The sequence below is a fragment of the Phocoena phocoena genome, chromosome 10 (assembly GCF_963924675.1).
Source record: "Phocoena phocoena chromosome 10, mPhoPho1.1, whole genome shotgun sequence".
NCBI classification, from domain to species: Eukaryota; Metazoa; Chordata; class Mammalia; order Artiodactyla; family Phocoenidae; genus Phocoena; species Phocoena phocoena.
This window is the reverse complement of record NC_089228.1, coordinates 48922920-49067098: the sequence shown is the minus strand read 5'-3', so window position 1 is coordinate 49067098 and position 144179 is coordinate 48922920. Positions and strand designations below refer to the sequence as shown.

The 144179-nt window shown below is 40.2% G+C and overlaps 2 protein-coding genes and 1 pseudogene across 5 annotated transcripts in view; all 3 read left to right on the top strand.

Annotated features, from left to right (window-relative positions):
* The window catches only part of DCLK3 (doublecortin like kinase 3), a 17652-nt gene extending 9065 nt beyond the window's left edge, over nt 1-8587 (top strand). Inside the window, exons 3-5 of the mRNA XM_065885934.1 lie at nt 3964-4096; nt 5346-5513; nt 8394-8587. Coding sequence (XP_065742006.1) covers nt 3964-4096; nt 5346-5513; nt 8394-8587 — 495 coding nt within the window. The remainder of the gene's footprint in view (nt 1-3963; nt 4097-5345; nt 5514-8393) is intronic.
* A 26896-nt stretch (nt 8588-35483) lies between these two features.
* On the top strand, nt 35484-141611 carry GOLGA4 (golgin A4). Of its 4 annotated transcripts, XM_065884678.1 has the most exons (24): nt 35484-35555; nt 50218-50307; nt 74778-75092; nt 78652-78699; nt 79780-79836; nt 83067-83165; nt 83776-83905; nt 85356-85543; nt 85832-85915; nt 88127-88274; nt 98849-99027; nt 102866-102994; nt 105516-105671; nt 107640-111865; nt 112427-112548; nt 112950-113080; nt 119362-119475; nt 121626-121646; nt 121826-121894; nt 123399-123474; nt 125922-126025; nt 130942-131028; nt 138085-138147; nt 140970-141611. In XM_065884678.1, the coding sequence occupies exons 1-23, from the start codon at nt 35484-35486 to the stop codon at nt 138112-138114; spliced, it is 6675 nt and encodes a 2224-aa protein (XP_065740750.1). In that variant the 3' UTR covers nt 138115-138147; nt 140970-141611. The 4 variants fall into 4 exon arrangements, with proteins under 4 accessions (XP_065740750.1, XP_065740751.1, XP_065740752.1 ...); XM_065884679.1 differs by lacking the exons at nt 35484-35555; nt 140970-141611 and adding an exon at nt 65987-66052 and having other exon boundaries at nt 50224-50307; nt 138085-138114; XM_065884680.1 differs by lacking the exons at nt 35484-35555; nt 78652-78699; nt 140970-141611 and adding an exon at nt 65987-66052 and having other exon boundaries at nt 50224-50307; nt 138085-138114.
* LOC136128937 (ATP synthase F(0) complex subunit C2, mitochondrial pseudogene) lies at nt 76294-76822 on the top strand (annotated as a pseudogene).
* Nucleotides 141612-144179: the final 2568 nt, after the last annotated feature.

Sequence of the window (144179 nt, the reverse complement as noted above, 5' to 3'; positions counted from 1 at the left end):
GTGGTACATATATAAAATGGAATATTACTCAACCATAAAAAAGGCTGAAATAATGCCATTTGCAGCAACATGGACGGACCTAGAGATGATCATGCTAAGTGAAGAAATTCAGACAGAGAAAGACAAATATCATATGATATCACTTACGTGCAGAATCGAAAATATGATACAAATGGACTTATTTATAAAACAGAAACAGACTCACAGACTTAGAAAACAAACTTATGGTTACCAAAGGGGAAAGGGTGGGGGGAGGGATAAATTAGGAGTTTGGGATTAACAGATACACACTACTATATATAAAATAGACAACCAACAAGGTCCTACACAGGGAACTATATGTAATATCTTGCAATGAACTATAATGGAAAAGAATATGAAAAAGAATATATATATATATATGAATCACTTTGCTGTACACCAGAATCTAACACAACATTGTCAATCAACTATACTTAAATTAAAAAAAAAAAAGTTGCACAAATACCAGAAGGAAGAGTTATTCCAGGAGGATGTCAGTCATTTGAATTCAAGGATTAAGATAACTGTTTCGAAGCCAAGAATGTGAGGTGCCTGTTGGAAAACAAAAAAACAAAAAAAACAAAAAGAAAATTCACAGTCAGTGTGTGACCCTAAATGTAGTTAAGCTGCTCATGTAGGCGAAGTAAATAAGTCTCAAGTCACACTGACAGCTCTGAAAAATGTTACATAAAACCCGGGACTTCCCTGGTGGTGCAGTGGTTAGGACTCCACACTCCCAATGCAGGGGGCCCGGGTTCGATCCCTGCTTGGGGAGCTCGATCCCACATGCAGGCCGCAACTAAGAGTTCACATGCCACAACTAAGGAGCCCACCTGCTGCAACTATGGAGCACACATGATGCAACTAAGGAGCCCGCCTGTTGCAACTAAGATCTGGTGCAACCAAATACATAAAATAAATTAAAAGATAAAATAAATTTTAAAAAATGTTACATAACTCCTGACAGCAGAGGCTGGAGACAGAAGAATTAAAAACACAGAACATTCTCACTTTCTGGAAGGAACAAATGACTCTGTGGATCCTAACCACCCTCGGGTTCTGCTATGGGTCTCATCATCCTGAGACTCAAAGAGAAAAGCTATGGAGACAAGAAGCAGCGTAATATTATTTTAGGAAGGCCATAAAATAATTTTTAAAAACAGATTTGGTATTTGAAAATGTATCCTGGGCTTTCCTGGTGGCGCAATGGTTGAGAGTCCGCCTGCCGATGCAGGGGACACGGGTTCGTGCCCCGGTCTGGGAAGATCCCACATGCCGCGGAGCGGCTGGGCCCGTGAGCCATGGCCGCTGAGCCTGCACGTCCGGAGCCTGTGCTCCGCAACGGGAGAGGCCACAACAGTGAGAGGCCCGCGTACCGCAAAAAAAAAAAAAGAAAAAAGAAAAAGAAAATGTATCCATCAGCATCTGGACATTTAACATAATACATTTTCAAAATAAATATCATGAAAAACTTCAAAATAGCTAAAAGGCCAAGTCTCCGTCATGTTTCATCTGCTCCTGACTCAGTGGACTCGGGTTTTGGAATCAGGGGTTGGGGGGATGGGGGGGTTTGAGGAAGGAAATGCTCGTCATTTTGCATAGGGATTCATAGTTTATTTTGGTGTATTCAATCAGCCAAATGCTTTTAATGCTGATCATTTGGTTGGGAATATTTACAAATATTTGTGAGGGACAGATTTTTTCAGCAGTCACCCAGCAAATGGGACTCATGTAGATGGTCCATCTGGAAACTTAAGGCAGCACACATTTTTTTTTGTCCTTGCCTTCCAAAGTAGATTTTCTAGTGTAAATTATTCTAATAATTACCTCTCCAGTCTCCTTTAGGGCTCTGTCTATCTCGATACACAGACCAAAGCAGAAGTGTGTTTTAGTTCTACATCCATGATTTCCATTAGGTTAGGTTAATTATGAAGATATTGATTAGATTGCCCAGCAGTGACTTGGGCTCAGTAGTTAAGGCACATTCTGCTTACAGAGATGTAAACTCTCTGGCAGGAACCAAAGCAGGTTTGGAGCACTTACCCTTGGCTGAGGAGATCGGGGAGTGGCTGCCCGCCCTGCATTTTCGGGTATGGGTCTGAAGCAGCACAGGGAGAACCGGAGCCCTGCCTAATGCCCTCCAGCCCCCCAAGTGCTAGTCGGTGCATTGGGAACCTTAGCCCCCATTCCAGTGAGGATGCAAGGGCGTGCACCTGCAGACAGGTTGATAATTTCTCCTGTAGCCCTGGTGGCTCCATTGAGTCACACTTGGATGACATCACCCAGGCTAATCCCAGTGAGTTTCCCATAGTGCTGAAATTAGCCACTCAGCTCACTTTGGCCTGAGCCATCAGCTTCTACCATGAGATGCGGGCCCGGTAAAGCCTGGGAGGAGGATGGAGCCTTGACAGCAGAGGATGGACCAGGGCCATGCCTGGGAAGGAGGCCCTCAGTTTGGATGAGGAGATCCTGAAAGGGGAGGAGGAAGATAGCAAGGCTGACTTTCTGTATCAATACTTCCTATTTTACGTGAAGTCAGTCCTGCTCTGCAGAGGTGAACTATTGTGGAGGGTAAAATTATGATATTAATTCATTTAATCTTGAAACCCAGACAGCCCAGCAGATGCTCTGGAGGTCTTGGCTGCACAGCAGAAATGCTCCCAGGGACACGGCCATCTCTCTCCCAAGAGGGATCACTCCTGGGCCCAGCACAGCCTGAGGGATTTACTGCAAAAGCCCTTTTGGTAACAACATGGTAAAACTCAGGGTCGAGAACGGCTGGCTGTGCCCCCTGATGGTGGAGGTTTGCCTCTGGTCCACCTGCTTCCAATTCTTTGGGGGCCTTTGGATGAGACCTCCTCAGCCTCCTGAAACAGAAATAACCCTTTGCTGGAAGATTCGGCATCATACACCAGTTACAAGCACAGACTCTAAAGCCCAAGTGTCAGGGTTCAAACTCCAGGTCACCATTTGCTATGTAACTGTGCCTCCATTTCCTTATCTGTAAAATGGGAATGTGCATGGCCTTACAGGACTGCAATGACAATTAAATGAATTAATATTTTGTAAGATGTTATAAACAGCGCCTGGCATCAAAGAAGCATGACAGGGCTTCCCTGGTGACGCAGTGGTTGAGAGTCCACCTGCCGATGCAGGGGACACGAGTTCATGCCCCGGTCCGGGAAGATCCCACATGCCGCGGAGCGGCTAGGCCCGTGAGCCATGGCCGCTGAGCCTGCGTGTCCGGAGCCTGTGCTCCGCAATGGGAAAGGCCACAACAGTGAGAGGCCCGCGTACCACTAAAAAAAAAAAAAAAAAAAAAAAAGGGAGAAGAAGCACGACAGAAGTGTTTGCTAGGTAAACCATATAATTTTAGCCTCCACTGCTTATTGGTCTACTTTTTCATTCCAGTTCCCACTTCTTTTTCCTTTCTTTTTTTCCTCTGCTCCAACTTTACATTATCCACAGGCATTTGCTAATTCTCATTAAAGCTAGTCTGTGCTCAAAAATATCACTGATCCTTGTTCTAACTCAGTGCTGCCCAGTGGATTCTTCTCTACTGATGGAAATGTTGTAGATTTGCACGATCCAATATAATAGCCCTTAGCCATGGATGGTTATTGAACACTTGAAATGTGGCTAGTGGATCTGAGAAACTGAATTTCTAATTTTATTAGATTTTAATTTAATTAATTTAAAATAAATAGCCATCTGTGGCAATATGGTGCTACCATATTGGACAGCAGAGAAAATCTAACTCATTGGTTCTTTAGTGAGCACATGTCACTGAGATCAAGTTGGACTTGTCAGTGTTGGGTCAATCTATAAGCTCCTGTGTTTTATTGTTTGCTTATCCTGAACTTGCATGGCTGGTGTCCTGTTAGTTTTCCTTCTTTGTTCTCATCACAGTTTTGGTGGTTTGGGGATTTTGATTTCTTACAGGTTCAGCGAAATGAGGACAAATCTACCACCTTGAAACTGGCTGATTTTGGTCTTGCAAAGCATGTGGTGAGACCTATATTTACCGTGTGTGGGACTCCGACTTATGTAGCTCCTGAAATTCTTTCTGAGAAAGGTAAGGGTTACACATTGCTCTGGGGGACTCCGGCTCACTTACTAACCAAGGTTTAACTTTTAATATTTAAATTTTACATTTTTTCAACATGGAGCAGTGGAAAGTCTCAGAGAGCTGGCACTAAGCTTGTACTTGGATGTTAATGGAAATATTTGAAATAGGTCTTCTTGACCAAAGCATGAGCACTTTTTCCTCACCAGGGCTGCCCTTATTACAGAGAAGGGATTGTGGTATGTGTGTGTTTGTGTGTGCGCGTGCGCGCACACGCACTCATGCACGTGTGTTGGCAGGACGGTGAGATGGAAGATGGTGGAGAATTGGGTGGGGAATGCAAGCAAGCAAGGTCATTTGGCCACTCACCCAAGGTTACCTCTAATGGAGACAATTGGAAAGGTTCTTATGGTAATTGGCTTAAAAATTCCTTTACCAACCTTGCATTTAAAGGAAAAGGAGGTCCCATTTCAAACCCAATGAATAATATTTATTACAGGCTTGTATATTGTAGGAGGGTCCAGTGGGCTATTTTAGTGACACACTCTGTAAAGGATATACAAGGAAATCATTATTATTATTTATTATTATATGGCTCCAAGTATGTGAATGCCTATTTAGCCATCCTGGCACTCCAGGAGAAATCAGTTTAGCCACCCTATGATGGCTAAAGATGGGAAGGCTCTGGATGGGTTGTAGGTCTGGGGGTAGGGAGGAGGGAGAGATTCTGTCCCAGCAGCAGAAGCATCAGGGAAGCCAATGTGCAGAGACTAGACTATGCATGGAGGTTGGGTGGTAGAGACATTGAGAAGACCAGCCTCAGTGGAGCAGAGGGAATTGCAGTTGGATGGGTAGGTTGAGTCTGGATTCCCCACAAGTGAGTTTGGACTCGGTGTGGCCAGCATAGTAGCTGTGGTAACAGGGTGACAGTGGGACAAGAGAGTACTGAGTGACTATAGACATTTTAATGGAGGCATTACTGAGCTGGATAAGAGAGGAATGAAAGCAAATAGTCTACGTGAACTCTGGGAAGTCAGGATGGTAGGGCTCACACCAACTAACACAGGGTGTCGGAAAGGTAAGCTCTTTTGGGAGATGGGGATGGGGTGAGTTAGACTTTGAACACACTGACTCTGTAGAGATATTTAGGTGGACACACAGAGTTGTCTGGTTGGCTGAATGTGTGCTTTTGAGACCCCTCAATACAGAGATGGCAGCCAAAGTGGTGAGATAATGTGTCTGTACCTCTACTGCACAGGTTATGGGCTGGAGGTGGACATGTGGGCCGCAGGCGTTATCCTCTACATCCTCCTGTGCGGCTTCCCCCCATTCCGCAGCCCAGAGAGGGACCAGGATGAGCTCTTTAACATCATCCAGCTGGGCCACTTCGAGTTCCTGGCTCCTTACTGGGACAACATCTCTGACGGTGAGACCTGGGGCTTCCCAGGCAGGAGGGAAGGGGATGGAGAGATGGAGCCCCTCCGGGGATCAGGTCAGATGTGTAAAACACCACCCAGAGAACCCACTATGGTACCTGGGCTGTCAGCGTCTTGTGCTTCATCCTTTATTTCCTGCTAGATTGGTGTAGATTTCCATAGCATTCCGAACACGACTAGCTTTGAGATATAACGAAAGATTCTCACCACCAGTTGTAGTCACCAAATACTTTTCCTGAAGCCAATTAAAGAACCTCGGAACTGAAAAATAAACTGAAAAATATCAGAAATGTGTAATCCTCATTTGGAAAGATCAAAGCCATCTCATAGGGAATTCCCTGGCAGTCCAGTGGTTAGGACTCGGCGCTCTCTCTGCCGAGGGCTCAGGTTCAATCCCCGGTTGGGGAACTAAGATCCCACAGGCGTGCAGTGCGGCCAAAAAAAAAAAAAAAAAATGCCATCTGCCATCTCATATACAGAAGTATTTGGGAATTGGACAGACTGGAGATGCTTATTTTATCTGTGAATAATCAGGCTTCTATGGGGGCATACTTGGGGCACAGGGGCTCTGGAAGGTCGAGGGAGAAGGTCTCAGGTACTTTTTAGTGGAGCAGAAGCGTGTGTGGTCCTCCTCCTTTTTGGCCCTTTCAAGTGGAATGTTCCCCCTTGTTTCTACTGATTTGTATGTACTACCCACTGCCCTTGTAAAATTGAGAACTAGATCACTGGGGGTTTTGAGTCTTTAGCTGAAAAAGTAGAATAGGAGTGATAACTTTTCCCCAATTTCCCCTAAATACATCATCTAAGATAAGTTATTCATCTGCCCTTGTCCTCAGCTCTGCCTCCTCATCTGGGGCTCGGGCTTGCGGGAAGGGAAGAGCTTCATTTTTTTCCACTTAACTAAGGTGGGCAGAGGGTAGCTTGCTGCCTGTAGGGTAAGGGTCTTGAGCTGATCAAGGCAGTGGCAATTTGGGAATTGAAGGACTAAAAATCATTTTAGAAAGTTCTATGCAACACTGTTCTTAGATTTGGTTATGGTGGCCCCTGCCCTGAGTCCCATGCCTTAGAGGGCCTGCTCTGGTTACATGTCTCCCCAGAAGTGAGGAGACTCTGGGGACAAGAGGCTGTGCCCCCCACCAGAGCCCAGGCTCCCCCTTCTAGACCACTTAACCGGGACCCCAGAATTCTTGCACAAATGGCCCAAGCCCACTTCCAAGGCTTGTGAGACCTCTTTTCCCAGCCCCTCCCCACAGTGCCCTAGGCTGCCAAGGAGCAGCTGTTTGGGGGGCGTAGGGGGAGCACAGACATATTGGTGGGGTGTCCAACTGTCCACACACAGGCATGTGAGACTGAGAATTCCGTTTAAACCTGGGCTTCTACCCCCTGAGTCCTCCGAGGACCTTGAAGGAGTGATGCTGGGATGAATGGGGAAGGGGTACATTGTGGGCAGAATCTGCCCAGTTTGAACGGGGTGGGGTAGGAGAAATCCTGTGGTCTCCGTGCTCAAGAGGTGGCTGGACAGTGGCCATAGAAGCGGGGCAATTGGTGGGTGAACAGCTGACCTTGAACAAGAGGCATCCCCCAATAAAGGTAAATAAACATGGGTATCTTTTTCCCCATGCATTCTTTTTTTAAAAAATATATATACATTCATGCCTTTATTCCATCAGGTATTTTTTTTTTTTTTTTTGGCCGTGTTGCACAGCTTGCAGGGACCTTGGTTCCCCAACCAGGAATTGAACCCGTGCCCTGCTGCAGTGGAAAGGCGGAGTCCTAACCACTGGGCCGCCAGGGAATTCCTTCCCATGTAGTCTTTTTTTTTTTTTTAAATAGAGGGCCTCCTGCCTTTATTTTTTACTTTTCTGCAGTATGTGGGTCTCTCACTGTTGTGGCCTCTAAGGTTGCGGAGCACAGGCTCCAGACATGCAGGCCCAGCGGCCATGGCTCACAGGCCCAGCCGCTCCGCGGCACGTGGGATCTTCCCGGACCAGGGCACAAACCCATGTCCCCTGCATCGGCAGGCGGACTCTCAACCACTGCGCCACCAGGGAAGCCCCCGTGTATTCTTGAGTAATTGGTTAAGAGGCTCAGGGAGCCGGCCTGGGAGAGCCAGCGAGCCAGGGAGAAATCTCTTCTCCCCATCTGCCACCTGACCCAGCAGCTGTCACCACATCTCTCTAGAATCAGTCATGGTCTTGAGCAAAAAATGAAATTCATTTTGAATTTGCATTATTTACTACTTAGATCTCTTTGCCCATGTTTTTCAGTTTTGTCAATCTGGAGGTATATTTATCAATTTGGGAAGGAAGATTGGACATATTTTATTTAACAACTTGATAGTTTGATTTACAAATTTTAAAATATGTAGACGTATACTATGTGGCCTCCATGTGTCCTCTTGGGCTGAGTGGTGCCATGGGTGTTAGTTGCAGGCCTGACCTCATGACTCTATGTCTAACATGGTAGCCCTTAGCTGCATGTGGCTATTTGAATGTAACTGTAAATTAATTAAAAGGAAATGCAATAAGAATTCAGTTCAGGGAATTCCCTGGTGGTCCAGTGGATAGGACTCTGTGCTCTCACTTCCCAGGGCCCGGGGTTCAATCCGTGGTCAGGGGGCTAAGATCCTGCAAGACGCTCGGTGCGGCCAAAAAAAAAAAAAGTTCATCAGTCGCACCAGCCATATTTCAAATGCTCAGTAGTCCCAAGTGGGTAGCGCAGATATGGAAAGTTTCCACCGTGGCAGAAAGTTCTCTGATCCAGCCATGGTGCTAACAGGAAAGTTTGTGTCCTTATTTCCTGTATGGGGAAGGAAAACTTCAAACCACCTGCATGCATCTCACTTTTCCATCTTTCTGTCATTCCAACAGCTGCCAAAGATCTGGTGAGCCGGTTGCTGGTGGTAGACCCCAAAAAGCGCTACACAGCCCACCAGGTCCTTCAGCATCCCTGGATTGAAACTGCTGGAAAGACCAGAAGGGCAAAGCTACAAAAGGAGGGGCCCCCCAACAGCGAGAACCACTTCCGGAGCCAGAACTCGAGGGCTACAGAGCAGGCGTCATAGTCACGGCCTCAGCAGTTGCTCAGCCCTCGGTTCTGCTCGGGGACAGAGAAAAGGATAGATGTCAAGGAGAAAAACAGTGAAAAGGCCTTCCTCCCATAATTGGAGAATCAGGGGAAGGAGAGAAGACAGTATATTTTAAAGCTTATTTTACAAAATAAACTTGAGTCAATGTTAAATGTTGTAACATATTTTTAGACTTGAAGCCTTTAATACATTTTTTGGGGGGTGAGGGGGAGACTTGTTCTGAGTGAAGAATTTTTGGTAATAATGATGTGTTTTGCTTCCTCCTTGTAATCAAGTTCATAGTATACTACATGAGTGGTGCTTACCAGGGTCTAAAGTCCCCCTGTGAGATTAATAAGCTGAATCGTGGTCCTTCTGTGTTAATAAAATGTGCTCTGGATGACTGAAGTAACTGTATTCTGATTACTTCTTAATGCTGGTGATGAGAGCCAGGGGGTTATAGTTCAGACATGCCTCCCGAAACCACTGTGACTACGTATAAATGTGCTGATGGACCCTTGATGAACTGGCCAGGTCTGTTTAGGATGTGCTGGTCTTGGTCTCTAGCATTTTAACCTTACTGAAAATCAGATTTAGTGCAGCCTGAAATGGAAAGAAGAAATCATTGGGAATTCCCTGGTGGTCCAGTGGTTAAGATGCCGTGCTTCCACTGCTGGGGGCACGGGTTCGCCTTCTGGTTGGGGAACTAGTATCCTGCATGCTGCGCAGCATGGCCAAAAAAAAAAGAAATCATTGATTTATTCCCGCCCCTTCCGGACCCATTTAGACTGCGTTTCAGCCGATGATCCCTGAGTCTGAGTCCCGTCTACGCGAAGTTAGGCACTCAGGTGTGACTGTGTTAACATTTTCAGATCACGAGGGAGCCATCTAGTGCATTACTATGTCAGAGACGCAGTCGATATGTTACACCTAGGCTGGAAGGAGCTCAGAATGTTCAGGCATGTTCCTATCTGCAGGGCAGACTGTGGAGGGCATAGGACATGTTGGTTATTTCACTCCGGACTTCGGTACCAACAGATAACCCTGGGAGTATGTATGAGCTGATAGCAGAACATCATCCTGATATTTCCCAGCTTGACTTTTCTAGGTTATATGTAACCTGGTCAATAGGACACAGAATCAGCCCCAAAGTGCAGGTTTCTCACCCCCCCATCCCTTCCCTCACAGTGTAGGTGTCATCTCAGTGGAGGAAGTGCATCTGACAGGAAACAGGAACAGCGAGAGTTTAGTATAAGGAATTGCTGGAACAGGTGTTGGAAAATGCAGAAAGCACACAGGAAGTAATTCAGAGATGGTGACTCCTAGATGAGGAGCCAAGGGAAGAGACTTGGGCGATTCAAATGTAGAAGCTTGGAGGAGAAACCCTTGCAGAACATTCTGACTGTGCCACCCAGATCCTGCCTCAAGGCTGAAGGGAATGAGCTGCGAGGTGATGCTGGCTGATAGCCCTCAGCAATCACCAGGGACAGGAACAGCCCTTAGCTGGCAGGAGTCACCTCACCCAGGATCACACGCCCCTCCTGGGAAGAGGCTGCATCCAATGATGGGTCTATATAGGGCTCGGCCAGACAACACTGAAGGGCCATCCAGCTTCACAGCTCCCCGTGGGGGTTGGCTGAGCCCTTTGCCCAGTCCTGCTGCTTTCCCTTCTCTTTCAGGCGTGATGGCCCTGAAATCACTCCCTAATGAAACTTCTGTGTGCTAATCTCCATCTCAGAGTTGGCTTCCCAGAGAACAGAGCCTGGGACACCCCCTAGGAACTTAGAACGACTGAAAAGAGGTACCAGCTGGTGCTTTGATCTCAGGGGTCCGAGGAGGGGCCCCGTGGAACTGGGACCCAGACACCTGAGGAGGGGGTGCTGTCCACAGGCAGTACAGTAGGACTCATTCTGGAAATGTGGAAAGAGGCTGGAAGCTGGAACCAATTGCTACTGGAACATCTTTTGATAGTGTCACCAAAGGCACTAAATCCAAAAGAGAATTTTCAGACCTCATAGGGCATCATTTGATTCTACTGACCTCTCTCTCTTTGAATCATTTCTCCAGTTGGCTTCCATAAGTCATGCATTTTCCTGGTTTCCCCCCTACCTCTCTTTTTACACCTTTGGGTCTTCTGAGTAGGTTTAGTCTTCCACTTGTTAAAAGTTGTAGCTCCATTATTAGTCACTAGAGAAATGTAAGTCAAACCCACAATGAAATAGTAGTACACAGCTATTAGAATGGCTAAAATTAATTGGCTAAAGTAAAAAGATTGACACTGCCCTGTATTGGTGAGAATTTGGAGCAACCGGAACTCTTGTACATTGCTGTTGGGGATGTAAAAATGGTATTCCTTTTTTGGAGAACAATTTGGTAGTTCCTTCAAAAGTTAAACATACACCTACCATATAATCCAGCTATTCCACTCCTAGGTATTTACAAGAGAAATTAGAGCATATGTACACACACACACACACACACACACACACACACTTGTACACGAATATTCACAGGCGCTCTATTTGTAGTAGCCTCAAAGTGGAAACAATCTGAATGTCCCTAAATTGGTGAGTGTAGAAAAAAATTGTGGTAGGTCCATCCAATGAATACTCTTCAGCAATAAAAAGGAATGACCTGCTGATACATGCAACAGAATGGATAAAACTCAAAATAATTAGGCTAAGTGAAAGTGTAATAGGGAAGAACCTTTGTATCCTATTACAAGGTAATCATGAAAGAGATGTTGCCTGTAAGTGTAAATTATACATCATGGCCCATCTCTGGGAACCCTGCCTCCCAGGTAATGAGTGTTAAGCTAAAATACCCTTGTTTAACTTGCAGAAAACATCCTGACCAGGCCCACCTGTGAATGACTGCAGGGAGGAAGAAATTAACACATCCCCTCCGGAGGCTGATGGGAACCAGGAAATGTTTAACTTTACGCCCTCCCCTTTTAGTATAAAAGAAGCTTGAATTCTAACTCAGGCAAGGTGGTTCTTGGGTTGGGGGCGGGGGTATGAGTCCACTGTCTTCTTGGTCTGCTGGCTTTCCTAATAAAGGCACTATTCCTTGCCCCAATAACTCGTCTCTCTATTTATTGGCCTGTTGTGCAGCGAGCAGTACAAGCTTGGACTCAGTAACAAATTTTGGCAAGCCAGCCAGCCAGGAGCCTTTCTACTCGTGGCCAGCTGGCCCTGGTGGGGAAATTTTCAGGTAAGGCCCTAGCAGCTACTGGGACAACTTGTCCTGAGGATTTTCCCTTCAAAATTCTCTAAAGCAGTACCGGCTGCCCCAGCTCTTGCCAGTTGGGGCAAGGAATCCACATTTGGTAGCTGATGGGCTTGATACAGCATGGTAAGTCGTGCTGGCGTAGACAGCCAGGAACTTTATTTCCTCTCCACTTGGAGCTTTTTCTCCAGAATAAGCCAATTTGTTTATGTACCTTGCTGGAGAGAAGAAAGAGTTGGACTTTTACCCAATTTGTGAACGTGTTCATTTGTTTCTTTGGATACTAGCATTTGTATGTGCCGTTTGTGTTTTATTTGTCTTGAGAAACAAGGAATGTTTCAACTATCCCTAAAGAAAGTCCTCTGAGGTGTGTTTTGGATAAGTGATCTGATTACAGCTATGAACCCATGGGTGAGAGGAAGATGATACTTTATATCATTGTAACCATGTGTGGCCATAGTACCTGTTAGGATCTCCACAAGGGATTTAGGCAGGGTTACCTTGGGACCCTATGCACCATGTACCCTTGCTGTGTCAGTTACGTCATTCATGGTCTCCTGTGTCATCGGCATATGTAAAACCCAAGACCAAACTTGAGGGTTCATTTAGGATTTTGTTTGTCCTTTGGGTTTTTTGTTTCATTTTGTTTGGTACTGTTTCTCCGTTTACAGCCAAATCAGCTTTGTGATATTTTAAACGTTTACTGATGTCAAATGGAGGAAAGAAACAGACAAAAAACCAAAAACCTGTCTGTTCTTGTCCAAGAACGGGACATTCCCAGGAAGAAGAGAAAGGTTCTACTTGGTTCCTAAAGTCACCAAATGCTACAAATAGAAGTATCTTTTCTGTAAATATTAGTAAAAAGGGTTTAGCCGTCTGAACAGGTGACCTTGATTTGTCCCATCTGCCAGAAACCCTGTTTGAATCCAACCTCTTTTGTAACTGGTGGGTTTTACATTGCTGCACCTGATTCATGGCTGACATTTTGGAATGGGAATTGAGAGGTCCCTGTGTTTGAGTTTGTATGTGAGTTATAGATGTGTGACATTGCCAAAATTGATTTTGGGGGGGCTCTATTTGATTGGCTTGAGGGAAATTATGTGCTTATATTCATACTCAAACATGGAAGAGACCGACCAGAATGACTTTTGGGTTCACGTGATCTAGGAAATATTCAGTGTTGCTTTACTATCTGGAGTTAAAGTTAGCTGAAACTTGTTGGTTTAATACAGATATGTCTTTAGAGTCATCAACATTAAGTATCGTACTTTCATTGTACCTAAGTTTACTAGAAATCAAAGACCTTTATTATTCCTGTTAAAAAGTTTGTCAGCAAGGAAAATAACAATGTGAAAATATTTTTAAAATATATTTATTTGTTTTGGCTGCACTGGGTCTTAGTTGCAGCATGTGGGATCTTCGTTGCAGCATGTTTAGTTCTGGCATACAGATTCCTTAGTTGCAGCATGCATATGGGATCTAGTTTCCTGACCGGGGATCCAACCCGGGCCCCCTGCGTTGGGAGCACGGAGTCTTACCCTCTGGACCACCAGGGAAGTCCCATGACAAAGACTTTAAGTAAATAAAATAGAGGTAAATGAGGTAAGAGCTTTAGGTAAACTGTATAGGAATAATTATGTTTTGGGAATGTCTATCTAAAATAGTCTCTCTAGATTTTCGTAACTTTAAACTAAGCTAAATGAAGAGAATTCATTGACTTTCTGGGTCATTTCAAGTAGGATAAAATATTGGAACATTACTTGCTGGGCAGGTCTAAGTTTACATACCTTTGCCTTCTCAGGAGAGGAAGACTAAAGCATAAGCTTGTTAGTCAGGAAATTCAGGTATGATAAACAGTTTACGATTGCTTGCTTCTTGATTTTTACTAGAGATTAAGGTTTTAAGGTTAAGAATTATGAGGGAAACATTTCAGTATGTAAAGATGTAGGATGTCTGTTTTTAGCAGAGCATGAGGAATGAAAATGCATTTTGTTAAAGGGAAAAACGTGGTTTTGTCCTAGAGCTGGTTGTTTCTGAATGGACAAGAAAGTGAGGGGCAGATTAATATGGACACAGAAAATTGTGGAAGGTTTGTGGAGGAGGAACACTGAAAGAGTATTGTGCATGGTTGGGATTGGCTAAGATGAGATTGAACTTAATTAAGAAAATGAATTTTAAAGGTAAAGTGGTACAGAACCTGAATTTGGTTCTCTAAGAAGACAGTTTTCTTGAAATACTGAACTGTGTTTGGTAATTAAGTTTCTTTAAAGTGATCTGTATTTGTCATTGATCTTCTATCACTGGTTAAAGCTTTTTGATATTTCTGACAACCTTCCCAAAGATCAAACTCTAAATGAAGTTCATTTGACCTCTAGCTAATATTGAGGCTTTTCAAAGGGTCCCTGGAAGCCCTCAAATTATTTGTTTTCTCTCCATCTCAGAAACAGTAAACTAATTAGGCTTATTTGGTATGTTGAATTACATGGGAAGCATTGTCAAATAAGTGGCGGTAAAATTTCTTAGATTGTATCATATGGGTAAATGTCATTAACATACACATTTTAGAAATTATATGGAACTCCTAAAATTCTTGCATATCTTGGTAAATGATATCAGTCATAATTTTATCTTAAATTGTTGTGTCACAGCAGTAATCAAGTACAATTACAGTGTAATGCCAGTGGGTTGATGCCAAAGCAAAAAGGCGTCCCTTTTTTTTGACAACATTTCTAGTTTTTTTTAATGGATTCTAATTTCTTTATAAATCTAGATTATGGAACAGTGATTGTTGTTAACAATATTAATTCCAAAAGGCATCCTTTTAGTGGTTAGAGATGATCAATTGCTATTTATGGTTTTACAGTGGCTTTTGAATGACTATAGCTATTTTGTGAAGAAGCAGGGAAGAAAGATGAAATATTTTATGTGCAAGCATTTGTACTATTATCAGAGAAAATAAGAAAAGGGAATGAGAGTGAGATTATGTTGCTTCAAACCTTCACTCCTCCAGCTGAGCTGGCTGTGCCAGCTGCTCTGGCCACCATACCAATATATGTACCCCTTCATCACCTTCTGTTCCTATTCAGCCCCAATTCCTGACGCTGGGGTTCAGGACTGTCCCTGCTTATACGGATCAATTAGAAAATCCTGTGTTAGTTTCTGGGGCACAGGGACTTGGTCTGGTATTGCCATCTAAGACCAGACAGGGCACCCAACTTGGGCCAGGAGCCACTCCCAAGGCAGGGAAATTTCCCTTCCCCCATTAACTCACAGGGAACCTAAATACAAATGATCGGCCAGCTGGGTTTCTCAGACTTGTTTAATTTGAAAGATCACGACCCTCCTTATAGGGAGGATCCTCTACACCTGAAGCCCACTTGGCAGCACCGAAATCTGAACCAAATTGAGACCCCAATGAGGGAGGAATGCCCTTATTAGAGCATGACTTATGAGTGCATCTTGGCCCGGCTTTGAAAAGGGGAACCAAAGCAAGAGTTTGAACAAACTTCAAGAAATTCAGCAAAAAAACAAATGAAGACCCCTCTGAATTTTTGCAAAGGATTTATCGGGCCTACAGACATCAACCTAATGCAGATCCCAAGGCCCCTGAAAATATTACAGAGGTTAAATTTGACCTTTAGGGGGCAAACTGCCTCAGATATCAGGAGAAAGTTGCAAAATTTAGATGGTGCATTTGGAATGAAGCCCTCTCAATTGGTAGATGGTGCTTTTAAAGTGTTCAACAGAGAACAACAACAGAAGAAAGAAGATGCAAAACAAAAACGCCAATTTTCTCACCTTCCGGGAAGGTGAGTAACTCAAAAGAGAGCTAAGTCCCCATTGGGGAAGGAACAATGAATGCACTTACTGTAAGGAGGAAGAACATTGGAAAACAGATTGCCCTAAAGCAGCAGAACAATAAAAGACGAGAGCCTCTCACATGGTAGAAAGAGAAGAACACTGAATGAAGAGGCCCAGGGGCTCCCTTGAACTTGAGGTGACTAATTCCCCACAGGAGCCCTGGGTGAAATTGTCAGTGGGAATGAGCTGATTAACCTTCTGATAGACCTTACCCTGAACAGCCTGACCTCAGAGTCCCACCAGAACACTTTAAGCCTACAGATGGCACCCATGAAATCCCCAGGAAAGGAGACGGAGCTGTTTCCCCCAAGGTCTGCAAAAAGGTGTTAGTTTCACGTGTACAGCAAAGTTATTCAGTTATACATATATATTTTTTTCATGTTCTTTTCCATTATAGGTTATTACAAGATATTGAATATAGTCCCCTGTGTTATAGAGTAGGACCTCATTGTTTATATATTCTATATATAGTAGTTTGTATCTGTTTATCCCAAACTCCTAATTTATCCCTCCTTCCCCCCTCCCCTTTGGTAACCATGTCTGTGAGTCTGCTTCTGTTTTGTCAATTAGTTCATTTGTATCAATTTTTAGATTCCACTTATGAGTAGTATCATATGATATCTGTCTTTCCCTTTCTGACTTAACTTCACTTAGTATGATCATCTCTAGGTCCATGCACATTGCCGCAAATGGCATTATTTCATTCTTCGTTATGGCTGAGTAATATTCCATTGTATATATAGACCACATCTTTATCCATTCACCTACCAATGGACACTTAGGTTGCTCCCATGTCTTGCCTATAGTAAATAGTGCTGCTGTGAACACTGGGGTGCAAGAAAATCTTTCAAAGGAGAAAGTAGGTCCTATTCAGCCCTCTTCCGAGATTGCAACTATAGTGAATGTTCCAAAAAGCAAATCAAGTCCTATGATTAGGCTTAAAAACCTTAAGGGAATCACCACTGCCTCCAGGAAAAGTCTAAGGCAATTGTCAGGGCTTATAAAGCCTTTCATGGATTGACCTCTGCTCACCTCAAGCCAGGCCCTTCCCTGCTGAAGCATTTGCTGCTCCCCAAACATGCGGTGCTCTCTCTTCACACTGAGTCTTTATGCTCTTCTTCCTTTGCCTGGAACACTTTTCTTCTCCCTTTCTTCTGGAAACTTCGCATCAGTGATTCAGGTCATGGCTGAGATGAGACATCCTCTTCGAAGTCTTCCCCTGGAATTCCCTGACAGTCCAGTGGCGAAGACTCGGCGCTTTCACTCTTACTTACACTGCTGTGGGCCTGGATTTGATCCCTGGTCAGGGAACTAAGATCCCACAAGCTGCATGGCACAGCCCCCCCAAAAAGTCTTCCCGATTCTGAGCTCCCCGAGCCCCTTGAGCTTCCCCCCGTGCTACAGTCTCACCAGTGTGGTAGATGCTACCTGTTTACCTTCTGTTTAATCCAACAGAGTACGAGTCTGTTGAAGGCAGGCAATGTCTCTCCTTCATTAGAACCTGAAAAAACTGTAACAGATATTTTTGAATGAATGAAAAAATAAAACTCAGCTTGGGACACATTGAGTGGAGGTGTTTATGCGACACAGAAGGCAAAAGCATCTGGTTGAACAGTAATGTGCTGATAAGTGGTTATCTGCTGACTCTTGACAAAGCCCTGATTGGTAGCCTTTGTGGAATGCCGTGGTGTAAATTGCATTTCAGTTTCCATGTGGCTGATTTCAAGCTCCCAATGTGACATTGCGAAATAGAGTTGGGAAGAGATGTGTACCATTGGCTCTCGTGAGTTGCCATGACTGGGCTCCAGTGCACCACTGCCTGTGGGCAGGTGGGTGTGGGGAGTTGGATGTAGGCTGGAGAGATGGATTTGGTGACCATCTGTGGAGCGATGGTCATTGGAGCCGGGGAGCACCAAGATGACCCACAGAGTTGGCTCGGGGTCAAAAAGAAGAAAAGAAGGATAGATTCTGAGGCGACACCAGCATTGACGTGGCCTGGGAGACCTGAAATAGGAAATCAGTAGAACTGGGTCACTATTGTGTCATGGAAGCCAGGCAGTGGGAACCAAGGAGTAGAAATTCTCAAGATCCCCACTGGCAAATAAAGCAGAGTGATTCAGTAATGGAAGTGCTACAAAATGTGTGTTGCATCTCAAAGTTAGCAGGTTGGTGTTATTGAACCAGCGTTGTGAGGATAGCAGCCAGATTTGGAGAGGAAAATATTTGAAAAGAAATTGTATGTGGCCAGTGAGGCTGGCATTTCGGGTGTTACATTAGTTATTGATATTTATTATTTCATAACAAATTACTCTACAACTTAACGTTTATTGTTGTTTTAAACTACTATCTCATACCCGCTGTGGGTCTGTTTCAGGAACAGCATAGCTGGGTAGTTCAGACAGGGGTCTCTCATGAGGTTGTACTTAAGATGCTGGCCTGTGCTGCTGCCATCTGAAGGCTTGACCAGAGCTAGAGGACATGTTTCCAAGATGGCACACTCATGGGATTGGCAAGTCAGTCCTGGCTGTTGGCAGGAGGCCTCAGTTCTTCCCCCATAAGGAACTCTCCATAGGGCTGCTTGAATGTCCCAACAGTATGGCAGCTGGTTTCCTCCAGAGTGGGTGATCGGAGAAGAGAATGGCAGAAGATGCAATGTCTTTGACATAGCCTCAGAAGACATGCCATCACTACTGCAGTATCCTACTGATCACACAAACCAGCCCTGATTCAGTGGAAAGAGTGACACAAGGGCACAGTTACCAGGAGGAAAGTTCATTGGGGACCATCTTGGAGGCTGGCTACCACAGCATGGGACCAGGCAAGCCAGGGTTGTGAGGACTGGTGGGATTAATTGGCCTCAGGGTTGTAAGAAGAGCTCTGATATAAATCGGCTTCATAGAATCACAGGTGTATTTGGGTTCCCTGATAGATATTAGGCCCTCAGTGTGAGTACATCTTCCTGTAGACTTGAGGCTGGCCCCCCAGCAATGTCGAGAATTTTTTCTATGAGGACCACAAACCAGCAGAGGCTGAGGCCTAACATGAAGGCCCTTGGCTGAGTCTGTTTCAAACACATAGCCCTCTCTTGGAAGGTACACAATGGCTAGACCTAGAAATTTGTGTATCAAGATAAAAGTAGCGGGCTTCCCTGGTGGCGCAGTGGTTGAGAGTCCACCTGCCGATGCAGGGGACACGGGTTCATGCCCCGGTCCGGGAAGATCCCACATGCCACGGAGCGGCTGGGCCAGTGAGCCATGGCTGCTGAGCCTGCGCGTCTGGAGCCTGTGCTCTGCAACGGGAGAGGCTGCAACAGTGAGAGGCCCGTGAACCGCAAAAAAAAAAAAAGGCCCAGATGCTGCTTTCCACAAACTCCATCCTTATGTCTTCTTGGGTGTTTTTCAATGTGTTAGTCCACAGAGTGGAAGGCATTACCACGCTCATTTATTTTTCATGGAGTGTTGTAACAGGAATCCTGGATTCGACAAGTGAAGGTGGAAGCTATATTAATGATGTATGTTAAGTACAGCTGATCAGCACTCCTGTCATCGTAACATCACTGAGAGCATCAGAGCAAAGAGGCACACAGGTGGCAATGTGGTCACGTACTGTATCCCTTCTGCCGCAAGATCCGTAATGAAGTGACTAGAGGTGAATCTTCAGCTTTCAGCCTAAGTTAGTTGTTCTCCAGCGTTAGTGAGCCATCCCAGGGTGAATCTAACTCAGTGGGTCTCCATCTCTCCCTCCCTCTCTTCCTTCCAACAAATATCTCTTAAGCTCCTGCCGTGTATCGGACAATGCCTTAGGCCTAGGAATCTGCATGTAACAAGCTCTGTAAATGATTTTCACATAGCTGGTTCACGGAACACATTGTAGGAGAAGCTGGCCTAAAGAAACCTGTAATTGGTACTGTGGTTGTCTCTCTAGCATCCATTTTATCCAGCCCCCCACCCCCTCACACAGATGTATGTTGTGTTTAGGTGGCTCTGTTCTCAGCCATGTGCTTCGGCAGAGGCTGACCAAAGAGGCATACATATCATTGATGAAAATAGTCAATAAACAATGTATAAGAGGAATAGAAAAGAGTTTCCTTTGAGCCAAAACTGAGGACTACAGCCTGGGAGACACAGATTCAAGAAGCCTTTGAATTGTGTTCTGCTGTCTTCAAAATGGGGCGGGGGGCTCATAAAGACCAAAAAACTGCAAAATTACATAAGTTGTTTGGCAAGAATTAGGAGTGGAGCTGGCAAGAAGTAAGGGTGATAGTTAGCAAGGATTGGTCCAAATGGTTGCATAGTTACAAGGGGAGACCTTGAGACCATAGAGCTGCAGCTGGCAGCAGCTAGCAGATATTGTTTTGAGACTGGCTGGTTGTGTCCTTGAGTCTGACAGAGTTCAGAAAATTCAAGTTCTCAGTAATGCAGGAACATATCTGAAACCACATCCACCACGGCCATCCAGCCCCATTTTGGATGCCTGAACCACAGTTACTCCATTTCGATTTTTTAAAAAATGCATTCTTCTCGTTAATGGTTAAAGCAGATGTACAATGTATGTCTGATAGGCCACAAAACAGGCTGTTCTGGTTAGCATAAAGTCTAAGTTAAATCATGTACAAGCCAGAATGTCTTTCTCACACCTCAGTATGTGAAAATTTCTTTCATCAGTATGGCAATACGGTCACATACTGCGTCTCTTATGCAGGAAGATCGGTAATGAAGGGACTAGAGGTGTGAACCCACAGGGCAGGTTTGGATTGTGTTAGGCAATCATGGTTTTCCCCTTTGGGGTTGGTTTAGACATGGCCATGTGATGCATTTCAGATCAAGGAAACTGAGGGGAAATTTGCAAAGGGCTTCTGAAAAAGACTTTCTTGCTCCCAGTAAAAGACACAGGAAATGATGGCCTTTTTTTTCTGGACATGGCTGTATCTAGATGTAAAGGATGGCACTGGGGCAGCCACCTTGTGATGGTGAGGGGGAGGCTAGCCCAAAAAGGAAGGCTGCCCACCAGGGTGACAGAGCAGCAAGATGGAAGAAACTTGGTCCTTGATGATGTCATTGAACTACTGAATTATCCAACCCTGGAGCTGTCCTATCCTTGGACTTCCAGGGATAGGTTGATCCCTTTCCTTGTTGTTTAAGCCAGATGAGTTTGAGATTCTTTTATGCTTTCTGCTAAAAACATTCAAACTGGTACTGACTGTGTATGTGCATTTTTGATTCGGGGCTTAATCTTTCTGTAACTTATTAAATAATTGCAACGTAATGTCTCAGGTGGGTTCCCTAGAAGCAGAGACTGAGATAGGGGTTCGGGTGCGCATAATTTATTGAGGTTGTGCACTCAGGAGAAAGCAATAAAGGAGGGAGTAAAATAGGCTAGGAAGAGGGAAAGAAATGAGTAAGGATGTTATCTCAGGCCAAGTTGATTCTTAGCTGATCCATGGGAGGTTCTGGATCTGCATTGTCTAATATGGTAGGCATTAGTCATATGAAGCTATTAAAATTTAAATTAATTAAAAAGAATTAAATTTTAATTCAATTCTTTAGTTTCACGTCAGGTGTTCAGTAGCCACATGTGGCTAAATGGCTACCATATTGGACAGAGCAGACATAATTATTTCCATCATCACAGAAAATTTTACTGGACAGCACCTTGGAGTGTCAATCATTACACAGAGTTGCCCTACCCTGATGCTTTAGCATACCGCTGTTGGGCAGTGGTTAACTCCCCCTGTGAGGAGTGGTGGCACAACCTCCCAGGAGATCCAGGAAGGTGGTTCTAAGGAGGTGGCTCCAATCAGCTCCAAATTCATCATTAGGTAAAGGAATCTGGGTGGAGTTGTGCCAACAGCAACTACACCATGGTGTCAAGTGGGCATGAGCTGGGATGTGGTGCTTTGGGCACAGTGATTAGGCAGCACCCCTTCCCCACTGATGCACATTGGGAATTCAGAATCTCCTTGAATTCCTCCTAGGGGGCACCTTTGATCCCTATCCACCCCAAGTGTTCAGACATGTACCAACTGTATAAGCATATCTGATGGATGGGTCACTCTAGTGATGCTCAGATTTCAGCGGGGACAGAGGAGGCTCAGAGAGCGGACTCTAAGGGATAAAGGGACACAGCCGAGTGAGTAAGACCTAGAAAAAGTGCTTGAATGTCACAGAAGGATGGTGACTCTGGGCAGAACGTGGAGCTGCTGCCAGAAGTGTCTCATCCAGGCTCTGTGTCCTGCTAGAAAGAAGAAGGTATAAGGGACTTCCCTGGTGGCGCTGTGGTTAAGAATCCACCTGCCAATGCAGGGGACACAGGTTCAAGCCCTGGTCCAGGAAGATCCCACATGTTGTGGAACAACTAAGCCTGTGTGCCGCAACTACTGAAGCCCACGTACCTGGTGCCATGCTCCGCAGCAAGGGAAGCCACCACAATGGGAAGCCCACACACCACAATGAAGACCCATCATGGCCATAAATAAATAAATAAAATTATTTTAAAAAAAAAGGTATAAGTTAAGTGCTCATATGCACTTTCCTGTGTTGTGTGTGTGTCTTCTCTTTGGTTACCTCTTCATATGACACCAGTTTTGTAATACCATCTTCCATAAAGAGAATAAGATAATTCAGTCTTTCCTCTTTGCATGATTGAACAACTTTTTTAAAACATTTATTTATTTATTTATTTATTTGCCATACCCCAAATGGCATGCAGGATCTTAGTTCCCCAATCAGGGATTGAACCCACACCCCCTGCAGTGGAAACATGGAGTCTTAACCACTAGACCTTCAGGGAAGTCCCAACAACTTCTTTTCTTAATTGCTACTTTGTTTATTTTTAATTTATTTATGGCTGTGTTGGGTCTTTGTTGCAACTAGGCTTTCTCTAGTTGCGGCAAGCGGGGGCTACTCTTCGTTGCGGTGCATATGCTTCTCATTGCAGTGGCTTCTCTTTGTTGCGGAGCACGGGCTCTAGGCATGCCGGCTTCAGTAGTTGTGGCACACAGGCTCAGTAGTTGTGGCTCACGGGCTCTAGAGAGCACTCAGGCTCAGTAGTTGTGGCGTACAGGCTTAGTTGCTCCACGGCATGTGGGATCTTACTGGACCAGGGCTTGAACCTGTGTCCCCTGCATTGGCAGGCAGATTCTTAACCACTGCGCCACCAGGGAAGCCCTTAACTGCTACTTTAGAAACATTTCTTTTTGCTTCACAACTAGTTATGGGGAAATGACCCATCTTTACCTTCTGCCTCTGTATCTTGATCTGGGGTTATTTCCTCTCTAGGGGGAAGTCCTCAGATAACACAGCCCTGTGATCGCACTCTCCCTGGTCTCCCAACAGCTGCTGCCAAAGCAGCAAGTCCAGCTAAGGCCAGGTCCTCACTGCCCTGATCCACCAGTGGCTTGGTCCCCGGGGGCAGGGTGGTGGTGATGGGTGTTAGTGCAGGAGGAGGTGGTGTGGAGCTGAGTCATAATTGCCCCTGAGCAGGAAGCGAAGGAGCTTCTTATTCAGATTCTTCTCCTTGGGGTCAAAGATAGAACTCAGAAACTGAACGACACTGGTGGTGTTCCGTTCGTATCCCCTCAGTGTACATCAGCCCATCATCCGACTTTCGGTACCAGCAACTCTCTCTGAGGCTGTTCTCTGGCCACTGAAGCCCACTCTGCTCACCTGTGTGACAGGCTGCTGGTGTCCAGGAATTATTGTCCCTCCCCTCCCCCTCCCCCCTCTCCCCACTAGCCTTCCACCAACAATTTTTTTTTACGATTTTTTTTTTTGGATGTAGACCATTTTTAAAGTCTTTATTGAATTTGTTTTGGTTTTTTGGCCATGAGGCATGTGGGATCTTAGCTCCCTAACCAGGGATCAAACCTGCACCCCCTGCATTGGAAGGTGAAGTCAACAACTGGACTGCCAGGAAATCCCCTACTAACAATGAATGGAAGTTAGTATAAATACCAAACCGCCTCATCCCTCTGGGAGGAAATACCTGAGTGTAAGTCTACACTGGCTCCCAGAGTTCCCCATCATGGCTGTGTTCCAGTTGTCTCCATGGTAACTGGCTTGGTAATGTCCAAGTCCCCTTTATTTGGTTGCCTTTCCCATACGGTCTCACTTCCCTTCCTACTGGTGTTTCTTTAGCTTCCAAATGAACTACTTGCACTTGAGTCATTGTCTCAGCTTCTGCTTCTAGGGGACCCCAATGGAGATGCGGGGTGAAGCTGACCGGGGGCAGTGGTCACCGGGGACTGGGTGATGTGGACATGATGCTGGCAGCCTGCTGCCCAGCCCAAGCCCTAGGATGGTCATCAGGGTTCAGAGGCTGGGGCAGCAATGCTTGAGCCTCCATCTCTGCTGAATGATTAGTTTAATTCTGGAGTGAAGGTTATTGGCAAGTGTCTGAGTCATGTAACAGGTCACTTACTTCATATCATTCCTATCAGTTATGAAGCTGATACTTTGCTCTCCATCTGTCTTACTTTTGTGTTTATCTCTCAGTTGGCTCAGAACTTGAAAGGAGAGTAAGAGGTTACTAACTCGGCCTCCTGAAACTGTTACAATAAGCATGGCAAAAAGATAGGAATTCTAGATGAGCAAAATCCAAGGAGCTGGGTCAGAGGGTGGTTAGATGCTGGCCACTGGCCTGAGGGATGGAGTAGATCTGTGGTCCACAGAGGCAGAAGGAGGTCCTAGGCAGCATACTGGAATAAGAATTCAGAAACAGACAAGGCAAAAGCCAAATAATGAGAACACCTGGGGATGCTGGGATGTGATACTTTTGATGAGACTAGAGCTCAGTGATCAGAACTGGGTCCTTGCATCCAGAATGGAGGAACACCATCCATTCTGGTCAGTCTGGAACTAGTCAGCTGCCCCCTTTATCAGGCTCTGATTGGACCTGGGAGCAGGAGGCTGGGCTGCAGCTGTGGACAGAAGGGAAACAACAACCAAGGAAATAGGTTGGTACTGATGGATTCTGCCACCAAATATTTAGAAGACTAGCTCAATTCTATCCTTGCTTGTAAAGGGGCAACACTGTGCTTTGTCAAGCCCCAGAGAGGAAAATGCCATTGCTTATTCTCTTTTCTCAGATTTTGCAGACATTAGCCTTAAAAGACTTCCTGCCTGGAAGGTTCCTCTCCAGGACCATGGCAGCTTCCATGGTCTCACCCAACTCATCTTGGGATGGCTTCTGCATGTCCTGGAAGAGGACGCAGCCACTGCACTGGTTTTGCATCTTCAGGGATGCTGGGTGCCCTCACACTTCTCCTCAGCCAACTTGAGAAAGAAGTGGTCCACACCCCCCAGAACTACATGGTTGTGGCTAAAATAGAAGCCCAGGGAGAGGTAGGTGAAGGAGGCCTGCAGGTGTAGGTTGAGTAGGTGGTTGATGGTGACCTCCACCTGGGTGGAATAATTCTAACGAATCTGAGCTTATGGTTGGTCAATAAGAACCTAAGCACAAAAAATGGTGTTGGCTAGTCCCTGAGGCAGAGCACAGCTGAGAAGATAGTCCCAGAGGTTGAGAATGGAAAAGAAGTTGATGGGTGGTCAGAGGCTGGAAGGAGGGGCATCTCTGGTCTGTTCTGTCCAAGCACTTGAAACAAGAGACAGATCCTCGGGACGCGCAGGCACACTGCCTCTTCTATCTTCATCTCTTTCTGGATCAAAACTTTCTCTCTCATGGATCTCTCCAATCAGTATTTACACAAACTCAAGAGTCTCCCTAAATCTTTGCTTTCAATGTGTTCAGTGGACCAGCATCATCGGCATCACCTAGGAGCCTGCTAGAAATGCAGAATCTCAGGCTCCACCCCAGTCTGCTAAATTACCTGCAGTTTAACATGATCCCCAGGTGACGTGCATGCACAGTAAAGCTTGAGTAGCCCTGCTCTAAACCTCAACCAGGCTTCTCTTCTAAAAATGCAAATCAGTTCTTATCTAACCTCCCCTAAAAAACGCTGTTTTCCCAGATACTTTCCCTCCCTCCCTAGCTTCTGCAACTGCTAACATTTCCTCAAACTCATTTTCCAAAGACCCTCTTTGGCAAACACTGGGCAAATGGGCAGAGTCATTGGTCCCACCTTGGAGACAGCACCTGACGCCCTTTCTCTGTGAATTTTGCCCTGGGCGAGGCAGTCTGACCAGAGTGTAGGGTCCGCTTGTGGAGGATTCTGAGCTCTTAACTGTTGCAGAAGTGACCTTTTCAGAATGTGCCAGTGATTTTCCAGTTTGTTCTCAGCTCCACACTCCACTCTTCGTATTGCAAGTGGCTGAGCCTACAACTATGTTTCCCAGGCTCCCTTGCCAACTGGGTGCTGACAGTGGGAAAGCACTGGCAGCAGATTGAGAGTGGGAGGAGGGGAGTGTTTCCAGGGAGGAGGGGAGTGTTTCCAGCGAGGTGGTACCACCTTCTTGGTTTCAATCCTGCTCCTGGAATATGCTAACACTGCCTCCTGCCCTGGTTCCTCCAACCCCAAGGATGGCAGCGGTTCCCTGCTCTTGCTAATCTCCAGGTTGCCTTCCTTGTTTGGCTTTTTGGTTTTTCCAATACCTATATAACCAGTTCCCCATACCTGGCATGGATATGTTTTCCTGAGTGGACCCTGACTGATACATGGAGGTATCAGAAAATGGGGTTAGGGGCAGGAAGAACGTTTGAGAACTTTAGTATGTTTGCTTTTCTATTCCAAGCAACATTTATTAAGGGTAGTGAATAGCTAGGTGTGGCAGGGCCAGGGGCTGCCCTCTGTTGCCAAACCTCAGGCTGTGTACAGGGATATATATACAGGGAGAGGGGCTGGATGTAGGCAGAGCACCATGCAGGGGTGGCACACCAGTCTCAGATAGGTGAACTCTACTTGACTTGCACAAGGCACACCAGGGAACATACTGGAAACCAGGAGGCAACGGCAGCCCACTGGTGTCATGAGCTCTCACCAACCATCACTCTAACAGTGTTTTCCTTTGCAGTCCAATGTTCTCCACCCTAGGGATTGTGAGCAAGTTTTAGGAATAGAGAAAAAGGCCAGTTCCAGAGGACAATCCTTCTCTCTGCACATGAGTGATTCTCTCTGGTGGTTGTCAGTTAAGTCACAAATTAGTCAGTGTTATCGGGCAGCTGCTGGATGGGGGTCAGAGGAGTTGTCCCCAACAGAAACCTCTTCATCTGGGAACAGGTTGGGGACAAATTTTTTTGGCCGCCTCCATGATCAGTCTTGGTTAGGCCAGCTGCTGAGTTGTCACAATTGGTGACAGTGAATGTCAATATTTTCACAGTCATCCCACGCAGCTGAGCTACATCTCACCACAGCATCTGTCCCTTGGCCCTAGGAGGACAGGCAATTCTTTCATATATAATGGGAAAAGATACAAGAGAGAGACTGTCTTTCTCTCAAAGACTGTTCGAGTAGCGGGCCATTGCACCCTAAATAATGCCCTTTCAAAGGGAGAAAGAATTGGATTCTAGAATCACACACTTCTGGGACATTTAGAGAGGGCAGTTTACTGAGTATGATTTTTGCGAGATGATTGTGTAATGAAATGTAAGCCTCAAAGTCTGAGAGAAAGAAAATGTATTTATTCAGAATATCTCATGAGTGTTTGTATATGTATGTTGAAACCCGTCACCCTTCAAGTGTCCTATGATCAAGACAGGGGATGAGAATTATACTGTGTCTGGAAGTGCAGACAATGCTGAGGCTGAGAATGCAAGGCAGGTGGGGATTCCACACCTGGGTGTCCCTTTGGGGACCTGTGGAACTGGTGTGCCGGGGGTGGTCTGAGGTGAGAGCTCTCCCCGGGGATGGAATGCTTCTCTGCCTTTCAGCCTTTTACAAGTGAAGATGCAGCTTGGCCTGGAGGTGCAGTGGGTGGAGGTTTTGACTGAGTCTAGAGGCCCCTGGTGTCGGCCCAGTGTGAGGGGAGGTTGACCCAGCACCTCCTGGCTGCCGTTGGAACTGTGGAGGGTAGCTGGCAGGTAATGACCCCTGATAGAAGGTGGACACACATGCTCTTTCTCTTCTGAAGGTCTAAAAGGTGCAGCCGCGAGCATACCGAACCCTCACAAATGTGTTCCACCTTTCCTTTTTTTCTCTGGGTTGAAAAGCCAAGCCTGTTTCTTTGAATTATGCCTCATTCACTTTCATTTTCTTCATCTATTTCTAAAGGAGCCTAGTGCCTGGAGCCCCTGGTTAAACTAAAGATCCTTAGCTTACATGTTGAAAACAAATCTCCATGGTTAAGAAAATGTCAGTAAAAAGTCTTTCTTTTTTAGCTCTAATTTTCTTAAATTAGAATTATGATCCTTGGATTTCCCTGGTGCCACAGTGGTTAAGAATCTGCCTGCCAATGCAGGGGACACGGGTTCGAGCCCTGGTCCAGAAAGATCCCACATGCCGCAGAGCAACTAAGCCTGTGCGCCACAAATGAGCCTGAGTGCGCTCTAGAGCCCACGAACCACAACTACTGAGCCAGCATGCCACAACTACTGAAGTCTGTGCGCCTAGAGCCCGTGCTCCACAAAAAAGAGAAGCCCGCTTCTGCACTGCAGAAGCCACTGCAATGAGAAGCCCGCGCACTGCAACGAAGAGTAGCGCTACCCCGCTCACTGCGACTACGCAGCAACGAAGACCCAACGCAGCCAAAAATAAATTTAAAAAAAAAAAAAAAAAAAAAGTGGGCTTCCCTGGTGGCGCAGTGGTTGAGAGTCCACCTGCCGATGCAGGGGACACAGGATCGTGCCCCGGTCCGGGAAGATCCCACATGCCGCGGAGCGGCTGGGCCCGTGAGCCATGGCCGCTGAGCCTGCGCGTCTGGAGCCTGTGCTCCGCAACGGGAGAGGCCACAACAGTGAGAGGCCCACGTACCGCAAAAAAAAAAAATAAATAAATTAAAAAAAAAAAAAATCTTCTAAAAAAAAAAAAAAAAGTATGATCCTTTCAGGATTATCGATGACAGAAAAAGACTTAGTGTTTAGAATGTCCTCTCTTTCTCCAAAGGAGGCAGTGCCTAGTAACCACTTTTTTTTGGCTAAGTGCAAAATCAACTTCTTGTAACAATTGCCTCTCCTGTCCAGGACAGACTTAAGTGATAGATGTGGGGATGGAAGACTGCGGGTGTGGGGCAGGGGAAGCGCTGCTTCAGGAAAGGAGAGACAGATTGCCAGAGGCCTTGGAGCTGGTGGAGGAGGGTGGGGAAACAAGGCTGAGGTCCGCAAGGGGAGATTAAGACACTGACCACTGAGCAGTGGGTAGGGTGGTTTGAGGAGAAAAGAGATGCTTAATAAGATTATTTGGAGTGAAATACTGTGCACTAGACAATGTAAACCATGACTTTTGTTTCCCCTAGAAAATCTAGACTAGAAATTCTAGATTCGGGAGTAAAATATCCACATCTTTGGTGCTGGGTGTTGTATATATTTTACATCTTAAATATTCAAAGCATGAAGAAACACACAAAGGAAAAAGCGATATTGCACTTCCCCTGTTTTAATTAATCCCAGTGTTCAGAGTTCACCTATCCAAAGCTAATAGTTTGATGTGTATCCTTCAATAGTTTTCCTAAGCATTTATGGACATGTACGTGATTGATTAATAATTTGGCTCAAAAAAAAAATGAGATTGATGGAGAAAAGGGAACCCTCTTGCACTGTTGGTGGGAATGTAGATTGATACAGCCACTATGGAGAACAGTATGGAGGTTCCTTAAAAAACTAAAAAATAGAACTGCCATACAACCCAGCAATCCCACTGCTGGGCATATACCCTGAGAAATCCATAATTCAAAAAGAGTCACGTACCACAATGTTCATTGCAGCTCTTTGTACAATAGCCAGGACATGGAAGCAACCTAAGTGTCCATTGACAGATGAATGGATAAAGAAGATGTGGCACATATATATACAATGGAATATTACTCAGCCATAAAAAGAAATGAAATTGAGTTATTTGTAGTGAGGTGGATGGACCTAGAGTCTGTCATACAGAGTGAAGTAAGTCAGGAAAAGAAAAACAAATACCGTATGCTAACACATATATATGGAATCTAAAAAACAAACAAAAAATGGTCATGAAGAACCTAGGGGCAAGACGGGAATAAAGACGCAGACCTACTAGAGAATGGACTTGAGGATATGGGGAGGGGGAATGGTAAGCTGGGACAAAGTGAGAGAGTGGCATGGACATATATACACTACCAAATGTAAAATAGCTAGCTAGTGGGAAGCAGCCACATAGCACAGGGAGATCAGCTCGGTGCTTTGTGACCACCTAGAGGGCTGGGATAAGGAGGGTGGGAGGGAGGGAGATGCAAGAGGGAAGAGATATGGGGATATGTGTATATGTATAACTGATTCACTTTGTTATAAAGCAGAAACTAACATAGCATTGTAAAGCAATTATACTCTAATTAAGATGTTAAAAAAATGAGATTGAAAACAATTTCTCTTCAAAATTTCAAAGGTATTGCTCCATTGACTACTTTTTTTTTTTTGCATGTTAAAATTAAATTTGGAACAGTAAATACATGTTTGGGGGATGAATTTGAAAGATAAAAAAGGATACTACTAATACTTCCAGCTGCCTTGTTTCCCGTCACTGGTTTCTTATGTGTATTTCCAGATATATTCTGTAATATCCATGTGTTTACAAATATACATACACATATGTTGAACCATATGAAATTGCCATTTTTGAAGTTAAAAATCAGCAACTTCACGCAATTTAACCTAACACACATATATATGAATATAATTTTTAATCGCACTAATGATAGTGTGCTGTATACACTGTAGTGCGCTTTGGTTTCTGACTTAATGAATCATCTTGAGATCTCCCCATAACTGTTTGCATATAGCTGCCTCATTCTTTTTTAATTTTGTGCCTATTTATTTGTTTTCATGGCAAACTGTTATTCTTTTAAAATTTACGTATAGTAAAATTGAATTTTAATTTTGATGTACAGTTCTTTGTGTTCTAACATCTGTGTACCCACCACTACAATCAGGAAACAGAAATATTTCAAACATATCTATGTCATCACCACCAATGACAAAGAATACTACTGGCAGGCACCTCAAACTTCCCTCCTGATTGTTATGCCTTTCCTACACCCCAAGACAATATTTCTCTTGACTTCTAACACCGTAGGTTAGTTTTGCCTACGTGAAGTAAAGGAGTATACATTCTTTTGTTTGCCTTCTTTGGCTCAACATTATGTAAGGTTCATCCATGTTATTATGTGATTACTATAGAACAATGAATTACACAACATTTCATTATTTTATAGCATTTTTTTGGCATGCAGAATAAAAAAAAAAACCTTTCATATAACCTGTTTTTTTGTAATGGTTTCTGGATTTTGTGCTATACTTAGGAAGGCTTTTAGCACTCCAGGGTATAAAATAAATCTTCCAATGTTTTCTTCTAGTGATTTAATAATTTCATTTTTTCAGGTGTACTTTTTTTTTTTCAAGATACTCATTATCCAAATACTCATTTAATCTTCATGGGAAATTTATGATGGATACAATGACACATCTTCATTTTACAGATGAAGAAACTGACACATACAAAAGTTCAGTCATCTTCCCGCATCACAGAACTAATAAATGGCAAACATGCGACTTGAACCCAGTCAGTTGAGTTTAATGCCTTTGTGCTTATTCATTATACTACCCAGCCTTTCCACCCACACAGTGTCTTGAGCATGAGGCAAGGATCCAAACATTTGCAAGAGTGAATTTGTTTACTTAGGAGTCTGATTATCACATAGTTATTCAGTAGGAGCAGAGAATTTGACACTTCACCTCCATTCCCTCAGCCCTTCTCTTTGTTACCAAGAGGCCTCATTCTTGAAATAAGATTTTTTTTTTCTCAGCCCAGTGTTGGGTTTTCCCTTCCAAGGACTCTTCTCATTAGATTGTTGAGTCATCAGCTGGGTAAATAGCCCTAGGACATATGTAAACAATTACAAAACTGTTAAAAAATTGAGCAGGGTGTGTCTCAGAGAAGAGAAGGAAATGTGAAACGTACTACAGTTGGAGACCAGGATAAAGGGCAAGAAGCCTGAGGTCAGTTTCTACTTTGGTCACTGAGATCATATGACTCTGGGAAGGTCACTTTTTGGCTCTTCCTTTTGCAATAGCAATAATAATGTAGCCCTTCACTTTTCCTTAGTTTCCTTATTTCTGCCTACAATGGGAATTAAATTAAAAACAAAGATACCAAAAAAACCCCCAAAATTTTTTAAAGAAAAGGCCCCAGGCTGAAAAGTAAGCTAAATTCCTGGGAGAGTCACAGTCAAAGTTTAGATACTGATGTGCAGACCTTTATTCCATGGGAGGTCTTCCAACTGTTTTATAACTTTAATTTTTTAAATAAGTTTTTGGCCGTGCTACGTGGCATGCAGGATCTTAGTTCCCTGTGGAGTCTTAACCACTGGACTGCCAGGGAAGTCCCCATATAATTTTTTTTTTTTTTTTTTTTCTATATGCGGGCCTCTCACTGTTGTGGCCTCTCCCGTTGCGGAGCACAAGCTCCGGACGCACAGGCTCAGCGGCCATGGCTCACGGGCCCAGCCGCTCCGCGGCATGTGGGATCCTCCCGGACCGGGTCCCCTGCATCGGCAGGCGGACTCTCAACCACTGCGCCACCAGGGAAGGGAAGCCCCCCATATAATTTTAATTTACGTAGCCATAAGATGTTCTTTCGCAAAGTAAATATTAATACTGTGTTTCAAAGTGTTCTGGTGAAGTACATTAAAACAGGATAGGAATACAAGTATTTCAGTCCGCTCCAGATCTGTTACTTGCTATAGCCAAAATATGTATGCATATATATTATATACATATATACCCCCCCAACCTTACAAATGTTGGCAAATCTGGTATGTGAAGAACAACACAGCTGTAGCACTTTCACATTTGTGGATAAGTGCTCTCAATGTACAAAATATTTTTTCTTTTCTTTCCTTTTTTTTTCTTTCTTTGCAACCAGGAAAGAATATATGCTGGTGAGGACACTGGATATCAATCAGTAAATCATTTTGGAGCAAAGTATTGGAGAACATAGCGAAATCAATGTCAATGGTAGTCTATGCCACCATAGTAAGGGATCCAGAGGCAGTGTGGGTGGGTGGTGTGGGCATGGGCTTTAGAGCCATGAAAGCTCTGGGTTCAAATGCTGCCTCTACCATGTCCAAGCTGTGTTACTTTGGGTGAAATTCTTAACCTCTCTGAGCCTCGGGTTTTTAATTTCCATTTTAAAGTTTTCATACAGTGAAGTTTAGTGTTTGTGGTATATAGTTTTCTGGGTTTTGACAAATGCACACAAAGTTGTATATCTACCACTATAGTTATGATATGAACTGTTTCATCATCCCAAAGATTCCTTCATCCTGCCCTTTTGCAGTTAACACCACTTCTACCCCAACCCAGTCCTGGCCCACTCAACTCCTAGCAACCACTGGTCCATTCTCCCTCCCTATAGCTTTGCCTTTTCATAATGTCATATAATTGGAATCTGTTGGGCTGCATCCCACAGGCCTGCAAGCCTTGTACTTGCCCAGCTTCAAGACCAAAGAGAGTCCAGAGTCAGTGACAGAGACATCAGTGGTTTAATGGATGGGGGATCTTACATGTCTGAAACAAGGTCCTGGAGCGACACCCCACTGTGTGCATCAGGACAGGGCACTAGTCTTTGCTTCCAGGCAGAGGGGAGGTTACCAGTTATAGGGAGAATTGGCTCCGGTTGGCTCATTGGTTACCAAGGAAACCAGCAGAGGAGCGTGCCCCTCACCTCCCCTTTGGTAAACTATCATAGTGGTGAGATTCTGATCTAAAGATGAGAACAATCACTAGTTGGGGCTGGGGGCAAGTATGCAGGCATTTACTGATGAAGGTCTATGATTAAGAGGGGAGGTCAGTCAAGTGAGTAGGGTGTAGGTGACGCAGGGACTGTACAGAGAGCAAGATATATATGTATGGCTTCTTTTGGGTCACTCAACAAAACTTAAGGAGATCCATTTAGGTTGTTATGAGTATCAACACTCTGTCCTTTATATTTCAGAGTAGCATTCCATGGTATGGAAGTACCACAGTTTGTTTATCCATTCATTGACCTAAGGGCATCTGGGTTTTGATAATTTGTGTCAGATATTCCCTTATAATATCTGTAGAATCTGTGGCAATAAGCCCTCTTTAACTGCTGATATTGATAATTACTGTTTTTCTTTCTATGAGTCTTACTAGGGGCTTACCAATTTTATTAATCTTTTCTAAGAACCAAATTTTAGTCTTGTTGGTTTTTCTCTATTGTCTGTTTTCTATTTCATTGATGTTTTGCTCAGTATCTTTTATTTCATTTCTTCTACTTATTTCGATTTTAGTTTTTTCTTCTTTTTCAAACTTCTTAAGGTGGAAGCTTAGATGATCGATTTTCAATCTTTATTTCCTTTGCAATACAAACACATAATACTATTATTTTCCATGTAAGCACTGCTTTAGCTGAACCTCACAAATTTTGCTATGCTCTGTTCTCATTGTCATTCTTTTAAAATATTTTTTAGTTTCCTTTGTGCTTTGCTTTTTGGCCCATCAACTATTTGGAACTGTGTAGCATAATTTCCAAATATTTGGGGACTTTCTAGATATCTCTGCTATTGATTTCTAATTTAATTACTTTGTGGTCGGAGAACACACTACGTGATATTAAGCTTTTGAAATTAATTGAGACCTGTATTATGAATTAGCACATGGTCTATCTTGGGGAATGTTCTATAAATATTCCAAAAAACCCCCGTGTATTCTGCAGTTGTTGGGTCTTTTCGAAAAAGATCAATTAGGCAAAGTTAGCTGATCCAACTTCTCTATATCCTTACTAATTGTTTTGTCTACTTGTTCTATTAAAGACTGAGAGAGACACCCAAGGACCTGGCACTTAGAATTAAAGATTTTTGAAGAAATATGTGAAAATATACGATTTCTGTGAAATAAAAAATAAAGGCGATGTCCAAAGACTGAAATCTTACAATATCGGCCAGAAACATCTGGACCCTGGGAGCCCCGTGTCAGGCACTTCTTGAACCCTGGAAGAGTCCAGAAAAGGGAAGAGGGCCCCTCTGGGAAGCAGTAGGATTACGAGACACTGAAGGCAGAGAATCCTAACCACAAATACTGAACAAAAGTACACTATCCTTCAGAGCCCTCGGCAGGTTCCCTGGGTCCCTTCTTCTCGCACCCCGGACACCCACACATGCGGTTCTTTGCAGCAGAATTGTCAGCCTTGCGGTCCTCAACAGAAGCAGCACCCTCCCCACCAGACTTCGCAGCGCCGAAGCCCCGGTGTGCGTCAGCGTAGCTCGGGATCTGAGGGCATCTATGCACGCAGTGAGCATAAGCAGCGCAAACCCCTGCATCTTCCGGGAGCGACCCTGGAGCGCGCATGTGCGGGCCCGATTCCAGCTTGTCCCCTCCGGCACTCCGTAGCACTCCCTCGGCGAGCTCCACGTAGGCCGCGCAGGCGCCTTGGGCACACGCTCACCTGGTGCCGTTGTCGCCGTCGCCGCCGCTGCCGCAGGAGCTGGATGGGGGGCCGAGGCCAACCGGTGGCACCCAGAAGAGAGAGACGCGGCGGCGGCGACGCCGACACCCGCAGGACGAGTGTGCCGACCCGCCCGCGAGGCCAAGGAGGAGAGGCGAGGCCCGGCCCCCGCGGTCCCTGGTGTAGAGAACCCTCCGTCGCCGCCGCGGCCGGGTCTCTCAGATTACTCGCCCTCAGGTCTCATTCACATTCAGGAACCCGCGTTGCGCCATGTTCAAGAAACTGAAGCAAAAGATCAGCGAGGAGCAGCAGCAGTTCCAGCAGGCGCTGACCTCTACTCTGGTACTATGGCCGCCGCACTCCCCTAGTTCCCTGACCTTTGACCTCTAACCTGAGGTTTCCCCCCAGACCCCGGACTGGCAAAGAGCTTAGGGCGGTCCAGGTCCTCCGTGACTCCTGACCCGGGTCCCCTATCCTAAAACTCCGTTCTGGTTGGGGGAGGCTGGATTCGTGATACCTGACCTCTGGTAATTTCCCCTAATGCCCAACCCGGTCTGAGAATAAGTGAGAAGGGCTCCGATCTTTCATGATTTTTGACCCATATCGAAGGTTCCACCAACCATCCGAGACCCCAACTCAAGAATGAGGGCGGAATGGGAAAACCAGGGTCCCTTGTAACATCTGATCTCTCGACTGAAGTCCCCTCTCTGATCCCCGACCCGAGATTGAGTACGGAGGGGCCCCTGGCCCGTGACGAAGTCTAATTCCAAACCCTGGTCCAGGGGTGAGGGCCAGGGGTCGAGCCATTCCTGCCCAGGCTCCTTGCAGGAGCATTGGGACCTGAAAGAGGTGGCGGTGTGGCCGGTGTCCAGCGCCCGAGGCTGTCACGAGTTAGTCACTTCGCATAACTTGGTTGATCCGGGACGGGCGGAGGGGCTGACGCTGTGCGGCCCAGCAGGGCTTGCGCCTGTCCGCAGCTCGGCTCTGCTTCTTCAAGTCTCGTTAATATTTGTTTTTCACGAACGCTGTTGCTTCAGGAAATGACAGTTTTCAGGAAAAAGGGGGCGTGTTAGTAGTGTTAATTTAAAGAAGCAGAAGCAGTTTCCTAAGCAGCTGTGATTGTGTGTTTGGGTGCTGGCAGCACGTGGTCCCTTCAGCAAAGGGGAGGGCGTCTGCTAAATTCCTTCCCAGCCTTTCAGAGTCTCAACAGATGGAGCAAATCTCTCTCTTAACTTTAGAGTTTCTACAAGAGAGGCTGTTTTGACTAATTTGGAGGCATTTCTAAACATCTTTAACATAACATTTATCGTATACAACTTTTAAATATAGCTAACTAATTAACAACTACTAAATCAAACAACTATTGAATTTATTCTGAAACTGTAAATTGAAGTTGTTCTCTAAAAATGTCAAGCTCCCCTAGAGGGAAACAGTGGTTGGGATACATAGGTACATGGTACTGAAAGCTTGCGTGTTCATTCTCCCAAGTGAAACGTAAATAGTGATTAAGATTTCAGTACTAAAATTTTACTTTTCATACCATTTACCACAAACTTTTAAATTTTACAAAACACCATTATTTAAGAAACAAAGGAAAAACTAAAAAATGAGGTACAGATGAGGAATGTGGGGAAACAGGCGTGGTAGTGAATGTAAGGGACTCTATACATATCACTGATCCAGGATTCCGCCTCTAGAAATTTATTCTAAGAAAATTTAGGATGTATTAAGCAGTTAGCCACATGGATGTTCACTTCAGTGTTGGTTTTTTTTTTTTTTTTTTTTTTTTTTTTTTTTGCGGTATGTGGGCCTCTCTCTGTTGTGGCCTCTCCCGTTGCGGAGCACGGGCTCCGGACGCGCAGGCTCAGAGGCCATGTCACGGGCCCAGCCGCTCCACGGCATGTGGGATCTTCCTGGACCGGAGCACGAACCAGTGTCCCCTGCATCAGCAGGCAGACTCTCAACCACTGCGCCACCAGGGAAGCCCATTCAGCGTTGTTTTAATAGGTAAAATCTGGGCCAAAATGTTCAACGCTAGGAAATTGGTTAAACACGTTATATTAGTTATTCCGCAGCCTTAAAAAAATGCCGTCATTTATTAGGTTCTTACTCTATGCTAGGCATTTTGCTTGTATTATTTTGTCTAATTCTCACATAACTCTACAACTTAGAGAATCTTTCATACATGGAGTGAGGCTCAAAGGAGTTAAGTAACCTGCCTGATGTCACACAGCTAGAGTTAGAGCCTACAGAGACGAAGGCTCTAACTTGTAGTAAAAGACAGATTGAAAAACAGTGTGTAGGGGCTTCCTTTGTGGGGAAAGTATGTATATAAGTGTGTATATGTATACACACAGAAATAGTGAAAATAGTTTAAGAAGAATATGCTCCAAGGTGCTCATTCTTTTTCTTATTTGTAATATTATCTTTTTTTCATGAGCTTTAACAAAGGGAGGATGTCTTTAGAATAATAGTAAAAGAGCTAGTTAAAAGATAATATATTAGAGCTCCCAGTTTCTATGGGTTGATGCCTCTGGTGAGACATTGCATGTGGAGCAAATAATATCACCTTGTATACAAAAGATTTAAAACAATCCTCTTTGATAACATATATTTATTTAGAATGCCAGAGTAAATTGTTAGTGATCAACTGCTGATAGACACTTGATTATTTTCTGGTCTTGATCCTCAGCTATTCATAACCCTTCAAGTTGAGAAGTTCTGGATTTATTTATTTATTTATTTTGTTTATTTATTTTTGGCTGCATTGGGTCTTCGTTGTTGCGCGTTGCTGCGCGCGGGCTGTCTCTAGTTGTGGTGAGCGGGGGCTACTCTTTGTTGCGGTGTGCAGGCTTCTCATTGCGGTGGCTTCTCTTGTTGCGGAGCACGGGCTCTAGGCATGTGGGCTTCGGTAGTTGTGGCACCGGACTCAGTAGTTGTGGCTCACGGGCTTAGTTGCTCTGCAGGATGTGGGACCTTCCCAGACCAGGGATCGAATCCGTGTCCCCTGTGTTGGCAGGCAGATTCTTAACCACTGTACCATCAGGCAAGTCCCGAAGTTCTGGATTATTGTTTTCAGCGTTAAGGATTTCTTTCAAGCATGAATTAAACAAATATTTTTTGATGGGACAGCCCTTTTATAACAGATTACACATATCCTTGTTTTCTCTTGCAAAGGATCCTGAATTTGTATAATATCAATTTCTTCAGTTTTTTTTTTTTTTTTTTTCCGGTACGTGGGCCTCTCACTGCTGTGGCCTCTCCCGTTGCGGAGCATAGGCTCCGGACACGCAGGCCCAGCGGCCATGGCTCACGGGCCCAGCTGCTCCGCGGCATGTGGGATCCTCCCGCACCGGGGCACGAACCCATGTCCCCTGCATCGGCAGGCAGACTCCCAACCACTGCACCACCAGGGAAGCCCATGTCTTCAGTTTTGAGTATGAATTATTTTGTGTTGAAGGCACCATGCCCTCAGGAATTTAATGGTGTGTGAAAGACAATTCCCTTTTACCCACTCAGGAGGATTTGTTTTTGGTCTACTTTTTGTAATTACTTTGTAGCCTCCCTTGCTATCTTCCCAGTGTTGTTCTTCCAACTTCTGAATTGTTTGGGCTTTAAATCAAGACAAGACACTAAACTTCTAAAATTTTGTGTAAAATAAGGACAAGTACCTAAGAGATTCTTTAGTGTATTTTAGTGTATTAACACAAAGTTTGAGACCTTTGTTTTGAGATTTTGGAGGCCTGTGTGTGCATACTTCCTGGTTCTTAGCTTGCTTTCCAGAAGGGAGATTGCCTGATAGGGATGTTTCAAGTAGAGTGAGTTGTCAGGTGTTGATAATTCTGGGATAAATGAACGATTTGCATCATAATATTTGCAAAACTTTCAGTAATAGTAATAGTGTTAGTAACACTATAAGGGTCCCTTAAGTTTTTGAAAGCATTCAATAAAAGACAGCCTTCTGTAGTCCCCAGTCACTTCTCTTTGGTTGGTGCTAAGATTATTTGAACCCTTCTTTTTTTTTTTTTTTTTTTTGCGGTACGCGGGCCTCTCACGGTTGTGGCCTTTCCTGTTGCGGAGCACAGGCTCCGGACGCGCAGGCTCAGCGGCCATGGCTCACAGGCCCAGCTGCTCTGCGGCATGTGGGATCCTCCCAGACCGGGGCACGAACCCACGTCTCCTGCATCGGCAGGCGGACTCTCAACCACTGCACCACCAGGGAAGCCCTAATATATATATATTTTAAGATTTATTTATTTATTTTATTTATTTTTGGCTGCGTCGGGTCTTAGTTGCAGCACGCGGGATCTTCGTTGAGGCATGTGGGATCTTTTGTTGCTGCCCACAGCTTCTCTCAAGTTGCGGTGCGCGGGCTACTCTTTAGTTGTGGTGTGCGGGTTTTCTTTTCTCTAGTTGTGGCACGCAGGCTCCAGGGTGCGTGGGCTCTGTAGTTTGCAGCACACAGCTTAGTTGCCCCGCGACATGCTGGATCTTAGTTCTCTGACCAGGGAGCGAACCCGCATCCCCTGCATTGTAAGGTGGATTCTTTAGCACTGGACCGCCAGGGAAGTCCCTCCATTTAATATTTTTTTAACAACAAATATCTACTTGGATTTTTAAATTCCTTACAGAATGAATTTGATAAAAATTATTAAAAAGTAATATAGAATACTTTCTAACTTCTTAAGATATATGTAGTGCCATGAATAAAAATATTTTTTAACATTTTCAGGCTTTTTCAAATATTACTGAAACTTAAAAATTATAAAAAGCACAGGCGCAAATGGACAGTTGTATGATTCCACTTGTATGGGGTACCTAGATTAGTCAGTTTCATAGAGCCAAAGAATAGAATGGTGGTTGCCAGGGGCTGGAGAGGGGAGAGGGGAATGGAGAATTACTGTTTAATAAGAACAGAGTTTCAGCTTGGGAGGATGAAAAAGTTCTGGAGATGGATAGTGGTGATGGTTGCACAACAGTGTAAATATAATTAATACCACTGAACTGTACACCTACAAATGTTTAAAATGGTAACTTTTATGTTATGTATACTTCACCACAATAAAAAAAAATTAAAAGAAAGTGCAAAATGTGGGACTACCCCAAACCTGCAGAATTATAGCTTTTTTAGAGTGGGGCCTCAAAATGATAGTTTATATAATAGAAATTTTTTTTAAATTCCACAGACAGCAGAGGAAAGAGTCACTTTCTGAAGGAACATAGGCTTTTTGTAAACGCCACTTGGCAAAATAATTAGCCTCAATCTAAAAAGCGTAACTCCCAGAGAGAATATTTAGATCAGAAAAATCAGAATGTCTTGAATGTTTATAAATCTGTATTTTGACCAGGGAGCATATAGTGGCTATTTGTATTACTTTATATAGAATATACATTAAGTTCTCATGTTTTAAATAATTTAAACAGTCCTTGTTCATGTGATTTAAAAAATCTGTGTGAAACTTGAATAGGGTAAGGGCCATACAAAGTTCTCTCATCTGCTTCTTAGTTTGATAGGAAGGGCTGGAGGAAGAAATTCTAGAGAGTCTTTGTCTCTGTAGCTTTCAGGATGAATTAACCCAATTTGTTAAACTGTGATGTTCAAAGACCCCAAGACATAGATGCAAATTATACATACCTTAACTTTACATCCCACGGAAGCTGTAGGCAGATTCAAAAGTGCATCCTCCTGGGCCCAGGTGAGAAAGCAGGGCTGGAAGCTTTGATGTAGAAATTCAGTTAATGTGTTGATAAAGGTCAGGGCTCTTAAAAGTATAGGATTTTGGCTAACAGCATTTGGTTTCTTCACCTTCTAAACCACAAAATATTAGGAAGACGTTCTCACTTAAACATTTATTTGGCTAGCTATTAAATTCCAGGTTGAAAAGTTTCCCTCAGACCATTAACTGTTTTTCTTCCTTCTAGCATCATGTGTGCTGATGAAAAGTCTAATTCCAAACTTGTTCTTTCTTTATTGGTAGTTAACTTGATCTTTGAATCTTTTCTTTTTCCTTGATGCTAGAAAATTTCCAGTTTTCTTCTTTTTTTTTGCAGTACGCGGGCCTCTCACTGTTGTGGCCTCTCCTGTTGCCCCCCTCCTTTTTTAAAAAAATATTTATTGATTTGTTTATTTACTGGCTGCGTTGGGTCTTCGTTGCTGCACACAGGCTTTCTCTAGTTGCTGCGAGCGGGGGCTACTCTTCTTTGCGGTATGCGGGCTTCTCATCACAGTGGCTTCTCGTTGCGGAACACGGGCTCTAGGTGTGCGGGCTTCAGTAGTTGTAGCACGCGGACTCAGTAGTTGTGGCTCACAGGCTCTAGAGCACAGGCTCAGTAGTTGTGGCGCACGGGCTTAGTTGCTCCGCGGCATGTGGGATCTTCCTGGACCAGGGCTCAAACCCATGTCCCCTGCATTGGCAGGCGGATTCTTAACCACTGTGCCACTAGGGAAACCCTAATCATATATTTAATTTCCACAAATAATAACACTAGTCAACACTGGATAGTTAATTTTAGCCACGTGCTTTCTTGGTGCATTGCATGTATTAACTAAATTAATACATGAAATAATAAAAGGTGTGGATTTGTATTATCCCGATTTTACAGATTTTACAGATAATAAATTGAGGCCTAGAGAGGTTAAATAACTTGTCTGTGGTAGACAGCTAGTACCACACAGCTAAGTGGTAAAGCTGAGATACGAACCCAGACAGTCTTGCTCTAAAGCCCATTCTCTTAACCAGAGTACTATGCTTGTTGCTTTGTTTCAGTTTTTAGTAGCAGCTTGTGTTTTAACGGAAACTAGAGCTTCTCAGAACTCTTGCAGGATAAGTGTTATATATTATACGTACATATATATTTAAGTTCTCTTCCTTGATTTATCTGATTGCTCTGGGTTACTTGTTATACTTGTATTTCTTCATACTTGTCATCGTTTATGTTTTTTCTTTTTTTTTGAGAAAAATGTCTTGTTATTATTGGTTGTTTGTTTATATTTATGAAGACCTGGTGGGTGGTTTATTTCAGTAGCTAACATGGGTTTTCTCTGCTCTTACCTGCTGCTACTCTCCTGTGTCGAGGGCCAGCCAAAACACAGAGAGTCCTGCTTTGAAAGGTGACTGTACGATTTAGTATCCAAACATTCTTATGAGTGAATGGGGACGCTACTGGCAGTTATCATGGAACATAAACTGGCATGAACTGGGTGAGACTGGGATTGCCTTGGTCAGATTGGGGTGTATTGTTAGGCTGCTGCTTTGTGGTACCAGCCCCTGCTATTGGAGCGCTAACTCCTCCAAGGTGTTGCTCTTTATATTTGGCTGTTACTGTTGTCTGGAGATCTATTTGGGTTGGGGGAGGCTGACGCCACATACCTCTTTGTCTTGCAGACACTTAACACATTGCTGAGAGCAGTAATCTCCCTTTATAGTGTCTAAAACTGTGATTTTTTTTTTCCTGTTGCAGAAAGTTGCTGCTGCCTCTCCCGCAGAGCTTCTGTGCGTGTTCAGGGTTATGGTTACCTTTGCCCCGATTTTTCCACCAATTTGAATCCTTTTGCCTTTGAGTCTTCAGAAATTTATTTTCTTTTTGCCTGTGGTGTTCTCTCTCTTGTTCTAGAGTGTTAATCTGTCTGCTTTTCTAATTTTTAAATTTAAACTATTTTTAAATTTCCAAAGGCTGTTTCTTATTGTCTTTTGCTTTTTTATAGCATTGCTCTTGACATAGTGATATATCTTTTCTCTCTCTGAGAATAATGGGGATTTTTTTCTTTTGTTTTCTTTTAATCTTTATTGTGTTAGGGTTTTTTAAAAAATTTTGTTTATTTATTTATTTACTTATTTACTTGGCTGCGCTGGGTCTTAGTTGTGGTGTGCAGGATCTAGTTCCCTGACCAGGGATTGAACCGGGACCCCTGCATTGGGAATGTGGAGTCTTAACCACTGGACCACCAAGGAAGTCCCATGTTTGTTTTTGGTTTTGGGTTTTTTTTTCTTCTTGTTTTTGGCTCCCTCTTACATTGGAAATTTTCTTTATTGAGTGCTCTGGGCTATCTATTCATATTTAAGGGCTAGGTACTAACAATCTGGTGCTATTTGGAAGTAGCATGTGATTGACACTGGGACTCACTGGTGGGTGACATGCTGTAAACTGGTTTTATTTTTGGGAGAAATATCTACATGTTGGTAATCAGAGGCCTAGCTGCCAAGTTTCTGGAAGCAGGTCTGAGAAGGACTGCTGGAGGTTCCACTGTTCACTGTGCAGAACATCGCCTAATCCTGCTCTGTTTAGTCACACACTTTGCCCTTCTCTCCTGTCTTACTGTGCTTGGTTTCACCCAGTTTGAAGCCTCACTGGCTCCAGAAAATAAACCTCTGTTTCTTCAGAGGCTATGTAAGGTGGGACAGGGGACCTGGGGAATCTTTCAACCAATCTTTCTGGTTTTGATCCTGTCTCATCTTGCTTTATAACTTTAGCTTTAAGTCCTAAGTCTTTTTAGGGTTCTGGGGATGAAAATAGGCTTCTTCTCATCACTATTCCCTTCTCCATGGGGTTGTAGTGGCTGTCCAGCAGTACTGTTACTTTAGTATTCTTTCACTCACATACAGTATTCTGAAAATTGGTTGAAATTTAACTCTTCGGGAGGGAGAGAAAATAGGAACATATATAGCCAATCTACTATGTTTAACTAGAAGTCTCCTTAAATTACTTTTGAATGAGTGGATTTTGCCATATTAAAGGGCTGTTTTTGAGAGGTAAGCATTTATAACATGAACAGCAGTATTTCATTTCCGGCACTACTATTTAGATGTCAGGATGTGGAAGGTACTTTATTACAGACATAATGGAAAGCTCTAATAATTTTGGTAACTAGTATACAGAGGTTTATGTGAAACATTAACTCCCAGTTACTTTGGCCGTTCCTTTATAGCTGGGATGTCGGATGGATTTGGCAGAGACTTTCAGGAGTGCCGTGGTGAGAAGGAGTCTACGGCTTTGTCCTTGCCATGATTGATTACCATGGGTGTGGGAGGGAGAAGTGAAGCCAGGTGTTTGTTATGCTTGTGTAAGAATAACATATCATCTATTGGGGGCATAACTTGAGAACTGAGTAGTGTCAAAAGGCCTCTAAGCAGCCAAAATTTTAATGTCACTAACTTCATATTCCATAGTTAATGTATGTTGTTCATAAGAATACTTTAAAAAATCCCTCGCTTAGAGCTTCCTTATGCTTATTTTGTCTACAGTTCCAATAAATGTAGTTATCTAGTTTCTAAACTAGTAGCAGGCTAAAATGGACAGAGAAGATATACTACAAGTAGCATATCGACAGGAATGACAACTGACCTAGAAAATGTTAAATTATATTGAATTTCCTTTTATCTTTGGAAACTAGAATTAGTTATTTTCGGAAAGGTGAAACCTGATTTCAGAAAAGTGTAGATTCAAAATGGTTAAACCTCATTGTTATCTCCAGACCCCTTCAGGTATTAGTGAGGTTTAACCATCTTGAATCTATAGGTAGATATCTATCTAACAATTCAGCTATTTTGAGTAATTCTTTCTATGAAAACTCCCAGATAATAGAGCCCCTTATGGAATAAACTATGATTAACATAGTTTTGACTTTAACGTAGAACTTCCCAGTAATGTGAATGTCCAAAATTTGTGTTCTTGTTATCTTTAGATTTTGTTGTTCAACCTAGAATTAATGCTTTTTAATTTCTATTTTGTGGTATATTTAAAATATATTAGATATATTTGATGTATTCTAGATTTAATAGTTAGTGGCCATGTTTATCAACATTGTTCTTATACAGACAACATGGTATGATGAAAGCAGTTCAGGTGGGTTGTGGAATCTGTGGATAGGGATCAGCTTTTTTTTTTTTTTTTAAATGAAAGACTAGATTAGTTCAAAATGTGGCATCTTATGTTGTAAAGGTTAAGGTTTCATAAAACTTTTGTTTTAGAAGTGTCTGTGTGAAAAGGATGTTGTTGTTTTACTGTGGGTCCCAGTGAAAAAAAATTCAGAAATAGTGATCCAAAGAATACTGGGGAAGTGGATGAGGGGCTCAGAAGACCTGTTTGCTAACCCAGATCTTGCAGTATGCAACCTGATCAAGCCACATAAGCACTGTGAGCTTCTTACTTTCTTGTCAGGAAATTGGGGATGATAACTTGTCCTGCTTACCTTTCAGATTGGTTGTGAGAATCAAAAGAGAAAGTATTTGAAAACATTTGTAATTACAGAACGCTTCTTTATTTAACAGAGCCTGCTAAGGTGCTGTGCTGGTGTTGCATTTGTCTTGAAGGGTAGATGTAGTCTCTGTACCGTAGGGTTGAGAGACAGTTACTCCTGGTGTGGTGAGAGTGTGAGGGGATCAGGGTGACATCTGATAGAGTCTTGGTGGGTAATGCAAAGTCATGGTGGTGTTCAAGGCTTATTATTCCTAAAGGTGACTGTACTAGCTTCCTAATGTTGCATAACACATTACCACAACCTTGCTGCCTAAAAACCCAGTTATTGTTTCACAATCTGTATGTCAGAAGTCTGGCATGACATGACTGGCTTCTCTGCCCAGGGTCTCATAAGACTAAGATCAATTATTGTCCAAACTGTGTTCTCATCTGGAGGTGAGGGTCCTCCTCCATGCTCATGTGGTCGTGGTAGAATTTAGTCCTTTGTGGTTGTAGGACAGAGGTCCTTATTTCTTGCTGGCTGTTGAATGGGACCGCTTTCAGCTCCTAGGGCTGCCCACAGTTCCTTGCCACTTGGCCCCCACATGCCTTTTCTTTCAGGGTAGCAGGAGTACATCTCTGCTTTCTGCTGCTGCCTCTGCACTCTGGACCCATTTGAAGGGCTTGTGTGATTAGGTTGGACCCACCTAGACAATTTCCTTTCAATTAACTCACAGTCAACTGGTTAGTAACCTTAAATACACCTGCAGAAACCTTTTTGCTATGTAAGGTAAGATAATCAGGGCAGTGATATCTCATATTCACAAGGTGAGGGTCATTTGGGGTCATCTTCAAATTCTGCATACCACAGTGACTAAAATGGGTTTTTTTGTACTGAAGTTGAGGGCTATGGTCAATTAAAATCAGTTAGTTGGCAATAAAAATATAAATTCTGAGCCTGGTTATAGCCATCAGGTTTTTTTTGGTAAATAGCCATGAGAAATCTGAAGACAGATTTCTAAGCTATAAGAATTAATTAGACCAAATTTAGTTTGAAGGAATCTAAATCCTTATATATTTTGAAGTGAGAGGATAGCCTGTTAAAGATCCAGGACTTTGGGATAAACACTCAAGTACAGTTAGTTTCTTATGCATGTTTTATACTTTACAGTCATATCCATTCCCTCATGTGATCCTTACTTTTGCAACTCCAGAGGAAGACCTACAAGCCATCAGGCCAAACCTTGCCACGTGGTACTACTTTTTGGAGGACAGTGTGTGTTAGAACCTATTCTTTAATTTTATAAACCCCAACATTTGATTTTGCCGGCTTATCCAGAGCTGATGAGGCTCCAATTATGATTAGGCTCACATGAGGCCAAAGTAAAAAGACATAGTGCCGGGCTTCCCTGGTGGCGCAGTGGTTGAGAGTCCTCCTGCCGATGCAGGAGACACGGGTTCGTGCCCCGGTCCGGGAGGATCCCGCGTGCCGCGGAGCGGCTGGGTCCGTGAGCCGTGGCCCCTGGGCCTGCGCGTCCGGAGCCTGTGCTCCGCAACCGGAGAGGCCACAACAGTGAGAGGCCCGCGTGCCGCAAAAAAAAAAAAAAAAAAAAAAAAAAAAAGACATAGTGCCACTTAAAAAAATTCACAGTGGAGGTGTACTTTTCAAGTGATTTCAAGGTCCCTGTCTGAAGTAGCCCTGTCCTGGCATCTGGGCATTTGGAAAGCTGAATTATTAACCCCCAAATTTTTTGGATATGATGACATCACAACAGAGAGGGTTAGCTAAGAGCTGTATCCTTTAGCCTAGTATTACTTCTGTAATTACTTTCCTAACTTTTTGCCCTCTCAGTGACCCTTTTATTTTATTTATTTATTTTTTGGTCTGTTTTTTAAAATATTTATTTATTTAATTTTTTTTTGCTGCGTCGGGTCTTAGTTGCAGCATGCGGGTTTCTCTCTAGTTGTGGCGCAGGGGCTCCAGAGCATGTGGGCTCTGTAGTTGGGGCATGCGGGCTTAGTTGCCCTGTGGCATGTGGGATCTTAGGTCCCCAACCAGGGACTGAACCCATGTCCCTTGCATTGGAAGGTAGCTTCTTAACCACTGGACCACCAGGGCAGTCCTGGTGGCTCTCTTTTATTAAAGGAGATATTACATACAACCATTTAAAAGTAGATACAAATGGAGTTTCTCCTGGTCATAGTGGTAGCGTTTGAAACATCTACAGCCTTTGAAGCTGGCATGGTTTGAAATTTATGGCTCTAGGTGTGGGAAGGGTTATTGCACTTCCCTCAACTTCAGTGAGAACTGTTTCTGAAGTGCTCTGAATACTTGTGATTTTTGTTTCAGTCCTGGGTAAACACTGTCCGTGCTTTCCCTTCCCATTTTCTAAGCACAATGTTGGCTTCATACATTTTCTAGACATTTAAAACATTGATAAGTTTCAGCTTTATTTCACATTCACCCATTTTGTTGCTTAAAATTTTAAGGCCTTCCTGTTTCTGTTTTATCTTGATTGAGAAGGGATATCTTATCCCCTAAGGTAACTGCTGCACATAGCTAATTCCTTCTGTCACGTTGATTTTTCTGGTTCATCTTTTAGAAGGTATGTGTGTGCTGGAATTCTACGAAGCAGAAAAGGAGTCTATTAATGAATAGTTGGTGACTTACAGAATTTTCAGGAGGGTCTGAAAGTCTGGGCTGATCGCTCTGCTCAGCCACACTTGGGGGGGCTGCACTAATGAGAATGTTGCAGCTGCCTCAGTTTGGCAGCCTCGCATCTTGCACTGGACAGCTTTTGTGAACGACTGCATGAAGCTCCGCGTCCCCATGTTCACCAGCTGATGAACTGTATTAATTTTGCATGTCTGTTTTCTCATATTACCCACTTATGACTCAGACTCTCATGTGGGTATGTTCATTGGTGGAGTTAGGTCACCTGCCCTAGATGAAAAGAAGACTGGGGTGGTGAGTTTTCTGAGTTCTGACTTACAAGCACTTACAAGAGCTGTTTAGAAAAAAAGGTTATTAAACTTTGTCATGTTTTGTTGATGTTTTCCCCTCCTCCCAATTAATCTATTCCTTTTGATTTCTGCTTCTGACATAAAAGTCTCTTTCCCATTCAGAGATTATAGAAATAGACTCTCATATTTTCTCTTATATTTCAATTAAAAATCATTTAAATCTTTAATATAGCTTAAGTATGAAGTGAGGATCTGATTGATATTGCTCCCCCATATGGATGGCCATTTGTCCCAGCACCATTTATTGGACATCTGTCTTGATTAGAAATGTTAGACTTACTGTAAACTGAATATATGTGTGTGTAGAGTGTGTGTATGTGTGTGCAACATTCCTCGTGACCTCTCTGTTCTAGCATAGCCACAGCAGTAGGTACTGACTTGACAGATTAGGGTTGCATTTGTTCATTCAATCATTTATTTAACAAATATTTATTAATGCCTTTTTAGGTAGTGCTGTACAGACTACAAAAGGGTAAGACATTGAGACATTTCTTTGTGGAGATGAGTTAAGATCTGTCTTGTTATGGGTGATGGTGGGTCTTGAAGTTTTGGTTTTATACTTTTTGGACTGTTTTTAGCTCACCTTAGAGTACACCTCAGACTCCTAGTTTAAATTTGGGGCCCTTTCTCCTGTGGGTTTCTGTATAGGAGTCGTGTGTTCCTTTACAGAACAAATGGACTGGCATCTCAGTATTGGGCTATGGTGTGCATGGTGTTCTCAAAGCAAGGCCCTTGACTAGAGAGATGTTTACCTGTGCAGTTCATTATATTGAATATTAGAGCTGGATGGCACTTTAAAGATTGAATTGACAATTTTATTTTATTTTAATTTTTTTGCGGTACGCGGGCCTCTCACTGTTGTGGCCTCTCCTGTTGCGGAGCACAGGCTCCGGACGTGCAGGCCTAGCGGCCATGGCTCGTGGGCCTAGCCGCTCCGCAGCATGTGGGATCTTCCTGGACTGGGGCATGAACCCATGTCCCCTGCATCGGCAGGCGGATTCTCAACCACTGCACCACCAGGGAAGCCCCGACAACCTTATTTTTTAATGAACTTTTAACTTTGGAATAATTTTGATTTATAGGAAAGTTGCAAAGATAGTACAGAGAGTTTTCATATACTTCTCACCTGGTTTCAGTTTCCCCTAATGTTATCTTCTTTTAAATAAAATTTTATTTATTTTTGGCTACGTTGGGTCCTTGTTGCTGCACGTGGGCTTTCTCTAGTTGCAGTGAGCGGGGGCTACTCTTCTTTGCGGTATGCGGGCTTCTCATTGCGGTGGCTTCTCTTGTTGCGGAGCATGGGCTCTGGGTGTGCGGGCTTCAGTAGTTGTGGCACGCAGGCTCAGTAGTTGTGGCTCGTGGGCTCTAGAACGCAGGCTCAGTAGTTGCGGCGTACAGGCTTAGTTGCTCCGCGGCATGTGGGATCTTCCTGGACCAGGGATTGAACCCATGTCCCCTGCATTGGCAGGAGGATTCTTAACTACTGCACCACCAGGGAAGTCCTAATGTTATCATCTTATGTTACCATCACGACCTTATTTTTGAGGTTAATTTTAGCCCTCAAAATGTTAATTTAGCTAAGATCATAGTTCTAGTTGGTGGCAGAATCAGACCAAGGACCCAGGAGATAGCCTGGGTCTGCTAGTTGATTATGTTTCAGTTATCCTTTTCTGTTTTTCATGTATTTGCTCTTTTCCTTCCTTTCACTGGGTTCTTTGGGCATGGACTATGAGAAGGACTACTTAGTACATAGTGCGCTCATCAATGTAGTCTTTCTAATTTGTGCAATAATTTTTAAATCTAGGCTTCCTCCAATTCTTCAACGCCAACGAGAACCAGGAGCAGGACGTCTTCATTTACAGAGCAGCTTGATGAAGGTACACCCGATAGAGAGGTAAGTTTGGAATTTCTTCTTCAATAAATCTTTTACAAGAAGCTTATTAATTTAAAATGTAATGCTACTGTTGATAACAAAATGGGAAATTACTTAATTCCTAGGTATTTTTTTAGTACAATTTTTTTTTCAAATAGTACTGTTGCTTTTGTAAAGTGTGTTTTCTTTGAATATCTTAATTTGAGAGGGTAATATACTTTGCCTTTAATATTTGAAATTTTCAGAATGATTTGATAACAATTTATTCAGCATAGCATTATGTGGGGAGAAGTCCTATATTTTCAAGCTAGTGATTGGAAACTGTGAAGTAACTCCTAATTCCATGTGACTTGGAGCTGGCACTATAACTCAGATTAGATTTTTTTCCAACTTTTTTTCTTTCTATGAAGGATTATAAGCGTCATGCAAGTAAAACATAAGTACACAAATCAGGGTAAAAAGAGGGTAAGAGAAAAAAGGATAAAAAATAAATGCATAAATCAGTGAATTATTATGAAGTGAATCCCTATGTGACCACCACCCAGGTCAAGAAAAGGAACACTGCCAGCACTAGAGTGCTGCTTCCCTTCCCCACAGAAGAGCACCATCATCCTGACTTCTTGATATTTGCTTCCTTCTTTTTTTTAAATTTTATAATTTTTATAGTACCACTTAAGTATGCTTTCTGTTGTAAACCTTATAGTTAAACCTTTGGGTTGTCTAATTTTTGGCTATTATGAATTATGCTACTGTGAACATTCTTGTATATTTCTTTTGCTACACATGTACCAGCATTTCTTTTGCTATGTACTTAGGAGTAGAATCACTGGGTTAAAGGGTATACATAGTTTTACCATTGAAGGTAATGCCCATTGTTTTTCAGAATAGTTGTAGAATTTTACCTTCCCACCAGGAGTTTATGAAAGTTCTTGTTGCTCTATATCCTTGCTAGTCTTTAATTTCAGCCATTCTGGTGGTGTGTAATGTTCTCTTATTGTAGTTTTAATTTGCGTTTCGCTGATGACTAAGATTGATCATTTTTCGTCTGTGTACTGATAACTTCTTTTGCGAAGTTTTTACTTAAGTCTCTTGCTAATTTTTCTATTGGTTTATCTTTGTCTTATTGATTTGTAGGAGTTCTTTTTTATATAGTGTGGATAGGAGTTTTTTACTGGATACATGCCTTGCAAATATCTGCTTCCACTCTGTGGCTTGCCTTTTACTCTCTTAATGGTGTCTTTTGAACAGAAGTTCTTAGTTTTAATGCATTCCAGTTTATCAATATTTTATTTTATGGCTAGTGTTTTTCATTTTTTAGTATTCTTTTCTTGCCCTTCAGAGTATTTCCCATTATTATCCTGTTTTACCTTTCACATTTGGATCTATACTCCATTTGGAAAAGATTTTTTTCAATATGGTGTGAGGTAGGGATCAAGTTTCACCACCGCCTCCCTCCCCACATAGCTATCCAGTTGTTCCATTCTTTCCATACTGCTGTACTGTGCTACCTTTTTTTCAGAAACTAAGTGTCCATTGAGTGGATTTCTGGACTCTTGTTTCTGTTCTGTCATTTGCTTTGTCTTTGATCTGATCCCACACTGTCTTCATAACTATAGTTTTATGTTAAATCTTGCCCTTATTAGAGCAGGTCTTCCCTGTCTTAGTTTTAAAACCAGAATTCCATAGACTGGGTGGCTTAAGCAACAGACATTTATTTCTCAAGAGTTCTGGAGGCTGGGCAGTCCAGGATCAAGATGCCAACAGATTCAGTATCTGGTGAGGGCCCTCTTCTTGATTTGCACACAGCTGTCATCTCATGATGTCCTAGCATGGCATTTCTTTGTTGCATGCACTTAGGGAGAGATGGAAGAGTGGGGAGGCAGCTCTCTTGTATCTTTTTCTTTTATAAGGACAGTAATCCCATCATGAGGGCCCTGCCCTCATTACCTCATCTAACTCTAATTACCTCCCAAAGGCTCTGCCTCCAAATACCATCACTAAATATCCTTGGGGGTTAGGGCTTCAATATATGAATTTTGGGGGACATGAGCAGTCCATAGCACTCCTACCTTGTTCTTCTTGAATGTCTTAGTAATTCTTGTACCTTTCCATATAATTCCACATAAATTTTAGAATCAGATTTTCAAGTCTTAACAAAACAAACTCAAAACAAAATAAAATATAGCACTGACAACAAAGAAACAAACCTGTAGAGATTTTTATTGGGATTGCATTGACTCTATAGATTAGTTAGGGAAAAGTCTCAATATTATGAGTCAAATTTTATAATCTTTTCAATATTAAAAGTAGTACTGGACTGAGCATTTTACATAATGCATAAGTTACAATGCTGTTCCTTTTTTTTTTTTAAGTATTAAAAACATGTATTCTTGAACAGTGATTTGGATGGAAGTAGTATTCTGAGAAACTTTTTGTTTTTGTTTTTTTTAGGATAATGAAGCTATTTTAATATTATTTAAAATAAGAACAACCTTTAAACCATATGAAGTGGGCAATAGGGGAGAAGCACGCCTTCCTGAGAAGGGTCCTCTGAGAAGGGTCTTCTCAGGGGCAAAGGCAGCAAGGGTGGGTGGGCAGGAGGGAGTGCAGGCCTGGATGTCAGCGGTGCTTCCTCGGGGCGGGCTCTGCAGGTAGGAGAGTTGGCTCTGGGGCTTGGCAGCTCCTGGCTGGAGTGGAGGGAGCTGGCCTGGTGGTCCGTGCCAGTGACTCAGGCAGGGAGGGGTAGGGCAGGGGTCAGCTGGGTAAAAGAAATGTGGGTTTGAGTGTCAGGAGGAGGTGGCCTTGGCTCTCATAGGGGGACGTCAGGCTGCAGGAGGCCCAGGCCCGGGAGTGCTGACCCGCCCCCATCTCTCCAGCGAGACTCTGTGACTGTGCCCTGGGCGGGTGGGGGGTGGCGGGGCCTCACAGCAGGGTGGGCGGCAGACAGGGAAGGCTCAGGCAGGGCTGCTGATCAGGCTGGGGCTCAGTGTCCTCTTCTCGGAGGCGCTTGCACCCGGAGCAGATGCTTCTTCTCAGAGGCCCCGGCCTGGGCACAAAGATAGGGACCACTCCATTCCTCATCACGGGCCGGAAGGCCAACAGCCTGGGCTCGGGGCTCTCAGACCTGAGAGGCCCGTCGAGCCGCCTTTGTCCTTCCTCGCATCGGCTGAGGGCCCTCAGCGCGGTCTCCTTGGCACAGGGGTCCAGGGACTCCTGGCTGGACGGACACGTGGACAAGCTGCTTAGGCTTTCAGCGGGGGCAGTATGGATGTCCACCAGGCTCTGCGTGTGGCAGGAGAGGTGGGCGTTCCACTGGGACCTCATCGTGAAACCGTTGCCATGGCCGGAAAACCCCAGCCCCGAGGAGGTGCGGAGGGGCGGCCCGTTGGGAAGGCGCCTCCAGCCCTGGGGCACCGAGGACCCGCGGACCGGGTAGTACTTCCAGCTGCGCAGGGCGGTGGGGAGCGGCCGCCTGCTGCGGAACCAGAGCTCGTGATCCTGGCGGCGGCGGCGGCAGCACAGGATTGGGCGCCCGTCCTGGCCCATCGGGAGGCAGGTGCCGCTGGCGGGCCCGGTCCATGGGAACCATGGGGACCGGCGCTTCTGGGCGTGGGCTGGCTGCATGGCCTTGGCCGTGCCCAGGTACATGCTCAGGTAGCTGCCCATGCTCGCGGGTCAGCAGGGTCGGACCTTCGACGGGCTTTGGCTTCTGTGCGGCCCCGAAGTCTGTAGACGCGAAGCTTACGGCGCTGAGGCGACCGTTGGCATCGGGGTGTGGGACGGGTTCGTGGAGCGTTGGAACCTCTGGGCACGAGGTCCTGCGCGCGCCAGGCCAGGGCCTCGCGGACCGACCCGGGGCCTCGCGGACCGACCCGGGGACTCGCGGGTGGACCCGGGGCCTCGCGGGTGGACCCGGGGCCTCGCGGACCTGGGGCCTCGCGGACCTGGGGCCTCGCGGGGCGCCCCTGTGTTTTGAGCACAGGGGATCCTTCAGCTCCCACTGCTGGCCCAGACGCTTGGCTCTGGGTGGCAGGAGAGCCCTCCACTTTTTGCCCTTGACATTTAAAGGGAGAAAATATAATAATTTGTACCAGGTCCTGAAAATTGACTGAAGGGCACTCTCTTTCATTACTGTAAAAATGAACAAAATGCACTTGAATGCTCCTTTAAGGAAAAAGAGCAAATTTACTTGTATTTCTATAGAGGCTGTGTGCTTCTTCTAGAATGGTTGCTAATGTCACTTTTTGTAATTTTATTCTTTTTTTTTTAACATCTTTATTGGGGTATAATTGCTTTACAATGGTGTGTTAGTTTCTGCTTTATAACAAAGTGAATCAGTTATACATATGTTTCCATATCTCTTCCCTCTTGCGTCTCCCTCCCTCCCACCCTCCCTACCCCACCCCTCTAGGTGGTCACAAAGCACCGAGCTGATCTCCCTGTGCTATGCGGCTGCTTCCCACTAGCTATCTATTTTACGTTTGGTAGTGTATATATGTCCATGCCTCTCTCTCACCCTGTCACAGCTCACCCTTCCCCCGCCCCATATCTTCAAGTCCGTTCTCCAGTAGGTCTGTGTCTTTATTCCTGTCTTACCCCTAGGTTCTTCATGACAGTTTTTTTTTCTTAAATTCCATATATATGTGTTAGCATACAGTATTTGTCTTTCTCTTTCTGACTTACTTCACTCTGTATGACAGACTCTAGGTCTATCCACCTCATTACAAATAGCTCAATATTGTTTCTTTTTATGGCTGAGTAATATTCCATTGTATATATGTGCCACATCTTCTTTATCCATTCATCCGATGATGGGCACTTAGGTTGTTTCCATCTCTGGGCTATTGTAAATAGAGCTGCAATGAATATTTTGGTACATGACTCTTTGAATTTTGGTTTTCTCAGGGTATATGCCCAGTAGTGGGATTACTGGGTCATATGGTATTTCTATTTGTAGTTTTTTAAGGAACCTCCATACTGTTCTCCGTAGTGGCTGAACCAATTCACATTCCCACCAGCAGTGCAAGAGTGTTCCCTTTTCTCCACACCCTCTCCAGCATTTATTGTTTCTAGATTTTTTGATGATGGCCATTCTGACTGGTGTGAGATGATATCTCATTGTAGTTTTGATTTGCATTTCTCTAATGGTTAATGATGTTGAGCATTTTTTCATGTGTTTGTTGGCAGTCTGTATATCTTCTTTGGAGAAATGTCTATTTAGGTCTTCTGCCCATTTTTGGATTGGGTTGTTTGTTTTTTTTGTTATTGAGCTGCATGAGCTGCTTGTAAATTTTGGAAATTAATCCTTTGTCAGTTGCTTCATTTGCAAATATTTTCTCCCATTCTGAGGGTTGTCTTTTGGTCTTCAATGCTGTTATTCTTTAGGATAGATTTCTAAGAGTGGGATTGCTGGGTCGTAGGGTGTATGCAAATTAAAAAATTTGAAAGATTTTTCCAAACTGCCTTGATGTTATTTTAAAACATAATTTTAAAAAACCTTTATTTAATAGATGTTGATAGCAAAATAAACTTAAAAACTTCATAGTTTTTGCATTCAAAGTTAATGGCATATATACTGTGTCCTTGGTTTATGTATTTAAATGATCTGACAAAGTACATAAGAGTATAAAGTATATGCATACTTTCTTTGAGATCTTATTTTCTTATGCATTATTTGCAGTATTGCAATTCTTTAACTTTATGGTTTCAAGTTTAATGTTGTTGAACTTAGTTTATATGTGTAACCAGTTGGAATGAAAGCTGCAGTACTGAGTAGTGCAAACACTTTTTGCAGTCAGTGTTAATGGCATCATTCCTACACTTACTATATTGGTTGATATTATGGTATATTGGTTTACATATAATATAGTAGAAACCTTGAAAACAACTTGTTGATTGCTACTATTGCTTTTTAAAAAAGATTTATCTAGGATGCTTTAAAACATTAAAATTGAATATGTCTTTACAAAATAATCCTTTCTGAAAGGGATGGTTTGAGCATTCTTTTACAGCAGGCTAAGCAAGCTAAAGGTTAGTTTTTATTTCTTCCCAAATTTCAATACTGAAGGTCCTGTGCTTATAGGTATAGTTTAAGAAATGGTTTCTGATTGAAAACCAAAGCAGTATCATCACTTCGTCTCCTTGCTTTTTTTTTTTTTAATTAATTAATTAATTTATTTATGGCTGTGTTGGGTCTTCGTTTCTGTGCGAGGGCTTTCCCCAGCTGCGGCAAGCGGGGGCCTCTCACTATCGCGGCCTCTCTTGCAGCGGAGCACAGGCTCCAGACGTGCAGGCTCAGTAGTTGTGGCTCACGGGCCCAGTTGCTCCGCGGCACATGGAACCCTCCCAGACCAGGACTCGAACCCGTGTCCCCTGCATTGGCAGGCAGATTCTCAACCACTGCGCCACCAGGGAAGCCCCGTCTCCTTGCTTTTTAAGCATTTTCTAACAACTCTAAAAGATGTTTTTGACCACAAAGTGAAATGTAAACTTTAGTTCAACTTATTTTACAATAAATAAAGGACTTTGAAATTTCATGATTAACTTATAAAGGACATTACATAAAATTATCTTGTTATAGAGAATGAACCTGAGGACATGAGGAGGGGGAAGGGTAAGCTGGGACAAAGTGAGAGAGTGGCGTGGACTTATATACACTACCAAATGTAAAATAGATAGCTAGTGGGAAGCAGCCGCATAGCACAGGGAGATCAGCTCAGTGCTTTGTGTCCACCACCAAGAGGGGTAGGATAGGGAGGGTGGGAGGGAGACGCAAGAGGGAGGAGATATGGGGATATATGTATATGTATAGCTGATTCACCTAGTTATACAGCAGAAACTGACACACCATTGTAAAGCAATTATACTCCAATAAAGATGTTAAAAAAAATTAAAAAGCTTGATGGATAAAGTCTAAGACAGATCCATCTTGTACCATAATCCACCTTAAGGTAAATGGTAAATACAGATGTATCATCTAACCTAATGTAAAAATCCAGATTTACAAAACAAGTCAATGAAAATATAATTTCTTTTCCCTGTTGCAAAAAATAGAAAAAAATTGTTAGTCACCATGCCGCACTCCCCTCCCACCCCCAGCCCCAGGTTTTTCATCTTGTTAAACCTCTAAGATGGAAGATACTCTGTCAGTGATGGGATCCTTACTTTTAGTTTTAAGTTTATTTTTAGCAAAATGTGGAAGTTTAATTCAAATTATAAATATTTGTCCCATCTCTCCAGTAGGTACAGTAAAGTCTTTGTAATCTAGAATGCTTGGGAAGTAGAATGGTTTCATTAAGTTGATATTTCCATCAATTAAATGTTTTACCTTTTTTCAGCTATTGCTGAAAATCCTAATGTCTATTTTCCCATATTAGTAAATATTATATGTAAATCTAAATAAGTCTGTCTTTGATTGCAGTGTCTCAGGCTTCCTTATAGGGCTGTAAAAAATCATCTATATGATTGTAGACCTTAAAGGCAAAGGAGAGTAGGGTGATGTGCACTGACCCTGAGGTCTGCGGCTCTGTGGCGCTCTTTCATCCTGCACAGATGGCTGATCTGTCCAGTTGACCTAGTACTCTCTCCTGGGGATCCTAGGCACAGCCTCAATACCCTCATCAATCTCTTCATTTTTTATCGTTCTGTTGATATTTTCTGTTCCTCCCTGCATCAGTTTTGGTAATATGTGTCTGTCTAGGAATTTGTCTGTGTCATCCATGTTGTCCAGTTTGTTGGCATACAGTTGTTTGTAGCATTGCCTTATAATCCTTTTTATTTCTGTAAATGCAGTAGTAATTTTTCCTCTTTTATTCCTGATATTAGTAATATAATATGAATCTTCTCTCTTTTTATTTTACTCTGTCAAACAAAATATGAACCAGTGTTTGATTCCACTTTCTTGATGAGTGTAGTGAGCATTCTCAGGATTGGAGTGGCATGCTGATCTTTGATGACTTATTTTTCTCAAGTCCCAGATGCCCTGGGACTTAGCAGAAATTACTTGAATCTGTTTTGTTACTTTCCTGGTTTTCTGGCCTGATATCTGTTTTTTGCCATCTTTATATAGCCTTGGTCTTTTCAGTGCTCATCAGTCCTTTTTTGCTATCTTTTTTGTTTAATGGCTTTGTATGTCTTTAACTTTATATATAGTGGAAATATCCATATAGACAAAATAGGGCCTTAATTCGTGACCTTCGATTTGATCAAAATGATTTAACCACAGTCTGTACTGCATATTTTCTCACCTGCTGCTACTATAGGCAGTTTTTTTCTTATATCTTCTGCTGAGTATATTGTGTACTTCTTAAGGTATACATTATTGCAAATAATAAGGAAGTCAATTTGACTCAAAAAAGTAAGTGTTGCTACTAATAGCTATATATAACAGTGTCTGTGAAGATAGAAACAGGACCTCTTCTCTTCAAGGCAGAGATACTAAAAGATACTAAACTTTTTAGGGTCCCTCTCCTAATAGGAGGTACATTAGTACATAGGAGACATATTAATTCATTACATACAGTGGATGCTAGTTAGCAGATGCCTTTCCGCTGGCGTTAGGACTTAATTTTCTCTTTGAACTCTGGTTGAGAAGGACTGGGGGGGTTCTGTGCTGCCAGAGTTTGATTGAGTGCTGCAAGCCAGAGGCTAAAGTGGGGCTCATGGCACTGGTGAAAGGAGGCTGAAAAAAGCGTTTCCCAGCTGATGCATAGAGCTCTCTGTGGCCCATTGTGAGAAGCTGCTGTCTCTAGGGAGGCTTCGTGACCAACAACTGAACCAAACCTCGCATCAGCTTAGTGACTGAATCTGTGATAACCTCTGTGTTGTGATAGGGCAGGAAACCCAAACTGGGGCCCAGGGAATCAGATTGACTGGATAAGGAGGGATGAGCACAGGAGGAAGGAGAAGGAAAATACCTTCCTCAAAATAAGCCTGTAAATGAAAATGCTAAAATAAATGCTAAGAAGACAGCCAATAAAAATAGGAATTGGGATATCAGTTTATTCCAGGTGAAATTAGAATAATTAAAAGGGCAGTCTGGATAAGACTTTGAAACAAGTATTTTCAGTAGGATAAATGAAGTAATAGTTTTCTTAAAAAGAACAGAGAATTGTGGGGGAAAAACAGGCCATAAAATAGACTAGGTAGATATGAAAAAGAACCAATTAGAAATCCTGGAAATAAAAAAAAATGATATAAGAATGTAAATCAGAATAAAACTCAGACTGGTCCCAGTTCAAGGGAAAATTAGGGAGTTTGAAAAGAATACTGAGTAATCCCACCAAAAACACAGAGATAGAGATAGATAATTATCTAAGAGTAAGAGACATGGAGGATAGATTGAAAGCTTTCAACACATATCTGATAGGAGTTTTAGACAGTCGTCATGAATGTTGAGATACATAAAACTTTAGTCAGTGTTAGTTCAACTGATGGGACCACACAGAAGAGGCGAATTAAATTCTTAGCAGATTTGAATTAGAATTTCAACAGTTTGAAAGAGTTGAGACAGACTTATTGAGGATATTTGAGAACTGAATCTTGGGAGACTTTGATAGGCAAAAGAAGCAAATGACAAGGACCACAAGTGGGGAGGAAGCCTCCTTAGGCTTTGAAATAGCTGTCAAAGGAAACTAATTTCGACATACTTTGCTTTTTTACTTGGGCTATGGCATGGGATGTAAATTGTTGTTTGGTAGCACCTTCTTTTGAAATGTTTGGTCAGCATGTGTTTCTATACTGGTTTCTATACAGCTTTTGTGTTTTTCTCTTAAAATTCCAAATCTACTTTTTTTAAAAAATAAATTTATTTATTTTATTTATTTTTATTTTTGGCTGTGTTGGGTCTTTGTTGCTGCGCGCAGGCTTTCTCTAGTTGCGGTGAGTGGGGGCTACTCTTCGTTGCAGTGTGCGGGCTCCTCATTGTGGTGGCTTCTCTTGTGGAGCACGGGCGCTAGACATGCGGGCTTCAGTAGTGTGGCACTTGGGCTCAGTAGTTGTGACTCGCAAGCTCTAGAGCGCAGGCTCAGTAATTGTGGCACACAGGCTTAGTTGCTCCGTGGCATATGGGATCTTCCCGGACCAGGGCTCGAACCCGTGTCCCCTGCATTGACAGGCGGATTCTTATCCACTGCGCCATGAGGGAAGCCCCAAATCTACTCTTAACTGTGAAATTTTAAATTATTTCCTTATGTGATATGAAGAGTGACTTCATTTCAAAAATTAACTTTGGAAGCCTAAGAAGAGTGAATTTGTATAGCATTTAACTTAAGATAACATCCACTCAAAAGATGACCTTTCTGAGTTTCCGGGAGAGTAAGATTTTCAGCAGGAGTGGAAACTATATGATACCCTAGAGCCAAACAGGCATCTAGTGTATTTTAGTATACTACTGACACTAAATTTTAGGGTTTAGTGTAAGATCAATTCTTGAATCCTACCCAAAGAGTACCAGTTATTAACATAACCAAAAAAGACTTTAAAAAAAAATTTGTCTCATCTGTAAGGTGGCCTCTAATGTAGGACCAGATGAAGAGTTAGTGAAGGCTCTAGTCATCCATAACTCTAGAGCACTGAGATGAAAAGTGTAAGTTTTTAAACTTTTGCAGACATTTATTTTATGACATAATTCTTCATTATATATTATATAATAACATACATTAACTGCTAAATTAATGTTTCAAAACTTTTGTTTTTTAAAGTTTTTATTTTGAAATAATCAGATTCATGGGAGGTTAAAACATTTCTTTTTAGGGAGGCTCTGTGTACCCTTTATCCAATTTCTCCCAAATGTAACATCTTATATAACTATAGTACCCTATCAAAACAAAGAAATTGACATTGATAACCTCTGTGACATCCACAGAGCTTATTCAAATTTCACCTGTTTTATATGTGTGTGTGTGTGTGTGTAGTTTTATGCAGTTTTATTACATATGTACGTTTGTGTAACCCCCACCATGAAAAAGTTCGTTTTAATTTCTTATACATCTAATTCATGATAGCTAGTATTTTGGTGTATAGTATACAGTTTCTGAAAGAAAATTGAAGCTCAGAAGAGAATATATATCAAAAGACCTAGTATAATAGAATTTATCCTTAAAACTTATTATAAATTTGTTTCAAAAGTTTCTTCTGTGTGTATTGGAGAAAACTGTATTTGTATATAAGTAGAAATAAATGATTATTTAAAGTTTTAGGGGTTTATACTCCTCATAAATTTCCATGCTGTCTTTTTGAATATATAAAAATGAGTGGCTCAATATTTGTTATACTAAGGCTTTGTGTTCTTTACCATGTATTGTTCTTACTGGTATAGGCTCTCATACTGAATTGCCAGATGTGCTATGTGCTGTGGTGCCTGTTGCATATATCATTTGTATGCCAATAAGCAAGTTGTTTAAAGTTGAGTTTTGAGATCCAAAACAGCTCACCTCATCTCCCTTCCTGACCTTTCCCAGCAACTTACTATTTCTATGGGTGAAGTGATGGGTGGCAGCAGTGGTGGTAGCACAAGGCCATTATAGTGTTGTGTGTGCTGTGCGGTGAGAACACTTTGCAACATTCCCTTATGATTTGTCTTTCATCCTTTGTTTTATTTTTATACCTCTGCTCATTACACTGAATGAGACAGCTGCTAGCCGGGATGATAGCAGAGCCTGCTTTTCTCTCTGAGTATACTATCTTTGCTTTGGATTCCTCCAAGCAGCCTAAAACCCAGACTGACGGTGTGGTGAGTCCTTCCACCGCTTTCTGCCTTCCCTTTGTGGGGAAGCAAAGTAATTTGGTAATTCTAGAAGCACATCTCACGTTGCTTGTCACTTACCATCTCTCAAAGCATCTTCAGTGCCCTGTTGCTAACCTCCCTCTAAAAAATCAGAGAGTAAATTGCTGAATTCTGATGGCTGGTGTGTTTTTTGCTAGCTTTTTAACAGCAACAAAATAACATCTGTTTTCCTTAATGTAGTGAAGAATACTTTCACTTGGTCTAAACTCTTAAGTTTTCTCCCTAGGGAATGTTTGCTCATTAGCTAAAAGAGGTATGCATTGCTAGGAATCTCTGTTGGTAGGAGGCCAACAATATTTTGAGACTTGACTCACATTTTTAGGAAAGAAAAATGCATTTTATATAAATCCATAATTAAACAACATTGAATAGGCAGGTGGAGTCTACTGTAACAAGTAATTGCATCTTATTTTGGGAGAGTACCAGTTTTCTGTGTATTAAACATTTGAAAGGAAATAGTTACCTGTTTATTTTTCAACTGATTGAATTCATACAATTTTGAATCTTGTATATATTGATAATTTCACTTGGGGAAAGTAGACTTTCTTCATAAAGTATCTGAGTTCTTAATTTAGCAAATTAAAACTTAGAGATGTTTGATTGCCTAGTAAGGATGCTTTTGTTGTTAGAATGGACACCGACTGAAATGGGATTGGGGTTTTTTTAAACAGTGAGAATTGGTTTAATTTATTAAGTGGCTAGTAATGAGTTAGAATACTTCTGTATTTATCCATGCAGCCAGTAAAGACTTGGTCTGCATATGGCCAGTATCAGTCTTATATTACATTCTAAACTTGGTTTTAGAAAAGGAAGCAGCTCAGAGTTCTCATAATGCCTTAGCTTGGCTCTCAGGTATAGTGGTCTCTAACACCTCACTGTTTTCAATACTGGTTTGAGAGGGAGACAGGAGTCCCAGTTAGAGATAACTTACCAACTTATTTTAAAAACATAAAAGGATATTACACTTCATGTAGTAGTAATAGAGCCTTAAAAAACCACAACAAAAAAGAGCTTCTCTCAGGCCCACTTCCGTTAGAACATAAAATGATTTGTATTGAGTGCCTATCCTACTGTGACAAATGCTAATAATTTTAGAATGGAGGCTTTAGAACTTTTTAAAATAATTTAAGTAGGCTGAAAGTCTACATTAATCTTATTTAAATTTTGTTTTGTTCAGATAAAAACTTATTTCTCCTCACATAAAACCATAGCATAACCTATAGTAGAATAAAAATTTAGTGAGCGTCTAATTCATTATTTTATTTCACCAATTGCTGACTTTTCCTTAATTCAGTTTTTGGAAAAATGCCTCTCTTTACCCCAAATTCTAAAAGTTGCTGTATCCTTAGTGCTCAGTAGTCAAAAGTAGTTGTTGAAAGACTGAACAAAACATAATTGAAGGGAATTCCCTGGCGGTCCAGTGGTTAGGACTCAGCGCCTTCACTGCTGTGGGCACGGGGTTCGGTCCCTGGTCGGGGAACTAAGATCACGTGAGCCACGCAGTGCGGCCGAAAATTAAAAACAAACAGAAAACAAAAAAACAAAACACACATACACAAAACACCATAATTGAAGACAAATCTGGCAGGGAACCTGTGTGTGCTTTTAAGTTAAATGCACTTTAGAAATGTTTTCCTGTTATCTAAGAATTGCCTCCAGGAGAAAGTGTTGGTGACTGAGTAGTGACATGTGTTGAGCTAGTTCTTTAGGCTTCTTTCTTGGGGGAGGCCTTCAGAAGTCTCCTTACACTGAAGGAAGTAACTGTATAAAGATTTAACAAGCAATTACTGAGCCTCTACTACAGTCAGGCAAAATGTAGGGTTCCTGCCCTCCGAGCGTTTATAGTTTAGTATGGAGACAAAGATGTCAGAATACACTTAACAATGCAAAGGAATTAAGTCTTCATAGAAGAAAATACAGGCATAGGAAATGTGTTAGCCCCTCAGGCCAGCCATATGAAGCTTCACAAAATAAGGGGCATTTGAAAGTTGAAAAATAAGAATTTGCTGGGCAGAAATGGAGAAGGCATTACAGGTAGTGATAAAATCTATAATTTTGTTTCTAGAGATTCTTAACTTAGATTTACATGGTAACAGAGGCCAATACTTTCCTTAGCTGTCTTGCATTTATTTAGGTATATAGTATAACAAGTAAATTGAAATATAGATGCAGAGATGAAAAGTTTTAAAATGTTATGCTGTTTGTTTGGTAGGGTGATATTTCAGACAATTGTAGAATAGCTTTTTTTGTATGGACCACAATCATGTGTCAAATAATTTACTTAAAATAGAATATGGACTCTCTTGCCACTCTTCTTCCTAACCTAAATATTTTATGGAGCCCTTTCATTTGCTTTCTCCATAATTTAACAGTAACTTACTTTTCGGTATACTGCGTGGCAGAGAGACTTGCTGATTTCTCTGAAGTATGTTTTTTTATTTTATAGTGTGTAGTGTAGGATATTTTTAGGGCTGGAAAGCATTAATTATGATGCTACACAAATAATATGCCATGTATACGACTTCTAATTCTTTGAAATGGCAGAGAGCAGGAAGATAAAAGTTAATTCCTATGTTTCCCCAACCGTTCTCTCCTATTTAACTTTAAGGAAGTGTCTTGGACTGATAAAATTTGATAACTTTTTATGTCAGAGGGAGAAGGTATTTAAACTTTTATGAGGAAAAAATTCAAATGTATTGCAAGAGTGAAAATAGTAATGAGTCACATAAGATTTCTTCCCCCTTCCCCAGTATCCATTATCCAGTGTCAACAATTAATAAGTCATGGCCATCTTATTACCATACCTCCCTAACCACACCACTCCCACCCTCCCCACACATGCAGATACCCTCTGCCCATTCCTGTGGGATTATTTGAAGCAAATTTCAGATATCTAAGTATTTTGGTATATATTTCTAAAAGATAAAGACTAAAAATATATAACCACAATACATTTATCACACCTAAAATTATTTCTTAGTATCAAATACCTAATGAGAGTTCAAAAATTTGAGAACACTTTTGCAAAGCTGAGTGCCTTCTCCACTTGTATTTAAGAATAAGAAGAGTCATATATTTGACTCTTTCTTGGTTAGCCCTAGAGTTGCAGGGGAAATGTACTTTCAAGTTACTGAAACATAGTGGCTAGTATTTCATTGAATGCTTTTGTTTAAAACATGGAAGTTATTTTATCATGAGCTGCTTCTATAGCTTTAATTTTAGTTAGACACTTAGTATATTATGAATGCAATGCAGAATTTTGAATCTCGAAGAATATCATCCATTATGGAACTCATGCTGGTATGATATAGTCAGTAGAATGTTGTGTAACTTGGAGCATTTGTCATACCAACAAAAGAAAACAAAAAGCTTTCATATGTGGAAGAAATTATTTTTAATTATAAGTTTTTCTGAAAATTGTCATAACAATTTCATTTAGACTCCTGGCTTCAAATGAATGAGGCATTTCCATTTCTTGTTGCTAAGATATTTTTCAGAGCTTAGCCCAAATAACTTTAAATATTATTTTACTGTAAGGAACAATTGACGTTACTTTTTCTGGATAGTTTTCTACTTGAATGAGTTTTGCTAATTGAATCCCTGATGTTAACTTCATATTGAGGGAAAAAGCTGGGGAGATTGTAATGGGGAGAGGTATGTGATTAGCTTGAAATAAATTTGGCTGCATACTAATCTTTGCTATTTGGTTACAGATATTATAGCAAAATGAATTTTCTAAAATACTTACCATACTAGTTTTGCCTTGCATGAAAAATTCTAATAAGTGAACAATTACTAATTTTGTTTAACAGATAAATGTATCTAATACGTTTTGGTACTTGGCCTTTATTCTTAACAGTTTTAAAATTTTAGTTTTCTGATCCTTTCTTTACAATGTTTCTTTCTTTTCCTTAGAATGCATCTATCCAAGCCATGAAATCTCCCGACAGTGTTAATGGAAGTGAACCCACAACTCCGCAGGTCCGTTATTAATGTTATTTAAAAGAAATAGCAAGTCATTTCAGGATGTCAGTCAATCAGTATTATTAGCATTTGACTTTACATTGAAACAGTGATGTCTGAACATTGATACAATGTCTATGGTAAATCCAGGTTTGTTGATGGTTTCTTGGAAAAAGTTTAAAATGAAAGCAATACATGTATATATATACCAGTCATGTAAGATTCCATTATTACTCATTTAAAAAACTAATGGCACTGAAGAGAAAACTTCGGGAAAAAAGACTGATTTTATAGTAAAAGATTATGGAGTAAGTCATTTTGAAAGACATGTTGAGTTACATATTCTAGAAGGGAGATGTGAAGAAAATGGGATTTCTTTTAAAGTTTGTTCTAATGCAGAATATCTTACTACTAGAGAATTTAGTTTATCTTTGATTTTAAAAAGTTATTTGGAGAGTGGGGCTCATGTAACATTCTTTTGACTCCTTCCAAAAAAGAAAGAAAGAAAGAAATTCATTAAAAAAAAATCTTAATGATAGCAGTGTCTGAGATGAACATTTATTTTCTTTGGCTTTAGTGATTATTATTATCATTAACCTGGCTGTTCTCAACAGTCTCTGTGTAGAGCAATAACATTTCTGATTCTGTGAACCTGGAGCAGGAACATGGGCAATTTCTGAACTAAATCATGTAGATTAAACATTCTAAAGTATTGTCTAGCTTTCCAAACTCCATGAAAAGGTTACCTGTGAGCTGAGAGTCTCATTCTTTTCAGGGAGGCTGGCCAGGCTCTGGGCATAGTCCACATCCCTGGGCTTTGAGCAGCATCCCCTAAGTCCTCTACAGATAAATCATTTTCTATTAGTGCCTTGAGGTAGGGGTAAAATATTGGGAGGCACCAATTTAAATGGTACTGGACAGATCCAGTGATCTTGAAGGAATATTAATTAGAATTAATTAGATAACCAGCTTTATGATCAAATTCAGGAGAGATTTAAGTTTAATTAAGGTGAAGAATGAACATGGGTGATATTCAGGAAGTTAATTGTGTTTATTGAGTTTACTGTGTGTCAGGCATTGTTAATCATTTTATGTATATGATCTCATTTAATTCTCATAACAAGGAGACACCTTCACTCAGAGGCTGTTTTTTACTTTTATACAAATTTCTGACAAGTTGGTTGTTGGTTGTTAGCAAATTAGGAACAGGGGGTATCCCCAAAGTGGGTAGAATGCTTACTGTGGTTGGGCAGCAGGAAATCAGAGTTGACACCAAGGTAGAAGAGATGGTGAAAAGCAAGCCCAAGAGTTTATAAAGTGTAGCTGCCCGTGACCCCCTTACTACTGGGTAGAACATCCTCTGTAAACCAATAGAGTTTGGCACACAATGTAATGATTGTGGTGGGGATGTCATTAAAAAGGGTTACTCACTGTCCTTATTTAAGAAGGCAGAAAAGTGCAGTATACCTATCTCAGAAAAATTTCTGTTAAATAGTTAACTCTTAAATTGTTTAATGCAGTACATAAAATTCAGCTAATCAAAATGATTATTCATTCATTTCCAAAGGAATGCAGGTAGTTGACATTTTACCTCAAACAGACTTACAAAACTCAGATATTTGAAAATAATTAGTGTATACCACCATGTAATAGAGAAAAATATATTTTGCAAAACAGGTATGTATGAGCATTCATCCTTATCTGAGAAGCTGTGAAATAGTTTTATTGGATCATAGTTTTAGTGTTTTAGCAGTTTAGGATGAATCTAGGATCTAGTATTGCCCTCTTATTGTATAGATGAGCTATCAGGCATGAAACTTTAAATTATTTGCCCAAAGACCAGTGGCTAGTTATTGATAGTGGTATTATCATAGATAGACAAAAACATCAGTCTACCCCACTATAATTTTTTGCCATGTATTGCCTCATTTAAGTTTATATGCTGTTAAAACAAAATGAGAATAAAGTAGTGGTTGCCGGAGCTGAGGAGGGTGGGGAGGATGGCGATATAGGTGAAGGGGATTGAGAGGTACAAACTTCCAGCTATAAAATAAATAAGTTACAGGGATGTAATGTACAGCACAGGGAATATAGTCAGTAATGTTGTAATAACTTTGGTGTATAATCTATAAAAATATCGAATTACTATGTTTTATGCCTGAAATGAACATAACATTGTAAGTCAACTATACTTCAGTAAAAACAATAAAAAGTAACAACAGAATTTTTTTTAATTGAATAGAGCAAATCATAGGGATTTAAATGACCATTCTCATATGCTATTTTTTTTTTTTAACTATAGGAAAAAGTCTGGTTTTGAAAATCATTTATGATTTTTTTTTAAAAGCAAGTCAACCTCTGTCAATTTTTAAAATGTATTTATTTATTTTAATATTTGGCTGCTTCGGGTCTTAGTTGTGGCACATAGACTTCTCTCTAGTTGTGGCGTGTGGGTTTTTTTCTCTCTCTAGTTGTGGCACGTGGGCTCCAGAGCACGTGGGCTCTGTAGTTTGTGGCACATGGGCTGTCTCCTTGAGGCACACGAGCTCAGTAGTTGTGGCACGCGAGCTTAGTTGCCCCGTGGCGTGTAGGATCTTACTTTCCCTACCAGGGATCAAACCTGCATCTCCTGCATTGGGAGGCGGATTCTTTACCACTGGACCACCAGGGGACTCCCTATGAATTTTTTAAAAAGGAGAAATTATAGTAGTGTAATTAAATTTTGAAATTTCTGTTGCCATTTTTTGAATACTGCTTTTAATTTTATTTTCAACAGTTATGAAAAATTTCAATCATACAGAAAAGTTGAAAGAACTTTATAAAGTGAACATGTGTATACCTACCACATAGATTCTATCATTGATATTTTACTTTTCTTTTTTCTTTTTTTTTGGCTGCACTGCACAGCACATGGAACTTCCCTGTCCAGGGATTGAACCCATGCCCCCTGCAGTGGAAGCTCAGAGTCTTAACCACCAGGGACCACCAGGGAAGTCCTGTACTTTTTTTTTTTTAATCACAAATCTGTCCATATATTCATTCCTCTATTCGTCCCTCAATCCATTTTATTTTTCTGATGCCTTTCAGAGTAAGTCGCAGGCCACAGTACTAATGTTTTAGTATGTATATCATTATCTAGAATTCAGTGTTTGTAATTTCTATTTTGAAGTGAATTTTATATAAAATGAAATATACAAACCTCAAATGTACATTGACTGATTTGTACATCGACACATACATTTGACAAATGTATGTGCCAAACCCATGCACAGGTTATAGAAGATTATCAGCACACCAGAAAGTTCCCTTAAGGTCTTCCCTTTCAGAGGCAACGTGTTGTAATTTTCTTCCACCATACAACACATTAGTTTTGCTTATTTTAGAACTTTATATAAGTGACCTTATAAGTATGTGCTCTTTTATGGAAGACTTCTTTCACTCAGCATTATGTTTGTGAAATTTCATCCATGTTGTGGTTATCAGTAGTTTGTTCCTTTCTATTGCTGTGTAGGATTCGTTTGAATGAATATTCTGCAGTTATTTACCTATTGATGGACACCTGGGCTGTTTCCAGTTTTCTGCTATTACGAATAAAACTATCATGAATGTTACTGTAGAAATCCTGTGGATGTATGTTTTCACTTTTTTCTTCTTGAGTGTTATTGATTATGTATTAATGCTTTTTGATGATTTCTAGAATAAGATATACTATATGTAAAAAGTGATACATATCATTTTGATCAAGCATTGAGTATTTAAAGATCTCCCATTAGATCATCATTATCATATTGCCAGGTTAAGGTTCAGCTGAACAAATGTGTAATAACTACCTACTTTGTGGAAAGCACTGAGGCAAGACTACAGAGATAGAGAATATGAATTCTGTTCTAAAAGAGCATAAAGTCTGGGATGAGGGTGTGTGTGGCAGATATAATGATAAGAAAATGTATTTAGTGCTTCCTGCATATGAGGCACTATTTTAAATGCTTTTACTCATTTAATCCTCATAGCAACCTATTAGAGTAGTGTTGATTTATAGATGAGGAAATTGAAACAAAGAGGTCCTAAAGCTAATAAATGGTAAAACTGGGATTCGAATCATGGAGTTTTGGTCAGAGTCTGAGTCTTAACCCCGGTGCTGTATTGTCTCTGTAGTTGTTCTAAGGCATAAACAATTCAGTTAGTTGTTATATCAGGAAGTAAGTAACTAATGGTGAGTCGGAATGCAGTATGTGCTCCAGTAGTGGTCCTGGTAAAGTGCTTAGGCCATTGAGAAGGGTTGTTTCTGATGGGTGAAATCTGAGGTTTCCTGGAAGAGCAGAAACTTGAACTCACTTTTGAAGGATGTCTGAGTTTCCATGCGCAGAGAAAGTTTGGGTGATAGTACAGAGGCACACAAGGATACATTTATTCAGGGAACAGGAAGTTACCTGTTGGAACTCAAGTTTTTGTTACATGATGGGGTGGTTTTACAGAGAAATGGGTCTTGGGAAGTGGGAACCTTGAGTATCAGCTAAGGATTTTGAACTTTATATTTAGTGGGAGTTCAGTTTAGGAATTGGAATGAAATGATCTGAATTATGTTTTAGAAAGACAATCCTGGTGACCATGTGGCAGGGGCAGATTGATAGGTAAGAGATTTGAGGCAAGAGAACAGAAGGCTGCTACAGATATCCAGCTGGTAGAGGATAAAAGTCTGACACTGTTGGGGAAATAAAAAGGAGGAATGCAAAGAATGTAAAGTGGGGGAGACAGAAAGGAGCTAAAAGTAACTCTGTGTTCATTTATTTTCATTTATACATTTCTCCTTCTCTAACCCCCATCAGCTTTTTAAAAACTGAGTTATAAATCAGTGAATGTCTTTGGTACCAGAAACCTGACAATAGTTGGAGCCAATGGGAGTTTAGTTTTTCACATAGCAGAAGGGCTAGAGACAGTTAGTCATTAAGGACCCTTCTCCGTTTGGCTTCTTGTCCCCCCCTCCTTTACCTTCTCATCCTTCCCACTGCCTTTCACCCTCACAGTTACAAGTTTGGCCTCCAGGAATTGCATCTCCATTGTTGACAGGACAAAAGGCATATATATTCCTTTTTATCAGGAAAATAATATCTCTCCTAGAAGGTTCCATCCATTTTTTGGGGGGCCACACCACACAGCTTGTGGGATCTTAGTTCCCCGACCAGGGATTGAACCCGTGCCCCAGCACTGAAAAGCATGGAGTCCTAACCCCTGGACCACCAGGGAGCTCCCGAAGGTTCCATCCTTTAGATTCCCACTTACAGTTTACATTATTGGCTGAACTTAGGCACAGGGCCCCCTCCTGGCTGAAACAGAGTCTGGGAAAAGCTAACTTGAAAAAATCCTTTAATTGAAATGTAATATCACAGTGTAATAATGTATACAGAAAAGTATCATGTATTCCTTGTACAATTTACTGAATTTTCACAAACCAAACACAACTTTGTAACCAGCACCCAAAATCAAGAAACAGAAATTACCAGCACGCCAGAAGCCCTTGTGCTCCCTTGTGCTCTCTGCTCTCACCTCCCCCTACCAGGGGTAACCACTATCCTGACTTCTAACTCTGTAGATTAATTTTGCCTGTTTCTGACTTTATGTAAATGGAATCACTAGTGGTTATTCTTTTGTGTCTGGCTTCTTTTGCTTAATAACTCTGTTAGTGTTAGTGAGATTCATCTATATTCTTGCTTGTGGCTATAAATCTTTAATTCTCATTGCTGTCTAGTATTCTGTTAGTGAGCAGATGACAATTGACTTATCCCATCTGTTATTGATAGGCATCAGCAGTGGTTTCAGGTTTGGTGCTATTTTAAACAGTGCTGCTATAAACTTTCTAGCGTATATCTTGTGTTGAACATATGTATACATTTCTATTGTGTATATACTTAGTAGTGAAATTGCTGGTCTGGAGAGTACGTGTGTGTTTAGTTTTAGTAAATACTGGTAGTTTTCTGAAATGGAGTGTTCCACATCCTCACCAATACTTGGAATTTTCCATAGTTTTAATTTTAGCTAGCCCGGTGGATATGTAGTAGTATCTCATTAGGGTTTTTATTTGTATTTGAGAAGGTGAATGTTTTAACCTGGCTGTATTGTCACCCTGCATGAAACTGGCATCTGGTGGAAAGGAAGAAGGGAGGATTGGTTATCAGGTGATAGATACTATTGATTGTTTAGCTCAAGCCAGTCATGATGCTAAGTGCTTCACATGTATTAATGTAGTTAGTACTCCTCACTAGCGCCCTACGAGGTGAGTGCTGTTGTTTTCCCCAATTAACTTATGAAGAAACAGAGGCACAGAGGGGCTATGTAACTTGCCCAAGGTCATATTGCCGGAGACTTGAGCCCAAGAAGCCTGGCTACAGAGCCTGTGCTCTTAGCTACTGCATCTTATAACCAGAAGAGTCTGCCACATAAGCTTGTGTATAACATTCTTATTTGTAAGTTTGTCTTTTGTTTTGTTTTAGTCTTCTTTCTTTAATAATAATGATAATTGTTAATGTTTATTGAGTATTTGCTGCATTGTAAGCAATTTGCATGTACTTATTAACTCATTCAGTCCTTGTGGCATCCATATGAGGTGGGTGGTATTATTATTACCATCATTATTATTTTTATCACCCCCATTTTAGAGAGGGGGAAATGAGACTAGTGAGGTTAAGTAACTTGGTCTGTGTCATGAACATTGTGGTGGAGCTGGGATTTAAACTTAGGCAGCCTTACTCAGCAGCCCACAGGCTGAATCACAACACTCAAACTCCCAAGCAGGGCTTCCCTGGTGGCGCAGTGGTTGAGAGTCCGCCTGCCGATGCAGGGGACACGGGTTTGTGCCCCGGAAGATCCCACATGCCGCGGAGCGGCTGGGCCTGTGAGCCATGGCTGCTGGGCCTGCGCGTCCGGAGCCTGTGCTCCACAACGGGAGAGGCCACAACAGTGAGAGGCCCGCTTACCGCAAAAAAAAAAAAAAAAAAACCTCCCAAGCAGAGTAGATGTGACAGTTACTCAGTTTATGAGCTTCTGCAAATACATGTCTTTGAAATTGTTCATTACCTCCTGGCTCACCCTAAAATAACAACTGTTTCTAGTGTTATTCAAACTTACCTCACTTGTTTGTCCTAAGGCAATTTACAAGGAGATTGTCTGTAAGAGCTGAAAAGCACTTTTTGCATGGGTCAGAAGCGGATGGTAATGGAATAGCGGTAAAGTGGTTCTTCAAGTTTTTGAGCATGAGGGTCCCTCCTCTCCCTTAAGATTTTCTCTACCCCACCCCAGTATAAAGGTAAAACTTTCACATTATGAAAAAAAAAATTGGAAAGTACAGGAAAATAGAAAAATGAACATAAAAATCATCTAAAATCTTACCACCCAGACCCACTCACTGTTAACTTTTGGTGTTTGTCCTTTAACAACCTGATTCTAAGGGTGTTTATGTAAACATGCATACAGATTCATAAGTATATGTAACTACGTTAAATCAAAATGAGTTCACAGTGTATGTGTTATTTTATAACCTGAGTTTTCCCATTAATAGTATGTCTTGAACCTTGTTACATACATTGTGGTTTATATAATGTGTCCTCTAGTGGTGAACATTTGGGTTGTTACCACTTTTTACTGTCATGAACGTCCTGTGATAAATCTGTGCGTATGCAGGGGGTGGGCCCCTCTTACTCCCACCTTGCCAAATACTATTATTAAATCTCTAAAATCTATGAGTAAAGTATTCCTGGTCTGATTTTTTTTTTCTTGTATATTAAAGAGAATCTTTTTGTTTTCCTGTAATCTTTGCCTATACATGACCTCAGTCTCCCCTGAGCATTTCATTCCTGGCATCTTTGAGATCTTGCAGTGACCCTATTGCACTAATGAGAATAAGTTTCTAGGAAACACCTGAAATACTGACTGCTGTCACGTGAACAAAAAAATGCAGCTTACAATAATGCAGTTTATTGAATTATATTATTTTCCATTGCTATTGTTCAAAATAATGCATCATTATTAATATTAATATTCTAATTAAGAGAACAGCTCTTGCTTATCACTAACATCAGACTTACTGATCCATGTAGAGGGACTCTAGCTCAGACTTTTTAATGGTCCTCCATGATTTTTTTATGCTTATTTTTATTGCCGGTAGACAGTGGTAATTAGAGCAGAGTTAGATATCCCTAGTCAGCTCTGCCTGGCATTCTGTTATTGAGCAAAATGGGTTCACTAAACATTACCCTCTGCCCGAGAAGAGTGATGAGGAATCTGTGCAGGCCTTCATGCAGACTCCAGATGCAGCCACACACTTCACACTTCACAGTACATACCCACATTTTAGGCACTGGGTGTATAGTGGTGGTATAGATGACCACTGCCTCCAAGGGTCTTACAGTTTAGTGGACAGATCTCACAGCACACCTGTGAGGTTGGCTGGGAAAGTATGGCTTCCTTCTTTTTACAGATGTGCAAACTGAAGGGAAGTGACTTAGTGAAGGTCATTCCACTGCTCGGTGACAGACCTGGGACCTACACCCCAGTCCTCTGACTCTAGGTCCAGCGCCTTTTCACAAATAAACAGGTGTCTCTTGTTTTTCATAAAACAGTGTATTGTGTAAAATGTCAGGAATATAAATTAAATGTGTTAGCTTTCTATAGATTATTGCTGGTGATTAGGGGATTATAGAAGTCTAAATATGTATTTTAACCCACATGTTCTGATGCGTTTTGGTTGCAGTCAGGTGACGTGCAGTCTTTTGCACAGAAGCTCCAACTCCGGGTGCCTTCCGTTGAGTCTTTGTTTCGGAGTCCAATGAAGGAATCTCTATTCCGATCTTCCTCTAAAGAGTCTTTGGTACGAACGTCTTCTAGAGAGTCCCTGAATCGACTTGACCTGGACTCTTCTGCTGCCACCTTTGATCCACCCTCTGATATGGAGAGTGAGACCGAAGATTCACTAGGGAATTTAGACAGTCTCAGCAAAGAACATTTGATCCAGTGGTTGCGAAGAATGGAACGAAGGTTGAATGGCTACAAAGGAAAATGTTCTGAGGTAGGAGCATGACTTTTTTGTTGGTATGAAAAGTTCCTCCCCGTATTCTCTAATTCATATTACTCTCTGGCCTTTATGCCTGTCATTGGCTGAGCTGTCAATTCCCTGGCTACGCTGGATACTGATGGGGGATAGTTTGTGGAAATATCTAATTAAAGACCTTCAGTGGTACTGAGGCCCTTTGACAATACTCTTAGTAAAATTTTGGAGCAGATTGTTGCCCGTAGCCTTTTGATTCTCACATTCTGTGCCCCTCTCTCCAGGGTTGCTTGGACACTCAGCTCAGAGTTCATTGTCTTTCCTCCTCACATCCCTTCCCTTGTTCATCTTCTAAGTGTTGTGGCTCCAAAATGACCTCTTCTGCCAACCAGATTCCATTATTTCTGACCCCAGATATGTGCACATTTGGTGCATTCTCATTGGACCTAACATTTACAATTTGCCTCAAGTGAATCTTTTAACTGCTGGACCCCTTGACAATGTTTGGTCTAAGAGGAAGGAAGTGGTGCTGCTCCTTCGCTCCTTTCGTTCCTTTAGAAACATGGCGCCTTCCCTTTGGGCTGATTGTATTAGTTGCCCTTGCTGTCCTGTGCAGTTAAAATGTTCTTTCTCTGGAAAGCCTTTCTGGACAAAGTTGCCCATGGCTTCCTTTTTTAAAAAAACAAAAACCAAAAAAACCCCATGGGCTTCTCTGGTGGCGCAGTGGTTAACAATCCTCCTGCCGGTGCAGGGGATGGTTGTTTGAGCCCTGGTCTGGGAAGATCCCACGTGCCGCGGAGCAGCTGGGCCCGTGCACCACAGCTGCTGAGCCTGTGCTCTAGAGCCCATGTGCCACAACTACTGAGCTTGCGTGCTACAACTACTGAAGCCCGCATGCCTAGAGCCCGTGCTCCACAACAAGAGAAGGCACCGCAATGAGAAGCCCGCGCACCGCAACGAAGAGTAGCCCCCACTTGCTGCAACTAGAGAAAGTCCGAGCACAGCAACGAAGACCCAACAGCCAGAAATAAATAAAATTAAAAAAAAAACCCATAATGTTTTATTGCCTTAATGCTGATAAATCAGCATTGTAGTTAATTTTAATTAATGAATAATAAAGTTCAAGGTTAGAGTATAAAGTTAGCTATTACTTCTATTTCCAATTTGGCTGTAATATGGGTAGTTTTACCCTGCAGCCAAAAACAACCCAGAAAACTCCTAGATGAAATATATAAAATATCTTTTTAAAAGTACAAAGTGCTCCCCTCTTTGTCTTCTCTGCACTGGGGCCAGCTCTCCTGCCGTGGCCTCTCATCTGAAAACGTACGCTTGTGCCAAGTTCGTCTCCATCTCCTCCTTGATCAAGAGAACCTCTGCACTACTGAGCTGATCACTGTCTACAGTGATGCTGAAACAGTAGGAGACACTGACAGATGAGAGCCACAGCAGCTTGGCAGCCCCGAGTCCCCTGACCACCTCACTTATTCCTAGCCACACCTTCCAAACCAGTGCCATTTCAAGGGACATTGACACGGAAACCAAATTCATTGGAGCTGGGGCTGCCACAGTAGGGGTGGCTGGCTCTGGGGCTGGAATTGGGACTGTGTTTGGTAGTCTCATCATTGGTTATGCCAGGAACCCTTCTCTGAAGCAACAGCTCTTCTTCTGCGCCATTCTGGGCTTCTGCACTCTCGGTAGCCATGGGGCTCTTTTGCCTGATGTTGGCCTTTCTCATCCTCTTCGCCATGTGAAGGAGCCGTCTCCACCTCCCATAGTTCTTTCTCTTGTGTCTCGTCTGCCCTGTATGTTCCTTTTCCTGTACCTCCCCATTTTTTTTTGGCTCAGTGTTTGACAGAGGGAAGACAAATGAATACTGTATTAATAAGAAAAAAAAAAGTACAAAGTGCTGACAAAATAGGAAGGAATTATTAGGTTAAAATCTGTTGGCTAGCTGGAACCCAGAGATGTACACAGGGCATTAAGGCCATGTATCTCATAAGGCACATGTGGAATCTGGCAACTTTTTTAAATTTTTAAAAAAAATTTTATTTCTGTCAAAGTTAATAATGGTCCTGAATTTGTTTGTTTAGACTTATGTTATTTTCACTAACCCATGGCTTTTAAGTTTGAAGCTTGGGCAGCCGTATAGTTAGTATTTAAATGTACAAGACACTATGCATTTTATGTTTACGGTGCCATTAAATTTTGCACCATCTCTGTGAAGTAGCTATTTATTAGCTCTGTTTTGCAGAATAGAGATTAAGGACTCATAGAGAGTTACTCATAGAGATTAAGTAACTTGCTTATAGTCACACAGGTAGCAGTTGACAGACTCTGCATTGATTCTAGGTCTTTCTGGTTGTTTCCGCTCTTCTGTACTACCTCAGGTAAAGCTGTGCGGCTTTTTAGGGATGGAAAGAGCCCACCGTCTTTGTCTCCACCTTTCCTTGCTACTGTAGGTACCTAGGATGGTAGTGCTGTAAGTGTCATCTGATTGTTGTGTTACTCTTCCACTCCCACTCCTCCCCCCACCCCTCACCCCCACCTTGAGTACCTGTTTCCTAACTGGTCTTAAGTAATAAGAAGGGGAAGATCCTGGTTTAAGGCCGAATTTTGGTTTTTTACATCCTTATCCCTATCACTGGACTCGCCTTCCACTGCTGCCTGCCTCTTGACTCAAGACATCAGTAGACACATTTGAGGGCACACAGCAGCCTTCCAAGGAAAATGGCAAGGCCAGAATCGGGAGTGCTTTCTCCTGAAGCTGCAACCTGTCTCTTCAGAGCCCACTAGCACCTCTAAAGTGGGTCCAAATAATGCGGTGGAGCCATGTGCTTAGCCTTCTGATGAGAAATGCTATATAATTTATAGTTGTAAAGGTTTATTACTCTGTAATTTCATCAAGTTTTGCTAGAATGTTTAAATATCATTTTTAGGTTAAATGGTTAAATATCTCTTTAGGACCTGACATAGCAGTTTTCCTCTGTTGGTTGTGAGTTGCTTCCCTCAGATTTTCATAGAGCCACAGTCACAGGTCCTACACCAGAGAAACTTTTAGAGATCAGTTACATGGTCTATTACAGCCCAAAGCAAAAAATCACCTGAGGAGCTAGTCAAAACACACATTGTTGCCTCCGCCCTCCCTCTGCTTCTCATTCAGTTAGTTTGGGGTGGGGCCTAAGAATTTCTGTTTCTAGCAGGCTCCCAGGTGATGCTTTTGCTAATGGTATTGATCTGTGACCACAGTTTGAGTAACCTTTAAGCAAGTTGTCTCTAATCCCCACCTATAAATTAGGTACTGAAATTTAAAGAGGGGTGTGTGTGTGTGTGTAAGGTGAAATCAAATGGATATTTAATATCTTTCTTTATAGAGTCAGTACATTTTATATTTTAGAAATACATTTCCTATGTTATTTAGTTTCAACTGCATATACATCTAATTAGGTTGAATTGTCTATAAAAGGATTGCTTTGATTTGTTTTCTGACTTTCATAATGAGATGTTTTAGCAGAGTTTAGAATAATTAATTGCATTTATGTAGGAATGACTGATGTTATTAGTGACTTTTTCTTTATTTTAGCTTGTTACAGCTTATCAGACTCTTCAGAGAGAGAAGAAAAAGCTACAGGTAAGTGATTTGTTGGCTGTTATATTGATTCATATATACTTTTAAAAATAGAAAGGATCTTTTAATAAGATAGTTCTAACACTCACTTTTAATAACTCTTCATATGACCGAAGTATTTCAGCTGTTTTACCATTGGGGATTTTGATAAAGAGAATGATTGAGAAATCTCAGATATTTAACCTCTGGTAGGGATGGGCTTCCTTGAGTTCTGGATCCCTGCAGTGTGTAAGAGGTTGGATTTAAGGCATGTTTGCCTCTTTCAAGCATCATTCCTGGTGTGCCAGTGTGCAGGGTGCATCTTTGTTTTAGTGGTAAAGAGACGTACAACTTCGAAGCTTTCCCTTCTACTTTTTAAATACCTGCAGAGATCTCTGTTTCTTATTATATCAGGGTCCAGAAATAAGCATCCTCTCTGTTTCCTGAGGCTGCTGCTTGTAAAGCCCTTGGTTAAGTGTGTGGAGAGAAGAAGGTATTATAGCTCTTCTAGTGACTGAAGACACTAATTATAGAACCAGGAAGTTATTTGTAAAGTGAGATTTGGTAAAATTAATTTCCCCATGTACATTATTTTAAAATACCGAATCTGCCATAAATATTAGTCTCCTTTGAGTACGACATTAAATTTTCTGGCTTTGGTCTGGAACATAATCAACTGAGAATGATAGCACCAGTTACTTATTGCTGATTCAGTGTTCTAATCGTCCATAACAAGTGTGAAAATTAGATTATTACAAATAAAGTTTTTAGTTTAATATTTTCTTAAACATGTCTGTAGAAATTGGGGGTAGTTCTCAGTTAATCCATTGTACAATTAATATTCCATAAATTCATTCTCAAAAGGTCATTTTATTCCTAAATTCTGTGAGTACCTTGCTTGTGTTTCTATGAATTGTCTTATGGATTTTTATTTTGAGATTACATAATTCTACCACTAGGTGGCAGTAGAGAGTTTGGGTCGCATAGTTGCAAAAGTAAAGGGTGTTGGAGATAAAATTCAATGATTTGTGATCTTTTAAACTTGCTTTTCACTACTATGTCATGTGGTTGTTTGAACCAGCTTTTTTTCCTTTTAAATTAAAGGGTATATTAAGTCAGAGTCAGGATAAAGCACTTCGGAGGATTGGAGAGTTAAGAGAGGTAAGTTGTCACTAGTACTTTGAGAAAAGAGTAACTAAATCTCTCATATTTATCAGAACTATTGTATGTATTTGGATAGTTTCATATCTACTACATTAGTTACAGCGAAAATTAACCAGTCCAAGCTACAAGAACAGGGATCAATTCTTATAGTTTTTATTTGTGTGGTTTTCCTGACATCTGTTGGTGGAATTACAGGTAGACCTAGTTGTTTTTTTTAACATCTTTATTGGTGTATAATTGCTTTACAGTGTTGTGTTAGTTTCTGCTGTATAACAAAGTGAATCAGCTATATGCATACGTACATCCCCATATCTCCTCCCTCTTGCGTCTCCCTCCCACCCTCCCTATCCCACCCCTCTAGGTGGTCGCAAAGCACTGAGCTGATCTCCCTGTGCCATGCAACTGCTTCCCACTAGCTATCTATTTTACATTTACACGTAGTGTATATATGTCTATGCTACTCTCTTACTTCGTCCCAGCTTACCCTTCCCCCTCCTCGTGTCCTCAAGTCCATTCTCTACATCTGTGTCTTTATTCCTGTCCTGCCCCTAGATTCATCAGAATCATTTTTTTTTTTTTTAGATTCCATATGTATGTTAGCATACGGTATTTGTTTTTCTCTTTCTGACTTACTTCACTCTGTATGACAGACTCTAGGTCCATCCACCTCACTACAAATAGCTCAATTTCGTTTCTTTTTATGGCTGAGTAGTATTCCATTGTATATATGTGTATGCCACATCTTCTTTATCCATTCATCTGTTGATGGACACTTAGGTTGCTTCTATGTCCTGGCTATTGTAAATAGTGCTGCAGTGAACATTGTGGTACATGATTCTTTTTGAACTATGGTTTTCTAAGGGTATATGCCCAGTAGTGGGATTGCTGGGTCATATGGTAGTTCTGTTTTTAGTTTTTTAAGGACCCTCCGTACTGTCTTCCATAGTGGCTGTAGCAATTTACATTCCCACCAGCAGTGCAAGAGGGTTCCCTTTACTTCACACCCTAGATTTGTTCTTAGTGACCCCAAGGGTCTAATCAGAACTTCCTGAAAGTGGAAGATAACCCCAGATACGAGGGTCTAGTTCTGGAGCTAGTGAGATCTCTATCATGGTGGTGTTGGACAGCTGGCTAGCCAGCCTGTGGGCTGTAGTCAGGATATAAGTTGACAGTTCTTAAGTTCCTTTATAACTGTGGTCTTTATTGTTTATGGAGTACTTATTGGTTGAATAGTCTAATGTAGCAGGAGGAGGGAGAAGGGGACATGATTAAAAGATGTTTCTGGGGAATTCCCTGGTGGTCTAGTGGTTAGGATTCAGTGCTCTCACTGCCATGGCCTGGGTTCAATTCCTGGTTGGGGAACTGAGGTCCTGCAAGTCGTGAGGCAAGGCCAAAAATAAAAGATGCTTTTGTTGTATCCAAGGACTTCTTACCCTAAGATGAGGAGATGAAAACGTTCAAAACCTGAAAATCATAATATAAATTGAGAAGTTTTTGTGGGCTGGTAGGGATGCCATGTAACAGAGTCTAGTATGGTAGAATGTAGAAAATTATTTGGAAGAAATGAATTGTAAAGAAAGTAAAGGACTGCATTGCTATTAAGGAGATGTGCAGCTGGTTCTTACTAGAGAATTGGCCTGTGCAGAGTCATGGGTGGGGGAACAGTGCTTTCCAGACTTTTGGATTTCAGGGACTGAGAAATTAATTACCTTCCAGTTCCTTCCAGAAATGGGGGAAAGGAGACTTGTCATGAGGCTACTTTTATTTTTTTCAAGTGAGGACATTGAGAATAAGGAACCAGATTCTTTTATTGTCATTATTTCATGCAAGAAAGTTTTTTTTTAATAATAAAAAAAAGTTAGGAAGGACACAGTCTCAGAATAAAGTACAGTTGTTCAGATGAAAGAAATTTGGATCTAAGAAAAACATGTCTTGATCTGAAGACCAGTATTTGGAGACTCCTACTGCTGGGGGAGGTCAGGCCAGGAGTCTGTAGTGAGAGGAATAGTAAATGTGCTGAGATCTTGGGGCCATGTGGGTGTGGGGAAGAGTAGAGGACAGTTAGTACCTCAGTGTTTTGAGAATTAGTAAGTTTGAAACAATTCAAGAAGAAGGCATTGCTTATAAGTCCTTGAAAGTAGTGTTTGAGGAAAGTTTTCTAGCAAATGTGTGAGGGATGGATTAAATCAGAGGTAGACTTGAGGTAAGAATTCTCTCTAGAAGGCTACTAAAGGAAATTAATCATCAAAATTATTAGAGATTGGGATTATGGTTTTGGATGTGGAAAAAGGACCTAAACATTGTAGAGAAAGTAATGAAAGAATTTGGTTATATGCAGAGGTCAACAAACGATAAGTAAAATGTGACTTTGAATATTTTGAGCTTAGAGAATTAGAAAAGTAGGAATCCCAGAAAAATTGTGGGGTTTTGATGGGATATCCACTATGTTCCAGGTGTTATTCTGCAACATTCTAATGGAGCAAGTGTAAGGGAGAAGTCCTGAGGACACAGAACTGAGCCCAGAGGGATAATTGCCGAGAGAATCAGTGAAGGGCACAGTGGAAACTCTGAGAGACAGGAATATAGGTAGGAGCCCTGAAGCCGCAGAAAGCAGGTACCTCAGTTGAGGAGGTGATTATTAGTGACTGGTATAGTGGAGAGGTAAAGACCATTGGATTTAGTTAGGGAGGCTCATTAATGACTTAAGGAAAGCAGCATGTAAGGAAGTTGAAATTTCACTGTTTGGTGATCAACTAGGTCAACCTTTTCATTTGAGGAGGCCTCTGATTTTGACTATTGATCACTTTCATGTATTGGGAGGAGGAAGGTTCCATTGATTATCTATTTAGTATATAACAATTCAGTTTTAGATCAAGTGAATATAAGATAGCACAAACAGTAAGATGTCTTAAAGTAGGATAAAATTTTACCTTTATCTTAAGTAACTAATTTTTTTAATCCTCTTTACATAATGATCAATTCAGCAGTGATTACAGATCTATAAGTATACTTTTGCTTCTTGGATTTTCATATTCTTTAAGGAACAGAATTATTTGTTGGGGTAAGTACTAATGTTTTAAATGCTGATTATTCTTTAATTATTGTTGCTGATAACTTACCTTGAGAGTAATGCAAATCTGGATTGATCAGTTTTTAAACTTTGAAAATTTCAGGTTTGTATTTTTTGTTTTATACTGAAAACTGCTTATGAATCCTTTACATTTTAGGAGCTCCAAATGGACCAGCAAGCAAAAAAACATCTCCAAGAGGAGTTCGATGCATCTTTAGAGGAAAAAGATCAGTATATCAGTGTCCTTCAGACTCAGGTAAAAAAAGAAGTGTGGAATTTTTGGATAAAGAAAAATAAAGCGGTTTTGATGGGATATCTGTTAGGTTCCAGATGTTTAAAAAATGGACTTTAAAAATATTTATTTATTTATTTAGCTGCATCGAGTCTTAGTTGCGGCGTATGGGATCTTCATTGCAGCACGCAGGATCTTTCGTTGTGACGTGCGAGCTTCTCTCTAGTTGGGCTCGTTGGCTCCAGAGCTTGTGGGCTTAGTTGCCCTGCGGCATGTGGGATCTTAGTTCCCTTACCAGGGATCGAACCCGCGTCCCCTGCATTAGAAGGCAGATTCTTAACCACTGGACCACCAGGGAAGTCACAAAATGGCCGATTTTTAAAACTCTTTGCTTTTCCTCAATTAATTTTAAGGATAATTTTTGATTTATTGTATTTTCTGGCTACGATATCATTGAAAATAGCAAATATCAAAATCAGCAGCATTGGGAGTAAATTTTTTATTTTGATTTCCCCCCCTCTCCCATTATAGCAAAAAGGGTATCTTTTACTCTGTTCCTTCTCTGTTTCAAGGAAAGCACTACTGCCAAAGTTTCTCTTGGTTTTTTTCTAATGAAGGACATTTTTTCTTTTAGGTTTCTTTGCTGAAACAGCGGTTACGAAATGGCCCGATGAATGCTGATTTACCAAAACCACTCTCGCAGATGGAACCAGAGGCTGAAGGCGTCACTAAAGGGAACACAGATGGTGATGTAGAGCCAGTAGGTAAGCTTCAGCTTGTCAGAAGGTTAGGTTAAAAACTAGAGGAGGATGGTGAGAGATTCTAGGGCAGGAAGTAGTAGACATGGACTGAGGTAGAACTAAAGTGTCCCTGACCCTAATATTTCCAGAAAGATTCAACTGAGTCAATTTTAAAGATCTTATTGACTTAATTAGACTATTCATGAATCAGGCAGTACCCCTTCTAGCAGATAGAAAAGAGCTCCTGGGAGCTGTACAAAATGAAAGACTTTCATAAGCAGAAGGGAGTGGGACAAGGAAGTTACAGTAGCAAAAAGTAGATTGGTTGTGACAAGGTCCCTTTCCTTTAGGGGATGCAGGGGTCTGTCAGGCATGTGACCTCCCTAGTGTTGACCAGGTGATTCCTGATGCACTGGTTTCAGATTCCATTTCTGGGAGAGGCTGAAACTGTAATTAAGTCTCCGTTTGGTGATGTGAGGCTTAGCTTAAGCCTCCATTTTGGACCTGTTTTTAGCAGATGCAAGAGTTTTGATGTTTTTTTGGGCTCTTTGTTTATTGTTTTCCAGGAGAAAGTAATTGTTTTGACACTTGAAAGTTTGTGAGTAGCACCACATTTTCATTGTAATTGAAATTCATTATATTATACTGTTTTACTGATAGCAGTAGCTAGATTTCATAGAAAAACGTTAAGTCTGTTCAAGATTAAGGAATATGCTCTTTGTCATTATTTGTTTCTTTTAGTTTTTAAGTATTATTGCTTACGTATTTCTACAATCAAAGATGCCAATATTTGCCCTATTATTTGTTTTGTAATTGTAAAAGAAGGAATAGTTGAATTATGTTTTAAAATCCAATTGTAGCCCTCCCTACTCTTTGAGGCTTCCCATTTTTAATTTACTAGCTTTATCACAAAGAGATTTGTGATAAACTTTTGGTCCAGCCAGTGCTGGAGTAAGGTGTTGAGCAGCCATCTATCTGAGCAACCAACCTGTAAGGGCTCCTGAAACACCCCTGGGCTATGTCATAAATGTAAGGAGATGGAGAAAGCTGTACTTGCCAGAACTCCTCTCTGGATGAGATTAGAATACTTTGGAAGGAATATGTTAGCGATCCTTTGGGGATTGGCACTAAGACATTGGAGGCACTTGTAAAGAGCAAAAGAGGTCATCAAACTGTCTTTGAAGGAGGGTGGATTCAGTTAACATTAGTTAACTCTTGAGTGTTGTGTGCCATTTGGGTTGGGGTTGAACCACAGAAGAAGAGGTGAATGTACTACGTAGCTTCTTCAGCTGCAGATCACACAAATAGTGGCAGAGTAGAGGTTTGGAAGGGCACCCTTCTCTCCTCAATCTGGCTCAGAGTATAACAGAGTGTTGGAATGAGAATACAGTCCTGTGCACTAACGGAGTAGCTGTTCCCAGGGAGCCCTTAGATTCCTCACTGACTGCCCCTGCTTATGCTGCTTTATTAATAGTGGGAGATGGAGCTTCTGCTAAAACACTGGAAATACTTCAGCAAAGGGTTAAGCGTCAAGAGAATCTACTGCAGCGCTGTAAGGAAACCATTCGGTCGCATAAGGAACAATGTATGCTGTTAACCAGTGAAAAAGAAGCCCTGCAAGAACAACTAGATGAAAGACTTCAAGAACTAGAAAAGATGAAGGTAAAAGAGAAAATGATTGTGGTTTAACGCAGCCCTGTGATGCTAGATCCACAGGCCCCAGCGTGGCCTGCACTTCCTCTGGAAAGCCTTCCCCGTTCCTCCGTAGACAGCATGGAAAGGGCCCCTGAGTGCCCTGGGCTTCATAGCATTTACCATCCTTTTGACACATCCTGTGTTCTCTTCTCCTATTAGACTTGTAGGAGTATTCAAATTAGAGAAAATGTTTAGAGTTCTCATATGAGGAGAAGCTTTATTAGAGATGGAAATGAATTTTTAAAATTTTTTTAGGAGCTTCATATGGCTGAGAAGACTAAACTTATCACTCAGTTGCGTGATGCAAAGAACTTAATTGAACAGCTTGAACAAGATAAGGTAAAACAACAAAACTTATGATACTAAAATTTGTCAAGGGGCACCCCAGTTCATTTTTAGAAGCAAATTGGAAGCATGTGGACTTCTGCTTTCCAAAATTATTACAGCTGCTTCCATGAAAAATCTTTTTGTTTTAACTTCTAGATTTATAGAACCATTAGCATTAGTTTTGTATCATGTGAAGCTGAATCTGTGATTTCTTGATCCCAGTCAGCATTTTGATTTATAGATTAGAATACTGTTGCAAAAGAAATTTGTTTACAGAACATAACTACTTTTTAGAGAAAAGTTAAATTATTTACAGTTAAGGCATTACTAAATGTGAATGATATAAGTATTGTCTTTCAGATATAATGGAAACAGATTAATCTCACAGATAAATTGCCTAAAAAGTAAAGAAATGGTAATGTATATGTTAGCGTAAACAGAAATTTCTTCAAATAAACTTTAGAATGTATAGGTGAGATTGGCAGTTTAGAGTTGGAACAGCAACTTTAGCTACGGCAGCAAAGACAGCTAAAAAATTCACGGGCAAAACAGTTTTGACCAAAGCCTTTCAGCACCGGGTTCTTGGGTCCTTTTTTTAAAAGTAGCTTCCAGTTAGTTCCACATCATCCACCGTGTTCTTTAATATGGTACTTTATAGCTGCAGTATTTTAAGTGGCCATGTAATTAAGAACATGTTAGAGCTGTTCTGCTATTGAAATGTATTGGCAGTTTTTTCATCCTATTCATTTTGCTGGATTCTATTCCATAAACTTCATGAAGGCCCTCTTTAAAAAAAAAAAAAAACTTTTTATTATGAAAAACTTAAAACATTTACAAAAGTATAAAGATTAATAAAAGGAATTCCTGTGAACCCATCACCCAACTTCAACAGTTAACATCTCCTGGCTAATTTTGTCTCATCTGTACATTCCCAGCCCCCAGTACCCTCATCCCAGGATTGTTTTAGAGCAAATCTAAGAAATCTTATCATTTCTTCCATAAGTATTTTAATGGATATTTAAAATAAAGGTCTTTTTTTTAATAAAAATATAACCACATTATCATGATCACATCTAAAAATTTAATAGCAATTCCTTAGTACAGTCAACTACCTAGACAGTTTCAGATTTTCCCTTTTGTCCCATACATTTCTTTCCCATTTTTATGAATCAGGATCCAAATGAGGTTCTTTCATTACAGTCGGTTGATGTGACTCTTAAGACTTCTTTTAATCTATAGATTCCACCTCTCTCTCTCTCTCTCTCTCTTTTCCATTGTGCTTTGGTTTTTGAAGAAACTGAAGGCCCACGATTTTCTTTTGGAATTTTGTATAATAATGCCCCACTTACCTGGTTTTTAATCTGTTCATTAATATTAGCCATCTGGAAGAGTCATACCCTAAAGCAAGGGTTGACAAACCCTGGAAGTAAGGTAATACTCTGCTTAATATCATAAAATAGCTGTCACAGAGTCTTATGTTTCAAGAGACAAGTTGAACCACCCATTTTTTGTTAGTTGCAAATGACTGATTTAATATATACTATTTGATTATATTTTCCCCCTAGCGACCTTCATTTCTTGTGTAGATTATCCAGAGAGTGGGAAGACAGTAGCAATTAGCAAATAGGAGGAATGCCTCACTGACAGTAATAAGGAGTGGTGTTGGGACCAGAGACTGTCACAAGAGGAAAGAGAAAAACCAGGTAGCTCTGTACCGCAGTCTTGGTCCATCCAGTGTGGCAGCAGTAACCTTATACTCTCAGCAGCCTCTGGGACTTTCCCCATGTTACAGCGCAGTTCAATAATAGTAGTTCATGATTGGTTCTGAGCCAAGTACTAAAGGTCATATTTTGTTGAATATAAACTGTTTACTAAGATAGGGAAAATTATAGTAAACATTTATAGAAAGATTATAAAATCTTTTAACTAAAATGTGTTGTTAATAATTAAAATATTAAAGTTATTATTAAAATAATTTTTTATATTAAGAATACCCTGATATGCCAGGTAACTGAAGTTATTGTAGTATATAGTGTAGTATATACACAGGACACAGACTAAATACTAAATATACTAAATACTAAAAACTAAATACTAAAATAATTCGTATGCTGTACTTAGTAAGAGACATTATGTTTTCTGCCCTTTAAAGTAAGTTTGATATGTGCTATTGATAATGCAGTTTTGTTACACAAACGCTTTAGAGTCTGCACTTCTGTTTAGGGGATGGTAATAGCAGAGACAAAACGTCAGATGCATGAAACCCTGGAAATCAAAGAAGAAGAAATTGCCCAACTTCGTAGTCGCATCAAGCAGATGACTAGCCAGGGAGAGGAATTACGGGAACAGAAAGAAAAATCTGAAAGAGCTGGTAAGAACTCAGGGGTTACTTGTTTTATGTTAGAAATCAAAAATCATGTAAAGTGCTTGACCAGCCAACATTTAGAAAAATTAGTTAAATATGGATAAAAATGTTTAACTGTAGAGACTCTTTATAAAGACACTGTGGACTGTTCCTCCGAAGAGGCAGAGGTTGGTAAATTATGGCCTATGGGTAAAATGCAGCCCATGCCTGGCCTGTTTATGTATAGCCCTGCAAAGCCTGAAGTATTTATTATCTGGCCTCTTATAGAAAATGTTTGCTGACCACTGCCTTAGACTATCAAAATTCAGGTTTACAACTTTGAAACTCCCCAAGTAGGCACAGCATGGTACATATTAAATAACTGCTACCTTTTGGATGCTCTAGGGTAAATAAAAAGTATAAGATGTAGTCTGCTTTTTAAGAGACTGATGGAATAATTCAGTGTTATACATAACTGCATTATGTTTTGACCCAATAAATGCTAAACTGTAAAGTGTAGAGACCAGTATTCAGCAAGGTATGATACTGAATAATGCTCGGAAAGAAAGCAGAGATGCTAGAAAGAGGAGAGAGCAGGGTGAACTGGTGCCTTCAGGTTAGTGAGGATGTGAGTTGACTTGGGCCTCAGATAATGAATAGAATGGGCCTAAACAGAGAGATGGGGGCAGCACATATTTCACATTTAAGATCATAAACGGGCCCAGTGACCATAGGGGGGTGTGTGTGTCAACTGGAAACCATTCTTGCTGAAGTGGGAAATGAAGTTGGATTGTGAAGGAACTGACTGTTAAAGTCTGTAAAAGTGAGTAGCTGAGTTTAGACTTTGGTAAACAAGGAAACCAGTAATAGGAAAGCATAATGTGATGGAAACCAGTGTTGTAGGTAGAAAAGAAATGAAGTGGAAAGTCAAACTTAAAAGCAAGGGTAGAAGTCCAGGCTTTGGGAACTGAGAGCTTTGGCCACCTTGACTAGGATGGTGGGTCTGGGAAGGAGAGGAAGAGTCAAATTTGCAGAATCTGATATCCAGTTAACTTGGAGGGGCAGAAGAAAAGTAGGAGTCCAAGATGATGCCAGAGTTTTAAGGTTAGGAGGCCGAATGAATCAGGTGAAGTCAGAATAGGAAGTCTAAATGGGGACACTGAGGAATAGAGTGAAATGGTGAATTTGCTTAGATTCTTTGAATTTGGGCCTATCATGAGGTTTCCAGATGGAATTGACCTGTAGGAATTTGGAAATAAAAAATCAGAGCATCTTTTAGGAGTAGTTAGCCTAAGGTTGAAGCCTATGGTTCGATCTGTAGAAGAGGCTGATTTCTCTGAAAGATTGTTTTACTGGTAGTAGAAGCGGTGGTAGCCTTAGCGGCTGCTGCTGCTAATAGCCAGACTTACTTTATGCAAGGCTCTGTCATCAATGCTTTGCTCGTATTCACTTGTGTATGTATTTGTATTTAATCCTCAAAATTTCTATGACTTGGGTATTACTAATATCCTTATTTCACAAATAAGAAAGGAGACAAGAAAACCTAGGAACATAGAAGTTAAGTAACTTGCTTACGTTCACCCAGAGAGAGTAAATGTATAGTCAGGATTTGAATCCGGGCATTTTGAGTCCAGAGCCTATGCTCTTAACACAGAGGTATTGAGTTTGGCAAAGAGACATAAATGAAAACAAAAAAAGTAACCTGAGAAGTCATAGGAATTGCGGATACTTATGCTTCTGGGGGAATATAGGAGGCATTTCCAAAAGTGAGGGAGGTAGGCTGAAGATTTTTTAAAATGTCTTTTAATTTGCATGAGGATTTGATTCCCAGGATGCAGTTTCAGAAATGATTTTAGAAACCAGATTGTAAGGTTTAAGGAAAGGAATGGGTCTGGATGAGAGAGGCAGTTGGTTGTGCTCATAAATATCTCCTCATCTCCTTATAGTTGTTTTATTGACAAGTGGCTGGGAAATTTAGAAATGTGCTCCCCAAAAGCCTAAGATTTCCCTTCAGAGAGCATTAATGGGTAGAATCTCTCAGATTATAATCTCTAAAGACTTTGCTGAAGCAGCTGGAGACTCGTGAGACGCTGTTAAACAGGTTTGCTTTCCGTGAGCAGAAAACCTAATGCAGAGTCTCAGCTTCTCATGTCAAGCCTTTTCATTTTTAGGACTGCTTTTGTTGACTCTTGTAGCCAGCTGAGAGAAAATAATGCCGGTCAGGGATTACATTTCCTTTTAAAATTGAGATGCATCTTGTGAGGAGGTAGAAACCCATGAATAACAAGTAAAAAGGGGCACATGATGAAAAGGCAGACAAAATATACAGTTAATTCATATGTAGGATAAAAATTTCCCAGGCTGCTGTTCCAGTCAACTCTTTTGTAATACAGCCTTCCTTCTCTTGCTTCTCCAAAGCACAGATGTATTTTGTCTTTGTTTATTTATTTTTACAATTGAGGTATAGTTGATATACAATATTACATAAGTTTCAGGTGTACAACATAGTGATTCACAATTTTTAAAGGTTATACTCCATTTATAGTTATTACAAAACATTGGCTGTATTTCTTGTGCTGTACAATATATCTTTGTACCATATTTATTTTATGCGTGGTAGATTGTACCTCTTATGTATTTTGTCTTTAAATGTGATTTTCATAAAACTATATTTTTGTAATATTTCATAGCCTATAAGTTGAGAAACTTATCTGTTAATAATACTGTCAAAATATTTAAAGTTAATAAATACTTAAAGAGAGAATTAAGATTTACAGTTATTTAATAGATATATTTATTTTGGAAAGTCTTTGGATAACACGGTTATGAGTGCTTTTATAGATATTTTCAAAATTATATTTGTAGTCATAATTATTGAGGTTTATGATAGAAAGTTGTAACAGACTGATTCCATATTGAAGATGTTGCCCTTTAAATCTATAATGAAAGTTAGTTTTGTGCATCAGCTGAATTTCATCTAATGGCTTTCGTTGAGTCTGAACAGAATTGTTCTAATATAATGTGATTCTTAGTTCAAATATAAAATGCATTTGCCAATTGACAGAAAAGTCCCAATTTGGTACTAAAAGTGAGAAAAGGTCTTTGTAAAGGAAATAGAGTTTTCATAAATTTTTATAAACATCATTTGGCTCTTGGAGAATTCAGTTGCTGTGTTAAATGTTTGTCTTTCTCTTTCTTAGATTTAAAATTCAAAGGCTAAAAAACACATAAGAGCTGGCCATGTGAAGGAAACACTAACATTAAAGTTTGTGGTTGTTAAGGTTTTTAGAAGTAAATGTGCCTACATAAAATAATTATCAAAGGATCTGAACTCTCCTAATGCATTTTTAATTGTAAAAAATTTAACTCATATATTTAGCAGCTCTTGACATGTGGATATTAGTAGACAAATGGCTACTTTTGGGGGCTCACTTATTCTGGAGATCAAAATGTGGCTCAAATACATTCCTCACTACTTTTCTTAGAAAACAGTCTATTGCACTGCTTCTCATAGTTTTTCTAGACAAACTGTGATGATTCTCATATGTTGGAGGACCAAGGAAATCTGAGTGTCTCTGATTTTAAAAAGAATAATACTATCATAAAATACCAAGACTATGGGAATATGGTAACATGCCTACTTGATGCTGTATCAGCTTGTAGTACTTACTCTGCTCTACAGTGGAACTGGTAGGCATGTTTTCTGAAGTACAATACTATAGCACTTTTGTTAAAATTATTTCAGTGAATAAAGAAAACCAAAAATAAATATATTTGTTACAACCATTTTACTACAACTGTTGATAGTATTCCTTTCTAGGTGTTACTTAAAAACAGATGGTCATATCTTCAAGTAACCAGATTTTAAATTTGGAGAATTCTGGTGATTCAGCTTAAGTATGTGATGGTGTTTTTTTAGGTACTAGGTACTATTACTGATTGTCTAGAATATTACCTCTTCAATGCAGCACCGGTGCAGAATGTTAATGCTGCTAAAGTTCACGCTAGATCTTGGGTATTCTTTGTGTGCATGTGTGTGTATGTTTTACCTAGGATAGGAGGTAGAATAGCTGGCTAATCATTAACGTAGTGTATTACCCAAAAATTGGAAAATAGAGAAAATGAAAGCACGTTGCTGTTGTTTCAATACACTTCCAGTTAGTCTTTTCTCAATCCTTATTTTATACGATTGTAATCATAATTGTCCATATAATTTTGTATGCTCCTTTTTCTTTATTTAGCATTATATTAGGAGTAGTTTTACATGTTGCCAAAGTACTAACATTTTAATGGCTTTGTCAGAATGCATGTACATCATTAACCATCTCCCTATTGATCAGCACCTAGATTATTTTCTACTTTCACTATTCTGAATAATACTGTAACAACTTTGTAATACAGCTTATTCCATCCTTGAATTTTTTCTCTGGATAAAGTCTTCCCCATAGACTTTTAGTCTTTTTTGTTAATTACCTTTAAGAGATTTAAATAAAGCCATTACAAAAAAGAACCCATATCATAGTATTAACACCCTGTCCTTAAAATGTTCTTGCCTACAACTGTGCAAAATGAGTAAAATATTCTGCTCAGATTAGGAAAGTTTACAGAGCACACTGACTTTTGTAAAACCTGTTTCCATTTCATGTACCCTGTCTTTGCTGAAGTTCTGTGTTTTATGATTGTCTGCATTTTAAAATGTAGAGTAACTCACAACGTTCTTTGCTTTTTTATTGTCATGTTGTGTTTGTGCAGGAAATAAGTTTCTTTTTCATTTGTATAGTATAAACCTAATATACCAAAGACATTCAGTGGAACATTTATTTGAAGGACCCTTTAAAATAGAGTTTATTTTTAAATAATGTATAAGATTTATGCATATTTGTATAACACACAGAAATCACATGTGTATTTAAGTGCTTTGTTAGTTGTTGATAATTTATGTAACAGAGTTTTCTTGGAGTCTTAAGTCTCACAAAACATCTTATTTTTGTGCATCCACACATGCCAATAAGTGAATCATGGTGCCTTTCCCAAGCCTTGTATGAACAGGACTGGGGTAAGGGCTGTTTTTTCTTATCATGGGTACTTTGAATAAGCTTTACAAAGAAAATTCCATGTTTCTCAGGCAAAAGAGTATGAATTAAAGTTGAATTTAAGTATGCCATGTTAGGTGAGTAGTATGTACACATTTTGGCACTGAATGAACACCTGATGGAAAATTTTATTATTTTAAATGGAATTAGATTTTAAGTTTTTTATTTCATAGTCGTGTATTTGTAGGTGCTTGATACATTTCTACAATAGTAGCTGTACATACAAACCTTTAGAAAGTCATTGTCAGCCTGCACTTATTTATGTCCCTGGCAATGTCACTGTTACTGGAAAGCACCAGCAACTAGAGGAACACATTTCTTTGCTACAGAATCATATTTTCCATTTAATTAAATTTACTTATCTTTAGCCTAATATTTTTCAAGATCATCCTGATGTTTTCAAAGTATTTGATAGTAAATTTGCATGGTTAATGTAAGGAGTGCATGAAATTTGGATAGATCTGTAAAGATTTTAAAGGTCAAAGCATAGTTAATCCTTAGAGTGAATCCTGTTATGTATTTTGGGAAGTGGCTTGAAAAGTAGATTTCCAGGGCTTCCCTGGTGGCGCACTGGTTGAGAGTCCGCCTGCCGATGCAGGGGACGCGGGTTCGTGCCCCGGTCCGGGAGGATCCCACATGCTGCGGAGTGGCTGGGCCCGTGAGCAATGGCCGCTGAGCCTGCGCGTCCGGAGCCTGTGCTCCGCAACTGGAGAGGCCACAGCAGTGAGAGGCCCGTGTACCGCAAGAAAAAAAAAAAAAAAAAGTAGATTTCCATTGCACATGCGATATTAAATTTCTGAAGGCCCCAACTATTAAATTTCTGAAGGCCCCAAGTATTGCAATATCTGGTTTATGCCACTAGGTGGTAGCATTATTTTATTTTCATTTATGTAAACTCTAGACCAGTGGTTTTCAAACTTTTTAATCACAGGGATCTCCTTACACTCTTAAAGCTTACTGAGGTTTCCAAAGAGTATTTGTTTGTGTGGGTTATACGGATTGATATTTATTATATTAGAAATTAAAACTAAGAAATTTTTTAAAAGTTCATTTTAAAATAACAATTATAAACCTATTACATGTAAGTATTGAATACTTTTATGAAAATTACCCATATTTCCCAAAACACAATTTAGTGTGAAGAATGGCATTGTTTTACATTTTTGCTTATCTTATTGTTTGGCTTAATAGAAGATAGCTGTATTTTCACGCCTGTTTCTACATTCAATCTGTTGTGATAGGGTCACAGAAAGGGTCTCATGACCCTAGGATTTGTGGACCACACTTTGAAAACTGCTGCTCTAGACTTTTGCTTTTATTCACAAAAGACACTTGATGATTGGATGGGAATTCTGATAAATCTTTGTGTTGTTTTTTTCTGTTAATTTGCATTTCATTCATTTCATAGTACTAGCTGTGTTTTTTTGGTTTTATATCACATGCATTTTAGCAGCTTTTTTGCTGGGATAAAGAAATAAGCACTGGCTTACTTATTCATTCTTGATGTTATTAATCAGCTTCTTAGTTAATCTACAGGTGGCAGCCTTTCCACATTTCTGCCCCTTTGCTTCTTCCCTGCAGGGGGAGTAGAGTGGGTCTTGTTATTTTTACAGTAAAGTGTCCCCTGGGACAGTGCAACAAAACAGTAACGCTGCCTAGAATCTCAGAATTCCGGCATTTGTTATTTATTATGATTGGTTAGGACATTGAGAATGAGGAGGGGGAAAGACAGTGAAGTGGTAAAAGCAAATGCCACATTCTTCCTAGCTTAGCCTGAGGATTAGTTCTTTTATACACCTCCCCCCACCACCACCCTCCACCCCGCCTGCCTTATTACTTCAACTGTCTTTTTGTGAAATATTTTCTTTATATCACCCAATGCCTAACATATGCTTGGCAGATGTCAAACATCTAATAAATATATGATGAATGAATGGTTGGATTATTGAGCTGTAGATTGCCAACGTTTCTCATGTAACTCATATAGTGAGCATTTGTCCATTTTCATAATTCCCATGGATGTGAGTAAACCTCATCTGAAGGGGAAAGTGATGAGCCAGCAATAAAAGGTCTGCCCTGTGTTTTTTCTTAACTGATAGAGGACCATTCTTAAGGTGCATTCAATTTTTTCTAGAAATATTTTCAAAGTTTTTTTTTTTTTTTAAAGCAAAAATTGCCTGAGATACATTGAATTTTGCTTTGGAAGAACACAACGTGTTCTTGCAACATTTGGCGGCAGTTCGTGCTTAGCCTTCCTGTTGGTGTGTGCTGTGACCATGGTTTCTCTGTGCACTCTTGCATGTTGGCAGAAGACTTGTCAGCTGGGGCTGATGCACGCTTTCTTTCTCCCCACTCACTTATCCTGTGTTGGTAATTGGAAGACAAATTATGTAGACATTCAGAACATACTTCTTTAGTACTCAACATTAAAATCCTAGCATAGTTTCATTTTGGAAAGAGTGGGGAATTCACTTGAGAATATTATAGGCTAAGGATACCACTTTACTACGTCTGGTGGTTGCAAGATCAGAAGGTGAGATGTTTCTGGTTAGTAAGTAAGCTCTCAGTATATCCTCCTTCAACATTGAAATGGGACTCGTTGGACGCAGACTTCCTGTAAGGAAGTGGCTTCATTTGTGGTAGAGTGTAGAGTGGGTTTGAAATAAGTTTTCTGTATGTGGATATAGAAATGTGTTTTATTGCCTCTTTAAAATTTTATTTTATTTTGGGGGGACTTAACATTTTCATAAAGCAAGATGGAGGTGGAAAGCAGTGAGTTTTTGTATGTCTGTCAGAGGTATAATAACATGCTGCATTTTGTTGAGAGTTAGAAGCCATCAGTAATTGATTGGTTCAGAAATTCTGGTTTAGTAAGGTATATTATTGCTCAGCTGAGCTTGATCAATGTCAGCATTCTTGGTTTTAAAAAATAATGCAAGGTAAGGATTGTTCCTTAAATCCTGTATATTTAAGTTGATTTATCATCTGAAGGCAAAGTTGGATGACTCAGTTGTTACATTTGAATGAGGACATCTCAAAGGTGTCTTTTTAGGTATAAAATTATATGGTTCTCTGACAAGGTGGCAGAAGGTAGGAAGAAAGGATTAAATTTAGATGAAAAGAACTTTGGAACCAGATCTGTCCTACCTTAATTATTATATGATGGATAATCAAGTGACTTAGGAAAGCTATTTTGGACGATTAAACACTAAAATTAGAATATAATATAGGAGAATATACTAAAATTTACTGAGTATGGTTAGAAAAGTTAACTATTGGAAAATTATATCCAAATAGGAACTTTGTGGCATAGATTTTTTTGTTATTTGAGAAAGTGAGAGCACTACATCTATTTTTATACTATATCGGATTCTGGAATTTAAAGAAAACAATGAAAATTCACTTGGTATTGACTGTGTACAGTTTTGTTTTATTTTGCTTAATTGACAAAAGTTTTTCATTTAAAACTGTCTTGCTGGAAGAATATCAAAACTATTTTCAGGTTCTCTAGAGCCTGATTTAAGGTATTTCTGTGAAGTGCTTAGAAGTGCTAATGTAAGTGCAATCTTACATGCCAAATATTAGCAGTAAGGAAAAGATTGTGATGACATCTAATAAGCATTTTAAAATATCGTCATTCCATTTTTCCATGTTTTTCTCTCCCAGATTTAAACCTTCAGCTCAAACTAAGCAGTAAGCACTCTGCTACAGAATTTCTTTCCCGTAATTGATCAGTTTACTCCACTTGTTTTTGAGAAACTAGGAAACTAATTTCTTATTCCTAGCAAGAGGAGCTTCTTCATGCTCGACACCAGAATTTATAGGAAAAGAATATCTAACTAAAACAAGAGCATTTCCCTTTAAATACTTTATTTACCAACATATTTATGTCTAAGGATTATCATCTTGGTGTTTGTAGGCAAATATCAATAAAGTTGGAGTAGGAATCTTTAAAAATAATTTCAGCTAATTAATATGCCTTTGAAATTTAGACCTTATTTGAACTATAGTTTTATACTTTGTGCATATAAAATGAATAAATTGGGTAGATTTTTTTAATATCAAAAACATGGTTGCCAGAGAAGTGTTTTTGTTTTTTGTTTTTTAACGTAGTGAGCAAAATAAGTTGTGTTTCTTGGTTGTTACCAGAATTCAGCTTTTCTCTTGCCTTTTTCTGTACCTACTACAGTTCATCATTAAGAAAATGCTTTAGAATACGTGTTTGCTTCAGGTATGCAATTCCTTTGCCCAAACCACTGTCTGTTAAGTCAAGTTGTGGTTAATAAAGGGGCTTTTAAATGAGATATCATAGGTTGAAGTTCCACATTTCTTATACCACTGGGAGTGAAAATACTACACATGTCAATGAACTGTCACCTCTGGATATATGTTTCTTAAAAGGATTAAAACCCATCTTGAAATTTGATGTTTTATTTATAGTTCGTCTCTTTGGTAAAGGGAAGTCTGGTGTCTTCTAGTCTATGAGGACTAAAGGAAATAGTCTAGGATGATAATAGCCGTAGGATTTTCACAGGCTACTATTCTGTCAGTAGAGAGAGAAAGAAGGGGAGAGAGAGGGAAAGTGTATGTTTGCACACATATGCAGTGCACACAAACATATATACACACACACATATACATAAACACACACATATATATTTTGGTGTCAAGTTACCCAGCTCTTGCACCCATCATATATGACTTTGTTTGATACTAGATGAGCTGTCCTTAAAGATCTTACTACTCTAGCCTAGATGATTGTTTATTAAGGGCCTGAATTCTTACTTATTTCACCCAAGAACTCCCTGCTGATAGTGCCTTTTTATACACGTTGAATCAGGTAAAGATTTCTTTCTAGTTAACTACACTAATTCGAAACTTACACAGTAGTAGGTTTCATATCAAAATACATTGTTTAAATATGTGATTCAGACAGTAAATATTAAAAAAAAACCCTGCTGTTATCATATGGTTAAGAGGTTTTTAAAAATAAGATTAGTCAAAGAATAATTTTTTCATTCTTAAAAATGTCCTAGTGAGTATATAATAGTATTACCTAATTATTGGTAATAATTGGATAATTATTAGATAATTGATAACAATTAGATAAGAACTGCATCACAAACAAAAAAGCAATTGGAATTATATACTACAGAAGTAGGTACAAGTCTTCATTTCTTTGAATTTGCTTTCCATAAGGACACTTGTGGGGAGAGTGGGCAATCTTTAGTAATTTAATATTTTTTCTAATATTTTTTCTAACTTCTGAGCTTAAGTTCATATAAGCAATCTTAAGATCTGAATCCAGAACTCAATGACAAATTGCTTTCAGTGACTGGACATTTCTGTGGCTTTTAACTACTGAAATATCTCTTGGCTTAAAACAGTGATGAGTTTTTTAACCTCTTCTGCTACTGCTGCTCTTAGTTCCCATAAATTGAATGTAAAACACTTTAGCTCAATGATAGTATTTCTTGAGATACTTGTTTTCTGCTGTTTTCATTGTAGCTTTTGAGGAACTTGAAAAAGCCTTGAGTACAGCCCAAAAAACAGAAGAAGCACGGAGAAAAATGAAAGCAGAAATGGAGGAGCAAATAAAAGCCATTGAAAAAACAAGTGAGGAGGAGCGTAACAGACTTCAACAAGAATTAGGCCACGTGAAACAGGAGGTTGTTCATGTAATGAAAGTAAGAATAATTCTGGATTGAAATGGGCTACGGCAGTGTTGAAACTTAAGTCTTAGGCTTTTCCTACATCTTTGATAGTAAAGAAGAGTTAATTTGTATTTTGTTTGAGACCTTGATCATTTCGTGATGTTTAGATTATAGGAAAAAAGCACTTTGATAGAGAAATGAATGTGTACCTTTTTGGCTATACTTCCCAGAGATAGTCTCTGCATATAATTTCTCTCTTATGTTTTCTAATCCTCTCTTTAATTAATTAACTAAGTTATTTACTTGGCTACATTGGGTCTTACTCGCAGCACATGGGATCTTCATTGTGGCATGTGGGATCTTCTGTCGTGGTGCGCAGACTTCTCTCTAGTTGTGGTGTGCGAGCGTGCAGGCTCAGTAGTCGCGGCACGTGAGCTTAGTTGCCCCGCGGCATATGGGATCTTAGTTCCCTTTCCAGGGATCAAACCCACGTCCCCTGCATTGGAAGGTGGATTCTTAACCACTGGACCGCTGCGGGAGTCTCTTTATTTATTTATTTTTTAAACACAAAAGATGGCATGTTATTTTTACTGATCTGTATTTTGCTTTTCCACTTAATAATCTGTCTTGGAGGTTGTTCTTTATTATTGAGTTGATAATGATGCCTCATTTGTTTTAAAGACTGCTCAGGACTTCATTGTATGAATAGCTCACAATTTAATCAGTCTTCTGCTGATGGATATTTAGGCTTTCAGTTTTTACTGTTGGAAATTGTGAATATCCTTATCGTATTTGCTCACATCTGTGTTTCTTTAGAATAGATTCCTAGAAGTGGAATCTAGGAAAAAATTACATGTATTTATAATTATTGGATAGTTGCTACAAGCTCAATGGAGGACAGTTTATACTTATGAGCAATGTATTAGAATATGTTCCCCCCCTCACAAAGATGGTATTACCTGAATTTTTTTATCTTTCCAAGCTAAGTTAAAATAATGACATCAGGGCTTCCCTGGTGGCGCAGTGGCTGAGAGTCCGCCTGCCAATGCAGGGGACGCAAGTTCGTGCCCCGGTCCGGGAAGATACCACATGCCGCGGAGTGGCTGGGCTCGTGAGCCATGGCCGCTGAGCCTGCGCATCCGGAGCCTGTGCTCTGCAACGGGAGAGGCCACAACAGGGAGAAGCCCGCGTACCACAAAAAAAAAAAAAAAAAAAAAAACAATAATGACATCATTGCAGTTTTTTAAAAAAAATAAATTTATTTATTTGTTTATTTATTCTTGGCTGCATTGGGTCTTCATTGCTGCGTGCGGGCTTTTCTCAAGTTGTGTCGAGCAGGGGCTACTCTTCATTGCGGTGCGCGTGGGCTTCTCACTGCAGTGGCTTCTCTTGTTGTGGAGTGTGGGCTCTAGGCACGTGGGCTTCAGCAGTTGTAGCACGTGGGCTCAGTAGTTGTGGCTCACGGGCTCTAGAGCGCAGGCTCAGTAGTTGTGGCGCATGGGCTTAGTTGCTCTGCGGCATGTGGAATCTTCCTGGACCAGGGCTCGAACCCATGTCCCCTGCATTGGAAGGCGGATTCTTAACCACTGCGCCACAAGGGAGTCCTGTAGTTTTAATATGCATGTCTCTTACCAGTACGACAAACATGTTTTTGTATGTTTACAGGAATTTATAGTTTTCCTTTTTGAGTCGCCCGATCAGATCCTTGATTCATTTTCCTCTTGGGCTGTTGGTCTTTTTGTGATTTGTAGAAGCTTTTTACCTATAGTAAGAATTAGCCATTGGATATAAGGTGCGTTTATCCAAATAATTTTCTCAGTTTGTTATTTGTTGTCTTTGTTTATGATTTGCTTTTGTTTTGGGGTTTTTTTTGGCTATGCAGAAAGTTTTCTTTTCCTTAAATGCTCTCTGGATTTTGTTCTGCTTTAAAAACACATTCTCAGTTGAGATGAAAAATTTTTTTTTATTTTTCTCATCTAACACTTTTTTTTTTCTCTTTTGTATCCTTTGACCAACATCTTCCCATTTCCCCATCCCCAGACCTGGTAGCTTTGCCTTCCATCACACCAAGTTTTTTTAAAATTTATTTATTTTATTTTATTTGTGTTTGGCTGTGTTGGGTCTTCGTTGCTGTTCACGGGCTTTTCTCCAGTTGAGGTGAGCGGGGGCTACTCTTTGTTGTGGTGCGCAGGCCTCTCACTATGGTGGCTTCTCTTGTTGCAGAGCATGGGCTCTAGGTGTGCGGGCTTCCGTACTTGTGGCTCACGGGCTCTAGAGCCCAGGGTCAGTAGTTGTGGTACACGGGCTTAGTTGCTCCGCGGCATGTGGGATCTTCCCGGACCAGGGCTTGAACCCGTGTCCCCTGCATTGGCAGGCAGATTCTTAACTACTGCGCCGCCAGGGGAGCCCTCTCATCTAACACTTTTATGTTTTCATTTTTTATGGTTAAATCTTTGATCCAACTGAAATTTATTTAGTGTGAGGAGTGAGGTAGGGATCCAACTTAAATTTTTTCCAAATGACTACCTAGTAGCCTTCAAATCATTTCTTTAATAGCCCATGTTTTCCCTTCTGACATGCCATACTACCTTTATTACATACTAAATTATTGTAGTGCTACGTATGGGCCTTCTGGATTCTCTGTGCTGTTCTGCTGCTTTGTCTGACTATGTGCTGGTATTACACTAATACCAGTTTTATAATATGTTTTAGTTTTATAATGTTCTACTATTTGGTAGCCTCTCCTTGTTATTCTTTTTTTTTTTTTTTTTTTTTTTTTTTTTTTTTTTGGTGGTACGCCGGCCTCTCACTGTTGTGGCCTCTCCCATTGCGGAGCACAGGCTCCGGACGCGCAGGCTCAGCAGCCATGGCTCACGAGCCCAGCTGCTCCACGGCATGTGGGATCTTCCTGGACCGGGGCACGAACCCGTGTCCCCTGCATCGGCAGGCAGACTCTCAACCGCTGCGCCACCAGGGAAGCCCTCCTTGTTATTCTTATTTTTCAGAAGAGATCAGCTATTCTTGCATGTTTATTTTGTCCAGTGGGCCTTCCCTCATTTTGTTTTATTTGATTATATTAAATATTTGAATTTATTTAGGGTGATTTGACATTTTTATAAGATTGAGTCCTCCTATTCAAGAAAGAACAAGGTCAATACTTTTTTTTTTTAAATAAATAAATAAATTTATTTTTGGCTGTGTTGGGTCTTTGTTCCTGTGCAAGGGCTTTCTCTAGCTGTGGCAAGCGGGGGGCCACTCTTCGTCGCGGTGCGCGGGCCTCTCACTATCGCGGCCTCTCTTGTTGTGGAGCACAGGCTCCAGACGCGCAGGCTCAGTAGTTGTGGCTCACGGGCCTAGTTGCTCTGCGGCATGTGGGATCTTCCCAGACCAGAGCTCAAACCCGTGTCCCCTGCATTAGCAGGCAGATTCTCAACCACTGCGCCACCAGGGAAGCCCAATACTTTTTAATAAGTAGTAGTACATGCCTGGAAAGCTAGGCATAAATAGATGGGTGTAGCCAGAACACCTTGACCATGGTGGAGTGCCCTCTCTGAGAGCATCCTTATTCCTCCTACTGTGCTCCCCTATCCTGATTGGTGGGGAACATCTTTGTATGATGTGGAATTGGAGCTTCAACCCCATAGGACTGACCATTGCAGCTGCAGCTCTCTTTGTCTTAAATGAGGAGCAACACTTTATTGGTTTATCTTTTAACTCTCAAGAGTTTGGTGACTTTTGATTTATGTGGGAAATATGTTCCAATTTTTCCTCTTAAGAAGCTATTAACTTGATTATAATAAAGTATCATTTAGTTGTAGAGTTACATATTTTATTCTGGGTGTCTCACTTTAACTATTTGGTTGTGTTTCAGAAATCCTCAGAACAAATTGCAAAATTACAGAAGCTTCATGAAGAGGAGATGGCCAGCAAAGAGCAGGAACTGACTAAGAAGTTTCAGGCCCAAGAAAGGGAATTTCAGGAGCAAATGAAAGTAGCTCTTGTAAGTACCTATTTTGTTTTGGCCACATTATAAAGTTGTCAGCCCCTCACCCCTGCCTTCCAGCTTGAGGTCACGCTACTGGCAGCCTTAACATTTGAGTATGCAGAGAGGGTTGGCCGTAGGCAGGAATGAGGCTGTGAGAGCTTGTTAATTTAATATTATCTGAAAATTAAATTTTCTCATCTAACAAGCTTTCATTAATCAGTTTGTTTATCATTCCTCTCACCCTGGCTGTAGGCTGTGATTAGGGAGAAGTAAAGGGGAACATAGGGTAACTGAAGCAGCGACTGTGTAACTTAGGAAGAATGTCTAAAAACTCACCAGACTGAATATATCAGAGCTTAAGGTTCAGAGAGTTTGCCTGAATGCATTTTAAAGAAGACAAAATGAAAATAACCAAGTAGTTTTCATTTTAAGTAGAATAATTTCAGTAATTTTCAATCCATATGATGTTTAAAAAGATAAAGTAAAATGAGAAAACTGACTGAACTAACTAAAACAATAACCAGAAAAGCAAAGATAGAAAGATTTGTTGGAATAGTATAATTTGGAAGTTTAAAGCAAAAAATTTTTTCTCTTGAACTGTGAAGTATTAATGCTGAAAATGTAGTTTACTGTTTTTATATGAAGCTATTATCCATGAGATAATATGTGTAATTAAAAAATACTTTTAGTATGAAAGGATGAGAAATAGTTTTTATAATTTTAATCTTTTTTTTTTTTTGGCTGCATCGGGTCTTAGTTGTGGCACACGGGATCTTTGTTGAGACATGCGGCCTTCTCTCTAGTTGTGCCGTGTGGGTTTTCTCTCTCTGGTTTTGGTGCGTGGGCTCCAACGCGTGTGGGCTGTGTAGTTGGCGGCACACGGGCTCTCTCGTTGTAGCGCGCAGGCTCAGTAGTTGTGGCATGTGGGCTTAGTTGCCCCCAGCATGTGGGATCTTAATTCCCCGACCAGGGATCAAACCTGAGTCCCCTGCATTGGAAGGCAGATTCTTTACTACTGGCCCACCAGGGAAGTCCCTTTAATCTCCTTTCTTTTACACATTTTTTTTCACTCTCAGCTGGACCTGGGGCTCTGAGGATTTCCAGCAGCTGTGATCCTTGAACTGAGTCAGGGAGTTCTCTAATCTCTGTGGGGCCAACAGGCACATGGTTTGACAGTGCTGTTGGCTGAGGTTAGTGGTTTAGTCCGTGGTTGTGAAATGTACACCTGTACGGGTACATATTTGTATTCTTTGTTGGTCCAAAAAGGATTTAAAGTTGTTTACAAGAGTACTTAAAAACTATAACACGATAGCATACCTTTAAAATAGGGACAAGGAAATAAAGGAACAAAGCGAGACATTAAGGACCTAAATGAAGCTGGGAATGATGCTAAAAATTCAAGTCATAAAGACCTGCTGTGGGTTTTCATGCTGGAGTAATTGGGGGCACTGAGCCTTGAACATTGGCCTTGTTAATACTGTGTTCGGGAACTGATATATTCAGACATATTCCCACTGGCGAGCACAGGACACAGACACACGTAAAACACGTATGTGCACATGCTCTCGCCCCCTTCCACTCCCCTTCCTACCTAGTTTCTCAAAGGAGTTAGCTTGGAGTTGAGAATCAAAATTCTTCAGACTATTAAAATTTCTTCTTTTATATTTATGGACGTAGATAGAGATGCATTTAACATATAGTTTACATTAAACAATATAACATTTTTAAGTGATGTTTTTAAATTGATGTTATAGAAACTAATATTTTCTTATCAATCTACTTATAATATGGTACAAAATCTTTACTTAAGGCAATATGCTTCCCCAGAGTGAAATGGACTGAAAATATTACTGTTGGCCACATGAACCCTAAGCAATAGGTATAGAGAAGTATACTTAATTGGAGTCCAAAGTCACTAAATGTCAAAAGTGCTCTCTGGAGCTTCTCTTTTCAGAACAGTAAACGTATTAATATGAATGCTGATATATACTAAGGACAGTCAAAGAAGAAGCTTGTCAGGGCCAGACCATCTGAAGACATATATAGACTTTTATAAATATTTCCTTGATCTAATCCATATATTCACATGTAATCTTCTAATTTTGATTTGCTTTTCTGTGTGGGGTTCCCTATTATAGTGAGGTATTTCTCATAAATCATATAAATTTCTCAGCCTAGAGTTGAAATACCAAACTGGCATGCAGAGAAGAGGTAGTAACAATTGTGTGACCCTGCACATTCAGTGATATTTTGCAAAACATTTTAAGTAGTGAAAAAATAGCAGACGTAGTAGGGTTACTGGAACAAAATTTTTCATATCAATAGTGATTGTGACAAAGATTGGCCAGATCACACGGAAAAAGCCACAGTGCCTTATTTCTGCAGACCAGGGTGTGGGAAGAGAGGTAATGATACTGCCTACCTCGCAGGGCTGGTGTGAGGATCAAATGAAATGAATGAATGATTCCTGTGGCAGTGCTTTGGGAATGCTGAAGATCTACATGGGTCTAAGGTGGTGTTACTGTTTTTGGCACAGGAAAAAAGTCAGTCTGAATATTTGAAGATCACTCAAGAAAAAGAAGAGCAAGAATCTTTGGCCTTGGAAGAGTTAGAGCTGCAGAAGAAGGCAATCCTCACAGAGAGCGAAAACAAACTTTGGGACCTTCAGCAAGAAGCAGAGACTTACAGGACTGTAAGTTTAAATACTCTTCAGGTTCCACAGCTGTGGAACTGCTTGTATAGGAAAACTGTTGTTATCTCTGCAGTTAATATAAGGTTGTAGAGAAGCTTTTGTTTTAGATTTACACATACATGCACTCCATTCATTATTAGGTAGTAAGAGCTGTTCATGGGAGTGGTTTTGACGTCTGCTACATGGTGCTCCTGACCTGCCTTTAGCTGGCTGTATTTCTGTCAGCCACTCGCTCCGATTCTTTGCCCTCAGGCTGTGCAGCATCTTAGCTCCACTGCTTACTCACCTTTCATCTTTAGGAAGTGACCTCATTTTGTACGCAGCACTTGCCCTGACACCTTCCTGCCTGTTCAACTTCATCTCGTGCCACGCCCTGGACATAATTCATTCTCTGTTTATATCACAGTTTAGTTACCCCATTGCTCTACTTTGACATTTAACTTTTCCCCAATTTTCCCATATTATAAATAGTCCTGTGGTGAGCATGTTAGTATATATATCTCCGTGTGCACATTTTAAAATCCCTCTGTCCTTCCCCTGAACAGTGTATGAAATGTTCGACCTATTTTAAATAAACTGACTGATGTTATTTAGACTTTTTAGCCTTTTTGCTCTGATTTAGACAGTGACACAGTCACACTTCTTACCCCAATTTCTATAAGGGATTTGTTTTTTTGTTTTTTTTTGTGGTACACGGACCTTTCACCGCTGCGGCCTCTCCCGCTGTGGAGCACAGGCTCCGGACGCGCAGGCTCGCAGCCATGGCTCAGCGGCCATGGCTCACAGGCCCAGCCGCTCCGCGGCACGTGGAATCTTCCTGGACTGGGGCACGAACCCGTGTCCCCTGCATCGGCAGGCGGACTCTCAACCACTGCGCCACCAGGGAAGCCCTCTTACCCCTACTTCTAAACTGTATTTTATTTTCCCACTTCCAACATTTCTGTAAGGTGGCATGGTAGAGAGGAATGGGTACTCAGGAGGCCTAGATCTTTCACTTACTAGCTTTGTGAATTAATTATACCTTAATTTCCTTACCTGTCACCTGAAGAGATTGATATTTGGTAATTTCTTAAGACCTTTCCAGCTTTGACATTCCTTGGCTCTGTCTTACATTCCTTACAATGCCTTGACATTCCTTAGCTCTTTTCCTTTCAGTCAAGATTGATATTTTCATGAGATGATCATTTTACTATTACTTTTTGTAAATTACTTTGGTAAAATTTGTGTAAGTTCCTTCTTTTTGAAAAATATCTTCTAAGTAATAATTTTTGGGGTAAGAGCCAGATACGTTATTTTTCTTCCAGAATTAAGTTATGAAAGTAATAGAATACTATTATAGGCCTTTTAACAAAACAGAAAAAAATACTCATCTTTCTACCAGCAGTTACTATTATCTACGTTATGATTTATTTCTTTTTCACTATCCATTCAGAATATTCTTGAAAAAACAGGTAGTTGAAATAGTTACCCAAATAGGTAGAAAGAATCTGGAATTTTGAGTTGTGTAAAAAATAGAATCTTTTCTTTTTTTTTTTTTTTTTTTTTTTTTTTTTTTTTTTTTTTTTTTTTTTTTTTTTTTTTTTTACGGTATGCGGGCCTCTCACTGCTGCGGCCCCTCCCGTTGCGGAGCACAGGCTCGGGACGCGCAGGCTCAGCGGCCATGGCTCACGGGCCCAGCCGTTCAGCGGCTCCGCGGCATGTGGGATCCTCCCGGACCGGGGCACGAGCCCGCATCCCCTGCATCGGCAGGCGGACTCTCAACCACTGCGCCACCAGGGAAGCCCTCTTTTCTTTATTATATGATTCGTTTAGGAATTGAGCACAGATTCTTTGTCCTTTCTAGAGTTTGGTAAGATATGTAAAGTTGTTTATCTAAATTTTAATCTTTAAGTAGGTGTAGACATCATGTCATATATATCATTGCTAACAAATGTACTTTAATAAAAAGACATCTGTTTTCATTAACAGAGAATTCTTGAATTAGAAAGTTCTTTGGAAAAACGCTTGCAAGAGAATAAAAATCAATCAGAAGATTTAACTATTCATTTGGAAGCTGAAAAAAATAAGCACAATAAAGAAATTACAGTCATGGTTGAAAAACACAAGACAGAATTGGAAAGTCTGCAGCATCAGCAGGATAACCTTTGGACTGAAAAACTCCAAGTCTTAAAGCAACAGCATCAGACTGAAATGGAAAAACTTAGAGAAAAGTGTGAACAAGAAAAAGTAACACTGTTGAATGATAGAGAGGTTCTCTTTCAGGCCCACATAGAAGAGATGAATGAAAAGACTTTAGAAAAGCTTGATGTGAAGCAAACAGAATTGGAATCACTATCGTCTGAACTGTCAGAAGTATTAAAAGCCCGTGACAAGCTAGAAGAAGAACTTTCTGTACTAAAGGATCAAGCAGATAGAGTGAAGCGGGAATTAGAGGCCAAGCTGGATGAACAGAAAAGTCATCACCAGCAACAGGTTGACAGCATCATTAAAGAACAAGAGATGTCTATCCAGAGAACTGAGAAGGCATTAAAAGATGAAATTAACCAACTTGGGCTGCTTCTGAAAGAAAAGGACAAGCATTTAAAAGAGCATCAGGCTCATGTGGAGAATTTAGAGGCAGATGTTAAAAGGTCTGAAGGGGAACTCCAGCAGGCGTCTGCTAAGCTGGAGCTCTTTCAGTCACTGCAGAGCAGCATGCATGAGCAGGTAGAAACATATGAGGAGCAGTTGGCCCAGTTGCAGCAGAAGTTGTTGGATTCGGAAACAGAAAGAATTCTTCTTACCAAACAGGTAGCTGAAGTTGTCACTCAAAAGAAAGATGTTTGTGCTGAGTTAGATGCTCACAAAATCAAGGTACAGGACTTAATGCAGCAACTTGAAAAACAGAATAGTGAAATGGAAGAAAAAGTAAAATCTTTAACCCAACACTATGAGTCCCAACTTAAAGATAATATAGAGGAGGAACAGACAAAGCAACTCTTAATGGAAAAGGAAAATGTAATTTTACAAATGAGAGAAGGACAGAGCAAAGAAATTGAAATACTCAAACAGAAATTATCAGCCAAGGAGGACAGTATTCATGTTTTGCAAGAGGAGTATGAAACCAAATTTAAAAGTCAGGAGAAAAAGATAGAAAAAATTAAGCAGAAAGCAAAGGAGATGCAAGAAACGTTAAAGAAGAAACTGTTGGATCAGGAAGCCAAACTTAAGAAAGAGCTCGAAAATACTGCTCTGGAGCTCAGTCAGAAAGAAAAACAGTTCAATGCCAAAATTTTGGAAATGGCACAGGCTAACTCAGCTGGAATCAGTGATGCAGTGTCAAGATTGGAGACAAACCAAAAGGAGCAAATAGAAAGTCTTACTGAGGTGCATAGGAGAGAACTCAATGATGTCATAGCAGTCTGGGAGCAGAAACTTAACCAGCGAGCTGAAGAACTTCAGGAAAAACATGAAGTCCAGTTACAGGAAAAAGAACAAGAGGTAGCAGAACTGAAGCAAAAGATCCTCATATTTGGGTGTGAAAAAGAAGAGATGAACAAGGAAATGGCATGGCTGAAGGAAGAGGGTGCTAAGCAGGATACAGTGTTGAAGGAATTACAGGAACAGTTAAACCAGAAGGCTGCTCACATGGTTTCTGCCTCACAGAATGAAGCTAAACTGAAAGCTGAACTTGAAAAGCTGGAGGTTGACCTGAATCACTCTCAGAAGGAAAATACTTTTCTTCAAGAGCATGTAGTTGAACTGAAGATGCTGGCAGAAAAAGATAAGCTTAAGGTCTCTGAGTTGACTGAGAAGCTGAAAACCACAGATGAAGAATTCCAGAGTTTGAAATCTTCACATGACAGAAATAAGAAAAGCCTAGAAGACAAAAGCTTAGAATTCAAAAAACTGTCCGAGGAGCTAGCAGTTCAGCTGGACATTTACTCCAAGAAAGCGGAAGCCTTATTACAAGCTAAAACAAGTGAGCTCATCAACATTAGTAGCAGTAAAATTAATGCCGTTCTCTCTAGAGTCTCCCATTGTCAACACCACACAACTAAAGTTAAGGAGGCACTACTGAGTAAAACTTGCAAAGTTTCTGAATTAGAAGCACAACTGAGACAGCTAATAGCAGAGCAGTACACACTAAATAGTTCTTTACAACATGCTGCACATCAGTTGGAAGAAAAAGAAAGTCAGATTAAGAGCATGAAGGCCGATATTGAAGGTCTTGTGACAGAAAAAGAAGCCTTACAGAAGGAAGGAGGAAATCAGCAACAGGCTGCCTCAGAAAAGGAGTCTTGCATCACTCAGTTGAAGAAGGAGTTATCAGAAAACATCAACGCTGTCACTTCGATGAAAGAAGAGCTTAAAGAAAAAAAAGCCGAGATCAGTAGTCTTAATAAACAGCTAACTGATATGAGTGCTCAACTTCAGAACAGCATCAGCCTAACTGAAAACGAAGCAGCCATTTCATCACTAAGTAAGCAACATGATGAAGCGCAACAGGAATTGCTGGATCAGGTGCGAGATTTATCTTTGAAAGTTGAAACTCTGAGTAATGAGAAAACTTCTGCTCTTGAACAGGCCAACAAATTCTCAGAATGGAAGAAGAAAGCACAGTCAAGATTTACACAATATCAAAATACTAGTAAAGAATTGCAGATGCAGCTTGAGTTAAAAACAAAGGAAACCAGTGAAAAGGATGAGCAGATAACTTTATTGAAGGAGGACCTTGATCAGCAAAAGAAGAGATTTGAATATTTAAAGGGAGAAGTGGAAGATAAGAAGAGCAAGATGGAGAAAAAGGAACGTAATTTACAGACTGAGTTAAAAACTCAAACAGCAAGGATTGTGGAATTAGAGGAGCATGTTACTCAGAAAACAATTGAAATTGAGTCCTTAAATGAAGTTCTTAAAAATTACAATCAACAAAAGGATATCGAATGGAAAGAAATGATTCAGAAACTTCAACACATTCAAGAGTTAGGAGAAGAAAAGGACAACAGGGTTAAAGAGGCTGAAGAAAAAGTCTTAAGCCTTGAAAAGCAAGCATCTTCCATGAAATCTGAACTTGAATCTACGAAGAAAGAATTGGAACATGTGAATTCAATTGTGAAAAGCAAAGAAGAGGAGTTAAAGGCATTGGAAGATAGACTTGAGTTAGAAAGTGCTGCAAAATTAGGGGAACTGAAGAAAAAAGCTGAACAAAAAATTGCTGCCATCAAGAAGCAGTTGTTATCTCAAATGGAAGAGAAAGAACAGCAGTATAGAAGAGACAGAGAAAGCCATCTGAGTGAACTAAATACAAAATTGCAGGAAAGAGAGAAAGAAATTCATGTCTTGGAAGAAAAACTTAAGTCGGTGGGCAGTTCACCACAATCAGAAACATCAGTTGCACCCAGATCGGCAGAAAATGAGGCAGCATGTACTGAGCAAGAAGAAGCAGAATCCCAAGGCTGTGTGCAGAAGGCATGTGAAGAAAAAATCCGTGTTTTACAAAGAAATTTAATTGAAAAGGAAAAGCTATTGCAGAGGCTAGAGCAGGAAAAAGAAGGCACAATTTCTTCTCATTCTGAAATGCAGTGCAAATACCAGGAGCTCTTAATAAAGATAGAACAGGCTGAAGGAAAGCAACACGAGGATCAAGTGATGATAAAGCATCTTCAAGAAGAACTTGAAGAAAAAACCAAATACTCCTTGTTAGTATCCCATCATGTGGAAGAAGAGGGAGGTAAAAATAACATAGGGGCAAAGCAGAACTTGGAGAATGTGGTTGATGGTGTCCAGAAAGCCCTCCAGGAGAAGGATTTGACCTGTCAGATCCTGGAGCAAAAGATAAAAGAGCTGGATTCCTGCTTATTGAGAGAGAGGGAAGGACATAGAGTTGAAATTGAAGCGTTGACCTCAAAACTTGAAAGATTACAGGCTCTACCACAACAGATGGATGGAAAAAGTAAACCCATGGAAGTTTTGGAAGAAAGTGCTGAAGAAAAGTCCAAATCTCATGTGGTCCAACCCAGCTTGCTTAGTAACACGGAGGCTGAGCACAATGACCTGGAGTTTAAATTGGCAGGGACGGAGCAGGAGAAGCAGAAGCTGAGCCAGGAGGTGGTTAAACTGCAGAAAGATCTTCGAATGTTGCGGAAGGAACATCAGCAAGAACTGGATATCATAAAGAAAGAGTATGAACAAGAAATGGAAGAGAAAATCAAGTAAGTTTTTTTCAGTATGAATATTTTTAAGGCAATCCTCCTTAATGAAATCTCTCTTTTTTGTGTCTAATACCGTTAAGTTTTACAACCTAAATTTGTTAGTATCGAACATAAATATAATAAGTTAAATACCGAAGAGAACTAAAAACAATTTAAGGCAAGAGGCAGTGTTATTCCATGTCAGTTTATGGGGAAAAAACCCTTTTCTTGCCTATGAGATCATGGTTATTAGGTACATATCCCAGTAATTATTTTTAAAATCATTTTTATATTTTTATTATATAATATAGATGTGTATGTTGAAGAATTTTAAGTCGAAAGTAAAAATTCTCAAATCATCAGGACCATTCCCTAGAGTTAATCATAGTTTACTTACCCTTCCAGAAGTTTTCTGTGCCTGGAGACGCACACGCACACACACATGCATGTGGATGCACGCTCCCTTAAAAGTTGTTGATATTGCTGAGGTCATACTATATACACTGTCGTGAAGACCAGGTAACTCTTTACAGCTTGTTTGTTGTATGACAGCAGTTAGCTCTTCATATTTTTGGTACTCAGACAGGAGCAGGAAGATCTTGAGTTGAAGCACAATTCCACACTAAAACAGCTGGTGAGGGAGTTTCATACACAGCTGGCACAAAAGGAACAGGAGCTGGAAATGACCATAAAAGAGACCATTGGTAAGTAAACTTTTAAATTCAATTAAAAAACAAATCAGAATCAGCAGAGACTATTTATAATTTAAGTTTATTTTTTTCACACTGTGCTAAGTGCTTAAAGTAATTATAAACTGGAGAAGAAAATGATTCTTGCCCAAGAAAGTTCTCTGATGGGAAACTGTGCTGCCTGAAAGTGGCTTGCCTGTCAGAGGGGAGGAGCAGGTGGAAGAACTTGAAAGCATTACCTGATTAATTACCTAACGAAGACACTTCTGCTCCGTGAGAAGGGTACATTTGGTCAATTTGATCAATTGATTTTAGTCAAATTTAATTTGGAACAAGGGTTCTTACAGAAATTGGGGTACAGATACTAATTCTTACCTAATATGTTTTCTTGTATGTGTCCATTTTTTATTTGTTAGATAAAGCCCAGGAAGTGGAGGCTGAACTTTTGGAAAGCCATCAAGAGGAGACAAATCGGTTATATAAAAAAATTGTAGAGAAAGAAGATGATCTAAAACGAACAGCCAAAAGATATGAAGAAATCCTTGATGTACCTTATTTTCTCTCTTGAAAATTAGCTGTAATAGATTTCATGGTAGTGCTAAAGAAGATAGGCTGTCAGATTTCCTGTTTTTTCTAGTGTAGAAGGGTTTTTTTTGGGGGGGAGTCAATATTATTCAAATTAGTATTTCTCTACTGTTTGCAGATTTATAAGGAGTCTAACTGATTTCTGCTAGGATTGTAATTTTCTGATCAGTTTCTGCTAACCAGGCATATAGGCCACTTGAAGCAACAGTGAGTTAGTAAGGGGAAGAATGGATTCTCTTCTATGTCTTTCTCCCAAATTCAGACCAAATTGTGAGAGCACCAGACTAAGAATTGAGAGCTTGTGCTTGGGACAGGTAGTGTATGTATGAGCTTTAGCTGGGAACTTTCCAGGAGGGCCAGTTAACTTTATTTAATCCCTACCCAATTTGCATAGGTTTTGTTGCTCTCAAGGGAGAAAAAAAAAGATAGAGAAAAAAAAAAAAGGAATACATCAGCCAAATCTTTTATATGTAGTTTGGAGGCTAAATTCAATGTACTTATTCTTCTAGTGGTGGATTAGTATTGTCATTTTTGTGTATGAAGATAAGCCATGAATGCTAGTGAGTATTTGGACTGCAGAACATTTTTGAATGTAAAGCAGTGTAAATTATTCTTTGCTGGATTGCAGATTCTTTTTTTTTTTTTTTTTTTTAAATATATTTATTTATTTATTTTTGGCTGAGTTGGGTCTTCGTTGCTGCGCGCAGGCTTTCTCTAGTTGCAGCGAGCAGGGGCTACTCTTCATTGCAGTGTGCAGGCTTCTCATTGCGGTGGCTTCTCTTGTTGCAGAGCATGGGCTCTAGGCGCTCGGGCTTCAGTAGTTGTGGCATGTGGACTTCAGTAGTTGTGGCTCGTGGGCTCTAGAGCGCAGGCTCAGTAGTTGTGGCGCATGGGCTTAGTTGCTCCGTGGCATGTGGGATCCTCCCGGACCAGGGCTCGAACCCGTGTCCCCTGCATTGGCAGGCGGATTCTTAACCACTGCACCACCAGGGAAGCCCAGCAGGTTCCTTAGTTACTGCAAGCCTTATTTCACTATGTGCTAAAAACCATTTGATGATTAGGAATGCATAAATTAGAGAATCATGCCTCAGCTGACTATGGCAGCAGTAGAACTCTGAGTTAGGAACAGATTCTAGTAGTAATTATTTTATTTTATTTTTTAAAGTTTTATTTATTTTTGGCTGCACTGGGTCTTCGTTGCTGCAGGCTTCCTCTAGTTACGGTGAGCAGGGGCTACTCTTCGTTGCGGTGCGTGGGCTACCCTTCATTGCGGTGCGTGGGCTGTTCTTCGTCGCAGTGCATGGGCTTCTCATTGTGGTGGCTTCTCTTGTGGCAGAGCACAGATTCTAGGCGCGGGGGCTTCAGTAGTTGTGGCATGCAGGCTCTAGAGCACAGGCTCAGTAGTTGTGGCACACGGATTTAGTTGCTCCGTGGCATGTGGGATCTTCCTGGACCAGGGCTTGAACCCATGTCCCCTGCATTGGCAGGCGGATTCTTAACCACTGCAACACCAGGGGAGTCCCAATTATTGTAAATGTATTTGAAAAAGCTGAAATTACCTGATACATGAATATAAATGTTACCTTAGTGTAATTTTTGAGCTTTAGACCTCACTGTGAAAGAAAATTTGAATGATTTCACATTTTCCTGTACTTACCTAGGGTATATTATGTGAAGCTTTAAAAATTACTGTTGTTTCTTGAATGCTTAGAGAATGTTGGGATTGGAAGACACATTAGAGCTAGTTTAGGTTCATCTTCTGTTTTTGTGTTTCTTTGTGTGTGGCAGAAGCAGGAGAGTGAGTGCAGCATAGTCAAATGATTTCCCTAAAACTACACGTGGCGAGTGGTAGAGCACTGATTCTTCATTAGCTTCATATATTTTATAAAGGCTTCTCCCTAAGGAAAGAACTCGGATAGTTAAGTCAGGGAGCTTCATTCGCAGGGGATAAACTGTGTCACGGCTGTAGTGTTCCCTTTTGTGAACTACTTCTGTCTCTGAATGTGTGTGTATGGGGGTGTGGAGGTAGCACACAGTACACTTTCCATGGTCACAACAAGCCTCTGTAGGTGGAGGGGTGAGTGGACAGGGAGACAGGTTACAGTTAATCTCTGGTATCGTTCCTCCTGGAAGATCTGCTGTTTATTAGAAAATAAATGGTCCTCCCAGCTTCAGGCTTGGAGTAAGTAGAGCAAGTGGGCAGGAAGTGGAGGGTGGGCCAGAGGACTCAGGTGGACTCTTCCCCAGGCCCCTTCCTGTGCCTTAGACCAGTACTGCCCATTAGAAATACAATGCAAGCCACAAACGGGATTTAAAATTTTCTGGTATTCACATTAAAAAAAAAAAAGAAAAGAATCAGCTGACTTTAATTTTGGTAATAATGTTAGCTGACCCGTTACATCCAAGACATTATCATTGCAAGATGTAGTCAATATAAAAATGATATATGTATTAATTCTCAGATTCAGTGTGCTTCCACGTTGGCAGCCCATCTCAGTTTGGATTAGTCACATTTCAAGTGCTTATAGCCAGAGTACAGGGTGGCCAGTGATTAAATCAGCAGTCCCCATCCAAATACATACTCTGTCTTGAAGAGTTTTTTTTAAAACAGCATATATTGCTAAAAGCGATATTACCAATTCTAGGTAAACACCATATTGCTTTGATTCTGAGACATATTCTCTTACCATTCTCCAATTTAAAGTTTTCCAGAATTGGAGTTTTATATAGATTTGTATGTATTATGTACTCCTTTTTTACCCCTCTGAAAAAGCTGTTATCAGATTGATGATTTGTCTTAATGATGACATTGTAGAATGCTATATTTTTCTCATCCATTAAAATAATTCCATGATTTGTTGATAGCACAGTGGAGTACAGAGACATTTTCATTTTCTTGCTTTCACTGTCTTAGCTCACATTCTTACCATTGCTTGGAGGAAACTGAGAACTTTGTCATCCTAGATTCACGCCTCCCATCTTCCTCAGCCCCTCACACATCCACATCCACACATTTTTTAGGACATGAAATCTGCTTATCTTCCCTGATTTCCTAGGCAGGGAAGTCACCTTTCTCCCTTTAATTGTGGATCTCCAGTACATTCTCCAACATGTAACAGACTCTCAGCTGTAGTGTTTCGTTGACTCCCATTGCCTGTTCCTCTCCTCTTAACTCCACCGCTTCTGCCATGGTCTAGGCTGCCATATTCCATTTGGTCTGGCCTACTGTATTAATTTCCTGCCTGGTCTCCTTGCTCGTTTTTTTTCCCCGTAAAGTATTCGTCTCTTCCTGTCAGAGTTATTGTCTATCTGGAAACAAACGGGGATCATATCCCTTCCCCTGAACACCTGCAGTGGCTTCCTTGTCCTGGTGACCCCATCCTCCGGGTCAGTCTGTGGTCTAGCTGAGCTCAGCTTTAGCTCCTTCTTCGCTGTATTTCACCTCTGCTCACGCTTTTCCTGGTGCTTCAAGAGTACATTCTCACACTTCATGAGTTAGTGCAGCTGTTGTCATCTCTTTTGGCAGTTTTCTTTAAAAGTTTTAAATTTATCTTGTATTCAGAAAAAAAACATTTGAATCAAATGTATTCCATGGTTTAAAGATCAAAATAATATAAAAAAAAGGTATACTTGGAGAATGGTCTATCATGAGAATTGCATCCAAACTTTTCTCTGTATTCTATACCCTGTTCCCCTTCTCCCTCCACAGGTAACCATTAGTTTCTTATGTAATAATATTCCTGTGTTTCCTTATGCAAACAGAAACAAAAATGAATATATTCTTGTTTTCTCCCTGTCCTACCCCAGAGTTAGCTTTTTGAATATGCTTTTCTGCATCATATTGTTTTCACTTAGGTTTTTTGAAACCCCTTAAAATAGAATTAATTGCACCTGTCTTCCTTTGGTACTTTATTACTTCACTTACGACATGTTACTTTTGTCATACATACATATGTGTGTAAGAATGTATTAATGTATCTGTCCTCTCCTCTAGACTATTAGCATCTTGTAGGCAGATATCTTGCTGTTCATCTCTAGTCTTGAGGACCTAGCCAAATGCTTGGCACACACTAGACACTTGGTAAAATTTTTTTTTTTTTTTTTGCGGTACGCGGGCCTCTCACTGTTGTGGCCTCTCCCGTTGTGGAGCACAGGCTCCAGACACGCAGGCTCAGCGGCCATGGCTCATGGGCCCAGCCACTCTGCGGCATGTGGGATCCTCCGAGACGGGGGCACGAACCCGTGTTTCCTGCATCGGCAGGTGGACTCTCAACTACTGCACCACCAGGGAAGCCCGACACTTGGTAAATTTGAAGGAAGTGACACCTGGTAGGGCAAAGGGAGCATTCATTCGGGGAGAGTGGCTGGTGACATCTGAAAGGAGTTGAGTCTCACAAGTAAGGGAGCTGACTGCCTTCATCCCAACCTCAGAGCAGTCTCACTGGGAGGGAGTAGCTCTTACAGCTACATTAGATATAAAACTGGTTTCTTTTTGACATTCACTGTATTTTAGTGATTTGGTTTTGGCATAATAGTCTTTAAAACATAATTTCCATGTATGTGCATAAATATTCAGTTTAGTTTTTCTTACTGTTTTTACTTCAGAGCAAGCAGTATTGCTTTCTTTCCCCCTTCAAGAAGACAGAAAGCTTTTACAAAGGAAATTATAGAACTGTTTCTTAAATTAGAAACAACACGTCAAGGATTCTTTTCCAATTTTTAGCGGGCTTGCTTTCTAGTGGTATCTCCCAGCTGCCAAAGGCAATGTCAGACATAGCTGATTGTCATATCAGAATCTGGACCTAACTGAATAAGTAGCTGTAAGAGGTGATCCTTTCAAACAAGACTAGACCACATTGACACAGACATCCACACAGGATATGTGATGGTAGAATAAAAACAGTAAGTAAACCAGGATTGCAGGCAGTTACAGATTTACAGTAGTTTCTGATCAGTGGTGTTTTAGGGGTGGAGGCTGGGTTAGAGTGCCTTGGGCAGATGTTGAAGGAGGCTATTTACAAGATACCCCTGCTTTGCTTATGTTGAGAGAAGGGGTTCGTTCTCTTTTAGTTGGTCTAAGTTTCATGACAAGTGGTATTTAAAGTTAGATTTTCGAGGTGTCTTGTGGTTTGTTGCTTTATTTTGTGCCTTGGGGCCTGTTTTTGTTTTTGAGAATGATGTTTCTTGGTTCTTAAATCAGATAGCTGCTTGTGGCTGTTTTCCTGTTTAGTCTCTTACTCAGCAAGCACTTGTCCTGTCTTCATTACTCAAATCTGATCAATATTCCAATGTCAAATATTCTTTTAGCACAAAGGTTGTGCTAAAAGGTTATTGCAAGATTTATAAGAGCAAGGAGAGGTCTGGACTGCTTTGTACAACAAACGATGGCAATTATCAAGACAAATGAAAAAATTTAAGGGTGGGCAACAGCCTTTTACCAGGGCAGTCAGAACAGAAGAGAGAATGATTTGTATGCCAAATTTTACAAAAAGGGTTTTTGAACCAGTAAATCATGTATTACTTTTGCAGCCTTGTCTGTTTTCTACAAAGTTCAGGGCAAATGGATACATTACGTTAGTTACCAATACATTGGACAGTAATTTTTTTTCAAAAATAGATTTTAGTTGAACATTTTACTCCAAAGAACTGCTGGTATGGTTTGCAGGCAGATGTGAAGGGAACGTACAGGTTTGCTAACTAGGGCAAAGAACCATCCTGATTTGTGCAGCCCTTCCCAAGGGGCTGAGAAAAAACCTCCACAACTTCTTGTGATCAGTAAGTTGCCAGCTGGTTGAGCAGTGCTGTGCATAAAACTAGTTTATATTGGATATTTTCTAGAAATCAAATCCTAGTGTAGAAAAGGCCAAAGTCTTAAAACAGAGATTCTGTTTTACAGTTCTGTCACAACGCTGTTATACACCTAAGTGTTGCTTGAACCTTGGAACCCTAGTTTAAGGGGAAAGAAACAGCTTGATGAGCTTTATGGGGTGGGGGCAGGAGGACTGAGGGTGGGAAAAGTCATCCTAGGAAGAGTGAGCAGCTTTTAAAAGGGCTTGGAGTTAAAAGTGGGGCGTGAAGGAAGGTGTTTAGAGCACAGTAATGAATTACAGTAAAAACAGTGGTTTGTGTTTCCAAAAATGTGTAGGTGTTGGTTTCTCCTACAAAGGTAGTTTTCTCTAGATCATGTTGCCTCTTTACTGCATTCTTTTTGATATGTTTGTTAATATTTTTTTTATTCTAAAGGCTCGTGAAGAAGAAATGACTGCAAAAGTAATAGATCTACAGACTCAACTTGAGGAGCTGCAGAAGAAATACCAGCAAAGGCTAGAGCAGGAGGAGAACCCTGGCAATGATAAAGTGAGGGGAACTGGACTTGGCTCCATACGTTCCTTGAAAACATTGTCGTTTTCACTGGCTCGCCTACTAACATACCTACCTACCTCATCTAATCCTAACAAAAGACTTTCAAGAGGGAGATGCCTGCCTCTCTTTTATAGACAGTGAAATTGAGGTTCAAAGAGGTTAAATAAAATGTTGAAGCTCACACAATAAATATTCTATTGGGAATATAAAGCCAATCTTCCAGACTTCAGAGCCTAGGGTGTTTCTGTGATACCTCTGCTTCTCAGTCTTTCCTGTGGAAAGAACAGCAGAGGAGAGTTAACCTCATAGCCCTGGGGCAGAGCCAAAAATGGTCTGTAGAAAGTATGATAATTTTAGATTTTTATATTTTGTGCTAATAATTCATATAAATTTTACATTCTCTATAACAGCAGTCCCCAACCTTTTTGGCACCAGGGACTGGTTTTGTGGAAGACAATTTTTCCACGGACCAGGGGGTGGGGTGGGGGGAGGATGGTTCAGGCGGTAATGTAAGCAATGGGGAGCGGCAGATGAAGCTTTGCTTGCTCACCTCCTGCTGTGAGGCCTGGTTCCTAAGAGGCTGTGGACCGGTCCACAGCCCGGGGGTTGGGGACCCCTGCTCTATAATATATCTTTATTTGTAGTTACATAAAAATGTTTTTAGTTGTATACCTTTGAGAAAAACAATGTCTCCTTTTCTCCTTTGTTAACAGACCAGTTGTAGATGCAATGGGATTATTTTGGAAAATTGCACTGAATTCAAAGAGATCTGGCACTCCATATCCAGGCTTTTTTCTTTCTTTCTTTTTTTAATAATCCCAATCTTTAAGTAAAACTGATGCTATGAAAGGCCATGTTTACCTTGTGGCTTCTTGTCCTGCTGGGCACCCCAACAAGTGCACACCCGCAGGGCTTGTGGGCCCCCATTCAAGAATCCGGGCAGTGTACCGTTGTACATCTAAAATGTTCTTGCTCATTCCAGTATGGTCTTCATAGCTCTGTCATAAGGGTCTTGGGAAAGGTGAACGCATTCATGGCTTCATCCTTTAGTTATAGAGGATTCATTACAGAAGTCAGTGACCAGAAAGCAATTTTATAGACAACCAATTACATGGATCACTTTTCCAAAATGGAGAGAAGAGGACTTTATAAAAGGCTTTGCTATGCTGTGCTGCTTGGTACATATATCTTGATTATTAGCAACGAGCAAAGCTGAGTAGACTCTTTCTCTCTTTCTTTACTAGCTACTAAGTTAGTTCTATTATTTTAGGTGGGTTTTTTTGCCATTTGGTCACAATATGAATATACTTGGTGCTATTAAATGTTGCCTCCTATGAGCCAAATAAGTATATTCTACTCTGTAACATGTTCTTTTCCTTAGTATCAAATTAAGTATTAATGTTTTGTAAAGTGGCACTGAGGCCTGTGTCAAGATGCCATAGAGTATTGAAACATTATGAAATTAATATTCAGGAGGTCTTTTGAATCCTTTACCTTGTAGCATAAGAAAGGAGAAACTATCCTTAACTTTTATTTCTACTCTAAAAAATATTTTTCTATTTTATTCTTTATGAATTTTTATTCTTTTCCTTTTTGAGCATCTTTTGGTGCATCTGGGATATCTTGAACTACGTCAGTGTTGAGTTCAATGAAAAATAATTTGTGATTATTGTGTAGAGTGGATTCCCAGAAATGGTCCTTTAGAATTTTCCTTAAAGGGCCCATATGCTATAAATAGATGTTAATATGTTTAATTTTTTGAAATTGCACAGATAATAGATGAATACATGCTTGTTAAAAAGAAAAAGTCAGATAATACAGAAGTATATAGATAAACCCTTCCTGGTGGGTACCTCCTTTTCCCAAGTGGTAATCATTGTTAGGAGTTTGGTGGGTGACTTTCCAGTCATTTTTTTTGTGTGTTTACCTATCTTTATGTATATTTACATTTTAATAGTTTGTATAGCAACATAGACCAGGTTTAAAAGCAAATATTTAAAGTTGTCTCATCTCAAATCTAACCACTCTCTTAAGGCTGTAACACTAAATTTTTGTTTCCTTGTAATTTCATATTGCTCCATTTTATTATTTCTTGTAGATTTTATTATATGCACTAATATTTTTTTTTTCTTTTCCATTTTTAGGTAACAATTATGGAGCTACAGGTAAGACTAGTTTTTCATTGAATTTGAGTGAAGGTAGTCCATTTTCAGGAGCATTCTGTACTTTAGGTTAAAACATAAAGAGCCTTGTTCTCAGGAGAAATTTACCAAGCAGTATAGAAATGTATCCAAGCAATGATGAAACCCATTTGCATCTCAGATCTGACTTCTTGTTCTTTCAGACACAACTAGCACAGAAGACTACTCTAATCAGTGATTCAAAGTTGAAAGAGCAAGAGTTCAGAGAACAGGTACAGGTCTAATTGGTGCCTTTTATTTTGAGATGACTTCCTTGATTTCTGTTAGTATGTTCTTGGAACTCATTTAGCTAGTTTTTAAAAAATAACGGATTTAATACTCATTTATTAATTGACTTTGCAATCTTGTCTTACACAGGAAATTTTATTCCCAAACCTAAAGGTGCTAGAGCATATCTTTATAAATTTGTGATCACGTATATTTAAACAAGAACATTTGCATTCATATTATCTAGTTCCAGAACATTCCATCACCCCCAAAAGGAAGCCCCATACCCATTAAGCTGTCACGCCCTATTACCTCCTCCCCCCAGCCTCTCACAACCACAAATCTGCTTTTTGTGTCTGTGGATTTACCTATTCTGAGTATTTTATATAACTAGAATCATATTAATACATGAGCTTTTTATTTTTTATTTATTCACTTATTTAATTTATTTATTTCTTTGTGGTACGTGGGCCTCTCACTGTTGTGGCCTCTCCTGTTGCGGAGCACAGGCTCCAGACGCACAGGCTCAGCGGCCATGGCTCACGGGCCTAGCCACTCTGCGGCATGTGGGATCTTCCCAGACCAGGGCACGAACCCGTGTCCCCTGCATCAGCAGGCAGACTCTCAACCACTGCGCCACCAGGGAAGCCCTAGCATGATGTTTCTAAGGTTCATCCATGTTGCAGCATATATCAGTACCTCACTCCTTTTTATGGCAGAGTAATATTTCATTGTATAGATATACCACATTTTGTTAACTCATTCATCAGCTGATGTATGTTTGAGTTGTTTCTACCTTCTGCCTATTGTGAATAGTGCTGCTAGGAACATCGTTTACAAGTTTTTGTTTGAATACCTGTTTACTTCTTTGGGTTATGTACTCAGGAGTGGGATTGCTAGATCATATGGTAATTATATGTTTAGCTCTTTGAAGAACCATCAAACAGTTTTGCATTGTGGACACCATTTTACATTCTGACCACAAAGTATAAGAATTTCAACTTCTCCACATCTTCCCCAGCAAGTGTTTTGATTATAACTATCCTAGTTGCTATGAAGTGATATCTCATTTTGGTTGTAATTTGTACTTCCCTAGTGACTAATGATGTTGAGCATCTTATTATTTGTATATCTTCTTTGGAGCAATATCCTTTGCTCATTTTTAAGTTGGGTCATTTGTTTTTTGTTGTTGTTGAATTGTAAATGTACTTTATATATTCTGGATATAAGTCCCTCATTAGATATATGATTTGCAAATATTTTCTCCCATTCTGTGGGTTGTCTTTTCACTTTCTTGATAATGTCCTTTGAGGCACAAACATTTTATATGTTTTTTTCCTTCGTTGTCTCTGCTTTTGGTGTCATATCTAAGAAACCATATGTATTAATTTTTTTTGGCCTATATCCTGTATTCAGCATTAAGAAAATCTAGTGGCTACAGCAGTTTTTTTTTTACATATGATTTCCATATGAATCTTATGATATGATTGGAATATTTGTTATTTTTAGATTCACAATTTAGAAGATCGTTTGAAGGAATATGAAAAGAATGTATATGCAGCAACTGTGGGGACACCTTACAAAGGTAGGAATGATCTCTCATCATGTTATCTATGGTTATCTTGTATTGGTGGACTTCTGGATGATTTTCATTTTTGTCTTTGCTAATCTCATTCTTTACAAGGAATATATTTTACCTTTGTAATTCACCAGTAACAACTAGTTTTATGGAAAGAATGGTAGTAATCTAAAAATTAATGCATATTTGTTGTAAAAAAAATGCTGCCATTTTAAGTGAAACTGCAAGTTTCCACTTCATTCTCCACTCTCCAGCTGAACCTAGTTTACAATTTACATATATTTTTCAAGACTCTTCTCTGTGTATCCAGATATTTATGTAATCCACTATATATACCCATACAAACTCAGAGTTACATATTTTAGATGCTTCTGTTTTTTACTATTACAATAATGCTGTAATTGCTATTTTTAAACCAGGATTTAAGGAGAAAATAATTCATAAAAATATTTATTTCAAGGTGGGGGAGGATGATTTGGAAGTATTACTCTGTTGACTTAAGTTACGTGTGCCACTTACAAAGGATCCTAAAGATGAGCTTGAGTCTTTATATAGTTGTTCCCTTGAAATAGTCATGACTTCAAATAATCTCTGAATAATCTAACAATTTCCCATTCTCAGTTTCACTGCCTCACTGCATTAAGAATAGTTTTATTTTGCTAAATGTTTTGTAAACCTTTCTGCTTTTTCATGGAAGGCACTGGGGCATGAATCTAAACCATTTCACATTCTTTTGTGTTTTTGAAAGCTCTTACTGTTGTGAAATAACATAAGACATTATACAGTTTTTAATTAAACAAGGACTTTCTTTAGATTCTTTCCAAAACACACTTCAAAAAGAAGAGAAAACCAACTTGGGAGTTTCCTATGGCTCATTGCAGAGAAAATTCCTGCTACAAAGACTGTTTGCCATAGCTAAGTCAACATATGTGATTCTTAGCACAGAACTGCTAAATCAGTGCCCAGCCGTGCATAGGGAATAGTATTGATTCTTTTTTTTTTTTTTTTTTTTTTTTAGTTTCAACTTAAGAATTTCATACTTAATTTTCCTTTTTTCTCAGTTTTAAATTGTAAAATGAACACATATGTACAGTTTTTAAAATAACTGACACATATATAAGTATCAGACGCTGTTATAAAATACATTTTGTCTATCAACTCATCTAATCCTGTCAACAATCCAAGCAGTCTGTTTGAATTGGCACATTAATCTCTTTGCTATGCTTTTAGATGTTTCTTGGTGCAGAAGGCTTTTCAGATTACCTAGTGTGCCATACTTCTGGAAGTGGATGCAAGTATAGACTTCACATAATGCATAATTTTGAATTTATTCAAATTAAAGTTTGTTACAGTGTGACTTCATATACCTGAACTGTATTTATTCTTTAGTTTTAGATTGAAATGGAGCTTGATTAATAGATGTACTGTAAATTATATGACAGTCTTTTTAAGATGTTGAATCAAAGTATCTGAAAACCACTATATTGGCATTATTATTTCATGCATTTTCAAGTTATTTTATCTACCTTGTGTTTCAGAACTGTTTAGAAAACTTGATTTAAACTTCAGTGCTTTCAGGTTTGGAATACTAGAAAATCTAGAATACTATTCTGAGTTACTAAACTCTTAAAATAAAAATGATCATTTTAGTCATTGTAGGATATCTGAAGCCAACCACATAATATTTAGGAAAGAAATACCAGTTCTGAGGAATCTTTGTATTCCCTAGGTCTAGTTTTTTTTTTTTGGTGGTACGCGGGCCTCTCACTGTTGTGGCCTCTCCTGTTGAGGAGCGCAGGCTCAGCGGCCATGGCTCACGGGCCCAGCCGCTCTGCGGCATGTGGGATCTTCCTGGACCGGGGGACGAACCCGTGTTCCCTGCATCGGCAGGCGGACTCTCAACCACTGTGCCACCAGGGAAGCCCATAGGTCTAGTCTTTTTAAATTGCCATGCCAGAAAGATGAAGAAGTTTGAGGATGGGGGGAATGTGAGAAATAAAATTGCTATAATAATTCTTGTTTTCTCTTCCAAGGGAAAAATACCAACTGGAATGCTTAGTGTATATGTAATGTAATGCAGTACAATACTTACAATATAACACAATTAATACAAGAGTGATGCCTCTCTCTTTGTTCCTTTGATTGTCTTTTAGTTTGTCTTTTTCTAAGTAATAAGTAGCTTATCTGGGTTGTTTTTTTTTTTTTTTTTTTTGCGGTACGCGGGCCTCTCACTGCTGCGACCTCTCCCGTTGCGGAGCACAGGCCCCGGACGTGCAGGCTCAGCGGCTATGGCTCACGGGCCCAGCCGCTCTGCCGCACGTGGGATCCTCCCGGACCGGGGCACAAACCCACGTCCCCTGCATCAGCAGGCGGACTCTCAACCACTGCACCACCAGGGAAGCCCGCTTATCTGGTTTTGTCTTTACAGTTTTTTTTTTTTTTTTATTTGACAGGTCGCAGTTTGTACCATACTGATGTCTCGCTCTTTGGAGAACCTACTGAGTTTGAGTATTTGCGAAAAGTGCTTTTTGAGTATATGATGGGTCGTGAGACTAAGGTATAAATCATGTCTGGTGATTTGGCATGTGGTTTAATTTAAAAGGAAATATGTCCCATTTTTAATACACATATTGATGTTGTATATTTACTATTAGCAGACCATACATGCTGATAGTAGGCAATAGGTAATTGTGTTATTGCTCTTTGTTTGCAAAAGTGAATTGTCAGATCTTGCTTATATTTGTTACATTTATAAAATATTAATTTAGAAAATACTGGTGGATGATGCTAAAAAATAAAAACAAAAATTTCGTTAACTTAATACTTTGTGAAGCATGTGACTGTTCTTTTGACTTCAAATCTTAAAGGTAGGAGAATAGATGGAGACTATTTCATGGAGACGTGAGGATAGCGTGGCTAGTATTGGAAATGGTCCTAATTAAGAATGACTATGTAGGGATATTTAGAAATATTTTACTTTAGTCACTGTAAGAAAGTTACTCTTGCACATATGGAATACTAACCGTTTAAAAATAACCACACTGTGTAAGTAATAATGCTTGGTTAATTTGTTTTCTAGAATGTTAAATTTATTATAAGGTCCTTGAGTATAGAGTCTTGTCTTACTGTTATTTGTATCCCCAGCAGTGTTTTTAAAAGAGCCTTATATCAGACATTTTGTAAATATATCTTTAATTGAATTGATTGCATTTAGGGAAATTCATGAGCCTTTTCTCAAAGTTTTTTATTTGAAGCAATTTCTGTTTCTGATATTGTTTCAACTTTTTACCTTCATGAACTTTTACATTGTCCTTATATGTTGGCTGAGAATGGGATAATGAGTTTTCTAAGAAATTATCAGTGTTTTAATTTATGGGTCTATGGGGGTTACTGAGTGCTAATAAACCAGTTCAGGAATTGATTTGGTAAATATATTTAAGACCTAAAAATTAGGACATAAAATCTCTTAAGAATGTTATGGGGACTTCCCTGGTGGCGCAGTGGTTACGAATCCACCTGCCAATGCAAGGGACATGGGTTCGAGCCCTGGTCCGGGAAGATCCCACATGCCGCGGAGCAACTAAGCCCGTGCGCCACAACTACTGAGCCTGTGCTCTAGAGCCCACGAGCCACAACTGCTGAGCCCATGTGCCCCAACTACCGAAGCCCACGCGCCTAGAGCCCATGCTCCGCAGCAAGAGAAGCCACCACAGTGAGAAGCCCGCGCACCACAACAAAGAGTAGCCCCCACTTGCCGCAACTAGAGAGAAGCCCGCACGCAGCAACGTAGACCCAACACAGCCAAATAAATAAATAAAATAAATTTATTTTTTAAAAAAAAGAGGTTGTTATGAATCATAGATTCAGCTAAACACCAGGAGCTATAGGGCTAGAAGTCGTTTGAATCCTTGACACTATAGAAGTCTTAATTTCACTGTATCAGATAGTTCAAATTAAAGTAATATCTAGTGTGATCCTGAACATGAATCATAGGCGGGATATATTAATTCACAGTAATTCAGTACCTTTTATTCTTAAGGACTTTTTTTTTTTTAATTCAGAGGCTAACTAAAACTCATTTTCTCCTTATCTTTAAAAAACAAAGCCAATGAAATGTAACTTTCTCTTACTATGCCCTGATTGGATAGCAGCCTGTATTTGAGGTGGGGTAGATAGTTTAAAGTTACCTTGTTATTGCAGGGAAGGGGAAAAAGCATTTCTTTATGAAAAATAGCCTTTCAGGAACTTCAGCTACTCTGGTTTATTCGTTGAGTCTAAAGCTATCATCCCAGAGTTGTTGCTAAATAAATTATTTAGTCTTTTCTCGATCTGCAAAATGAAGAGAGTGTGACTGCCTCAGCCTGTATCTTCTGGATGTTGTGAGCCTGTGTGGGGTGAGATCCCTACAGAGTTTGAGTCCTGCAGAAAGGCCCAGCCCAGCATGAGATACGTTCTGGGGTGGTACCAGTTCAGCCAGGTCTCAGGGCTCTGCATTTCCTCCTAGGCTGTGACTTGGGAGACAGCTAGAAGGGATGCTCTTGAGGCATGGGCAGCCCCAGCTAACACATGGCTGGGAATCTGTGTTGAGGCGGCTCTCTTTATCTTCAGCATTCAGTGTGCTTTTCTGGTTACCAAGACTGAGTAGTCTTTTATTCTGCCATCACATTTTATAAGTCAATATTGAAAATTGGCAGTAGATATTCAGTATAATATACTTCATATTTATTGAGCACTTACTGTATGTGGTCCTTTGTTTATCACCATGATGGACAAGGAGATGAAAATTGACACCATCCCTAACTTTAAGGTGTTTACCACATAGTGAGAAAGTGGAGCTGTTTACTAAGCACAGTGTGATGCAGACCTCCTCATGTTTACTTGTGGGAAGGTCAAGGACATCATGGAGAAGGAGATGTATATACAGGCCTTTACAAGGGGGCAGAGATTTTGATAGATGAGCTCAGACAGGAGGAAAGCCCAGACAGTAAGTCCAAGACAGGAAATTGAGTGTGGGCTTTGGAATGACAAGTAGTCCGCTCCAACTAAAATACCAGCTCTAAGAGGTGGAAGTGACTCTGCTTAAGGCTGCAGGGTGTGGAGGGCCTGGAGTGTTCTCAGAGTTTTACCTGTAGGTTGTTGGGGGGCAGCCCTGAAGTTTTTTGTGCAGGGGTTGACAGAATCAGAGCTATTTTTAGACATTTGTTGATTTGCCTAATTTCCATACATTCACAAAGAATTTGAAATGGAGACCAGGTTGTGGTTTTAGAACAAGCCAGAGTATATTGTGGCCTTTGTGATTTGATCACCATCTGCCATTGTTTCTTGTCCAGTAGGATCTGTATGTCATCCCACCTGTCTTTCTTCATCTGCTTTTGCACACAGTGTTCCCTATTTGATGAGGCAGATGATTTTAAGACCACATACGTGATACACATTCCTATAGTACGAAGTTAAGTAAACTCCCCTTCTTTCTTCTGTCCTTGCACTTTCTTTTTCTTGGGTTTTGAGCCTCCATGCTATTTTTGATGCTTAAATTCAGCCTGTTCTCCTTTTCAATAGAAAGTGTTTCTCATTCTACCCTTTACTGACTCTCCCTAAAGAAAACATGGCAGGAGAGGCCACTTCTAAACCAGGTGGCTCATTTGAACTTTTCCTTACTTCCCAGGACCTAAGGACATTGTATGTAGACAATGTAGAGTAGACAGTCTGATTTCTTTCCCAAGATTCAGCAGAGAGCCTGGGCTTTCCATTAAAGTGTTTTCTGACAAGTCAGGGAAGAACTTTTAAGTCTTTACTAGGTAATCAACTGCACATGCTGCATCAGGGATGAATTTAGAGGTGGGTTTCCCATTAAACATTGTCTAGAAGTGTGAAGAGGCAACTAGCCACATTGGGATTTATTTTTTGTTTTGTTTTGTTTTGTTTTTGTTTTGACAGACATGTTTGTGCCTTGATGTGCACTATGCAGTTTCATAGTGAATATAAATGGGATTTTGGGTTTCTGAACTTGTTAAGCTATTGAAATTAAAGAAATGTTCCCTATAATTGTGAATCCCTGAATTTTAGATTTTTGGTACTTCCTAAAAACAGTCTTCATAGATAGTATACCAGAAACCATTTAAAATTTCCAGAGTGCTAATAAAAAGAATATTGAAATAGTTGCTATTTCATATTTCTCTTCCCATTTCATGCCACATATACGCTTGGTTTCTAGACTTCAGTTTAGCACAGAAGATTCTGTTCTATCTAGGCAATACAATTTAAAGGATGAGGAAGGAAGGAGGGCTGAAACTAAAATCTTGCTCTTTGTGGGGTTTGTGGTTGAGGAATAGTATTAGTTGATCTGCTAGTTGAAATAAGTATTAGAAATATGTAAAGTGCCTTGCCTAGGCTTAGCACATAATAAGAATTTTTTTAAATGTTAGTTCTTTTCCTTCCTGGAAATAATTATACTTTTTTTCTAATGATGTGTGTTCCTAAAATTTTAGTTAACTCTATTATGTCATCTTTTGCTCAGTGACCTTCTGTAGTCACACATTCTTCCCCGCCCTGCCATAAACACACACAGTCTTGTAACTATGAGCAAAGAATGTTAGAGTCAGCTTTCTGGTGAGCCTTCCATCCTCTGTAGCACTACAGTAAGTAGTACTACTACTAATCCTCAGGAGAGCACTAGTACCTGAATTTGTATGTAAGCACTGAACTTGTTATCCTACTTATTTCATAAGTGGTATCTTCTTTCCTCTCTGTCTCCCTCAAACCATCTCATCTTGATACAAAATAGGGAATTTCAACCTTTGAGGAGAATTTTCCACGAGCTTATGGGTGACAGTCTGACTTACGGTATATTTATTGAGATCGCACAGTTTATGATCTTGTTTGCAAGCCACCATGTGTAATGTTTTGATTCATCCTGTTTTCTACCAAACAAAACATCTTGTGTTTATTTAAAATGTAGTTTGTATTTCTATTAGGCTGATGTGCTGCATGTATTAAAAAAAATACCTATAAGCATGTTCATGTTCATGCAGTAGCCCGTGTTTATGAGATATATGATGTGATTTAGTTCAAGCTGAACTTGGGAGTCTCTAAATCTGATTGTTTAGAGCATATGTTTTGGCAATACATCACTTACTAGGTAGATTTCTACAAATAAAAAGCCTTATAAAATGAATGAGTAATAAAGTTTCATTTTAATAAGACAGAGGGCCAAGAGCATTAGAACTGTATATAGCTTCATGCTATTGTCAATACATCTTCTTAAAATAATATCAACCCAGACCTTGTGAGGGATCCTTTCAAATTGAAATTCTAGCATTGGCTGTTATTTCCTTGACCAGTACCTTCACATCATACTTCTTTGGTCGTGGCTTCCATTGAGAGCACTAAAGAATTCCACCAGCAGAACATGTCAGAATGGGGTGAGACCCATCTGCTCCACTGTCTAGTGATCGTCTCTTGTCTTTTTTGTAGACCATGGCAAAGGTTATAACCACTGTACTGAAGTTCCCTGATGATCAGACTCAGAAAATTTTGGAAAGAGAAGATGCTCGGCTCATGGTAAGCTTAAAGAATAGGCTACAGATAGAAGACAACTTTATCTCATCCGTTTACATTCTGTCTCATTTACAGAGACTTTGAGTTGGTAAGAGAAATTTAAAAGTTTTCATCTTTATTGTACTATAGCCTGAAAAATGAGAGTGAAACTACATTAAGAAAATTAAACTGAGGGCAGATCTGAATGGATGCTCTCAAGGAAAGAACAGTCTTATTTAATAGTATATATGAGGTTGACACCAGTATGTGCTATATGAGATTTCTGGAACTTGGGCTCTTTATGGGAAGGATGGAAAAGGCATTTGTTCTGGTATATCCAGTAATAATTTTTTAAACCGAATGATATCATGATGTTAGGTGTTTTGTAGATTACAATTCCTTATTCTACTTCACTTGATTTCTAAGTACAATAATTCTGATATAAGAGTTTAAGCATTTTTTGAGCTTTTGACATATACCCTGCAAGGGAAATGTAGATAACTGAATTCTTAGAAACCTTTGTGTCAAGTCAGCTGTGACTGAAATGAAACAAACACACACTTCATAAATTATGCAAAATTCCCTTTGCCTAACTTCTTTTTGTGCTGAACCAATAATACAGTAAGAAGATCCATTCTAAGCATAGTATGAAATTTGTGCTGTTTTCCTGTCTGGCCCTTAGCTGTCTCTTTCTGCTTCCTTTTCTTGTCTTGCTAATAGCCTGTAGCTCTTCCACATCTTTCCCCCAATTTCTTTACCTATTTCATGATCCCAGTACTGCTGTTTTTTTCACTCTCCTATTTAAATCAAACAAAGATCTACTCTTTAGTGATGGGTTAGCCCATGTCTGAATATCTCCAGTAAGAAGGACTAAGTCAATAAGTAATTACCCTTAAGAATTCTATCTTGGGCTTCCCTGGTGGCACAGTGGTTGAGAGTCCGCCTGCCGATGCAGGGGACACGGGTTCGTGCCCCGGTCCAGGAGGATCCCACATGCCGCGGAGCGGCTGGGCCTGTGAGCCGTGGCCGCTGAGCCTGCGCGTCCGGAGCCACAGCGGTGAGAGGCCCGCATACCGCAAAAAAAAAAAAAAAAAAAATCCTATCTTATCTCTACAGACTGTGTGTTTCTTACAAAAATTCTGGCTTATCTTGATCCCAAGTCTCCCTTTCTATTGTGGTCACCAATCTGTTCTGGTTCTAACCCATGGAACTCAACCAAGAACCCACAGATGGCCTGGATGGAGGGCTTTTACCTTCCAGGCTAAATAACCCCAGCACTTATCAGCCATCTATGAAGTTCCTCTCCTTTGACCCATTGCATGTTCTGACCTCTTTCTGGCTTCCTCTAAAGTCATCCCAGCATCCCTGACTTTTGTCCCAATACTCCATTGTATACTATATTATTTACCTATTGTATATTTTCTGGGACAGTTGCAGTTATTTTGGTTAGCCTTTGTTTTTTTTTGTGAAGCATTTCTCCATGCTATCTAGTGGTCTGAAAAATATTGTCATACCTCTGTAGTTATTTCTGGTTATAGATATTTTTGATAAAGAAGTATGTAACTATAATGTATGCCCTTCATCAGTAGAGAGAATGTTGTTTTAAATTATAGCAAAACATCCAATTCTATAATCTATAGTCCACTCAGAGTGGTTTTCCTCTTCACTGAGTAAACAACTGTGTCTTTATGAAAATAAAAATCTCCAATGCAGTTTGAGCCCGTTGACACAATTCTGTCATTATAGTCCAGTTTAAGAAAATATTTTAAAATGATGGATGTAAATAGAAAGCTTTTATTATCTTTATTCATTCTCCTGTAGCCTCTTTTTTATCTTGATGTTGGGATATAGCCAACCTCTCATCTTACTGTTGGGCTACATTTTTTCAGGATTTAGAATATAGTATAGACTCATCCTAAGTCACTGCTTTGGCAAATGTGGTAGGAAACATTCCCCCTCACCCCCCACACACACATACAGCCTTAGATTGGTTTGTCTTGAAGGAAACTAATCGAATTGATTACATGTAAATAGTGAACCATCTAAAAACCTTTTAAGGTGGATGGAAAAGTTTCTTTCTTAAGGTTTTTTTTTTTTTTTTTGTGCGGTACGCGGGCCTCTCTCTGTTGCGGCCTCTCCCGTTGCGGAGCACAGGCTCCAGACACGCAGGCTCAGCGGCCATGGCTCACGGGCCCAGCCGCTCTGCGGCGTGCGGGATCTTCCCGGACCGGGGTACAAACCCGTGTCCCCTGCATCGGCAGGCGGACTTTCAACCACTGCGCCACCAGGGAAGCCCTCTTAAGTTTAATTAAAAAGAAATCTTTGAAAAGCTTTACACTCTTCTTTTGTGAATAAAATGGTATTCGTTCTAGATAAGGATGAAGTGGTGACTGACTTCCTGAAATAATCCTTCCTTATCCCAGAGGCTGACCTGCCCAGAAAGAAAGTCCCACTCCACTACTTTTTTTTTTTCTTCTACTACTATTTTAAGCAGAGTCTCATCCATCATTATCTTTTGCTTAATGAATGAGTTCAGTTGACAGTCACCTACTTCTCTTCTGTTGGGTTGGCCAAAAAGTTTGTTTGCTTTTTTCTGTAACATCTTACTTGTTATGGCAAATGTAGGAAAATTGAAGACATGGACGATATGATTGTTGCCCTTGTGGAACCTTTAATTTTAGGGGGAAGGGGTAGCATCTTCATTCATACATGAATAAAAGATATGCTTAAGTAATGTAATTCAAATAATAAAAATAGATGCTTAGGAAAGATGAACTAAGTTATAGTGAGCATGAAGTGAGGGAGATCCCAAAGATGACTTATCAATTTGAGTCACCTTTTGTCAGCATAAAGAGATTTTTGGTACAAGATAGAGTGACTCATGATTGTTTCCTTATTTGATGGAAAATTAAGATTACTGTTGATTGAGAAAGTTGAAACATAGTCACATTTGCCTCAAGATTGCTGTCATTCATAAAATAAGTGGTAAGAATCATTGTCTTTGAACAAGCCTCCTAAAGAAATTATAACTTGTTTCATACCCCAATGAACTGTAGCTGATTAGAGCAAAACACTGCTAAGAATAGTGACTTCTCTTTTTCTATGGAAGTATCCAATAGAAAGATACCTATATGTGTAGAAAGCAGAGCTTTTTAGGGTTTTATTAAATAATTGTTTAAAAGCTATTTAGTCACATTAGTTTTAAATATATGTTCCAGATGGACCATTTCTGTAATTTGTTGTAACCGCAGCTACAGTTTCCCCTCTATTAAAAATCAACAGTACTGACTATTTTGTTATTGTAGGTTTGGGGGCTACAAAGCTGGTATAAGTAAACCAAACAAACCCCGTCATATTGCAGAGCTCCCTCCCCTGTCCGTTAGTATTTGGGATGCTTGAGAGAGTGTGGATTGCACGTTTTGCTGAGAGTGTGCAGCCACGTCAGCATTTACATTATTTAACAGGTATGAGAGGAGGAATACTTTCTAAAAACTTTGCTTTATGACCCTGATGATTATATGTTTGCTTTGTGGCATTGATCGAAAACTGTCCATGACTGCTGGTAAGGTATTTTTCAGTATGTCCCCTCTTTACCGTATCTCCCCTCTCCTTAGTGACTTTTATACTGTTTATTTGAAAAACCCCACTACAGAATACAACAGTTATTATTTAACAAGTGGTTTCAGAGTTTAACCTAATTTGAAGAATGTATTTCATAGATGAGAAACCATTATCTGTCAAGTAAGAGTAAATTATAGAGCATAAGTAAAGTCTGGTTTATTTGAGGGTCACAATGTATAGAGAAGGAATACTAGTCCTTCATTTGACAAGTCTCAGAGCCTCTGTTTCTTCACAAAAGTATGTTGGATTATTCTATCTCTAAGGTTCCTTTTCCTCTAAAGTATTAAATTAGTTATAAATTTTAAAGTTTTAGATTTCTTGCAAGTGGGAAAAAATTATCTTCTATGCAGCAGGTAGAAGTTAAAGAAAGTGCACACACAAGTCTCAGAGCCTCTGTTTCTTCACAAAGCTAACGTTATCTTGTTAGGATTGTTGGAGAACCAAAGTACGTATAGTGCCCGCGCTGGGGTTTTGTGATCACGGTGGGACTGGTGGTGGTGGTTCCTGAGCCACATGTAGTGATGAGTAGAACAAGTCTTTCCTAGAAGGTGAGACTTGGAAAGGTTAACCAATAATGTGTGTAAGATAAACCATGAAAGACCTCACTACAACAGTCAGGTCACTTTATAGGAATGAAACGAGCTCAAAACATGTCCCATCTCCCGTTTCAGAACCTCTGAGTGCCACCACATGCAGCTTTGCTTGGTGAGAGCTAGCCCTCAACAGCTCAGCCCCTGTGTAACTTTGAGCAAACCTTTTGCCTATTTCTGGCCCTTATTGCTAAAACAAGTATGTTGGATTAGTCTATCTCTAAGGTTTCTTTTCCTCTAAAGTATTAAGTTAGTGGTAAATTTTAAAGTTTTAGATTTCATTCAAGTGGGAAAAAATTGTCTTACATGCAGCAGGCAGAAGTTACAGAAAGTGCACATACCAAATGCACATATCTTTGTGTTCCCTAGAGCAGCCTCTTCCCGCCTCTCAGTTTTTAGCTTATTGTGCCTGATTTGTGATGGTTTAGGTAGTGTAAATGGCAAGAGTAGACTGGATGTTTGAGTTTCAGGGTGGGAGCAAGAGTGAATATGAAAGTCTTTTTTTTTTTTTTTAATTAATTTTATTTATTTTTGGCTATGTGGGGTCTTTGTTGCTGCACGCGGGCTTTCTCTGGTTTTGGCGAGCGGGGAGGGGGCTACTCTTTGTTGCGGTGCATGGGCTTCTCATTGCAGTGGCTTCTTTTGTTGTGGAGCACGAGCTCTAGGCACACAGGCTTCAGTAGTTGCGGCATGTGGGCTCAGCAGTTGTGGCACTCGGGCTCTAGAACGCAGGCTCAGTAGTCGTGGCACACGAGCTTAGTTGCTCCGGGGCATGTGGGATCTTCCTGGAACAGGGCTCGAACCCGTGTTCCCTGCATTGGCAGGCAGATTCTTAACCACCGCGCCACCAGGGAAGTCCCAATACGGAAGTCTTTAGCTTGTCTAATTGAATAAGACTGCCCTGGAAGTACACCATCAGACTTTTTTTTTTTTTTAAAGAGAGTGTTATTTATTTAGGATAATTACAGTAAGAAAGTTTATTTTAATCAGGTGCTAAATCATCTCTTGGAATTGAGAGGTTCTTTTGTTATATAGAAATCTCTTTTAAAATGTGTTTCTAGGAATATAGTTTTCTCTTTAGAATGTTAGCAAACTTAATGACACGTTTAAACTGGATGGCTATTTTCTTGATGACTCCATTAAAAGAAAATTGTTCTATTCTGATGAGAAAGATTAGGCATGTTTTCATTTCTCATCCACTCTAGTCATTTTTAAAGATTGATCTTCTGTTGACTTTGTTATTGCTTTGCTTTCATGCTGATCCTTTGTGTTGTGTCAAGTTCTTGACCAGTCTTTACTCTAGACCAGTCTTGTACTTAAGTTAATGTTTCTGACTTCTCTCCTTTTGGCTGAAATTTTAAAAATCTCTTCCAGATTAATAAAATTGTCAGAACTTTTCAGCACTGTTAGGTATAAAAGTTCTCCATTCTAGTTGAGGTTTACCTTTCCGTTTGCGTGGTCTCAGTAGATGCATGCAAGGTGGATTCAAGAAACAAACGCACATAAAAATGATGCATAGTGAAAAACACTGCACGTGTAAAACATATATTTGTTATCTTAAAAGTGGTTTCACCTCTTGATATTGTTAGAATTACATGATATGTGATCATTGCGAAAAAACATTGCAAACAGTTCAGAAACATTACATAGAAGGGGAGATCTTCATGATTTTCAGCCTCCCAGCTGTCTCCACCTTGCCAAGGTCATGTTTGCTAATGGTGTGGTGAACACCCCCCAGCTTTATAATTATGTATTTATAATTATTCCTTTATCATTTAAGTATTTTATTTTATAAAAATGAGAGTATGCAATGGCTTGCTTTTTTCACTTATTTTTATATAATTCCACCTCATTACAAACTGATTTACCTTATTCTTTGATTGGTTGATTATATGGATGTCCTACAGCTGAGTTCATCAATTTCCTATCCATGGACACTTAGATTATTTCAGTTTTTCAGTACTTAACAAGCATAGACACAGGGAGCATACATATATTTCACATGCTTTTGCCAGTTTTCCAATAGGATGTTAGCCTTATTGTGTTGTGTGTTGCAGATATTTTCTACTTTGTCTTTTGATCTTGCTGTTCCTTACTAACTGTACATTAAATATAAAAGATAAATAAAATGATGCTTCTGAGGTTGGTTACACTAAGAATAGACTCAGATTTTATAAACAACTGTTTTTGCTGATGCTGTTTTAAAGCAAATCAGGAAGCTAATTAATAATCTTGGTTTATGACCATGTTAAATAGGACATAGAATTTATTTAAGGAGGTTGCTATAGTAAAAGTGTGTTTGCAGATATTGGGTCCCCTTGAATAGAAACTGTGGTTTGGGTTATCATTCCTGAAACCATTCCTGATATACTGTTGATATGCAAGAGTTATTCATTGATAAAATTGACATATTTTAGGAATGATGATTCAACATATAGATACACTATATTCACATTCATCAACATTTCCCCCCAGATTTTTGGTGGTAAATTGAAATTATGTAAATCAAATTGTAATGTGTGCTTTAATGGAATTATGAAAGAAATCCTTTTATAAATTAAATAATCATGACTTAATTATGTCTAGCATATAAATATGTACGTAAGGTGTAAAGTACATCTTTAATTGTGTTGTTTAAACTTTTAAATTAAAGTTCCAAGTAAAATCTCCACTACATAGTGTTATATTTACTTAGGATGGAAGGGAGCTATTACAGATTCCTAAGCCTATCCTCCCTTGATTTGGGGAGATGTGAGAAAAATTTAAGTACATTCTGTCTAATCCTTTGAAGTTCATATACACATATAATCTCTGTGTTATGTTGTCTTAAAACTAATCCAATAAGCTTTTTTTCTTCCTGGCTTTGTAGTATACTTCACCTCGCAGTGGTATCTTCTGAGTAAACCGTCAGTCTGTGCTTAGTTAGCATGTGGTGAGTGAAGAATAATATGTCTTTTGTCTTTTCTGCAAAAATTAAATGTATTGCATGATACTAACCATTATGCTGGAGTTCTTTTGCTCTTTTGTTTAATGAAAATATGATTATGCTATGGGTTAATATAGGGATTTTCTGTTAATTTTGCTTTATAGATTAATAATATATAGATTAATAATCACCACCAGTAAATGTTACATAATTCTAGGAAATTTTAGTTCTTCCAACAGTAGTTGAAAGTTTCAGAATTGGTCTTTGAAATTTTGCTAAAGAATCCAAAAAAATCTTTATGTATTTTACATTCCTTTTTGTTTTTTATTTCTCAAGAATGGTCTTTGAAGTTAATAAAGATTATGAGAGAAAAAAGAAAAATCGTTTTCTAGATAAAAGTGATGTATTTCACGAATCCAGAATGTAAAATATTGTAAAACCTTCTTAGAGTCAAGGCTAATCTGAAATAATGAGCACTAGTAAAATTGGTTTTAAAATAAATGGCAGTTTTGTTATTTCCTGGGATCATGCAGTATGACGAAGTAGCACATTTGTCCTGAGGAGGAGACCCTTAGGCAGCCTGCTCTAATTGAATGTGGCTGTTTTTAATTAACATATTATTACAATGAGGGGGAGGCATCTAAAAAGTTTGGACACAGTTGGCTGTCCTCACATTTAAACACCCCTCCCATCACCTCCACATATTATCCATGCTGTTAGTGTGATTTAGCACCCCTAAAAATTTAGGGTACGTCTTTACCTCAAACTTTGCAAGAATTTTCACAAGTGACAAATAAGCAGGATCACAATCTGTAGAACTTAATTATAATTAAATTAAAGGTTCTCTGATTATTAAGCTAGTGTTCAACTAACAGTATCAAGTTTTAAAATGTTAATATATACCATTTTTTTAACGTTTTTGCTTTAAATATCCTTTCTGCCTACATTTGAATCTCATTTTTATTTTTAATGTCAGTTGCCTTAGTGATTATCTAAAACTGTCATTAGTCTTGTAAATCCCAAATCTAATTCAATAAGTCGTAACATTTACCTTTGTTTATAATATTACAAATACTGTATCATGCTTGTTATTGCATTTAAATAGTATCATTTATCACTTGAAAGGTATACTCTGTAGCATTTCCGTTGATTGTCTCCTCAGCTTTTAGTTTGAAAAATTTCAAACAAGATTTGTAAAAATAGTGCAATGAACATCCATATACCCTCCACCTACATTTACCAGTTATCAACATTTTGCCAAATTTTCTCACTTGTTCTCACTCTTGCTTTCTCTCCATATGTATTTTTCCCTCTGTGACGTTTGACAGTTGCTTGCAAAAATGGTGCTTGCAAGCATTTGACAGTTACTTGCAAACATAAACTAAATACTTTACCAAGTATCTTTAAGAACAAGGGCCTTTTCCTACATACAATACAGTTACGACTCTCAGGAAATCTAATATTAACACAATGCTCTTATCTAATATATAGTAAATATCCACATTTTCCCATTTTTCCAAATAATGTCTCATAATTTTTAAAATTCCAGGATACATTGAAAGATTGCACATCGCATTTTGTCGTCATGTTCTTCAGGTTTCTTTTGAACTAGAAAAGTTCTCCCAGCCTTTTTTGGGTCTCTCATGACATTGACATTGTGCAGCATTATTGAATCATGCGTGAACTCCTTTTCCTGCAACAGTGCAAGCTAACGTTTGAAAGTAATAACTGACAAAGGGTTTTAAATGTCATAGGAGATCTTTTTCTTATCTTCTCTACGTATCTAGGACTAACATGAGTGTTGAACAAGTTTTATAAATAGTAAACTCTTGGAGATAGATCACGAGTGGTGGATTATATTGTTCATTTACAAGTTGAGAAGACCTTGATACTCTCTGTAGAACTAAAATATATTTGAAAAGTTTGTCTCTATTACCTAATCTTTTTTGGTGTTTTATTTTTATGCATTTTTAACCTCATACTTGATTTGACCACTGGCTTTTAGCATCTTAATTAGAGAAACCTTTTTAGGAAGTTTTAGCATCATGTTTCATAGCAGCTTATGGTTTTAAAATTAAGTTTGTTAATTTCACGAGGCATACATAGCTTTTTCACACCAAAATGCTGTTATCCTCTGCCACCATGCCTGGCATCCTGGCAGAACTGCAATATGTAGAAAAATCATTACATTAGGGAAAAAGGAAGAAACTTTTGTCCTCTTAAATCCAGTCTGCGTTCTTGTGAGATTCTGCCATGTCAGCACGTTTACTCCTGGCTTTCTCCAGTCATGACCTGGTAGCCTTCAATATGTGCTGAAAGGTTGCAGTTCCAGATTTCACTTAAAAACACTGCTTTCCAGGACTGCTGACTAAAAGGTCATTCCAAGAACAGTAATTTTTAGAAGATTCCTTTAGGATTTAATACTTAGAATATTTCTGCTTCAGTCCTCAGACCATAGAACATAATCTTGATATAATTTTACTTTAACTTGAAAAAATAACTCTCACGAAAGTTAGCTTTAAAAGGTTTTTCTTTCTCCCTCCCTCCCTCCCTCCCTCCCTCCTTCCTTCCTTTCTTTTTAAATTTTTATTGGAGTATAGTTGCTTTACAATGTTGTGTTAGTTTCAGGTATACAGCAAAGTGAATCAGTTACACAGATACATATATCCCCTCTTTTTCAGATTTCCTTCCCATTTAGGTCACTACAGAGCATTGAGTAGAGCTCCCTGTGGTATACAGTACGTTCTTGTTAGGTATCTATTTTATACATAGTAGTATACATATGTCATTTTCTTTCTTTCTTTATCCTAACCCTTTTTCTTTTCCAGTCATGGCTCCGGCCTTCATCTTGAAGAAGTGGGGAGAGTGATGCTGGGCAGGCCTGAAAAACTGTGCACGTTTGCTGTTCTTAGAGAACGAAGCTGTTATTCAGGGCCCCTCATGTAGCCAGAAGACCAAGAAAAATCTGACATTGGCTACAGAAAGATTGCAGACTACCTTTAAAATAGATTATATCAGTGGAGAAACGGTGATAGTTTTTTGGGGGGGGGATTCTTCAGTTTTTCTGTTGGGAAGAGTTTTGTGTTGTTTAAAAGATACTTTGAATAACTTAACCTGATTTATGGGCTCATTTAATGTTCCTTTCTTCCATTCTTTTTGTCCCTCTTTTTAAAGAACTGCTTGCCTTTCCTATTTATTTTTAGGGTGATTTTTTTAAAAGACTTGTGCAATACATTTTGAGGTGGAACTTAGTGGACTTTTTCCTGATATATTAGAGCATTTAATTGACTATTTTATCCAGATTGATTTGTTGAATATTTGCTAAAGACTAGTTCTTTAAGCTATGACATATGATAAATCCAAATGGCAGTACCTCATTGTTTACTTAGCTTTTGTACTTATATTTTTCAGAGGAGAAAATACTACTGTAAATTGTAAATAGTCAATACATAACTGTATCGTATGCAAATCTGTGACTGTTGGCAATGTCATCTCAGAAGAACAGATAAATAAAGTTTATTTACTATATAAAATGTGCTTATTGTGTTTTTTTCCTAAATTGAAATCTATTTCAAAATAGTTAAGAATTTATGTTGTATCTGGGTGAATATAATGAGGAACTATTTGTCAAGAGAGCTGAATGGCTAAGCATTTGGAATTTTTTTTTTTTTTTTTTTTTCGGTATGTGGGCCTCTCACTGTTGTGGCCTCTCCCATTGCAGAGCACAGGCTCCGGACGCGCAGGCTCAGCGGCCATGGCTCACGGGCCCAGCCGCTCCGCGGCATGTGGGATCTTCCCAGACAGGGGCACGAACCCGTGTCCCCTGCATCGGCAGGCGGACTCTCAACCACTGCGCCACCAGGGAAGCCCCTTGTGAAAACATTTTTAATTGCCTAATATTTTACCCTCAATATTCCATCATTTAACGCCATGTTCTCTACTGTTGAACATTTAGGTTGTGTGTAATTAGTCACTTTCATTCAGTACTCCATGACGGTCTTGCTATTCATATTGTAAGCACACTGGAAAGAACAATCCAGGACCAACCTGTCTTTTTCTCAACAGCCTTTGGTTGCCAAACACGGACACACTTCAGAAGACTGTGTGCCAGGTTTGTCTGGCACCCTTTCCCCAAACATTCCAAAGATGTGACGCATGGGTGAGCATTCAGAGTCAGTACACTCTTAGAACACTACGTTTCAAAGCTGGGCTTCACCCATATTTGGTTAAAGTGTTAAAGCTGCATTGAAATAGCTATGCCTGAAGCATACTCTCCGTGGTGGCAGTGTGGGGGCGGGTGAGGGTGCAGGCAAGGCTGGGACATTCTTTCCATCCTCCGGCCATTGTAATAATAATTTCCTGGTGCCTTCCTTTGGGATCCTCTTTAGTCAGGCTTTGTTGTTTGTTATGTTCTTCAGAAGTGTCCAAATGCCAAACATGTGTGAACATATGACACTTAGTAAACAATATGGCCATTTAAAATTTTACTCTGACGATTAAATGCAGTTAAAATGCAGCTATGGGTACATCTCTTATAATTTTCCAATTGCTTATTCCCCTGCTGCAGGAGGGCTGCTTCTTGCTTACCTCACACCCAGATTGGGCTGCCCTCCCCTTTTAAATGGGGAATGTGTAGTGTGTTTCCATGTCTGTCATTTCTCTTTCCACTACTGTGTGTTGGGAGTGAGTAGGACATATCATTTGTCTTTTTCATTCCAGGTTTCCAAGAAAAGTTAACTCAGGATCCAGTGTGGCTCATGAGATCCTGGACATTATGTCTGATGCTATGATTGGGTGAGACTTTTGGGAAGTCTTTGGGAGCATTAATTAATGTAGTTTATGGGCAGCCAGGAAGGAAATGAATCCTTATGACCCAGTGAGCAGATTGTGGTAGATTGGATTGTTGTTTCCAATTCTTCTCTCCCTCCCTATATTTGGGTTATGCATCCACATACTTCGTTATCTGACTTTGAAGTACGTACTGTTGTAGTGGGTGGAAATACATTTCTCCACCAACACTGAGATTGGCTGTGTGACTTTAGTCAATGAGTTTTGAGTGGACATGACTTTGCCACATCTGAGCAGCAGTTTTAAGAGCCCTTGCGTAGTTCAGCTATTGCTGCTTTATCACTGCCATGAGACTGAGTTAATGGGTTCTCCCTTAGCTTGGACCCTGGGATAGTGTCATATTGACCAGACGTGTAACAGAGTGAGAAATTATTATTATTATAAGCCACTGAGATTTGGGGATCGTTTGTTACTGTAGCATAACTTAGTGAAAACTGACACATGCGAAAAAAAATATTTTTTCAGGATAAAGTGATGTCTTTAGTTTTTAGAAGTTTGACTATGTAGTGTCTTGATGTGGATTTCTTTAGGTTTATCTTAGGGTTTGCCCAGCTTCTTGAGTCTACAGGTTTATGTCTTTTGCCAAATTTGGGAACTTTTCAGCCATTATTTCTTTCCTTTTTTTTTTTTGGTTTTTTAAAAGTATTTATTTATTTATTTATTTATGGCTGTGTCGGGTCTTAGTTGCGGTATGTGGGCTCTTCGTCACGGCATGCTGGCTTCTCTCTAGTTGGCTGGCTTCTCTCTAGTTGTGACGTGCAGGCTTCTCTTTAGTTGTGGTGTGTGGGCTCCGTAGTTGTGGCACACGGGCTCAGTAGTTGTGGCATGCGGACTTAGTTGCTCCGCAGCATGTGGGATCTTAGTTCCCCGACCAGGGATTGAACCCACGTCACCTGCATTGGAGGACGGATTCTTAACCACTGGACCACCAGGGAAGTCCCCAGTCATTATTTCTTTGAGTATTTTTTTAGCCCTACCCTCTTTCTCCTCTCCCTGCTCTCCTTCTGGGACTCCAATGACATGTTAGATCCTTTGTTATAGTCCCACAAGTCCCTGAGGCTCTGTTCATTTTTTTTTCTCCAGTCTAATTTCTCTCTGTTGTTCAGATTGAGTAATTTCTCTTGTTCTGTTTTCAAGTTCACTGACTCTTTTCTCTGTCCCCTCCATTCTGCTGTTGAACCTGTCCATTG

Coding starts and splice junctions, on each gene's coding strand:
- GOLGA4 (XM_065884678.1), top strand. CDS start 35,484: ATGTTCAAGAAACTGAAGCAAAAGATCAGCGAGGAGCAGCAGCAGTTC. Junction 119,476..121,625: donor AGAACCCTGGCAATGATAAA/GTGAGGGGAACT, acceptor TTCCATTTTTAG/GTAACAATTATGGAGCTACA. Junction 126,026..130,941: donor TGATGGGTCGTGAGACTAAG/GTATAAATCATG, acceptor TCTTTTTTGTAG/ACCATGGCAAAGGTTATAAC.